At 44.5% G+C, this 144,179-nt stretch overlaps 1 protein-coding gene and 2 long non-coding RNA genes across 3 annotated transcripts; all 3 read right to left on the bottom strand.

The window, feature by feature from the left end:
* Positions 1–43,113: 43,113 nt before the first annotated feature.
* FOXO1 (forkhead box O1) lies at positions 43,114–140,103 on the bottom strand. Its single transcript, XM_040991478.1, has 3 exons — positions 138,991–140,103; positions 46,888–48,235; positions 43,114–46,400 (listed from the first exon to the last, which is right to left on the bottom strand). The coding sequence occupies exons 1-2, from the start codon at positions 139,681–139,683 to the stop codon at positions 46,898–46,900; spliced, it is 2,031 nt and encodes a 676-aa protein (XP_040847412.1). The 5' UTR covers positions 139,684–140,103; the 3' UTR covers positions 43,114–46,400; positions 46,888–46,897.
* On the bottom strand, positions 48,280–68,143 carry LOC121163733. Its single transcript, XR_005884949.1, has 3 exons — positions 65,603–68,143; positions 58,754–58,756; positions 48,280–48,290 (listed from the first exon to the last, which is right to left on the bottom strand). It is a non-coding gene; the product is annotated as an uncharacterized LOC121163733 (long non-coding RNA).
* On the bottom strand, positions 120,679–138,818 carry LOC121163734. Its single transcript, XR_005884950.1, has 3 exons — positions 138,694–138,818; positions 130,413–130,422; positions 120,679–120,692 (listed from the first exon to the last, which is right to left on the bottom strand). It is a non-coding gene; the product is annotated as an uncharacterized LOC121163734 (long non-coding RNA).
* Positions 140,104–144,179: the final 4,076 nt, after the last annotated feature.

The following is a 144,179-nucleotide window of genomic DNA, read 5'->3' as shown; positions in this document are numbered from 1 at the left end:
ACTGGCAATAAAGTCTAAAACTCCATCATCATGTTGCCCAGCAACCTAGGAAATACTGTTGTGATTACACAAAAACTATCTGGAGTAAATTCACACTGAAATAGCCGAAAAAGAATTATATTGTCTTGCATTCCACCATTAAGAAGAGCAGCAACACCTTGGGACAGTTCACATCCATGAAAACAAAACCAAACACACTGACATTGCCAAGAGGCAGCGTGCATACCAGGAAATGCCCTGGACTGAGATCACAAGTCCTGGATAGGTCTCATAACCTTTGGGGCACTTTGCTGTTTTCATCTGCAGAAAAGACCAAATTGAATTAATGAATTCTGACAGTTCATGATTCAAAAGGAACAGTAAAAACAGAGCGCTTAAGACTAGTCACCTTTGTGAACTACAGAACTGCTTAGCCTCATATAGGCGATGAAGAATGATGCACAAGTCCTCCGAGGTGAAAGCCATCCATCGGACCTGAGATGACATCCCCAGTGGGATTGGTTGAGATCCTATAGGCTACTGATGCCCTGTAACCACACATAACTCCCCTATCTTAGAAAAGCCAAAGCTCAGCATTGTAAAGGGTGCCCATCTTATTAAAAAGAACATCTCCTAGAAATTTCCTTAAGTCTAACAGCATGAGCAACCCTGAAGACAAGACGCCTTGGAAACATCAAGGCAGAATGTCTGTAGAAACCACAAATGAAGAGATCATAAGAATACTCAAAAGGAGAAGCTACAGTTGAAAATAGTGCTAGCAGATCTTTGAAGAGAATAGTGTGGCAATTACAAAGCAAAGCCACTGGGTTCAAAATCCAGCTCTAGGGGCCCGGCGCGGTGGTGCAAGTGGTTAAAGGTCCTCGCCTTGCACGCCCAGGATCCCATATGGGCGCCGGTTCTAATCCCGGCAGCCCCGCTTCCCTTCCAGCTCCCTGCCTGTGGCCTGGGAAAGCAGTTGAGGACGGCCTAAAGCTTTGGGAACCTGCACCCGCGTGGGAGACCCGGAAGAGGCTCCTGGCTTCGGATCGGCATAGCATCGGCCTTGCGCTCACTTGGGAAGTGAATCATCGGACGGAAGATCTTCCTCTCTGTCTCTCCTCTCTGTATATCTGCCTTTCCAATAAAAAAATAACAACAACAACAAAAAAAAAATCCAGCTCCATCTGACTGGTATGGGCTGTTAAACTCTCTGCATCTCAGCTTATCCATCCATATATAGGTAAAAGAGTAAAATACACACCCCATATGGTTACAGAGGAGTAAAGTAAGTTAGTTATGTGTTTCGAATAGTGCCTTGCATGAAGATTTCTAGAATAAACCAAACATTGTGAATGGAGTACTGAAGGTGAATGAGCCTGGAACCACAGCCCAGTACCACTACTGTTGCGTAGCTGGCTTTTGGGCCAGCTTTTCAACCTCTGGAAAACTGAGTTTCTTCCTCTATAAAGTAACAACAACCACAGCCTATTTCCCACTGTTGTTCTGACATTTCAATGAGATCGTGCTTGTGTCACACACAACACAGGGTCGGTGTAATGAGGCATTGCTGGGAGGACACATCAAGAAATTTCTCTGCAATGTCTTTAGCTTAACAGTGTTATTTTCTCCTGCTATATGAAATAACAGCAAATTATTAAGGGAATAAATTGTGTTATTTATTTATTTATAGCGATAGAAAAAGGGGTGGGAGGATTAACATTTTGGATACGAAAATACTTCAATGAGAACAGAGTGGTCTTCCCAACGAATGGGGCTAGCAAAACTGGTATCCACATGCAAAAGAGCAAAACCTACCTCAAAATGTGTCAAACAGTTCTAATCATCATTAAAGTCTTAGGAAAAAATTCAGACATAAATCCTTGTAGCCTTGGATGAGGCAATGGTTTTTGAACTGCAACAGAAAAGTAAAACAACCACAAAAAACAGATAAACTTCCATCACCAAAATTACCAGCTGATGCAGCTCAAAGTACACCACTGAGAAGGCACAAAACAATCCATGGCATGAGAAAAAAAAAACTTGCAAAACATACAATCTAAAGAAAAATTTGTCTCCACAATACTTAAACAACTTTCACAACTCAATACCAAAAAGGCAAATTGTTCAATTAATTGCTGCACAAGAATCTGAGTAGATGCTTCTCCAAAGAAGGTATACATGCAGCGGTCCTAATGCACACAAAGATTTTCTGCATCGCAAGCCATCAAGGAGAGAAAAATCAACACCACTTCATACTAAGACAGACATAAGGAAAAAGAAATATCAAGTGTGGGAAGGAGTGTAGAGAAAGGAATCCCCCCTTTCACTGTCACTGACAATGTAAAACAACCCTGTAAAACAGACTATTGGAAAGTAGTCAGACAATCTCTCAAAAAGTTAAACCTAGAGTTACCCTATGGTCTTACAGTTCAACCCCTGGGTTTATACCCAAGCAAAACAAATACATCTCCACACAAAGAAAGTTATACACAAAGGCTCATGAAAGAATTCTTCATAGTTACAACAAGGCAAAAATAACAAAAATATCCATCAAGTGATGAATTAATAAATGTGTGATATCATGAAAAGGAATAGCATTCAACAATTGAAAAAAAAAAAAGGAATGAGGTACAGGTACACGTTACAGCCTAAATGAATCTCAAAAACCTTGCAAGAAGCCAGTCACACACATGCACACACACACACGCCACATACAAATGCATACTGTATGATTCCATATTTATGAAAAGGCCTTGATGGACAAACCCATTAATGATATAAAGTAAACCAGTGGATTCCTAGATGCAGGGCTGTGGAGAGAGTATTTAGGGAGAAATGGGAGCAGTGGTTGTTGAGCACAATGTTTCCTTTAGGGTGGAAATGTTCTAAAACTGATCATGCCGGTAACTGTGCAAATATCCAGATACTCAGCACCAAGGGCTCATATACTTTAAATGACTGAATAGTACGGTATATGATTTCCTCAGAGATCTCAATAAAATGGCTTTTTTAAAAAGGGTTTATTTGTTCATTTGAGAGACAGAGTAATGAAGAGAGAAACAGAGTCCTTTCACCTGCTGGTTCACTCCCCAAATGGTTACAATGGCCAGCGCTGGCGCAGACTGAAGCCAGAAGCCCAGAATTCCATCTGTGTCTCTCACTTGGGTGGCAAGGGCCCAGGGTCTTTATCATTTACTGCCTTCCCACATGCTTTAGCAGGGTGCAGATTGGAAGTGGAGCATCCAAACTGATACTTTCCTATGAACTACCATTGTTGCAGTTGGTAGCTTAACCCACTGTGCAACACTAACCCCAACAAAACCATCGATTTTTTTTTTTCTTTCTTTAGTGGTGGGATCGGAAATTTCTCTAGCTTGGAGGCACAATCCTGTAGAGCTCCAGGTGGCCACCAGGCTCATCTTCCAACCAAAGCCTCGGGGACTGGCAGTGAGTAGGCTTGAGGCAGAACCTAGAAGAGGCTCCGGACCAATCATTGATTGTACGAAAGTCCCCTCCACCTCCTCCCTTCAGTTTCACAGCTGCACAGGTGAAAACACACAGACCATGCAGCCCTCTTTCAGCCCAGAGTGGAAGTGATGCGCATTGTGTTCAAGCTGTGCTACAGGACTCCCAACACTACCCATGAAAATCCACAGCTGGCCACATTTCAAACGAGCTGACCCAGGGGGCAGCCATAGCCTGCTATGTGCCAAGAGGTGCCAACCTACAGGTCCCTGGTGTGGTACTGAAGCGACCTCAGAGAGGAGTGTCAAGGCTTGAACTTGGGGTCCACACACTACCCCTGCAGATTCCTCCTAAGGACATACTGTTTATCCTTGGGAGTGGATAGGATTGTAGTGGAAAGAGCTCAAAAAGTAAAAAGTACATTAGAGCAAAAGAGAGATTGAGATCCAAGTGGGAACTTTTGAACCATCTTCTTTCCTTTTCACTTCTCCTTTCTATCTTCAGTCTTCTGGCCTTCCCTGGCCTCTTTCTCCTTTGACTCTCATCTCTCACCTTCCTCGCTCTGGTCTGTTCATCTCAGGCTTTTCAGGAAGCAGCATGTGAAGGTCTCGGAGCATGCACATCCCACTGCCTGGACACTGGCATCTCTCACGAAACAGGAGTTCAGCATACGTAGATGCTTTCTGTTGGTTCCAGTGCTGCTGGTCATTGACAGTCAATAACACAAGATGAGCCCATTTCCTGTGGGTCACTGGTTTATGAAGCAGGAACCCTTTGACCCTAGATCCTGTGGCCTAACCAACTACCTTCCTAGCATTTATTTCTCCTTTTTAAAAATTAGTTCTTTATTTAAAAGGCAGAAGGACTGAAAGAGATCTACTGTCTGCTGATTCACTCTCCAAAACAGACACAGCATCTGGACCAGGCTGAAGCCAAGAGCCAGGAACTTGATCCAGGTCTCCCACAGGGGAAGCAAGGGGCCCAAGCACTCAGGCCACCATCCACTGCCCTCCCCGGAACATTTGCAGGGAGCTGGATCAGAGTGTCCAGGGTTAGAAGTAGCACTCTGATATAGGATGGCTGCATTACAAGCAATGGTTTAACCTGCCACACCACCATGCCAGCCCCCAAGTTTTTGCTTTTACATATGCTCATTCTTACTCCCTCTCAAGGGTCTCCTGTGAAAACATGACAAGGAATTGCTTCTAGGTTAGAGTCTGTGGCATACCAATATACAGTCCATTCTTCCAATGTGATGTTGACATTTCTCCATGCAGAGATGATGCTTCCATGATCTTCTCTTCAACTCAGCAGGCCTTTGTCACTCTCCCAACAATGAAGTAAGGCAAGGTGGTCTCTAAGGCTAAGACACGCAAGGCAACAAAGCTTCCGCCTGGCTCTCTGGATCTTGGGCATGAGCCTCGACCTCCATGAGCTCCCAGGTGAGAAGGTGGCCCTCAAAGCTGTACTAGGGGAAAGCCAGTGTCAACGTAGTAACCGTTCCAGCCCCCACTGAATGCGGCTCCCAGGCCCAGGCACCACCACTGCATGAGCCTCCGACAAGCCCATCTCCAACCTTCCAGCCACCCCCACTCAATCCCAGTAGAACAGTAGCAAACTATCCTTGCCCAGACTCTACAGATCTCTAAGAAAAATTAACATGGTTATTTTTTGAGCCTCTAACTTTGAGGGTGACTATGATTCAGTTGTGTCCGTGCGACTGGAAGTTTCCTCACCCAATGACCAGGAGAAGGTAAGCCATTCTCCCAAGTGTAAACCCCCACCCAGCTTCTTCCCCCATCACCCCTAAGCAAATCTCTAACTTAAGCTGCCACTGTGTTCACAGGGCTTTCTGGCACCAAACGTGTTCCCAACATACTGAGTACTACTCCCTGGGGAAGAACTAGAACAAAGAGAGAGAGCTAAGCTAGCTCCTCAGAAATGCCTTCCAGAGGCAATCATGGAACTAAACATCTCCCTCCCAAAACATTTCCATTCCTACACACCTCCAGCCACAGGTGCCTTCCAGAAACTCACTTTCCCATCACTTTCAAAGCAAAACCATCCACTATGACTAAATTTTAGAAGCATGGTAGTGAATTAAAAATATATCTGCATACAGAGAAAGAGACAGGCAAAGAGACAGATGAGAGAGAGAGAAAATAGTGTATGATATCATTCCCACATGGGAGCACTATACCTTCCTGTCCAAGTAGAACCTGCTTTTAGAAAAAGAAATCCTTGAGAAATTCATTCACACCACTAGGTTAACAACTGAAGAGGCTTCAGACATCACTGTTCTCTGAAGGAGAAGCTCTTACTCTATAAGCAAGAGACATGGTCAAAGAATGTCTGTACTGGGTCGAACAGCATTCCCCAAAATTTCTCATCCCTCAGAACCTCAGAATGTGATCTTATAAGAAAAAGGGCCTTTGCAACTGTAACTCATATGAGATCCTATGGGGTTTGGTAACCCTAAACACAATGACTGGTGTCTTTATAAGAAGATCATGAGACATAGAGATGGAGGACAGTCAGTCACACAAGAGGCGGATGCTGAAGAGACATGGCTAAGGGATACTAAGGATTTCCAGCAGCCACCAGAAATTAGGAGACAGGCTAGGCACCTTTCCCTAGAGCCTTGAGACAACTTGGTTTCAGACAGCTGGTCTCTAAAACTGCGGGAAATGTACTGCTGCAGTTTTGGTTTTGGTTTTTGGTTTTAAAAAAGACTTAATTATTTATTTATTTACTCATTCATTCATTTATTAATTATTGGAAAGTCAGATTTACAGAGAGAAGGAGGGACAGAGAAAGATATTCCATCCATTGGTTCACTCTCCAAATGGCAGTAACAGCCAGAGCCAAGCCGATCCAAAGCCAGGAGCCTCTTCTGGGTCTCTCACATGGGTACAGAATCCCAAGGCCTTGGGCTGTCCTCAACTGCTTTCCCAGGCCACAAGCAGGGAGCTTGAAGGGAAGTGGAACAGCTGGCATACTAACCAGTGTCCATATGGGATCCTAGCATGTGCAAGGTGAGGACTTCAGCCACTAGGTTATCATGTTGGGCCCAGCTGCTTCTGTTTTAAGCCATCTGTGGTGTTCCCAGAAGAGATCTACACCTCACCCATTGCATATATCCCAATCACAAATGCCTGTTGGTCATGTGATGACCAACAAACACCTGTTTCTTTTGCATTAGGTTTGTGCAACTGCCTACAGGGTCATCAAAAAACAAAGTCAAGGGCAGAGCTATGAATGCAGCAGCTAAGCTTTTGTTTTCAATCCCTTTGAGACCATGGTATGATCTATGTAGGAATATTCTTTCCCAAACATATGCATGTACTCCCTGAAGTTCTCATACAGTTTTTCAAGTTTGACAGCCATCCTAAAGACTCCCAGAAAGGGTGAGAGCCTTTGATGGACTAGATCATCTAAATCTAAGTGTACAGAAGATGTGCACTTTCACTAATTGTCAGTGGTTTTGTCACTGCATTTGAGCCTTACACACAGAGGAACACACCAGGTCCTCAACAACAGATGAATCTTACATCAAAGACTACCACTGCCTTGCACTTCTTAGACTCTCTCAGCCTCAGTTGCCTCATTGGAAACCTGAAGGCCAACAATGCCTACTTCCCAGGGCTGCTGTGAGGATTAACGGAAGTGATGTCAGTTGACAACCTAAGAGTCCAGGACTTCCCTTCCTGGTGTTTTACCTCTTGGAAATCACTCAATTGACCAAGCAGTTGTTCAGTTGCTATCACCCCAAGGGATTCTGAGCTCTGGGGGCAGGTTTATTTCCAACAGTATTCCCAGGGACTCTGCAATTGTAGACAGACTATTTTGCCCAATATGCTTTGACAAACATGTTATATGCTCAATAGACAGTAGTTCTTATTACCATCGAGGCTCACACCAAAGGTTAGTCTGCAGGGTGGGTGTTTGGCCTAGCAGTTAAGCTGCCAGTTGGGAAGCCTGCATTCTGCATCAGGGTGTCTGTGTTTGTCTCTGCTCCTGACTCCAGCTTTCTGCTAATATACACCCTAGGAGGCAGCAGGTGCTGGCTCAAGCAACTGAGTTCCCACTGCCCACAGGAAAAGACGTTGCATGAGATGCCAAATTCAAACTTGACTTCAGCCTAGTTTAATTCCAACCTTTGTGGGCATTTGGACAGTGAACCAACAGGCAGGATCTCTGTCTGCCCATCCGTCTTTGTCTCCACTCCTTAAGTTTATTTTTTGAAAAGTCAACAAAAGGCTATCTGCTAAAACCTTTGAATTTGGAACTGCCTTGCAAAAAATGAGCATGGTCCAAGGGAAAAGACCATCGCTGTGTTCTCTGTTGCTTCTCCCCAGAGCAAAGAAGAAAAGGAGTGAGATTTCTGCTCTGTCACACCCACAGACGCCCAGGAAACCAGCTTCTTCCCCCACGTTCTCTCCCAGCTCTTGTCTGCACAGCAGCTCTTGAAACTACACCTAATCTGTGAGTCTGAATGAACAAGGCAGCAGCGGCCGAGTGGGAGGCAGCAGTCTCTTCGCCAGTGAGAGGCCCTAGCTTTTCCCAAGAGGGTGTTACTTTTGATTTCCTTCAAGTCCAATCGAGGTGGGTGAAGTGGTTGGCTGTAGGAAGGCTGGGCGAGGTGTGGGCTGGCTGAGTCAGTGCTGGCCAGTTTCCCCTTGGGAAATTCCCATGGGGAGGAGAGCAGGTGGCAGTTGTCAACTGGGAAATTAACCAGGCGTGACTTCAAGATCAGTGGGGAGATTATAATCTGCCCACGGAAAAGACTGGCTCTAATTAATGGATAGAACCCTGGGTGGAAGCAAGATCTTGTGTTAGGAAAGAAGCCCTTCACCTTGGCTTTCTCTATCACCAAGTGATATTCTAACCCTCCTCTAGCTCACTGGAATGTTGCTAGAAGAAATCAGATGAAATGATCAATATACGTTTATACATATTTTAAAACTGAAAAAGCACTTACAGTGTAGACTGACAAAATATTACATAAAATAATTGAGTGGGGCTTCATGTTGTGTTAACATTTAAAAGCAAGAACATTTAATAAAATACTACTGGAACATATTAATGTTTATTTATTACTATCATTATTTGCCTTGGCTTTTATCAAGGAGTAGATTCCCCATTTGAGGGGCTGGAGACCTGGGCAAGGAATTGGAGCTCTGGGTGATTCTTATTAGCCATGTGGCCTCAAGGAAGCAAATATCAAAGGAGCAAAACATACCAGAGCCCAACCCAACAAAAAAAAAGATTTTGTGGAGACATTTTAAGTTCATTCCCAAATCCTCTTGTTCAAAATAAACATGTATTTCCAATGATTAACCCAAGCCCCAAAGTCAGACCGGTAAGAAATTTGCATCAAAGGATTTAAGGGTAGAAGTTCAGGGTGATGTGAAACCTCGTGAGAGATTTCTGCAGATAAGGACTCATTCTTCATAGACCGAGACAAATTCCCAGGGAAAGCCTCTCCCACAACAAGGGAAAGGAGCAGAACTACTTCCCAGAATAGGGAAAAGAATGGCTTTGGGGCAAGAACAATGACCTTTACTGGAAGTCCACTATTACTATTCAGTAGATGCTTTCTAACCCTCAAACAAGTAACGGTTTCTGAAGGAGATTTGGAAGGACATGATGGACAGTTCAGATCACAAAGGCTACTGAAATGAGGCCTTAGTTTGGACCTAGGGGCTAATGATCTTGGTAGGCACTGGAGGATGGCACTGGAGGATGAATATAACAGATGCCACCCAGACAGGTTTGTTGGCAGGCTGAACAAGGTCTCTTCTTTACACTGGGACATTAGACTGCCAGACGATGTTCAGTATTGAGTTAGGCAACCCATTCTTATACCTTCTATCCAGTAAATGAAAATTTTGAAATTAGATGTGGAAGGAAAGAAAAGTAGGTTTTTAGGGCCTGGCGTAGTGGCCTAGTGGCTAAAGTTCTTGCCTTGAATGCTCTGCGATCCCATATGGGCGCCAGTACTAATCCCGGCAGCCCCACTTCACAACCAGCTTCCTGCTTGTGGCCTGGGAAGCAATCGAGGGTGGTCCAGAGCCTCGGGTTCTTGCGCCCACGTGGGAAACCTAGAGGAAGTTCCTGGCTCCTGGCTTCAGATTGGCACAACACCAAATATTGCAGTCACTTGGGGAGTGAAATATCAGACAGAAGATTTACCTCTCTGTCTCTCCTCCTCTCTGTATATCTGACTTTGTAATAAAAATTAATAAATCTTTTTTTAAAAAAAAAAAAGGAAGAAAAGTAGGTTTTTAAAGAGTTTTTATTACGAAAATTTTCACATACACACTGAAGTCAAGAACGCAGTAAAAATTAATTCCCTTGTCACCACAACCCAGGTTCAATGAATATTAACATTCTGCCATTTCTTTTTAAAAAGGTTTTGGTTGTTTGTCTGAAAGGCAGAGTGCCAGAGAGAGAGAAATAGAGACAAAGTAGAGAGAGATCTTTCTTTGACTCACTTCCCAAACACCTGCAATGGCCTACACTGGGCCAGGTCAAAGCCAGGAGCCACGCATTGATCCTGGGTCTCACATGGGTGGCAAAAGCCCAAGTACTTCAGCCATCATCTGCTGCTTCCAGGTTTGCAGAACAGGAAGCTCAGTGGGAAACACAAGCAGAATTCCATCCCAGGAACTTTGACAAGGGATGCAGGTGTTCTGAGCTGTGACCTAGCCCGCAGCTCCCGAAGATCTACTCCTTTCACCATTCCTGTTTCATTTTGTTCCTAGATTTTCTGAAATCAATTGTGTCATCTCATATCTCATTTTACTTCTCTGAAATATATCTATATTGATTCTAACACATAAAGACTCAAATTTTAACATGATCATAAATTCTTTATCATTCCTAAGCAAGTTAGTAATTTTTAAAATATTACTTCTTAATATATTTGGTTTTTCCAAGTTGTCTCAAAAACCTCTTCTTTTAAAATATTTTTTAAGTTGTCTTACTTTTAACATTGTTTACATAGTTGAGAGGGATGCATGCCTACGTGAGTCTCTGATTAGGATGGGGAGGGTCAAGGCATGGAGGAAGGTAGGTGTGACAAATGTTCCATTTTTTTTTTTTCCTGTGTCCCCAGGAGGGAAGAACAGAGCTCATTCCTTGCTGTCAAACTACATCAGCAATCAAGGATGGAGGACAGTCATTTGTTGATGCCTTAGAGACCCCAATGAGGGAGAAAGTGTTGCAAGAGCGGTACTTGAATGGTTTTAATAGTTCTGAAATGTTGATTTCATTGCTTACAGGATTGATAAAATCATTCCAAAGTCTGTTGGCTGACCAAGTTCACCTAGTGCATCCACTAGTCCAGGAACACGCTGCAAAGCTTGGCCAGGAGTGGTCCAACCTGTTCTGTTTTCCATTCTCTGACAAGGTACTCGATGTCTTCTACTGGCCTACATCGGCTGGCTATCACAGCTTCCATGTGCATCTGGACATGCTATCTACTGTACAGGCATTAGCAACTAAGCAGGCTCAGTCCCTATACATGCACTCCAATGTTGAATCATTTATCTGGTGATTTTCCCTGTGGCCAAGGTTTGAATCCAGTGATCTAGTTAGCGAGTCCCTAAAGAAACCTCACCTGAAGTGACCTCAGACTTGACTCTTCTGTGCGCTAGCCAGTGCAGGGTCAGGTTCAGTCTGTTAGCTGCACCAACCAATGCACATTTCAGTGAATGCAACTGCTTGGCCAGTCCCACCTCTCTCACACAAACTGACAGGTGCTGCAGCCTAACACAACCCAGCCCACCGCAGGCCCAGTCTTCAAACACACCACCAGGTGCCACAGACTAGTTAGGGCAACCCCTAATAACCCCCAACAGCCCACCCGCAGCCCCAGTTTTTGCTTGTGTCAACATGTGCTGCAGCCTGGGCAGGTCTGTCTCACATCCTATCTGGCTTTCAGCACACTCATGGGTGCTGCAGCTTAGCTCAGCCTGACCCGTCCCTAGACCCAGCCCACACATTTGCCAATAGGTGTTACTACTTTGACCAGCCTGGCCTGCCCCCAGCCCTGGCTGTCATGTTCGACAGTGGGACCTGGAGCCCAGCAGGTAAGTTCCCCTTCCAGGTCCACTCTCAGCCCTGGATCCTTTGCCTGCCCGGGGGTACTGCAGTCTAACCTGACATGACTTGCACCCAGTCCCAGCACTTGCCAGTAGTTGCTATGGCCCACACCCCTACAGAATCTAACACCAGATCCAGTTATGTTGCATCCTGGTGAGTACTATGGCCCAGCTTTATATGCCTACTCCTTGCTCCAACACTCATGGGCAGGTACTGAGGCTCAGCCCTGTGAGGTTATGCCCCCACATACCCAGCTTTTGCATGTGCCAGCAAGTGGCAGGCGATGTTATTCAGTCCAGCCCAGGTCTAAGTGCCTGGGCGAGTGCCTTGACCTGACCCAAACATAACTTCAGTTTCCCCCTTCTAAACCACTCTGTCTCAGCTACCTACAAATGCAATGGCCCAGTCTATAGAAGACCCCAGAAGTCATTCCTCCTCCCCTGTTGAACAAGCGTTCAGACATTCCTACTCCATTACATCCCCAGATCCCTCTCCCCAGGTTATCTGTAGCCCCCCGCCCAGGGGCAGTGTGGCCATGTTCCAGCCTGGCATTCCCCACTTTCTTCACCTATTTTTTTTTTTTTTAATAGAGCAGACAACTATCCTGAAACACTGGTAAAGTTAAAATAAATGTGACATTTACCAGGCCCAGAATGTCTACCAGCTTTTGGCTGCTTTCCTCCAGGCTACAGCTAGAGGAGAAATGTCTTCTTATAGTTGATTTGAACCTGATCCACACATTCCAAAATCTGGTTGTTTCAATCTATAACAATTTCTTTTCCGGAGAACAGTGTTTTTTTTTTTTTAAAGATTTATTTATTTATTTTTTTATTGGAAAGGCGGATATACAGAGAGGAGAGACAGAGAGGAAGATCTTCCGTCCGATGATTCACTCCCCAAATGAGCGCAACGGGCCGATACTATGCCGATCCGAAGCCAGGATCCTCTTCCGGGTCTCCCACACGGGTGCAGGGTCCCAAAGCTTTGGGCCGTCCTCGACTGCTTTCCCAGGCCACAGGCAGGGAGCTGGAAGGGAAGCGGGGCTGCCGGGATTAGAACCGGCGCCCATATGGGATCCCGGGCGTGCAAGGCGAGGACCTTTAACCACTTGCGCCACCGCGCCGGGCCCAGAACAGTGTTTTTTAAAAAATGTTGCTGGGTAGTCATCGATCATTCTTTGCACAACAAACTAAGGTGACAGACCCACCCCAAAATAGCAAACTTAGCTGAGTGGTTCATTCATTGATCAGAAGGATTTCAGTAGTATTAAGCCATTGCTCATGATGCTGGTATCCCATATTGGGGTGGCCAGTTCAAGTGTCCACGGTCCTAACTCTGATTCAACTCCCTGCTAATTCACCTGGGAAAGCAGCAGAGGTTGACCCCAGTAGGAGACCCTGATAGAGTTCCTGGCTCCTGCTTTGGCTGTTCCAATGTGGGCTGTTTCAGTCAACTGGAGAGGAAACCAACAAATTCTCTCTCTTTCTCCTCTCTCTTTGCTGTATTGCATATATACATATAGTAATATATATTGTTACATATATATTTGCCTTCCATATACATGTATTGTGTGCATGTATACATTGTAATACATATACATTGTAAATATATATTATATTATATATATATACTTTTTTTTTACAAAGAGAAAGTATTGTGCTCAGTGTGGTGGTCCAGTGGCTAAAGTCCTTGCCTTGCATGCACTAGGGTTCGTACCCCAGCTGCTCCTCTTCCCTTCCACCTCCCTGCTTGTGGCCTGGGAAGGCAGTCAAAGATGGACGAAAGCCTTGGGACCCTGTGCCTGTGTGGGAGATCCAGAAAAGGCTCCTGACTTCAGATCAGCTCATCCCTGGCCATTGCTGCCACTTGGGTAGTGAACCAGCAAACGGAAGACTGTCCTCTTTTTCTCCTTCCCTCTGTAAATCCAGCTTTCCAATTAATTAACTAATTAATTAGAAAGTATTAAAGTATTATGTTCCATTGGCAGTGGCACAGAGTAGATTTTCATTGTAGTGAACAATATGTGGACCAATGAGGGAAATAGAAAGTGATTGGAATAGGTGAGAAATAAGCTTAGTGACTTGCTTTATCAGGCCAGGCAATTGTTCTGATGTCAAAGAATAGTTCGTAAAAGTTAATATATGCTTACAGCACAGATAATAACGGCACATGATCAACTGAAGCAGACACTTACGAAAATGAAGACTAAGCTTGATATGTGTCATCATTTAGGCACAGTGTTGAAGTCATTTTCATGTATTTCAATTAACATGTGAAAACATTAAAAAGAAAAACAGAAACAGCAAGTGCACTTTTGCTGGGGTTCAGTTTCTTTAGGTTCCAAGTACATGGTAGAGTCCGAGGTTGACGATGATTGAAGGGCTCTTTCAATTAACCATCTACAATGAATCCTGACACACTCAGTTTCCAGGTCTGCAGAATGACCAGCTGATGCTTCTAGCAAGTTCCCCCGCCAGGAGTGACTCCTGGCTCAAGCTGACAAGCTGACAGACATCCCTTCACCAGAGGACTCTGCATCCAGTGACCAACTGATACGGAAGAAATTCAGATCCAGACCTCAAGCCTCTGATGAGAACATTTTAAGGGACCATCCTCTTTGGGGACAATCTGAGGCTCTACTGCTCTACTGGACCTCAGTCCAGCATCTCCTCTGCCCAGTCCTGGGTCCCTTGTCCCCCACAGGCAATGTTTCCCAATCAACTTCCTGTATGCAAATCTGAGTTTAAGAGTGTGTTTCCTGAGAACTCACCTGCAAGATCTCCTACAATTCCAGGATCTGCCTCTGCAGGACACCAGCTGAGGAGCATCTCCACGCATCCCAAGCCCCAGCATTTACTGCCCATGTGCAATCAGCTGGCAGGCAGAAAGTACATTGCCGCCTCATACAAGGGTTCCAAGGCCTATAAAGCTGAAGCAACCACACCCAGCAAGCAGGTAGCCTGCATTCTTTAAGTGACAGATAACTTTACAATCCTGTATCACTTCCACAGTTGTGAACCCTGAGAGAATTAGCAAAGCTATTAATAGACACGATAAATTCAACCATTTCTCCACAGAATAATTGACACAGTAGCCAGAATGATACTTCTCAAACTCAGGCTATGTCTTTCACGAACAAGCTCAAAACCTTCCATCATTCTCATCTCTTTCATGATGCAATCTCAAATTCCTATATTAAACTCCAAGACCCAGCAGGTTGTGGATTGCTTCTCCAACCTTATTTCTTGTCCTCCTCTCCCTTATTCATTCTGCTGCTGTCAACACTGGCCTCCTTGCTATTTCCAGAATATTCCAGACCACTCTCACCTAGAAACCATTGCTCTCATGGCTCCTTTAGTGGGGAGTGTTCTCCCAGAGAGCTACACAGTTCCCCCGTCACTTCATTCGGGTCTCTAATCCAATGCCATATTCCAAGATTGCCATAGAAAAGTCTTCAAACACAGAGTACCTGCTTCACAAGAACCAAGTATCTTATAAATCCCCATTTTTCACATCCTCCTTAATAATTGTCCTTGTCCCACTCTACCCACCCCCGAAAATGCAAATTTGAAACCCTACAATGCTATAATGATGCATTGTCCATGGGAAACTTCCAGGGTGCCAGGCAAATGTTGAGATAGCTTTTGAGACAGTCCAATGACTCTAATGACTAATAAAATATCTTCTTGAATTTCAAGTAGTCCCTAATTCATTGCTTTTAACAAAATGGAACCAGTCTCTAATAGAGCTATTCACTATAGACATCTAAAAATAATTTTTGATGAAAGATCCTCTAGTAATTTCTGGCATTTAACTCAAAAGAGATTCATACAATTGAGTGGCATTGCTCTACCAAAATCTTCCCACTCCTTTCCACACTTAGGTATGTGGATAAGGCTTCTTAGCACTTCCATCTATGGAATTCCAAATAGTAACAGAACGGATGCTGAGCTGTACATCATTTAAGCAATAAGTCACATTCAGGCATGGCATTTGAATGACTTACAATTCTCAAGTAGAGACGTCATCTGTTTTGAACAAAATTCATTTCTAATAAAAATGCTGCTCTTTGTAAGACAGTGTTAAGTTTTTAAAGTATAAAGTTAGATATTAGATAATTTGGAGGGGGGGAGAATAAAATGGAAATACAAGTTCAAACAGAAAAGGGAAGATTGAACATTTTGAGCAGTTCAAGTCACCACTTCGAACATCTAAATCCTTTATCACAGTGCCCAGCAGCTTCTCCACTTCTAGTCCTTCTTCCTGCTAGTGTGCAGCCTGGAAGGCCACAAGTGGCAGCTCCAAGCTATGGTCCATGTCAACCATGGAGGAAACCCAAGTGGCATTCCATGCTCCTGACTTGGACCTGGCCCAGGACTGGCTGTTGGCGGTATCTGGGCAGTGAAGCAGCATATGGGTGGTGTTCCTTTGCTTGCATTTTTCCTTTTCAAATAAATAAATACATACACACATATATAAAAATCATTTTTAAATCATCTATGCTTTCTTAGATATGTTTATATAATATAAATCATTTAAGCCTTTTCAATAACAAAAGTGGTAAGTATATGAGGTAATTTATGTTAAATAGCTCAACTGAGCCACTCTGCAATCTATACACATAGCAAAACATAATAATAAATACATCATGATAAATAAATAAAATTTTATTGTCAATTTAAAAGAAGAAACAGAATAACATATTTCTAACAATGAAAGATGAGTTTACTTACATGATTTTTAAATAGATGATAGAAATTAAATAAGCTATTTATATTTCATCAGATGAATTTTAAAAGGTGATATAATCATTAAAATTTCAATAAAAACAATGTCGTTTATCTAAGGATTTATTTTTTATCAAAAAAGCAGATTTACAGAAAGAAGGAGAGACAGAGAACCATTTGGCTCACTTCCCAAATGGCTGCAACTGCTGGAGCTGAGCCAATCTAAAGCGAGGAGTCAGAAGTCTCCTTGGGTCTCCCACATGGATGCAAGGTCCCAAGGCCTTAGGCCATCTTCTGCTGCTTTCCCAGGGCATAAGCAGGGGGCTGGATAGGTAATGGAGCAGCCAGGACATGAAACAGCACCCATTTGGGACACCAGCACTTGCAAGCAGAAGGTTAGCCAGTTGAGCCTTGGTATTGGCCCCAGTAATACCTTTTACATATTGCACAAGTTTATATCTTCATGATCACTTGCAATTAATTTAGTACTTCATTTAAAATGTTAAGAATTGCCATTGTTTACCCTGTGGTCAATTACATACTATAAAAAAATGTAACTTAAATGAAATGGATCAATTCCTTGAAAAATAGAAAGCATAATTCACATAGAAAAATTGAACAACTCCAATTATGAATAGGTCAATATTTATAAAACAAATTGAATAAATAATTATTGGCCTACCTAAAAATGAAGCACTAGGCCCAGATAGTTTTTCTGGTAAACCCACCAAAATCTTAAAGAAGAAATGGCATTAGTCATCCACAATTCCTTCCAGAAAATAGAAGCAGAGAGAACCCTTTCTACCTGCTTTATGACAACAGCATTGACTTAATAACAAAATTAAATAAAGAAGACTACTGACCAATGTCTTTCATGAATGCTGATGCAAAAATGCTCAACAAAATACCAGAAAATTGAATGTTAATGATTTATGAACAGGACCAAGTGGAACTCTTCCAGATACACATGTCAAGCGCAACATTCAAAAAATAGCCTGCATATCAACAAGCCAAAGAAGAAAAATTGAATGATGTCATTGACTTATGGGGTAACTCTCATTTAGGATGCTTAAAAAAAAAAAAACACTTTGGGAAACTTCGAAAGAACTTCCTCCATTGGATAAAAATGTCTACAAATTCCCACAACTGTGATATTTAATGATGAAAACCATTTCCCCCATATAACTCAGGAACAAGACAGGAAGATTTTAATACACTAGTAATCAATTGTACTATTCACCACTACCAATTAACTGTATAGAAGTCTAATTGCAGCAATAAGAAATGAAATGGAAATAAAATATATAGATTGTGACAGAGGACAAAAACCCTGTCACAGATGACATTTTATTCTATGCCAAAAAAACCCCAGAAAAATCATCAAAAATCTCTTACCAATAACAACATGGCTAAGTTTGTAGGCTAACTTAGAAAGGTCTATTACGTTCCTATACCAGCAGGTAACTATTGAAATCAAGTTTTAAAAACACGATCTATAATAACACCAGAAAGAAATAAAAATTTAGGTTAAAATCTAACAAAGTATGTCAATGATTTATATACAAAAAATTATAAAGTTCTGATAAAAGAAATTCCAAAAGACCAATATAAAGGGAAAGATATTCCATGCACATGAACTGAAAGAGTCAATATTGTTAAAATGTCACTTCTTCTGGCCTTGATCTACAGATTCAATGTAATCCCAATCAAAACCCAAAGTTATTTCTGCAGATATCAACAAAATGATTCCAAGGCTTATATTGAAAACCAAAGAGGTGGAATAACTGGCAAGAACAAATCTGGAAGAGTCACATCACGTGATTTCAACACTTACTATAAAGATACAGTAACAAATACACCATGGACTTGGCAAAGAAATGGATGCATAGATTAATGGAACACACCATAGTAGACCAGAACAGAAGTAGACCAACACAAATACAGTCAACTCATCTTTGACAAAACAGCAATTTAACCGATAAAGGTTCATCTTTTCAACAAATGAAGCTTGGAAAAAAAATGTACATTTGTATTTACAAACCATGAATAAGGCCTACACACAGGCCTTTCAAAACAATTGCCTCAAGCTAAATCATCAGTCTAAACCAGGGACAGACACCACAGCACATTGATCAAGCTACTGCTTGAGGGGCCCACATCCCATATCACATGGCATGGGTTTGTATATGATCACAGCACCCCAAATAGTCCCGATCTTTTCTGAACTGGGCCTGGTTAGTACTTGAAAGGGACAATGCATGGATACAAATGCCAGCTCCCCTTCCGGAACCAGCTTCCTGTCGGTGCACACCCTAGGAGGCAACATGAGCGCTCCCTCCCTCTCATCTGCAGCTCTGGGCTCCCAGTTTTGCACTGGCCCAGGTCTGCTTGATTGTGGGAATTAGGTGCATGAACCATCAATGGGAAATTTCTGTTTCTCTTTCTCTCTGTCTTCCTTCCTCATTTGCTTTACCTTTATAGTAAATAAACAACTAACATACAAAACTAAAAAAGTTCCAGAAGAAATGCAGGAAGTAAGCAGGTAATCTTGGATTTAGCAGTGAGCATATAGATGCAACACTGACAGCATGATCTGTGAAAGAAAAAATTCATAAATTGAATTTTATCAAAGCTAAAATTTATCTTCAGCGGAAGACACTAAGAGAATTGAAAGACAAAACAGAAATTGACAGGGCTCAGTGCAGTAGCCTAGTGGCTAAAGTCTTGGCCTTGCATGTGCCAGGATCCCACATGTGCGCTGGTTTCTACCCTGGCTGCTCCATTTCCCATCCAGCTCCCTGCTTGTGGCCTGGGAAAACAGTAGATGATGGCCCAAAGCCTTGGGACCCTGCACACGTGTGGAAGACCAGGAAGAAGCTCCTGGCTCCTGCCTTCAAATTGTTTCAGCTCAAAACAAACAAACCACTCAAAAAATGGGCACAGGAAGTGGGCAGACACTACACAAAGGAACTAACCCAAATGGCAAACAAACATATGAAAAAATGCTCCAGTTCCCTGGCAATAAGGGAAATCCAAATTAAGACATCAATGAGGTACCACCTAACACCAATAAGATTGACCCACATAAACAACAACAACAACACTTGCTGGCGAGGATGCAGGGAAAAGTGAACCCTACTCCACTGCTAGTGGGGCTGCAGGTTGGTGCAGCCTCTATGGAAATCAGTATGGAGAACACTCAAACAACTCAAAATCTGCATACCATATGATCCAGCAATAGCACTCCTAGGAATATATCTAAAACACCTGTTTCACAAGAAACCAACATGCACCCCTATGTTCATAGCAGCACAATCAGTAATTGCAAAAACATGGAAGCAACTGAAATGCCCATCAGCAGAAGACTGGATAAGAAAGCTATGTTCATCTATTCCATGGAATACTACTCAGCTATTAAAAAAACAAAATGCAGTTCTTTGTGGAAACCATAATGCTAAGGGAAATGAGCCAATCCCAAAATGTTAGATACCACATGTTTGCCTTAATTTAAGAATATATAACCAGTTTAAGGTGCATAGAACCCGGTTGTATATAAACTAAAATCGAAATGTTAATGAAGAAGTCACAGGATGCGGTTAAGAACTTGCATTTTTTTTAACATATTGGTTACTCAATACTATGTCCACTAATTCCATAACGTTATAATTTGTTGCTGATGTTATGTTGGGGGTTTTAATTGATTGGGATGATACTCTGCTGGCTTTACCTTCAGACCAGAGATGGTCTACCCAAGAAGCCGTTGAACTTATCTGAATAATAAGTTACTGGAATTTTGGAAAAGAACAAAATTGAAGACTTAATTCTGTTCATTTCAAAACTTGGTATATAAAACTAGTATCTAAGACGTTGCAGTATCCGTGCAATGGCAAGCACATAAGTGAAGCAAGGGGAATTGAGAGACAAGAGATCCTTATGTCAATGGTCAATAGATTTTCAACAAAAATTCTAGGCAATACCTTGGAGAAAATAACTGTCTTTTCCAAAAAATGGTGCTGCACACTCTGCGTTCAAAATGGGATCCCAGTGATGGAATATATGTAATTTCATAAAGTCTATATAATTCTGTAGAGACACAGGATTATATAAATTCCATACAATTTTATACATTAAATTTATAAATTAAATTGGGCACAATGAAACTGTTAAACACGTCCCCAAAATTGAAAGCTAAATAAAACAAACCTAAATTTGTATGCTTTAAGGACAGCTGTCCCTAAGTGATTTCAAAACTTAATGATTCTCAACTGAACTTGAACTGTGGTTATGCAGCAAGGTGGAGGAATCCACCGTGGATGGAGGGTTGTGGGAGGAGTGGGGGGAATCCCAGTACCTATAAAACTGTTTCACATAATACAATGTTACTAACAACAACAAAAAAAACTTAATGATGTTATTATACATGTTTAATGGGAAAAAAAAAACTTGGTCAAGTCCTGCTTTATTCCTGACAATGCACACTCTAGGTGGTAGCAGATGAAGAACTAAATACTAGGGTCCCTGACACCCATAAGCAAACCTTGGGTTGAGTCCAGGCTCTTGGCTGTAACCTGGTCCAGCCCTGGCTACTGTGGGCATTTGGAGGGTGAGCCAGCAAATATACTTATCCTTATCTCTACTCTCTGTCTCTCTCTCACTCTTTCTCTCTCTCTTCCTCTCCTCCTTTCAAAAAAAAAATGCAAAATATATAAATTAAAAAGAAAAAGTAAACCTCAAACTTTTTTCAGTAAGCATAGTATTTGCAGTAAAAAACTCTAATGGAAAATGAACTTTCTTGTACTGATAAACTCCTTGGCACCTGATTTGTGATATCCAGACACAGTTTCCCAGCGAAAGGGACCAGTGCTCTTTGATGATTGGCTCCAGAATCTCCGGCAGAAAATGTACCAGACAGGCCTGGAAATTCTTGTCATACCATGATGAAAAGCTACCTCGCACTACTGGAGTCACATCCAGAAAAGCCATGTTGCTGACTTGTCTGAATGCCTTCCAGCCAAAGATGCCACAGTTGAGTCTCAAAAAGAATGAGGCTCACTTTGAACTGAAACACTACCATTACATTCAAACCTTGGACTTTATGATAATACTAAATACAGAATAAGACATACTAGTTATCTTTGAAGAATGCTACAAAAATCAAGCTGTTATTTTGATAAGCGGCAAATAAAAGAATTCAGTGTTTATTTTGCTTTGCAGATTGAAAATTAAGCTTTAGGATAACCAAGTGGTCTAAAAACTTTATCTTTAGAGAGATGTCCTAGGTAATAAAGAAGGAAAGATGAAATTAGAAAAATCACTGGTTTGCAATTCTATGAAATAAGGGATTTAGGTAATAATCATAGCATCATCACAAAGAGAGAAATAGTTACACACCAAGATAGTCTACGGGAAGTAAACTCATTCACTTTCTACAATGTGAACATGTTAAAGAAGAAAACTTGCACCTGATCAAGTTGCTAAACAAAGTTCATAGTAAATACAAAGATCAAGAGATGAGTTAAATGACACTACAATGATGCCGTTGATAAAATCTAAAGTTCCAAAAACTCTAAAGGTGAAGATCCATTTCTTTTCAAACAAAAATGAAAGGAAGCAAGAGAAGAAGGGCAAACTACAGATTAGAAGAGATTTAAAAGACATATGGGCCCCCATAAAGTGCTAATGCAAACAAGCCATTCAACCTATACAAACATCCTATAACTGGATGGTGGAACTGTTTGCACAGCCCTATAAATTCACTAAAAGTGAAACCGTACATTTACAATAGGTGAAGTTTATAGTTTGTAAATTGTACCACCATAAAACTGAAAAAAAAAGTGTCAGATTATCAAAGAACTGTGAATACTAATGGATAATAAGGAATTATTGCTGTTTTTAAAGGCATGATTATCGTATCATGGCTGTTTAAAAAAGTAGTCCTTATCTTTTAAAGATAAGCACTGAAGTATTTACAAATCCAGATAATTCAAAGCATTTGCTTCAGAACTCTCTGGTGTGCAGTGAATGGGGGCTCCAAGAGTTAAGGCTGGGGAAGGAGCATGTAGGGTCATTTTCTAGTCTATGTTTGTACACTTTCAAAGTTTAGACATTTTCTATAGTAAAAATAGTGAAGCACAAAATAACTTGAAAGAAATAGGAAAAAAATGGCAAGGAAGAGAAAGTCTTTTAATGAATCACTTCACTCTCAATTATTCAGTTATCTTTTCACCTTTGATATTAGTACCAACAAATGCTGGGGAGAGATGATATAGAAAAAACAACATAGTAATGCTGGTCCCATCTTCACAGCCACATAAAGCATGGAATTGCGGCCTCCCGTGCCTGGGATGCTGTAATGAAACTGGAGACTAGCCACCAGTTCATGGTCTTGGCCCCACATACAAAAGCCAAATTGCTGAGCAACTACCAGAATAAGGCTCGGTCACAGCTCATCCAGGCCCAGCACTGCACTCTCCATCTCACACCCTGTAACATCATCAAACTGGTGGAGGGAGCTTCCCCAAGCCCTCTAAGGGAATTCTCCTTAAATCGCTGCCTTAGCATCAGAGCTGTACACATCCGTGATTCACCTTAAAGCAGGAAGAGTCTGAGTAGAAACAAGCTCTCCCTGCAAAATTTGCTAAACCAGCCCTGCCAAGTCTTAAAGGTCTCACCAGTTCTGTTGCTTACGGGTTGGTACAGTTTATTGCATTCCAATCCTTCTTTCCTTCTTGAATCCTGGATTATTTGTTCCAGAATCATCAGTTCCAGAAAAGTGTTTAGAAGCTGCCATTGAATCTGTGAACAGTGTTACCGTGTTCAATAACATTCACCTCCCAAGAGTTGCAAAAGGCCCAGACTGTTGGGTGACACCTGTTGGGTACACAATGTGTCTTTCATAGCTGAGCATGGGCGTCTGGTCGCTTATCCTGGACACAAGGCTAAGGAAAAAACCCAGGGTTCTCTCTGGAAGTACCTGAGTAAGGCCATAGAGCATGGCCTGATGAGCAAGCTGGAATTCATTCTTACCTTTAAAAAATATCTATTTATTGTATTTGAAAGTTGCTTTGCTCTCCAAATGGCCACAATAGCCAGGGCTGGGCCTAGCCAAAGCTATGAACCAGGAGTTTCTTTTAGGTCTCCCATGTAGTTGCAGGGGCCACCTGAATCATTCTCTATTGCTTTCCCACTCACATTAGCAGGGAGTTGAATCTGGAGTGGAACAGCCCAGACTCCCTATGGTCTGCCAGTATTATAGGCTGCAGCTTAACTCACAAAGCCTTCCATTCTTACCCTTTCTAATTCCAGGAATAAAAATCACCTTCCTCTGAGGACAGCTGCAAGACTGGAACAAAATAACACAGGTGCAGCTTTGACCATCCCACCTGGCACCTGAGATTCTAGAACCAAACCCCATCGCTCTGACTGTTCCTAACACCAGCATTTGAGACAGACTTGGAAGACTCAGGCCTTATACTCTGCTTCACTGGCAAGAAGCATTTAAAAACAAGGCACTTGGGCTGCTGGGTGACCTGGCAGGGCGCATGCCTGGCAGAGATAATTTTCCAGTGATGACTCTGCCATGGTAAAGAGGTTTAAAGGAACTTCAAAGAGGACTGGAGCCGCTGGGAGCCCACACTGTGGGCTGGTACCGCTGACCTCGGAGCAGGGCTGTCGTCACAGGCAGGCCAACTGGGGGGGCAGCCAGACCAACCTCACCCCTGGGTTATTGCCGCCTCTTGCCACCCACACCCTGGGTTGAGCTGCCTCCCTTCCACCTCCTCCCTTGAACTTGAAGGTGATCAGAGCTGCTACAAGGGTGGGGGGGGGGTTGGAAATGAAACTGGTAGCAGAAGGGACAGCAGCTGTGGCTGATTTGTGGGGACACTAAGCCAGGCTCTGCGCTGGGAGCTTGAGCCTGGAGCTGTTGGCCCTTGCAGCAAGCTAGGGAAACAAGGTATTCTACCCACATTTCCTCAAGAACATTAAGACTCTGATCCGTAAAGGCAGCTGCTCCAAGTTACATAATGAATAAACAGACAGGCCAAGCTTGACATAGGCTTCAGGTTGCAGCCCTTGGAGCCTGCACCTAGGTGCTCCACTGGGACTACACGCTGGAGAGGCCATGATTTCTCAGACGTCTGCTAGTCCCTGTGATCTCATTCACCCCCATTCCGTTTCAAAGAGGTAGGGAGCCCTCAGTTAAATCACCTACTCTCCACCAAGGACTTATCTCCACTGTATGCAAGGGGAAACATGAGGTTCCTAGAAAATCGAAAGGATTTCTATTTGGCTTCCTGGAAGCTGGACTCGATAATGATACAACTAGAGTCTATTTCTTCAGAAAATTAATGGCAGGTAGGGAGGGCTGCCCTCAGCTGACTGTCCAACACCAAAAAGGCAGAGAGCAGGGACTTCTTTGGCTGCCCTTGAAGTCTTCCCCTCTGAAGTCTAAGGCTCAAGAACCCAGGGGACTAAGCCTACGTCAAAAGCCTTGGCATCTTTGAAGGGCTTCACGGTGGCTAAACTTCTCTGCTGCCATCACTGTTCAAACACAGACAGAGCTATGCACTCCTCCCAGGAAGAACAGACTAAGAACCTCATGGCCTGGTTGGTTCCATCACAGCCAGGGAGCCATGTGACTGCCCACACTTTGTCTCTCTCCTTGGCCCTTTTTGCAGAAAGGTCACAGTCACTTGCTATGATGAGTCATAACTCCTTCAATCTCCCGACACAGCCCAGGAGCCGTGGAGAGGCACAACACACAGGCCCCATGGGGGCTGTCTAGCCATGACCTAAGAATCCAGCACATTCCTTCAGACCATCCCTGTCTGCCTGCCCGCCAGATTCTGGGAGAACGGGGAAGGGGGGGCTCCAGAGGCAGCAGGTACCCTGGGAGGGAGAGGGAAGGGCCCCAACGGCACATCATCTCATGGGTGCTGTGCTGCAGAAGCTCAAGGTGTCCCAATAGAAACTATCCTGACCATCAGAGAGCCCTACAGGACCAACAAGCTGCTCTTCAGAAAGTGCATAAGTCTGGCTAGGAGACTATTTGCTCACTAAGAACGTGTGTGGTCCCTTGGCACAACAGGCGACCTCCCGCAAGGCCTGGCACAGACAGCAGCCCAGGCCAGACAAAGAAACAAGGCTAGACCTGCTGCCCAGGCCACCCCAGTGTCCACAGGATAACTGCTCCTCTGGGACAAGGGTCTTCGTCTGCCTCTTGGTACACACTGGTCTCTGGCTCTTCCCCTGCTGAGACTGCAACCTCTAAGCATTGGGAGAAGTTGTGAGCAGAGGCCATGGGCTCTCCATCTGTACACTCCACTAACCACAGATCAAATATATTCAGAGGGGAAAATATTGCACCTGTACTGAACATATACAGATTTAGTCTCTAACCAACACAATATAACAACTCTTCACAGTAAGAATGGTCCTGTGGCTCAATTGGCTAATCCTCCCTTTGCAAGTACCAAGATCCCATGTGGGTTCCAATCATGTCCTAGCTGCCCCACTTACCTTCCAGCTCCCTGCTTGACAAGGATGGCTCAAAGCCTTGGGACTCTGCACTCACAGGAGAGATCTAGCAGAAGCCTCTGGCTCCTGCCTTTGGATTGGCTCAGTTCTGGCCATAGTTGCCATTTGGGGAGTGATCCATCAGATAGAAGATCTTTCTGTCTCTCCTTCTCTCTGTAAATCCACCTGTTCTTTTTATCCTTGTCTTTCTAACCTTTTGAGATCATGGTAAACATACAGGGAGTTGTCAGTGTAGTAGAGCATTTCTGTAAGCCCTTCAACCAGCCTCCCCAGCATTAACAATTCACATGATCAAAACAAGAGTCATGTGGTATGATACTGTTACCAATATCACTGCTTTATTTAGACCTCATCAGATTTTCCACTGATGTCCCTTTTCTTTTCTCCTGTTTCCACATACAATCCAAGAAGAGACAAAGAAGAAGATCTTCCGTCAGATGATTTACTCCCCAAGTGACTGCAACAGCTGGAGCTGCGCCGATCCAAACCAGGAGCCAGGAACCTCCTCTACGTCTCCCACATGGGTGCAGGGTTCCAAAAACATAGAATATGTAGATCAAATAAACATGGGTAGCGCCTGGCCCTGCAGCTCCAGATCCTTCCTCAGAGGCTTTTTCCTGCCTTACCTGTCATGACTGGAGAGACGGGCCACCTGCTCTTTGGGTGCTCAGAAAGGCAGGCCTTGTAGGTCCCTGGTCTGGTCTGCTGTCTCCCCAGCACCAGGCCAATCCCTGAGTAACAACGAGGCATGGCACAAAAGGAGTTGGAGCCACAGCAGACCTGGAAATACAGCAAAACTCGGCCCATTTCCTCTAAGGTGAATGAGTGCCTGGCTGTGTCCAGGACAGGCAGGTCCTGTCTCAGAGCCAGGCAGTCTGAGAAAGGCCTGCTTTCTGCGGGAAAGGAGAGGAGAAGCTCTTCCTCCCGCAGGATGGTTGAGGGCACAGTACTGGGCACAGCCTTTGGCCACAGGATGGACATCCCGGATGGATAGAGCTCTGCTCTGTTGGATCAGAGCTCCAGAGCTGGTTGCCCCAGCCTAGATAGAGACCACTTCCCCAAATCAGGTGAGGCAGGAGCAGTCGCCACCCCAGTTGGAGGCATGTTGGGCAAGGCCAGCCACTGCTCATGGGAAACAGGCAAGGGCTTCAGCGGGGTGGCGTCCTCCCCGGAGCTCTGCTCCCTCCCAGGGACTGTGTTCTGGACCACTTGATGCTGCTGTGCTGTGGCTGCCTGGATTCTTTTCTGTTATTTGTAAACTGTCCCTTAAAGTGGGCTGTACATCTATCTCTGCCCAAGAGATAGGGCTGGATAGGGCTCTCTCGAGCATATTCTGACCTTGTCCAGTGACTCAAGGTCATCCTTAGAGGCCTATAACTGGGCAGGGCTGGTGGCCAAAGATACCCTCGAGGTTGTCGAGGTGGACCTACGACCATACTCTGTCCTTCCTCTCTCCTCTCTTCCCCATCTCATTCTTTTTTTTTTTAAAGATTTATTTATTTTTATTACAAAGTCAGATATACAGAGAGCAGAAGAGACAGAGAGGAAGATCTTCCGTCCGATGCTTCACTCCCCAAGCAGCCACAACGCCTGGAGCTGAGCCAATCCGAAGCCAGGAGCCTGGAGCCTCCTCCAGGTCCCCCATGCAGGTGCAGGGTCCCAAGGCTTTAGGCTGTCCTTGACTGCTTTTCCCAGGCCACAAGCAGGGAGCTGGATGGGAAGCAGGGCCACCGGGATTAGAACCAGCGCCCATATGGGATCCCGGTGCATTCAAGACGAGGACTTTATCCGCTATGCTATTGTGTCGGGTCCCCACCTCACTCATTCTTTTTCATGAAACTTTTCAAGCATTAACAAAAGTGACTATTCCTTGAGTAGTCATCACTCCGGTGAAGGAGTTATCAACTGAAGGCTAAGCTTGCTTTATAGCTACTCACCCTCCACCCTCAGTTATTATTAAGAAAATCCTTCATACATTTCACCATATAGTATTAGATACTTAATATAATAGTAGATACATATCATTTCATTATATAGTAGCAGGTACTTTAATAGGAGATTATTGATAGGTATAAGAGATAAGAGTTCTTTCTCATTTCAAAATATTTTCATTGTCATAGAAATTACATACAGCCAGATCCTTAGAACTCGGCTCCAACTATAACATTTAATATAACTTAGGAGTCATTTTGACAAGTGCATATCAGGTTATAAATATTTTTGTCATCTCATTCCTTTGTGTCTCTTCTCAGTAGCAATCACTAATCTGAAGTCTATTCATACCGCTTATTATTCTAGAAAAGAATGTAAGTGGGATCCTATATCATGCTATATACTTTAGGCTCCTGATTTCTTGCACTCGGGGTATTATTAACTTGAAATTCACCCATGTTGCTTTGATCAGCCTTTTGAAACTCCATCCTGGTTCCCTGTGTATGTGACAGAGACCTAAATACCTGAGCCATCTTCTGCTGCCTTCCCAGGTGCATTAGCTGGAGTGCGTTGGAAGAGGAGTAGCCAGGGCCTGAACCTGCACTCTGATAGTTCTGAGGCCTGACCATAGCAGTTAGATCAGGGGACTTGCTTGTACCCAGGGTCAGTTTTCTTCAAGAATTCTTCAGTATCTGTGGATAGCCAGGATGGAGAGAATCGGGTGTTCAGTTGGCACTCTCTCTGTGTTACCAGCAATCAGTAATGATCAGTGTAACCACCACTGTTTCATTAGGATTAGAAACAGTCAGACTTTATCTGTGCCATTTCTTCTGCGCATCTTAGCTGCAAGCTTCAAGGGAGAGATTTCCCTGTAACAGCTGATTGGATCCCCTGTAGACTATATCTTAAAGAACTGTAAGAATGCCAGTGTTCTTAGAGTCTGCATTATACCACTTGCATAAGCTGCACTTGTCACTACTGATACTGGCAGCAGCAACATCAGGTTCTTACCTCAGCGCTCAGCACCTTCACTCCTCAGGTCATCTGAGGAGGGGAATTTTATTCATAGATCCTCTGGCCTCAGCTATGAGATCACAGATTAAAAAATTAGTCTATGTTGTTGAAACGCAGAGTTATAGACAGAAATAGAATTGAGAGAAAGGGAGAGATCTTTCATCTGCTGGTTCACTTCTCAAATAGTCCCAATAAGCAGAGTGGGGTGTCAGGTTGAAGCCAGGAGTCTGGAATTTTATCTGGGTGGCAGGAACACAAGCACTGGCATCATCTTTCACTGCTTTCCCAGGCCGTTAGCAGGGAGCTGAGTCAGAAGTGGGGCAGCCAGGACATTAATTGGCACTCATATGGGATACCAGGCATTGGATATGGTAGCATAACCACCTGTACCACAATGCTGGCCTAAGAGTATAGCTTTATCTGATGATCTCTGATATACTGCAAATGTTTTTTTCTGCCATGATGATAGATGGAAGATTTTCCTTGTCCTTAAATCTTCAGCTTTGAGAAGAATTCTACTGCTAAATGCCTTTCCCTGTATGAACTGATACGAACCCAGAACAGTCATGTAATGTGATGCTGACTATTCCCATTAAGGTTGAACGAGAAGGGCATAGCTGCAGTGTGAGTAATCCCAAATCTGGCTGCTTCCCGAGTCAGTCCAGAAGTTTAAACAGAGTAGTTATTCCTTGCAAAGACTCCATTTTCTTCTTGGTAAAATGGGGGAAAAATAGTATCATGGGGGCAGGATTTGGTGCCAAGGGGGTATTCGTCACTGTAGACCTACTGGGGATAGTGTGTACAGATGGTGGGGATCTGGAACAGCTTCCATAGAAATACAAGGTATTTAAAAAACTTCATGGATAAACACAATTAAAACATAAATTTACTTTAGCACCCGTTGTTGTTTGAAATCCAAGCCTAAAAGGGTCTCCAAAAAGGTCATGGAAATAGGTATTACAGAAAAACTACAGATGGGTTTCAGAATTTTATTTTATTTTATTGGCAGTATATCTTTCCATTGACGTTTTGCACAGATGTCCTGAAGTCCCCTCCTGGAAGAGAATGGCATCCCAGAGACTACCCACTTTCTGGTGAGAGCCCTCATTGTACCTTCTTCAAGGTTCACTGTCTTGTAAGAGGAAATGATCTAAGTGGCTCGATGTTGGAAGGAAAGTATTAAACAGAATACTTAAAATGAATGTGTACATGAGAAATGAAAGTGTTAAGATTTGAAGGGCCAGTAAGTTCCTTCAGGTTGCACGCAGCCTGTTCAGGGTCGGGTACCGTTCAGCTGGTGTGGGGTGCATTCTCTTCTTCGCTGGCGTGCGAAGGACTCTTGCTTGCCTGTTGGGCAGCTTGTGCTACCTTCTGCTTCCCTGCCACAAAAATGTCCTCCACAAGCCCAGTAGTTTCCATCCCTTTTGCACATTTAATTCAGCCATAAACAGTCTGTTTTTTCCTCAAAACGTCACTGAGCATTGCTGCTGGCTTTCTTGCCTATACAGATTATTAATTTTAAAGATTTTATTTTACGCATTTGAAAGGCAGATTGAGAGAGTTAGATCTTCCATCCACTCTTTTGCCACCCATGTCTGCTCAGGATTTTAAGCTCCAGAGTGGACACAGACCTGCGTCCTCAGGGCCACGCGTGCTTCCCAGGTGGCTGGCATGTGCAGGCCCCTTCCTTCGGACCGGGTAGAGGAATCCAGGCATGTCCCAACCCCATCCTCAGGCCTGGGCAGATGTCCTGGACAGTGTCATAGTTGCAATGACTGGGACAGATCAGGCTGAAGCTAAGAGCTAGAAATCCTGGGTGTGCCACGTGGGTGGCAGGGGCCCATGCCCTTGGGTCACCCTCTCCCTGCAGGTACATCAGCAGGCTGCTGGATCAGAAACAGAGCAGTTGGAAATCAAACTGGTATTCCTGCACGGGTTGCCGCTGCAGCACCACATGGGCCTCAAGACCCAGAGCAATCCCCATGGTTTTCCTGGGGGTCCTGTTTTATAGGGAGTGACTTAGCTCCCAGTTTTCCCTGGCAGCCCCACTGTGTGCTGTTGTCCAGCTGCAGTTGTTGATAGCCCACCCTGTCCCTGTCCTGAACATCCTGGGGCACCTGCCACTTGGGAACCTTGACTACCACCATTAATCCTCCACTTGCCGTCTTCAGGCCTCAGGCATGAGAAGGGTGGCAGTGAACTTCAGGGAAGAAAGATGGTCGCAGTCAGCTAGCTGAGCAATGTGCGGGCTCCACATGGGTGAAAGGATCGGAGTGTCTAGGGGCTCTCTTCTTTGACATAGTCAAGGACATGGGGAATGCCACCTCCAGCCCCTCCTTTTTAATACTTGTATGTTTATCCGAAAGGCAGATTAACAGAGACAGAAGGAAAGATAGAGATCTTCTGTCCATTGGTTCATTCCCCAGATGAACAGCCTATGCTCACTGAGGCAGAAATCAGGAGACAGGTACTCCACCTGACTCTCCCACCTGGGTGGCAGTGTTCCTAGTACTTGGGTTATCTTCCACTCTTCCCCATTCTCCTCCAGTCACATTAGCAGGAGCTGGATTGAAAGTGAGCAGCTGATACTTGAGCTGGTGCTCCCAGACAGGATGCTGGCTTTGCAAGTAGTGGCTTGAACTTCTGCCTCACAGTGCTGACCCCTGGACTCATTGCTTCTGATAACGGGGGAGCATTGCCAACAGTGATGCAAACCATTTCAAGCCATTTTAGCCAGAAAACAGCAGCAGCCAAGTCCCATCTACATGCACCTGAGCTGCAGCTCACCAGGATAAGGCCAGACATTCCAATTCATATATTTATATGCCCTAACTAACAATTTATAACTCCAGCTCCTTTAGCCTACAAGAAAACTTTTCTGAGTCTGTGATGGCCACAGCTACTATTCACTTCAGACAGGTGTTGGTGCTGTAGCAGTTTACAGCAGTAAAGACACAGAGTCCATGGGCCTGGCGCAGTGGCCTAGCGGCTAAAGTCCTCGCCTTGAATGCCCTGGGATCCCATATGGGCACAGGTTCTAATCCCGGCAGCTCCACTTCCCATCCAGCTCCCTGCTTGTGGCCTGGGAAAGCAGTCGACGATGGCCCAAGGTTTTGGGACCCTGCAGCCATGTGGGAGACCCGGAAGAAGTTCCTGGCTCCTGGCTTTGGATCGGCATAGCATCGGCCATTGCGTTCACTTGGGGGGGTGAATCATTTGATGGAAGATCTTCCTCTCTGTCTCTCCTCTCTGTATATCTGCCTTCCCAATAAATAAATAAATCTTTAAAAAAAAAAAAGAAAGAATACACTATCACATCTTTTCTGCTCAGCCATATTCTGGAGCGGGCATTGTGGGGTAGCTTGAGACAGTTCACATCCACAATACAAGGTTGCGGTTCCTATGCCCCATGTGCAATTCAGCTCCCTGCTAATGCACCTGAGAAGCAGTGGAGGGTGGCCCAAGCGCTTGAGTCATCAGAACCCAGAAAGGGAACTGGTTGGAATTTCTGGCTACTGGTGTCAACCTAACTATTGTAGGCTTTAGGGAATGAACCAGCTCATGAAAGGTTATTATTCTATCTTGCCCCCTCTGTTACTCTGCCTTTCAGATAAATAAATTTTAAAAGTGAATAAATAAAATGCTTGGGGCTGGAGTTGAGGCATAGTAGGTAAGGTCAGTGACTACAGTGCCAGCATCACACGTGGTCCACACTGCTCCACTTCTAGCCCAGCTCTCTACTGACGAAACTGGGAGGCCAACAGAGGATGGCCCAACTGCTTGGGCCTTGCAAACATGCAGGGGACCTGGAAGAAGATCCTGGTTCCTGGCTTGGGCTTGGCCCAACCCTGGCCATTGCAGCCAGTCAGGGAATGAACTGGAGGATAGAAGATAATCTCTCTCTCTCCCAACATCCTCTATTGCTGCAATTCTGCCTTTTAAATAATGTTTAAAAACAAATGAATAAATGAAATGCTTTACCTTAGTACAGAGCTAAAGAAAAGCAGAAGACAACAAACCTCATGAGGACGGACACATGTTTTACCCTGGTCACGGTTTGGTGTATCCCTGGCACCTGCTAAGGGCCAGCTACACTGTAAGTGCTCTGTGGGTCCATTTGACTGTGGATGAACAGCAGCAAGCTCTGGGCATTCCCACGGATCCGGGAAGCAGCTCACAACTGAGTGTTTCTCACTATTTACAAGTGTTACAATCTCTCTCTCTCTCTCTCTCTCTCTCTCTCTCTCTCTCTCTCTCTCTCCCTTCCCCCCGCCCCCACAATCAACCTAAGATTCTGAATCTCTCTATCTAGGGAAGGGAGCCTTGCAATTTGTGTTTTTGCAAATCCCCTCAAGTGCTGCCACTCCACTGCAGTCCCCTCACAGCCGCAGGTCCCTTCAGAGTCCCTAGGAAGCGCAGGCCCCACCCAAGAACACAGTCTATCCTGGTTTGCAGGCGAGGGTGCCTGCTATCCTCTGATTGAAGGTATTACAAATGTAGAGTGCTATTAAAATCACAAAAACCCTTTGAATCAAGGCCCATCCTAACAATCCATCCACTTTTTGTAATTACAGTTTTTCCTTCACTGAGGCTTCAGAACTGCCCTGGAAAAAAGCATCAGCTCATCAGGCAGAGAAACACTCAATTCCAGCACCTCCCTTACATGGATCCATGCCCAGCTTGCTGCTTCTAAACGTCTTGCGCTGGGACCTCATCCCTCTGCAATCTACAAGGTGCCAGGATCCTCCCCGCTGCCCAATTGAGCATGGAAGCCTGCAGCCTCTTCCCCGGACGGGACGCTGGAGGTGGTGCTCATTTCCCCAGCGGCATTCAACACTGCATCTTTGGGACCCAGAGTGGATTCAGAATTCTTTGTGCTGTCAAATACATTAAGAAATGCTTGTCCCCAAGGGGGCATGATTGTGCATAGCAGAAACTGAATTTTAGCCATTTGCTTCCTATCAGTTTCCCCAAGACTCAGGCAGAGCAGGGAGAAAACGGCTGGGTTTTTGAACCAACCTTTTGAGTGAAGGTAACAGACTCCAAAAGTCTTACACAAGAGAATGGCCAGGCCTGGAAACATTCCGAAGCCTTTTTATAGTCACCCAGAAATGACAAAGGAAATGATTTACTCCAGGAAGGTTTGCAGATTGCTGCCGCTAAGGGGTCCAAGAAAGTGTTTATCTTATGTCTTCCTCCTTTCCCTGCTCCTGCCAGTAACCAAGTGACAACAGTTATTGCTACTCATCCATTTTTTTCCTCATCATGTGATCTTCTTACAAAAGGCAAAGACAATTGTTCAGATTGTTGTTTCCATAAAAAGGCACATGATAGTTACATGAGACTCCTTACAGCTGTTAAATGCTTCCAGCCAGCCCTATCCAGGGTTTTGAAAATTATATCCATGCTTTTAATGGAATATCAATTCTTTGAGACACAGAAAAAAAAAAGAATTACAAGGGAACTGGCAACTTAAATGTTGATTTGCAATACAAGTAAGGCTCTAAGAACTTTCGAGGGGGCAGTTAAATGACCCCTAAAAGGCCTGCATCCTATCTGTCAGGATGCTTGGGTCCAAGTCCCAATTCTACTTTCAGTTCCAGAATCTTACTAATGCACACCCTACAAGGCAGATTCACATAGTTGGGTGCCTTGCACCCTCATGAGACCCTTATGGGAGTCCAAGCTCCTAGCTTTGCCCTGGCCCAGGACTGGCTGATGCTGGCACTGGGAAACTGAACCAAGCAGGTGAATAATCTCTCTGTGTCTCTGCATTTCTCTGTCTTTGCAATAAACAAACAAAAAAAATTTTTTTAAGGAATAAATGAAATTTCCTATTCAGGGTGTGTTTGATCATAACTTCACAATTATTTCAAAATCACACTGCCTGGTGTCCAAAGTATCTCCTTTCTGTTTGCCTTAATAATGAATTGCTTTTGTGCTGCTGTGAATATAGGACCGCAGATCCCTTTCTCATAGGCAGGCTTCATTTCCTTTGGATATATTCCCAGAAATGGGATAGCTTGGACCTACAGCAGCTCAATTTTCAGTTCTTTTAGCACTCTCCATACTGACTTCCAAAGTACTTGTGCTAACCTACACTCCCACCAACAGTGAAGGAGGGTTCATTTCTACCCACATCCACACCAGCAGGTATTGTTAGTAGAGTACTGAATTTAGGCCAGTCTCACTGGAGTTAGTTGGAACATCAATGTTGTCATCATCTGTATCACCCTAATAGCTAGGGAGTCTAAGCGTTTTTTTATGTCTACTAGCCATCTGAATTTGCTCTTTTGAAAAATGTCTGTTCATTTCCTTAGCCCATTTCTTCACAGGGTTGTGTTTTGTTGCCATTGAGCGTCTGAAGCTCTTTGCAAACCCTGGATACTAGTCCCCTGTTGGTTGTGCAGTGTGCATATTTTCTCCCATTCAGCTGGTTGCTTTCTCACTTTGTTAATTATCTCCTTTGCTGAGAAGCTTCTCAGCTTGATGTAGTCCCATTTGTTTATTTTGACTGCCTGTGCTTTTGATGACTTTCCTAAGAAGTCTTTCCCAATTCCTATATCTTGTAGAAGGCTTCCTATGTTTTTCTCTAATCACTTCATGGTTTCTGGTTGCAGATTTAGGTCCTTGATCCATTAGCAAAGACATAGAAACAACCCAGATGTCCATCAAAAGAGGAATGGATAAAGAAAATGTGGTACATCTACTCCATGAACTACTACTCAGCCAATCAAAAGAATAAAATTCTACCATTTGCAACCAAATGGTCCCAACTAGAGACCATTATGCTAACTGAAATAAGTCAATACCGAAAGGACAAATATTATATACTTTCTCTGATATGAGGCAACCTTCATGCAAAATACAATTCAACAGCCCTTTCAATATTGTTTTTGCTACATCTCAGGGGGAGTTGATATTTTTGTTTTATTCTCATTCACTCAAAAAAGTTTTTTTTTTAATTAATTTCCTCACTGACTCACAGGTCACACAGTAGCCTCATTTACTTCAAGAAGACTTTTGATTGTCTTTTTCATTTCTTCAGCAACACATTGGTCATTCAGTAGCATGTTATTTAATTTCATGCTGTTAACTTTCTATTTTTTCCTCATGTTGTTGATTTTGTCGGATTTTCATTGAAGAGAATGTATAGTAACTGTGCAATAGGGACTATCATATTCAGATGTGAAGATATAATGCAGTATGCATCTCTACTTCCAAATCAAAGATGGACTCCCAGTGAAACTGTTAAATATATCTTGACAATAAGATGTTATACCCTCTGCCATTGGCCCTCCCTACAAAGTCAGGATACATTTAAATAGCAGACTGATGGACTTATGACTGGTTATGAAGGACTATGCTATTGTAATAGTATTGGGGATATCTGGGATGGGTGGGAACTTGAGGAGGGTGGAAGGGAACTCCCAGAGGCTCTGGAACTGCATCATAAAATTTAAAATAAACAGGTTTAATATTAAAAAAAAATAATGAATTGCTCTGCAGGTATTTTAGAAAGTAGGAAAAAAATGTGTCTAGAGCAGAACCAGGCACCTTTAAGATATTCAAAACATATTTTTTAATAGTTAAAAATATTTTTTAAAAATCAGTTGAGGGCCCGGCGCGGTGGCGCAAGTGGTTAAGGTCCTCGCCTTGCACGCCCGGGATCCCATATGGGCGCCGGTTCTAATCCCGGCAGCCCCGCTTCCCGTCCAGCTCCCTGCCTGTGGCCCAGGAAAGCAGTCAAGGACAGCCCAAAGCTTTGGGACCCTGCACCCGCGTGGGAGACCCGGAAGAGGCTCCTGGCTTCGGATCGGCATAGTATCGGCCCGTTGCGGCTCACTTGGGGAGTGAACCATCGGATGGAAGATCTTCCTCTCTCTCCTCTCTGTATATCCGCCTTTCCAATAAAAAAATAATAATAAAAATAAATCTTTAAAAAAAAAAATCGGTTGAGGTCCCATATCTTACCCAACCCCATTTGGTTGGGAAGAATATAACGAAACAACACTGAAACAAAACCTCTGAGGGACAGTGTTTCTGTCATTCTGGAGTGAAGGGAGGAAAGCATAAACCAGCTCTCCAAGTGAGGGTGATCAGCAGCCTTTTTATTTGCAACTCAACATGTAACCGTTTGGATGCACACAACTGTCTCTGTGACATGCAACCCTTCAGAGGCCAAGCACATGAGCCGGCATGCCAGTGTTCTCGATGGCAGCTTTTGGAGCTCAGCCACATGCTGGCTCTATCCTGGCCCTCAGAAAAGCTGTACACATGGGGAGGACTTTGCTGTCAATGCTCTCTGTCCACTTAGCCCTTTCAGACATTTCACATTGGCCATTCGCTCCTCCCTTGCTTGCTTCTGTACATTTTTTGCAGAAAGGGAATAGCAGCTCCAGACTTGTCTGAATACTTGGGGCTTCTTGGTCAGCCTGCAATTCACTGGAATGTTGGCAGATGCAGATGGGTTTGCCAAAGAGGAATGTCTCTGGCTGTGTCCAACAGGTAAGTGCACTGACCAGTTGCTTCAGGCTCACTAGGAGCCTGGAAAGGACCCAAAGGTGCTTTCTTTAGGTTCTGAAATGCTCATTAGGATAGCTACAGGTCCCTCTTGGGAGATTTACTGAGAAGCATTGTTCTTTAGCCAGTCACACTTGCGTATTGGGCAAAGGAGTCCTGAACTCATCTTGCTCTCTCAGCTATAGGAGATTGGGGAGGGCTTGAGGGTAGGAGAAGGCTACCCTTCAAAGCCGGTCCTTGACTGAGTAAGGAATAGAGGTGAAGGGCATTCCAGATGAACAGCACATGCCCTGGCTGGATGCATGAAAGGGAACAGCTGAGTGTGACTGATGTGTCAGGGGTGGAGATGAAAATGCCAAAGCAGGCTGGTGACAATCACACAGGCTGGGTGACTTACCAAGAACAGAAATCCATCACAGCTCTGGAGACTGGCAAGCCCAAAGTGAAGGCATGGCAGATCTGTGTCTGGTGAAAATCAACTCCTTGGTTCACAGACGGTAACTTCTCACCATCTGTCCACAGGAACAGTTCTTGGTCTCTACCTGGGTACTCCTCCCATTTCCCAATCACCTCCCAAAGGCCTCATCTCCAAATCCATCACCTTGGGAGTTACAATCTCCACGTCTGAATTTGGGGTGCACAGCATATGGCATACATTATACATCTAACTAAGCTACTTAGACTGCAGCAAATGATCCCTCATCTGTCCACAACAGCTTCTTCCAGTCACTGTCCCTACTCTCCCCACCACACCCACCATTTGTCTCCCCACCGGAGGCTCCTAAGCATCCACAGTAAGGGATGAACCCTTCCCTTATTGAGAGGGTGAACATATTAATCTTCCAAATCTCAGCACTTGGAGAGTGTAAAGAGGAACAATTAGGATTGGACAATCAACTGCCTGTCTTAAGCAAATCAGAATTTTTGGTCATCCTTTCTTTTGATGAGGGGGCAGGGGAAGCTTTTTCTATGTGACAAGGGTTAACTCGGGTCACTTAATTCCCACAGTAACTTCAGTCAGCTGGTATCATTGTTCCCTCCTGACAGTGAGCCGCAAAAGTGGAACTGTCATCTTTGGCATTCCTTTTCCAGCTCCAGAACTTTCTTTCCATGCTCATTTTGGAAGACCATAGATATGTTGATGCTTACACAGTTCAGACAGGCTAGGTGTAGCCCTCCTGGCTGTAGCCAGCTACCAGGAATTGCTTCCTGGATTCTTCACCAAATTCAAGGCTCTGGTGAGATTCTATCTCTACTCCAGGCCTGTAGTTCTTTAAGCTGGCTCTAATCTGATTTGCATTTGGCATACAATCTTGAGATCTTATCCTCTCCTTGCCCCTCCCACTCTAGAGCCCTACACCTCACTGCTTTTGTCACCATTGCCTGAGCACCCCCTGCCCCTTCCCTCAACCTCCTATTCTCCTTTCCCTTTATTCCTATCCTACTCCATCTTTATTCCTCACCATCACTCTCCAAACCTTTCATTGTACATTTCATTCATGTAAGCAGTGTGCCAGAAAATGCTTAGCAGCTGCTTTGTGCAGAAATAATATATCCACCCACGTATATGTTCATTGCAACTTCACTAGTCTACAAGATGTGTCATAACCAACTTACAAATAAGAAAATACCCAGTACCCCACACTGTTAATTCAGGGTCCAGTGTTTGTAGAATGCTCTTGCTCATGTTTGCCAACCTCATCTGTCCCCAACACAGAGTGGCAATTCAGCCAGGAGTTGACATGTAGCCTTGCTTCTTAATCCACTATTTCCCCAACAGACTTGGCAGTCAACTGAACACACGTAAAACTTGGGTGAAATCACTTCTCCCCTTTGCTCAGACTCTGCAAACTGTAACTCTGCAGCTTGGGCATTGCATTGGCCAAGCTGTGGATACCCTTCTAAATGCCCCCACGACACGGGGAAAACAAGCCTGAATACCCTCAATAGCAGATAAGTAAATGCAGCACAGAGGTCAGGAAGTGTTGGGGGTTTTGAGTAGTTACTTAGCACTAAACTGTAACAGATTCAGCAGTTAAATTTATCTAGTTATTAAAAATAGAGGTTATTTCCCCATCAGCTCACAAATTACTCCAAGTTCAACCATCATGTCTGGGAAGTGGGAGACTACCAACCCCACTCCCTCCCTTACCAATGGACAGAGCAGAAAGGACCTGGAGAGCCCAGAATGAAGTCAAGTTAAGGCAAAGCGTCCCTACGTAACCACAGTACAGCTAAGTTAACATGGTCAACTTTTGGGGAAACCAGTATCACGACTAATTTGTGTGACACCTAACAGGCTCGCAATGAATTACTGACAGTATTTCTCAAGTAACAAAAAAAAGCAAAGCAGCCTCCTGACCCTGCTGGAGCCTGGGTCTGCTGAACCGTTTACACATGCGCACTTGCTTAAGAGATGGAAAGTAGGGTCCAGCGCAATAGCCTAGTGGATAAAGTCCTGTATGTGCTGTGATCCCATATGGGTGCCGGTTTTAAGCCCAGCAGGCTTGCTTCCCATCCAGCTCTCTGCTTGTGGCCTGGGAAAGCAATCAAGGACAGTCCAAGCCTTGGGACCCTACCCCTACATGAGACCTGGAAGAGGCTCCAGGCTCCTGGCTTCGGATCGGCTCAGTTTCAGCTGTTGCAGTCACTTGGGGGATGGATCAACAAAGATCTTCATCTCCATCTCCCCTCCTCTCTGACTTTCCAATAAAAATTAAAAAAAGAAAACCTTAAAAAAAAGATGGATAATAAAATGGGCAGGCAGAAAAAATGAGAAACAAACCCAGCAGTTCTCTCCCCCTTGCCTTGCAGGGAGATGCAAACCCACCAAAGAAACCCATCCCAAGAACTTCCACGTATGCTGACCTGAATTCATCTTTACCATTACTCTCCCTGCCACAAGAAGCCATCCGCAGACATTACCTCACACTCTAAGCCTCACGTACAACCCCCGGGCCAGCATAAGGGATCCTCGACTTACCTATCGGTGGTGAAATCGCTGCCCAAGCAACACAGCAGCTTAATGCTCTGTAAACAAGTCCCAGTGTCAACACCAGCACAGACCTGGAACTGAGCCTTGCTGGCTGCTACTGGAACCACGCGAAAGCGCAAACGGACCTCCCTTCTAGCCTGATCCAAAGGAGAAACACCTGGCTTAAAAGGGGCCCACTGCCACACAGGCAGTGTTAGTTAAGGCCCTCCATGGGATCTATATTGGAAAGCCTGGGTCTGAGTGCTGGCTTGACTTCTTATTCTAGTTTCCTGTCCATGTGTCCCCTGGGAAGGAACAGTTAAAGCCTCAAGTAGTTGAATGCCTGACATTAATAATGGAGACCCAGACTGACCTTGGCCTGGTCCAGCCTCTACTGTTAATGAGTATTTTGGCTTTTTGGCCACTGGAGCCATAAGGCAAAACATAAGGAACAAGCCATCCCAAAGGCTCTAAGAATATAACTGCATAGTGGCTTCTGGTATGAAGAGGACTCTCCTTTTCGGGAGATGTGAATGATGATAAGCATTAATGACAAGCAATTTCCTTTAGCTTTGGAGAATACTGAGTGAGTGAGGGACAAGGGCAGTGTCCTGAAATCCATCAAACTAAGGGACAGCCTTAATGCAAGCTGGGCTCCCATCCCCTCTCTGCCCTTCCTATAACATGCCAGTGGCACTTCAACCTTTGCCAGCACATGCAGAATCTCCTCCCCGGCTTGGCTTCAAAGTTGTCTTTTAACTTCGAAATGACCCAGGACACTGTAGCTCCCTCCATTTGAATCCCAAGGCCTACAGCCCTTATCTCAGCTGCTTACATCTGGCTTCCTGATACATGAGGGTACTTCAAAAAGTTTGTGGAAAATGAAATTCAAAATTTATTCTGGTGTAAAAATCTTGAAATTGCACATAAAGAGGCTTCAAAAATGCATGGAAAACATTAAGAACAAGCTGTGACTTTCTTTTAAAACTTTCTTGCACCAAAATTTACTCTCTTCATGAAGTTTTTGACTTATCCGACTATTCATTACTACCAATTACTACCTACCTCTCTTTCGTTTGCACAGAAACTCAAGTAATCTTGAAAATGCTCAAGTCCTCACTAGATGGATTTTTACACCAAAATAATGAAGCACAGGAAGGAAATCTACTTGGAGCTCACCCTCATTTGAGGCCACTGCCTCTGCAGACTCACGGCCCAGTAACAAACATGATCAGATGACAGCAGGTCCAGCATGGGACAACATCTACTTCCCAGACCTGTCAATATGCTCATCACTTGGGACAGTCCTCCAGCAACACAGGCCAACCACAGTAACCACCATAAGTTTAACTAGCACTATCAACGTTATAGGTCATCCTAAACATGGAGACACATGGCCCAAGTCCTTCAGTGTGGCCGGCTCACAAGTCAAGAAATAACCGCAGGCACACATCCTGATGCCACCATCATCTCAGGTCACAGCAAGGGCCTGCAGACGATCCCCCTAAGACATGAAGCACAAGCTCCTATTAGGAGTGCAGGGAATCCTTCCTGCTGTCAACTGATATGGAACTTGGAAGTGATCTTGACAAATGACACTGGAGACACGGTTTTGGTATGGCACCCAGGAGTATGAAAGGAGCCCACCAGGGGAGCGTATGTGGTCCCCTCCCTGTCACTCATGTGTCAGAGCCCTAGATTGAGCCCCGGGCTCTGAGCTTCAGCCTGGCCCAGCCTTGGCTGTCAGGGGTCATTGGGAGAACTGAACCAATGAATAGAAAAACTCCTTCCAACTTTCTCTCTGCCAGAAAGAAAGAACGAAAGAACGAAAGAAAGAAATAAAGAAAGAGAGAGAGAGAGAGAGAGAAAGAAAGAAAGAAAGAAAGAAAGAAAGAAAGAAAGAAAGAAAGAAAGAAAGAAAGAAAGAAAGAGGAAGGAAGGAAGGGAGGGAGGGAGAGAGTAAAGGGGGCAGGGAGAAGTCAGCTGGTTTGATTCTTGGCAGAACAATCCCGTGCTTTTCATCATCTGGACTAGCTCAGCAGCTATCAAACTTGACCTGGGCACAGACCACAAGGTCAAGGAGTTTATCTACTAGACAAACCAGGTTTCTGACCACTGCATCCTTAAATGAAATGGTGCCACTGAGGGAAGAGGGTGGGGAGGCAGGGGCAAAGAACCCTGCAAATTGGCATCCAATCAGATAAAACATTAGAATAATCGTATTTCTTGCTTCTCTTACTCATTCACCCACCTGCCTGGTAGTATCAGAAATTAAGAACTTCAATGAAATTTTTGAAATGCATTTTAACCATGTTGGTCTAACGCTAGCTCACAGGTATTTTCTGGGGTACAAACACAAACCTCCATTCTGCACCCACATACAGCACTGCTCTCCCGCCTTTGGCAAGGTGTGCAGCGATTACTGCAATGTCTGTGCCCTGGCAAAGCCACTGCCCCCTTCACCTCTTCCCGGTGCCACGCTGGGACCTTCTCGCCAGGACACTTGCTAACTTGCCCTCCAGGTGTTTTTACCTTTAGCACAGTCTGTTCTGACATGAGATTTAATAAGCTCAATAATAACTAGCCGGATGTCGCTTCAGACATTCCAAAGACTAATTAGCCCAGGATTGCTTGTTGCCAGACAGTGTACTTGTTCTGCATTTTGGGGTGGCTATGGTTGGGTCCCCCAGGGGCTTTTCCTTTTCTCCACCAAAGAAAATAGCAGATTTGAACCAACCATGACACTGCGGCTAATATGGTTTAACTCAAGTAATTTGGTAACTACAACGACAAAAATCCCTTAAAAAAAGAGCTTCTGTGCAACTAGAAAAGAAAGACACCAAAACACTGAAACATAATTTATGTACATTTATGGCTTTATACAATTGTAGCAAAGATTGTTCTTGTGTCTGTAAGTACATCAGCATCATCAGGCACTTCTCAGAGTATCGGGAACAGGAACATGGAATCTGCACTGTGACTGCACTCAGGCAGTGAAATGCGAGCGGGCACGACTTTATCCTCACGGGACTCCCGGGGCCAGGCTGCACCCCACCTGAGGGGGCCAACTGCCATGCCAGGCTGCTAACTTTGCATGAACCACCAAATTACTACTTGCAAATTAAAGCCACAAGAAAAAAAAAAAACTTCTCATTTCAAAATCAGGTATAAATTAAGATCTTTTAAAGAACTGAACATAAGAATTTCAAGCTTCTGGGGGGAAGTGGGGGCTAAAGAGAGGGAAGCATGTTGGTAACGTACATCCAGTTGAACAAGCTCAAATCGCATACTTTTGGAAAACTGCTTCCAATTTAAGTGTCATCATCCTCTTCTTGGGATGTTCCATTGACTGACGGCTCACTGGGATATGCTTGCCAATTAGTTTAGACTGTCAGTTTGTCAAAACAGAACTTTCCAAGTAATGTATCTACTACCTAAATATATTCCATACATCTATATTACGGAAACAATACATCTTTATATTTAAAATATCTGAATAGCTCTATAATACAATATACTTTTAATAACAGTACAAACCAGAGGAAATAAATCAAACAAGGCTGCATAGGTAATACCATTTGCACGTTCCACAAAGCAATCATGTACAATACCTAGTATACTAATTACTCCAGAAAGTCAGTATTCTTACAAAGAGCTAGCAGAGGCCACATAATGCTCGCTTTCACAACAGCCTTTCCCTGGACTTGACTGTACCCCAGGGAGCGACCAGGATTCCCATTAGGATCTCAACACCAAGAAAAATTGGGGCTTGGAGGGTGTTCACTCAGGAGGAAGAAGAGTCTTTCTAAAATGTCCCTGTATAAAGCAGTCTTATTTTGCCAGTGACTTTAGCTACTGCCTCTTCCATGGCAAGCGGGGGCTTGGGGGCTTGGAGGCTGGTAATGATGGTAATGTAATAGGACGAAGGAAAAGGGGAACAGTGGTGAGAACATGAGTACTTGGGCACCTGCAAGTTCTACTACACACACGCACGCATGCATGGCACTGCTTGGAGGAATTAAGGTTTCTAAAACCAGTCGATTTAAAGTGGTAGCTATTTAATAAGTTTTCTAAAGGCTAAAAGTTACAGAGGGAAGCTTACGAGAGCTGGCCTACTGCTGGGAATCTATCGGGAACACTTGTTCCCCTGTAAGACATGCAGGCCAGAGATACAATTAACACACAAGACAAAAATGTGTGGGGTGGGCTAAGTACATGGAAACTAGCGGCTTCCCAAGAAGGCAGGGACAACTGCTCTGCACCTGTTCCTTGTATTGTGATCACATCGGGTATTCCACATGACTTGAAACTATTGATGGACTGAATGGGGTACAAAACCAATTAACTTGGTCTGTCAGTTAACTGCAAAGTATTAAAACATAATGATCAGAATTGCCATTTAGGTTGCTAACGGCTGGAGAAAAGTCTCTAATTCTAACAGAAGCTAAGCTTTTTCAAACATATTCAAACATATAAGCTTGCAGATGGTTTGTTGATTTCTAAATGAAGCACCTCCATGTTCAAACAAGCTGAATTCCACTTAGTAGCCATCTGCATTTACTAAAACAAAGGCAGCCGACAAAAGCACTCAAGTTCCATTTTATGACTGCTCCCTCTTCAACTGAAATTTCTGTAGCATGATAAGTCCTCTGCTGGACAAGAGGCAAAGAGGGATGAAAAGTTAGTATGGACATGATTCCTCAAGATATGGCTGGAAGAAAAAAACCAACCTCCATCTACTCCAAAAGAGCTGAGAATTACAAAGAAGAAAGTGCACTGCAGCTCAACTCCACAGTATTCAGCTCATCATGCTCCCTAACCTGACAAGGGAGCGTTGTTTCAAATCCACATCTCCCTTTCTGATCTAGAAACATTATGAGGCCTCCCAGGAATGACAGTAGCAATGCAAGACACAGGCATCTATCCAAAGACTCAACACTACGTGGTGCACATGATTCACAGAGTAGTCATAGAAGCATGTGAAATTCCTTTAAAATACACAGATAAAAACGTATTAAGTTTTCATATATACGAAACGCCAAGTGTCCATAAACTATACATCACTTTCCTGCCCAGGTAGGATCAGAAATGTTGAGTATGCAAGTACTAATTACAATGATTTAAGGTCAGTCTGAAACGTCACCAAGTAGCATCCCAAAGTGTACAAACCAGTTAAAACACGTATAAAATTAGTACTAATCCAGTTAGAAATACAAAATGAAAACGATGAATGTTACCCCAAATACCTGTGATTCCACAAATTTACAAGCAGACAATGTAACAAAGTAGACTCTAGTTTTAAGAAAACATTACAATTCAGTATCTATTCCAAAAATGATCTCAAGTCCCAACGATAACATCAAAAGTCATTTTTCAAGAAATTAGAACCATTCAAATGTTTGTACAAATTTTCAAATAACAAAATAAACAAACAAAATAGAAAAAGACCTGTACAAAGCTGGCATTTAATCTCCCCTCCCCACCAAAAAAAAAAAAAATTGACAAGTCCATTATTCAGCAGATTGAAAAACAGGCTACTTGGTTCTCATGTGAATCCTGCGGCTTCATGACCAAGTCCAAAGGTCCAAAGCTGTTCCGTGGAGGTGCAGAAGAGATCTAGGCTCTTTGTGATTCGTCAGTTTGGCGGAACACAGGTAGTACAAACCAAAGCTTAACTTATCAGGACATGAGACCATCACAGTATTACAAAAAAGAGTATAAACTTTCCTTGGACCAAATGGATATTAAAAAAAAAAAACACATACACACACATACAAATACAATTCTGTATCTACTGCTTATATACAAAACTTGAAAGCACACTGGGATATGAAAGTCTTCTCTGCAATTATATGGTGTAGTGAGTTTGGCACTTCATTGTAATGAAATTTCCAATGGCACAGTCCTTATCTACAGCAGCACATAACCTGCAAACAGTGGGCAAACATCCTGTACAGGAAAAGTGTCTTCGCTGCCAAGTCTGACGAAAGGAAAAAAAGAAGGATTTTCTTTCCTTTTTTTTTTTTTTTTTTTTTTTTTTTTACCAAATCAAGAAAACTAAAAGGAAGGGTGAAGGACATCTTTGGACTGCTTCTCTCAGTTCCTGCTGTCAGATAATTTGAAGTACTTTTAAGTGTAGCCTAGGAAAAAACACACACACAGTGAAAATACAGCCGAATTAAAATCAATTCAACTTAATGTATTAGAGTGACAGACATCCTTAGAAAAGGGTGGGGCAAGGGCGGGGGGGGTGGATAAACTGGAGCTTTCTCAAACAGCTTTAAAAATCATTCAGTAGAATTTCACTTCAATAAAAACTCCCCGCATTTCATTTGTATCAAATGTATTCAATTTATTGAAGAGCTCCTTAAAAGATGCAGCTAACGAACTGTCAGAAGGGAATGTTGAAAGGGCTTTCAGGAAGCTTCCTTATGTTTAAACTCAAAAGAAAAATTGACGAGCTGCATGTGAGGGTGGAGAGCGATGACAAAAGGCACCTCCCTGAAAGGGGCAGTCAGTTGACATCAAACAGGAACTAACCAGGAAGACACGTGCCAAGTGACTGCGCCCCTCTCTTTTAAGTGCTGCTTTTCAAAAAAGGCCATTTTGAGCATGGGATGGACTTACCTGCTCACGCCTAGCCTGACACCCAGCTGTGTGTCGTCGTCTTGACACTGTGTGGGAAGCTTTGGTTGGGCAACACGTTGTCAAAGTTAAAATCCAACGTGTCTCCATCCATGAGGTCATTCCGAATGATGGACTCCATGTCACAGTCCAAGCGCTCGATGAACATGCCATCCAAGTCACTGGGGAGCTTCTCCTGGTGGAGAACGCCCATCCTGCCGTAGCCGTTGCAGCTGCTCACTGATGAGTAGCTGCCCAGGGCGTTCATCTGCATGGGGTGGGGCAGAGGCACTTGTAGAGGTGTCTTCACTTGGGTCAAGCGGTTCAGACCAGAGGTGTGAGGCATGGTGTTCACCGCGTGTGGCAGAGCACGCCCGTTAACTGCAGACGATTGCTGAGTGTGTCCAGGGTGGGAATGGGAGCTGGGATTCATCATTTTGTTATGAGATGCCTGGTTGCCATAGGCTGGCATGACCGAATTAGGGCCCATCATCACATTCTGGCCCAGGACCCGGCTGCTGGACTGGGCCACTCCAGGATCAACTGGTGACATAATGTCATTATGGGGAGGAGAATCAGAAGTAAGTAACTCCTTCAAGAGTCCTGGTGCACAGTTGTACTGATTCAAGCCTCCATAACTTGACTTGTTGTCCTGGAGGGTTTGCATAGGCATCTGGGGCAACGGGCTCATGCTGGATTGGCCATATGTGTATTTTTGGTAGTTTGGGCTGGGTGAATTCAGACTGGTGTTTTGAGGCGCAAACGAGTAGCATGGCGTCTGCTGCATCATGCTGCCAGGTGACGACTGAGTAGAAACAGTTAATGATGTTGGTGATGAGAGAAGATTAAGATTATCCAAAAGGTTTTCCATGTTTTCGGGGTTGCTTATTTCAGACAGGCTGGGCAGGGTAGATGCCATCTTGGCAGCGGATGGTGGGTACACCATAGAATGCACATCACCATCTCCGAGATCATCTTGCTCGGTCATAATTGGGGACAGCCTCCCACTAATGGTACTAGCATTTGAGCTAGTTCGAGGGCGAAATGTACTCCAGTTATCAAAGTCATCATTGCTGTGAGAGCCAGGGCTTGCAGGCCACTTGGAGAACTGAGATCCAGGGCTGTCCCCAGCACCTTCCTGCCCAGACTGGAGAGACGCTTTTTTCTTGGCAGCTCGGCCTCGGCTCTTGGCAAATTTACTGTTGTTGTCCATGGATGCAGCTCTCCTCCTGGGGGATTTTCCACTCTTGCCACCCTCTGGATTGAGCATCCACCAAGAACTTTTTCCAGTGCCTTCATTCTGCACACGAATGAACTTGCTGTGTAGGGATAGATTATGACGAATTGAATTCTGCAAAACAAAACAGGGTGTCAGAACCGTTAACACTTCGATGCTGGGAAAACTTCTCTTAACAACACATGTCTCACATTAGGCATGCGTAGTTTTCATTGTTTAAGGTATGGATTTCCACTTTAACAGTGACAACAGTTTGGAACTGTCTACAAAAGCTCTTAAACTGCCAAAGGAGGAACAGCATGTTATCTTGAAAATAATATCCATATCTTACTTTAATGAGAGGACAAACCAGGCTTTACTATAAGTGGCTCTTTTATGCAGCCATATTTTATGAGGAAATTACAGGGAGTGGTTTCAAAACCACTAATATTTTTGTTTAGCTACAACGCAAATATGTAGTACTCTGAATAAAGTGTTATCAATAGCCTTTTCCATTCTTCTGTCAATTCTCCTTAGACCGAACACATGCCATTTACTAATGTGAGAAGGTTTCTATTACTGGGCTCATGTGGTTATGACAAAGTAAAAGCAGCAGCACATTCCCAGATCAAAACTGAAAGCCGACACACCAGTGCGACCTCGACTCCTTCACACCCTCCAAGCCCACTAGGCACAGAAAACTCAACATAGAGAACAGCTACTGTTTAACCTCGTAACAAAGGTGACATCCCTGAAGCAAAAACACTTAAACCCAACAAGTGTCCCCCTCGCCCTCCTTCCACTCTCCACATCGCCAGAGGTCCAAGCAGGCAGCCTGAGCCCACTAACAACATGAAGCGGTTAAGAACGCAAACGTCCCAGCCTTTCGGCTGAGGACAGCACTTGGTGACTAATCCTGCCACAAGTCCCCTTCCAGTGAAGAAGTGCAGCACTTGGATCTGAGCACTCGCTACCTTCGTGACCTCAGGACGCTGCTTGACCCATGTGTGTCTTAAGCTTCCACCACTGTGTAACAAGTAAAAAAAACATACAGGGTTGCTGTCTGGGTTGAGACAGACCAACATGCTCAGCAGTGCCATCCAACAAGCAGCTGCCAGGGAAGAGTTCTCAGATCCCAAGTTTGTGGGTACAAAATATGCCATCCTGGGCCTGGCGGCGTGGCCTAGCAGCTAAAGTCCTCGTCTTGAACGCGCCGGAATCCCATATGGGCGCCAGTTCTAATCTCAGCAGCCCCACTTCCCATCCAGCTCCCTGCTTGTGGCCTGGGAAACAGTCGAGGACGGCCCAAAGCTTTGGGACCCTGCACCCGTGTGGGATACCCGGAAGAAGTTCCTGGATCCTGGCTTTGGATCGGCATAGCATCGGCCATTGCGCTCACTTGGGGAGTGAATCATCGGATGGAAGATCTTCCTCTCTGTCTCTCCTCTTCTCTGTATATCTGACTTTCCAATAAATAAATAAAACCTTGAAAAAAAAATACGCCATCCTAAATCCTGTTTCCCTGCTTCCATTCAGCGGGCAGGACACATGAGAGAATCTTTTAAATGGAATAAAAACAATTTTGTTTTACTGTAAAAATTTTTTTACAATTTATAATGCCCTCATAATATGCATTTCCAATAAACTTCCTAAAGCTCTTTCATATGCAAGTATTTCAATTTTTTAATATAAAATGAAATTTTAATTTCAATTTTAACAAACTTCTGAAGTGCTTTGTGCAAACTTACAATTGCAAATCTAAGGCGAATGGGGTGAGAGACAGTCTTAAGCCTCAGTGCAAACTTTTTCTGAGGGTGGATACAGACCAGAAGGCCCTCACCTTCCACTACCCGGGAGAGCCCATGCCACACCCTAAGCTCCTTGGAAGAAGGACCCTTGGATGAACAACTTTCCATTCCTGCACAGGTGTGGACATGGTCCCTATTGTTCACTCAGCAGCCTTCCTCCCCAGGGGCTGATTCAAATCCAGGAAGAGAATTCGGGTTACCCAGACCCCCAGGAGCAAGACTGTGTACACTGCCCCAGGGAGCCCTTGGCCTCCTCTGCCAACTGAATGCCAGGTTTAGCATACCTAGCACCTGCAACCCGGTGTTCACCATCACAGAAGGCTCTGGCTGGATCTGTGGTCAGCCAGGGACACAGCCACAGTGTCCACATCCTCAAGTCACCACCATGGGACACAAATGCCCAAGTGTCAACCACTTTGCCGCAGCAGCATCAGCACAGAAGGACAGGTCCCTGTTCCAGCACCCATGTGAGGTCAAGCCACTGCTCATTAAAAGGAGGTAGCAAACAGAAAACAGGAAAGGGGAGACCTTACTTTCTGGAAGGAAGTACTAAAGTCAAAGTGGGCCTGAGAGCTGGAGCTGAGAAGCCTAGCTTTCCCAGTGCCTTTTGACCCTCTTTTCTACATTCCATCCAAGGATTCCAACACAGCAGCTCTGTGACAGCCCTCCTGCCAAGGCACATTGAGAACCAGGGGCAAGCAGTCGCTTCCTGGCTGGATGCTGAGCAGGTGTGTGAGCAAACCGCAGTGACAACTTCCAAGATTGGCCATGTGGCCCGCCTCTGATCTCTACCCCATCTTGACAACTGCAAGGAGAACTTGGGGGGCTTCAATTCCATACAAGAATCCCCTGGAGAGGTCAGCACTCTATTTCTGTCATGCCCTATTCCATTCCAATTAAGAGTCTCAAAACCCTATGAGAATGTTCTCTCACACATTTATACATGCAAGCTCCCACACTCTTAGCTGCCGTGCCCACCCCGACCAGCAACTGAGTTTTCGGTTCCTCCCTAAAAAGAAATGGGCCTGTCCATGGTGTAGTACTGGAATGCTGCCAAAACTCCAACCCTGCTCCCTGCGACAACTTCTGCAGGCTGGAAGGCTGGGCATTTGCACAATATTCCATCATGACAGTTTTGTTCTTGGAACACAATAGACATACAGATAAGCTCTGAGGAAATCTCTGGAGGAGAGGAAGCTCGACTCCTTTCCCTGTCACATTTCGTTAATGATAAAGGGGTAGACAGATCTGCCCAGATAGTGGCTTCCTGGTTGTCTCCAAGGACTTGGGGCCTAGGGGGTGTAGCTCTGCAACTTGCAAAAGGACCCCATCAGACCACTGGCAAGTACAGGGACGCGAGGCTGGGGGAAAACTTTTAATAAGACTGCAGAAGACACAGTAATTAAATCTATAAAAAGTCTGAGAAGTGTCAACTAAGATAGGACATATGCTAATTTCACTATGTACTTTAAAACAAACAAAAAAGGCCCAGCAATGCCTCACTTATCAAAACATCATACTACATATTTTTCTAAGAGGACATTTCAGGTCACTCTGAGTAATAGAGTTGTCTCCTAACTATGCCAACAATTAAAAAAAATTTTTTTCCGAACAGGAAAAGGTTCACTGTGCAAGGCTCATTACATAAATTCCTGTTTTTCACATAGCCAGTAAGACATTGAAGAAGCTAGGATTTCTAAGGGGCGGAGTCTGGAGAGGTAAATCTTGTAAAAATATGTGTTGCTATTAACGATGTTGTGTCTGCACTTCTCTGCTGGCCACAGTGGGGGCTGGGTGGAAGGGCAGCTCACTCATGGGACCAGCAACAGTGCCATCCAAATGTATCCTCTTGAACCTGATGAACTGGCTCGGCGGCAGGACACAGGCAGGTGCAGTGTTAACCCCTTACCCAAATTCTGCATGAAGAAGCCAGATAAGCCTTCTCCCTCTCCACCAACTGTATTCTCTGCATGTACACATGGCTGACATGTACATGCCCAGCCTCCCCTCAGCAGTTCAACACTGCTTTCTTGGGAAGCCAGACTCAGGGAGATGGCCTCCAAGACACTGCGGAGGCTAGGGGTTGCCACCGTGCCCCTGCTTGTTCAACCTGCTCTGCTGCCTGTTTGTAACTCATGGATGTTCTATTCATCTATGTACACTACACACTGGGTTCTGAGCTTCTTACAGGATCAGGGGCTAAGTCTGTATTTAACCTGCTGGCTGACTGACATCCAAAAATCATTCCAGAGGTATGATGCCTTAAAGACAGACCTATTCTGTGCCAAAAGCAGCAAAGAATCTAAGGAGTAATTAGAGGGGCCTGGTGGATTAAGCTGCTGCCTGATGTCGGCAGCATGCACTGGAGCATCAGGTGAGTTCCAGCTGCTCTGCTTCCAACTCAACTCCCTGCTAATGGGCACAGGAAGGCAGCAGTACACATCCCAAATGCTTACGTCCTGCCTTCCCATAGGAAACCTGGATGGAGTTCTTGGTTTCAGCCTGGCGTAGCCCAGGCCATGGTAGCCTTCTGGGGAGGCGGTGGGGGCTGGGGGAGCAGTGTGGAGGAAGGAAGGGGTGAACTAGCGCATGTAAGATCACTGTCCTTCAAATAAAGAGATAAATATTTTTAAAATAATATTTAAAACAAGCAATTACATACAAAACCTGCCTTGCAGAAATGATCTACCTGGGAAGAGCAAATCCATTTAATAGGATAGCTAACAACATACCTGTGATGACTTAGAAATATCAAGCTTTTCCCTCCAAAACTGTTGCCCGTACCCCTCAACCCATTCGCCAAAGCAGGTCTTGATAACCCCATTCAAGGTGAGCCCAGGCAGCCTGTCCGTCTTCTGCTATTTGCAGCACAACTTCTAAGTTGTCATCCTATCTGCTGAATGGGCTTGTAGCTCCAACCTTTCCATGGCTGTTGCAAAGAATAATGGAGGTAATACATGTGAGATGGCTACCTCAATCAATACTAGCTGATGTTATTATTGTAACATATATTGCAATAGCATCTATGAATGTACCTCTATATTAAACATTCCCCTCATTTCTTTTTAGTCACATGCTACCCTGTTCTGACTTGAACCTTATACACACTAGTTATGGACAAAGTGACTAGTTGTGTCTTTTAGGTGGGTAGGCGATTCAACTTCCCCACGTGCTACTGAACCTCAGAATTACAGCACAGCAGATCTGTTAATGTGCTCACGGGCAGAGTCCCTAAACGCCGGAAGTAACCCTGAGGGGCTGCTGCTGCATCACACCACCACTGTGGCTCTCAGGTGCTGGAAACGCTGTCACGGCCACCAGCGTGGGGTCCTGCTGGGGGGCTCCATCAGCCTAACTGCCTTTATGGAAAGGAGAAGCTGCGAGCCAAGGCCAGTCCCCTCGAAGCCACTGGGAACAGCTTACATGGTCCCACTGCACATGCTCTGAGCCTCACTGTCTAACACAGAAACCAAACAGCTGCTAACACACATGACAGAAGTAAAGAAGCCTACCTTTATAATTCCACTTACTTTGAATTTTTGCCTCATTCTTTAAAAATTCATGTGTACAAATGTATTACTCAACACGCACAATTTATTTCAATTATAAATTAATAAATCATACAGCAAAATGGGTGAGAGAGAGAGAGAGAGAGAGAGAGAGAGAGACACTATAACCATAGACTTCTAGGAGCCTGAAGGCTGAAGGCCTCAAAGAATGTGGAGTGAGCAAAGAAGTAGCCCTAAACAGAAAACTCTATGCCACTTCTATCATCGCCATGTGCCTGGGTTTAAAAAAAAATTTTAAAGGCCCTGGTCCTGCCTGTCGGTTGTGCCTGTCTGCCGCTCTCTGCCCTTCACACTGACAGCTGAGCTCAGCCTTCTTCCTGCTCACTGGCATCCTGGGCCCTGCCCACTCTCCCTAGTTCTGCCTCTGGACCTGTGCTGCCCACGCAGATACCCCGAGTCTGTCCCTCAGCCAGTGAGAATGGCACCACCTTCAGCCACTTTTCTTCCTGCTTGGTACTTCTAAGATTACCTTGGATTTTACCTGTAACCAAAATTATGTCAGCAAACCTGGCATCTCGTGTGTCTTCTAGTTTGTTCTCAGAATAGCCACAGGAGGCAGGTATTACTGGCCCCACTTCTGGAGAAATTGAGGATCTGAAATTTACTTGTCCAGTGAGAGCCCAAAGCAAGATTTTGGTGACTCTGCCTACAACGCTGCTGCTGGCTGAAAAACCATCATCTCCTGGGCTTCACCATTCGAAAAATAAAGACAAAAAGACAAGCCAAAAGAATGTACTCAGCATTGAGACTACAAGTGCGTGCCTCAAGGGAGCAGATCTAGTTCTGTTTAACAGTTTACAAAACTCATTTTTTTGCCTTAACAGGTGATAAATGCATACGCCATGACTTGCTTATATTCCAGTGAGTTCCTCTTTGTGGCAGGAAACCCTAGCAGCCGAAGTGTGAATTTCGGATGTGAACATGGTCCCGGGAAAGCATGTGCAAGGAGGCTGTGACAACCCAAAAGGAACAGGGAAGGTCTCCAGAGACCACCCCCCCACCCCCAGCTGCCCATCTGAGGGTGGGGTCAACAGATGCCAAAGGCAACAAAAAGAGACTGGAACATGTGACTGAATGAACTTGTTGTTCTAGAAATTCTAGGAATTCTTTCAAAATGCTAGACAAACTAGATTTTTCCCAAAGCATTTTATCTAATTTCTGTGAACTTTTTCAATGCATGTGATTGTTGCACAGGCTCCTGCAAGGTCATTTACTCCCTGTTCCTACTTCCTCTCTTTCATGCCATCTCTTCCTGCGCTTCCACAAGTGAAAACAGGCTGAAGAGAGAAAGTAAGAAAATCTCCATTCAATACCGAGTTCCCACCAGAGCTGCTAGTAAAACAACAAATTTACCATTTGGCTTACAAGCAGAAGGAAAGCATGTGACCTCTAGTCAATGATTCCATTTTTTTTTTTAAGTGACAGCAACACAGAGCACAGAAGCCAATTTATATGGGTGTGTAACAGATCTGCTGTGAAATGCTCATCTGGACACAGCCTTAACCTCCCGTGAAGTGGGACATGCTGCCCAGGCCCTCTCCTTGCCTTAAACGCCCCCAAAGAGCATCTCTGCCCTTCCCCTGTTCGGAGGGAGGTCTCTGCACTTCCCCAGTGACCTGGGGCAATGGACAGGATCCCGCAGCTTTAGAAAATTGGAAGGCACTGCCAAGGTCATACCATCTAACACCCTTGTTTTATGTTAGGGAAAATGGAATTCAGAGACATTAAAATGCAGATGGCAAACTTATGGGTGTTCATTTACAAAAAGTGGAACCACATGAGGCTTTAGTCCTAGAAGAAATACAAAACAAGTATCTAGAACATGCAAGGTCACTCTTGCCAGCCAATCTAATCCTGAGTCACAGATTCTCAAGCCACCACAGATACACATTCAGCTCCAGTTTATCTGACTCAAATTATACCAAAGGAAGGCAAGCAGGACTAAGTTAAGGCAGCTTACACAGAACAACAACAAAGAGGACGAGATTGTGATCTCGTGTAAAACAGAACCAAAGACAAACACGAGAATCAGAAAAGGCGCCATGAGCAGCTCTGTATTTGGCCAGCTCCTCAGAGGGACTCGCTGCTGGACTGCTAGATCACTTCAGTCGCACCAAGTCTGTTTTTATAGGACTGTGAGAGACACATTATGCATGGATGTGCTTGGTGCAGCACCTCACACAAAACCAGAGCAATGAACACTACACTTTGCTATAGTAAGTAAAGCGATATATAAATAGGAATTTTTAAGTAATCACGAATGGCTACAACTTAAGTCATTCATTACTAACTTCCTGTTTAACAGCTTTCCTCAAGCTTGCCTCCATGTCCTCCCAACTGAGCTATAATCCATTAATTTATAAAGAGTTTATTTCAGATGAAGATATTTGACTGTTTAGCACAGTCTGAATCTTTTTGGGAGGTCCTGTGTGAGAGCACGTGTGTGTTCCTGAGGTTGTGCCAGAAGGAGACATGCCAGGTAGCTGATATGAGATTATACACACAGTAATGATATCTGGACTGGTGCACTAGCTCATCTCTTCTGGAGAATAGATGCTAAGAGGGTCCCCAAGATTGGGCTCCTCACTCCTGTCTCAGAACACACTATGGAACAAGAAGTCTGGTAAGAAGAGAACATGGTGTTAAGAGGCAAAGAAAGAAGGCAGAGGCATCACTAGCCGGGCACCACTGGAAGGGGAAGTTTTGCAACAGAGAAAACCAGAGGACACTCGCAGTTTGCCTGATCTTGTTTAGCCAAAAGCCTGAATGTAACACAGCAAAATTTAAGCCCCTAACTTTTCACATATAGGACTAAAGGGGGTGGGGGAGGAACTGACAGGGATAAAACAGAAAATGTCCTTCATGATTTTAAACTTACCATGTTTTCTGTTTCTCAGAAGCAGTAATTAAAAAGAAGCAGTGCCTCCCCATTACCATAAAATTTAACTACAACCCATAGGAAAGCACGGTATCAAAGGAAGCCAGTTCAATAAAAGGAAGGGCAAACCCCTTTATTTTTAGAATATGGAAACAGAAGGCTCCTCCTATAACTAGTCAATGCCCTGTGTTCTACCTACAATCAGAAATGAAGCCCCCTACAAGACAGACCTCAAAACATAGAGGTAGGACCTAAGCCCTTTAGATAGAAACAACCTACCTTCCTGTCCAGATCACAAGCCAGTCATCTTACCCACTTTACCTTTTACCCCCTTTCCTTCTATGGTTTGGTATTAGGTTGGCAATATGGAACTGCCTTAAAAAAATCTCCCGGGGCTAGCATGGAGACCCAGCAGGTAATCCTCCCTCCTGTGGCACCAGCACCCCACTTCCCACCCAGTTTGCTGCTGCGCCCTAGGAAAGTGGCGGACGATAGTCCACCCCATTTCCCACCCAGCTCACTACTGTGCCATACATAGGAAAGTAGTGGGCGATGGCCCGCAGCCTTGGGCTCCTGCACCTGCATGCATGACCTAGCTTCTGAAGGGTCACATTCCAGCCGCTGCAGCCATTTGGGGAGTCAACCAACAGATGGGAAGACCTTCTCTGTCTCTCCTCTCTCTGTAAAATCTTTCAAACAAAAATAAAATAAATCTTTTAAAAAATTTTTAAAGAAAAAAAACCTACCTCACACTTAATATGCTCAGACCTAACACTGACACACAAACCAGTAAGGCCAACACTCAAATGAGTATCATCAACTCTGGCTAATAAGGTCCCAGTGGAGGATACCCAAAGACCAAATTTCAGTTAACTAGAATTTTAAATATCTTGGATCTTTTTTTTAAAAAAGAGATCTCCAGGCTAGGAAGGATTTCAAAGTTGAGCTTGTTTCTCCTGAGATTAATTTAGTTTCAGTGCAGCACAGAGGCATCCCTAGTGGCCCTTTAACCCACTCAAGTCTCCTCCCCAGGGAGGCATACAGACCAGGTACTGCCAAAGTCCACAACTGCTGAAGTCCACAAAAGCAGCCACAATTCCCCAGCTTGCCCATCTGGGAACCCAGAGGGGCCTATCCTTTTTGAAACTTCAATTTAATTAACTGCCCAGAATACAAACTCTTTTTGCCACTCATGCCTAATGGCTGTCTCCAACACACAGGGCCCCACCATAGAATATTAAGGAGAAACTCATTTGTTGCTAAAGTGATTCTCCAGCTTCCTAATGAAAATCTTTGTTGATTTTATAGGCCATACCATTTTTCTAATCTGCAATGGTTCTATGAACACAGAGCATTACCATGCAATTAACTACCTTATCTATTTGGCTACCAGAACAAGGCAAACAAAATGCAACCAAAAGCAAAGAACACTTTAGAGTCTATTCTCCTCTCATGAAGAACGTAAATTGGGCATAAAATGAATATTGACACTCTGATCAATTTAAGAATATTATACAGCTTTGAAGGACTAAGGTCTGATAAAGTGATAAGCCTACTAATCCTGCTCATATTAAAGTATTCCCAAGGTGTGAGACCAAACTGTTTACAAAAGTCAATGAAAAACTACAGACACAAATTTCAACTCATTAAAATCTCTAGCACAATATTTCACTCATAGGATATAGTGTCTAGCACTACTTTTTATCCTTAACATGTTTACTGTGTGGCAATTTTGATGGATGGTTTACTCGCTTCTAAGAACTGTTAACTCTTAGTAAATACAATCGAAGCACAAAGTCTTAAATTTCCATAGTTTGACATTTTTGGTACCAAAAAAGATAATCCAAATTACAAATCAGGGCAGCAAGCTGCAGTGGAGTGTAACACTATGAACTGCACACTCCTCACAATGTAGGGTTTATATAGGACCAGCTTGTGGTCCAGCTTGTCTATTATTCTAACTGGGAAGGCTAATGCAGTGACAAGTCATATCCACAATGTGTCAGCTGACCCAACAGTCTGGACCCAGGGTAATGCCTACATAAAATTCTCCCACTGTAACAGAGAGTGCAAGCCAGGTCTTTTACCAAGCTTCCCACAGACATCAAGGATCCCGACAAGCAAGCACAGCACAAATGGCCTCAAAAACATCACGTAACGGCCTCACTCCTTCCTTCTAAGCAGTAAAGAGGAGAGGACCCCACCAGATTGTGGCTCCCCCTTAGGACTTTCAAAGCCCAAAACTATTCCATGTCTCTGGAAGAACCCCAACAGACATTTCAGTAATGCTGCTTTTGTTAAGTTACCTAAAAGCTTACAAATTCCAGGATCCCTCATGGCCCTCCACACTGTGTCCACCCTAAAACCATGCCTCTCCACAAACACAGACCCACCACACAACCTACACTTACTTAATCCAATAAGGCCAAGTTTCCACTCTAACGCTGGCACTAGTGATGTAAGTAGCACTTTCACCTCTGAAAACACCGCTGAACACAAGACAAGCCTGCAAAGCAAGCAGTGACAGCCCCAGCCCTGCCCTGCCTTTAACATCAGTGGCTACTGGCACTCCACCACTTGTGTATCTGCCAGTGATGCCCACAAGGACCTGGGACTTTTAGCTTTTGCTTAAGCTGCAAATCCTTGTGAGTACCACTAACCAGAACATGGCCAAGACAGGTCACAGGCAACTGACTGTGCATCCCCTAAGATCACGCCTGGCTGAAGGCGACACTACAAGAGCTGAGGGACACCCATGGCAAATTCTTTGGGTTCCAGGGAGAATGTCAGATAGGATGGAAAGGATCCCTTAACCACCTAAAGGATCCCACTCAGGAACTAATGACTCTCGTCACTGTGAAAAAAAAAACTTCCTTGTATTACATTTCTTAACTAATGCTTCAGTTTGAACCCAAGTCCTTTTTGGAAACATGAACAATATTGTAATCATGAAATAAGCATACAAGTTAGTCTTTCTAAATTTCCAAAGACAAAACCCTTGCAGCTGCCTTTGGAAGTTATGAATATCCTTTTTAGGAAGGTGTTGATCTTTTAAAATGTGCTGGCTACACACAATGCATTATTTGCTGTTTGGGGTTGAAAAATGAGAGAATTCTGTACAGTTAGCAACTCTATCTTAAAACATTTGAAGGGAATGTAGCAAAAGAATCACGAATGAATAACTGAAAGTACTGCTTAGAATGATTCAAACCAATGAGAACTGTGGTATGTGAGGAAGGCAGGGAGCACCAGGCTGGGACATGCTAATCCAGCCAGGGGAGTGGAGAGAGAGGCTGAGGATTGCACAGAAAGGCATCAGAGGGATCTGGGGACATACTAAAATGGGGGCAGCAGAGGGTATATATGACAGAAAGAATGGCTTCTGGGGTTTTCCACAGACCAGGCCACTGTACTTGCAGATAGGTGAGAGAGCTGAGATAGAGTGGGTTAGAGGGAGAAAACTGGAGGGCATCTGGGTCAAGCCAAGGCACCCACCCACGTGGGCGATATGGGTTGAGCGAAACAGCATCACCTGCCTCCCACTGGCATATACAAAACATGGAGCTGGGGCTATGCCTGGCTGGGATAGGCTGCAGTCCCCACCACTAGCGTCACAGCAGGAGGTAGCCACGTCAGGTTGGGCCACAGCACACACTAAAATAACAACCAAATCTAGAGGTGTACAGGAATTCTGGAGCATCGGCCACATTGCAGCACCAGCCAGTTTGCGCAGAGAGCTGGGGTGGTGACAGACTGAGCCAGGTTGGACCACAGAACTCAGGAACACATCTGATATTTGCAGAAGCTGCAGCTGTGAGGAGGTCAGGCAGGGCTAGGCTGTAGCACCTACCAATATATCAAAAGTCTGGTAGACCACAGTAAGCAGAGCTGCTGCACCTGCTGGCAAGCATGGACTATGGGGCTGGGAGCAGGCCTGGCAGGGGAACTTTGGAGACTTCCCTGATAGGCTGCAGCTCTAATTGGAGAGTGCAAGAACCAGGGCTGTGGGTAGGCCAGGCCAGGCAAAGCTGCAGCAGCCATCAACATTCTTGTGGGCTGGACAGATTGAGCTAGGCTTTAGAATCCACTGGCACTTACAAGAACCAAAACGGGTGTGGGATGGGCCAGGTTAGGCCACAGCACCCACCAGATCACATGAGAGCTGGGTCTGGAGATGGACCAGGCTGAGCTAGGTTGTAGCATCCACCAGTCAGAACTGGAATGGATGCAGATCAGTCTGGTTAGGCCGTAATACGCACCTATGAGTGCCAGGACTAGGGTGGCAATGTCAGTCTGGGCAGCAGTATCCACCAGCACACACAGGGTCTAGAGACTGGGAGTATGCTTGGTAGAGGAACTTGGGGAACTCCCCTCCTAGTCCATAGTTCTTGCTGGTGAGCACAAGAGCTGGAGCTGGGAGCAAGCTAGACCAGGCTGGATAGTATCACCTGTTGGTATATGTATGAGTTTAGTCTGGGGGCCGGCTGGGCAGGGTCAGTCCATAGCACACAGTGGCACAAGTGAGAGCCAGGACAGGGTGCAGACCAGGCAGGGTTGGACCACAATACCCAAGAGTTCACATGAGGGCTGGGAGTTGGACTAGGCTGCTGCACCCACTGGTGAGAGCTGGACTGGGCTGATTCAGGCTGCAGCACCTGCTGCCAAATGCCAGGTCTGGGGAAGGTCATCTCAGATTTGGCCATAGCACCTGCTAGCATGTGTAGGTCCCAGGGCTGGTAGCACGCCTAGCAGGAGAACCTCTAGGACTCCTTGGCTGGGCTGTTGTTTCCATGGGTGAGTGTGAGAGTTGGAACTGAGGGGAGGCCAGGCTCAACAAGGCAGCAACACCTGTTAGTATATGTGAAGAACGGGTCTAGGGGCTGCTCCGGCTGAGCTAAGCCGTAGTACTCACGGGTGTGCACAAGAGTAAGATGGAATGTGGGCTGGCCTGAGTTAAGCCAAAGCAGAGGCTGCATGCACAAAAACAAGGACTGGGTGAGAGCCTGGAGGTCACCCTGATCAGACTGGTGTATCCACTGAAATGTGCATTGGTTGATGCAGGTAACAGGCTAAACCTGACCCTGTACTGGCTAGCACACATAAGAGTCAAGTGTGAGGTCACCTCAGATGAGGTTCCTTGAGGGAAACTATATCACTGGACTCAAGCCCCAGCCACAGGGAAAATCACAAGATTTGTGGTCCAGTATTGGAATGCATGTATAAGGACTGGGCCTCCTCAGCTGCTGATATCTGTACAGTGCACAGCATGTCCAGATACACATGAAGGACATGACAGTCAGCTGATGTAGGCCAGCAAAGGACACGGAGTGCCTTGTCAGAGGATGGAATGCAGAACAGGTTGGACAGTTCTCCTGGCCAAGCTTTGCAGCATGTTTTTGGGTCTGTGGATGACCTGGTCAGCCAACAGACTTTGGAATGATTTTCTCAACCCTGGTGCAATAAAACCAATAACATCTCAGAACTATTAAAACCGTTCAAAAAACACCCTTGGATCACTTTTCCCCAATGGGGGTCTCTAAGGTATCACTCAATGACCATGCCCCATCCCTGGGGGCGAATACAGTCTGACAGCAAGGAGTTGCATTTCTGCAGACACAGAAGAAAAAAACACACACATTTGTCCCATTAACTTCATCTCCACCCTAATCAGAGGCCCACATGGACATTCCTCTCAACTGTATAAACAATATTAAAAAGTAAAAAACTAAAAAAAAACCAAATGGTCTATCATTCACTTTATCAAATAATTCATTAAGACAGATACCAGTCTGTATTTTGGATAACCATTTTCATCCTCAAAAAAGCCATATATTTAACTACAAGAATAGCAGGATCAGGAAAAAAAAAATGTACTTCCACTAAAAATGTGTTCTAGCTTGGATTCAGCTGCTCAAGATATATACCTGATGATTGCTCTAAGAGCCTTGTCAAGAACCAGGGATACAACAAAATGAACCCAATCAGTCCCACCCAATCTTTGTCAGAAGGATGTTTAGGGAATAGAGGCCCCATCAAGACAGAAGGACTTCCCAGGACCCTGACTCAGTCAACTGTATTGAGAAAACAAACCAAAGATTAGTTTTTCCCTTTTACCTTCCTTTTTTAAAAAAAGGGAGTAAAGGGCCCAGCGCCGTGGCCTAGCAGCTAAAGTCTCACCTTGAACGTGCCGGGATCCCATATGGATGCCGGTTCTAATCCTGGCAGCTCCACTTCCCTTCCAGCTCCCTGCTTGTGGCCTGGGAAAGCAGTCAAGGATGGCCCAAAGCTTTGGGACCCTGCACCTGTGCAGGAGACCCAGAAAAGGTTCCTAGTTCCCGGCTTTGGATTGGCGCAGTACCAGCCGTTGCTATCACTTGGGGAGTGAATCATTGGACGAAAGATCTTCCTCTCCGTCTCTCCTCCTCTCTGTATATCTGACTTGGTAATAAAAATAAATCTTTTAAAAAGGGGAGGGGGGAGAGAATGAGGGTGCATTCATTCAGAAAATGGCAAGGGGAAAGAGAGGGTAGACACTATCTGCTAGGTTACATAGCAAAACACTTGCAAAATGGGTTTGGGCTAGGCCAGACAGAACTCTCGGTCTCCCATAAGGGTGATCGATCCAAATTATCTGTTGTCTCCCAGGATTCCCAAAAACAGGAAGTTGGGTTGAAAGCAGAGACAAGACTTGGCATTCGAGCATTCAAATGTGGGATGCAGACATCCTGCAGTGTCTTAACTCCCATGCTGACCCTTAGCTCCATTTTAAACTTCAATTTTATTTCAAAAATACTGTGACTGGGAGGACGAAATGGGGGAAATTTCTACTCACTTACTCCCCAAACAGCGGAACAGCCAGAGCCAAGACTGAGTCAGGTAGAAGCCAGGTGCCTAGAAGTCCCTACCTTCCTCATGGCAGCAAGAGCCCAAGAACCTTGTCTGTGCCATCTTCTACTGCTTCCCCAGGTGTATTACTGGATCAGAAGCAGAGCAGCTGGAACTCAAACCAGTGCTCAAATATAGGAAACCAATGTTGCAAGTGGCAGCTTAACATGCCGTAACACTGGCTGGACTTTACCTCCGTTTTTAGCACAGAGAAATTCATCCAAAATTAGCCAAGATCCTAAGTAAAGCCTAGTTGAAGTGCATCTAACATGAACTGTTTCAACCCACTGGCAATTTCAGAAATTAATTCATTATCATTCACATTTAAATAGCCTAAAATTAGGATCCTCTTATTTAGTCAAACTCAATCAACACGTTTTCCATTCAGTAAACATTAGCTGAGCCCCTACTGCACGCTAGGCACTATGGAGACATGTATAGATGGCTGATAACACAAAAACTTGAGATGGAATATGTTCAAACTACGAAAGCCAAGACCTTGAACTGGAACTGGAACTGGGACATAAAGAAAAGGCAGGATTGGGGTTGCTGGACAAAAGGGAAACTGAATCCCATTGTTGATGTGAGGACAAAACATGGGCCATGGCTGGTGTGTACACCAGGCATGTGGCAGTTAAAGATGCTGTGCTAGAACCAGCAAGACTCTGCAGCCAATCTGGTCACCAATATGTATTCCTCCCCAAAACAGTCTCATTCAGACAAACGACTTGTAAAATTTGGGCCTTGATTCTCTCATCTCTAGGAAGGGAATACTAACAGCACTTATCCTATTGGGAAGAATTAAATGGCCAGTAATACTAGTTAAAAATTAGCATTTATAAGGGAAGGTTTTTAAAAAAAAATGCTAGCAAGGTATCTAGGGAAGAGAGGAAAACGGCTTGTTTATATTTGAGTTCAAACAGAGAGGGAAAGAGCATATAGGATGGAGGGCAGAACACAGTAAATCCTAAGTTAGGGGTATGTCCAGATGCACACAGAGGACATGACAGCCAGCTGGTGTAGGCCAGCAGAGGACACTAACTGTGTCAGAGGATAGAAAGCAGCACAGGTTGGACTGCTCTCCTGGCCAAGCTTTGCAGCACATTCCTGAGCCTGAGCATGCACTAAGGTGCATGTAAATTTCTCTCGATTAAGTAGAAGCATCTGCAGGAGTGTGGATACAGTTTGTCACCCAAAGGTTCACATGCTGGCAGTTGGCTCCCAGTGGGTAGTACTGAGAAGCAGAGATATCTTTCAGAGGTACAGCCTCGGGATCTCCATATGAAGGGATTAATGTGTTTGCCTCAAAGAAGGAGACCCAGGCTGGCCCTTTCCATGGTCCTTCAGCTGGTCCTTCTGCTGCTGTAGCCAATGTCACCTCACTATCCCACTCACATGTGAGTCCATCTGCCACACTGTGTCACGGGCAGGGGCCCTCAACAGAGGCCACAGTGCTGTCATTTAGAATTTTTTGCCACCAGAATTCTGAACCAAATAAATCTTTTTTTTTTCCATCTCGTACCTAGTCCTGGTGATTTTTGTTACAACAATACCTAACTGACTACAACAGCATCACAGAGCCCTTCTCCACCCCAGAAGGCAGACTTGGTTCCAGGATGCTGCAAGCAATGAGAAGCTGATGAGGAGAGAGGAGGAACTCTAGATTTAAGTGGCATCTTCAGGACTTCCTCACTCTGTCCATCTGCAAATGATGGGGTTTTACATTCAAATAGCTATTTGCCTTCTGTCTCATGACTTATACAATTCTGGGTTGTTTCAAAACTCATGGCATAATTTCTTGATTTTTTTCAGAGTCAGAAGGCAGGACACTGAGTAAGGGGCTGTTTGTTTTGAAAACCAACATAAAAGTCTCCCTTCACGAGTTCTACTGTGTTTTCACCCATCTTATCCCTCACTCACAATGTCACATCACAAGGCAAACCCAGCTCTTACATCTTGTAGGTTTATTTTGGTTTCTTGAGGTCATTGTCTAGGCTAGACCATAACATCTTTCAGGTTGTTTTGAACAGCTAAAAGGAAATTAAGGGAAATAATGCCCTACAATGTAACCATGGATTATTCAAAATAAACTTGGGTAAAGTGACAACAAATTACTCACAACTTTAGGTAATGACAGAAGAGTTCCAGAGCTAACACTAACCATGCTTCGAGTGTACGGTGTGAGGATACTCTGAGGTGGTGTGGGATCCCCCGTAATCTCCCACCATGCCCATTATCATGAAAGGCACCACACACATACTCTGGAGAGCAGGACATTCATATCCTGGAATCTCCATTTTTCAATGGTTGATGTCCTCAATTAGAATCCAGTTGTAAAAATACATGACTGTGTGGTATGTACCTCAACAGATCCCCTTCACCTTACCCCTGCCTCCAACCAGACGGCCCTGCCTCTAACTGCTTCCTCCCTTCCTGTTGCAAAATAGGTAGGTGCTACACAACTTTCAATCAAGTGTAAAAGTCACAAGATCACCATGGAACCAAGAAACACCAGCATAGTTGGAATAGTTTGTAAAACATAGCTTATAGAGTCTACATTTTGTCCAAACACTTTGTGGGAACACTTAAGGAACATCGACTGAGAAAAATATCACATCTTAGGTTATTAATTTTTCCCATCTATTTCATAGCATGTTCTGCAGCCGTTCCTCCTACTGGGATAATTTTATTTTCCCCACGTAACCACACAAAGCAAACAAAAAACTCTTTTGAGCTTCTGTCTTCTGGATTTTAAATTGTTGTATGTGAACTTTTGATCAACATTCAATGCCTGCAATAGTTTTGCCTGTATGAAAGGCAGGCAGGCTTTTAGTGGAAAGGAAAAGCAGGCACAGAACAAGGAAAGAAGAAAACAGCTCATGATCAGTTCTAAGAGGTTTGATTTACTGCCTCTGTTTGGGATTTCAGCCCAAGAGTGTTACCCAGAAGTTCTCCTGCTGAAAGAGTAGGCCTGATTCATGAGACAAAGACAGGCTCTGCCACTGGCACCTTAACCACCACCCATCCCCCATGCCCCAGCAGTTGTTAAGCTAATAAGAGCAACAACTGCAGGGCCAGGTTGTATATTAAATATTAATGAAAAAGCAGAGGGGGCTGATGCAGATGGCCTCACTCAGGGAATGTGCTTCGTCAAATGCTATGCAAAGATGCAGCACTGTGCTGAGCTGGCTCCAAATGTCTCAACTCCATCCTCAGGCTGCAGTACCTGGATCCTTCCCTAACACAGCTGATCTTGCAGGTCAAGAACATTCTGGTTCCAATTCACCTTGATACGAAATACCAACGCTGCTGGGGTAACACCAACAGGGATTCCCTCTAGCCAGTCTCCTGGCCCATTCCTTCCCCAGGCTGGTCTTCACTCCTGAAGTATCACCAACTGCTGCTCACAGAGTGGCAGCCTCTGGACTCCACGCGACAACCACGGGGGCCTCCCCTAGCAACACCAAAGATACTTTCAGGACAAGTAACCCACAACAGCCTGGCAAAGAACTCAGCAGCTGCTCTACAAAGTAGAGATTCCTTCAACAGCAAAACAAAATTCACTGCAGAAAAACATTGGGGATGTTCCAGTCTCTCAGAGTTAGGCAGAATTCCTAAAAGTACAGTGTTAGGGTCTTCACCATACTAATTTCATGTTACTGCAGAAACAAAACCCCATGGCAAAATCCCCCATTAACACATACTCTGGGGCAGGATAGTGTGCATATATGCAAATCCACCCACTCATCCCGGACTACACTGTGAAACCAACATTTAGGGGCACCCAGGGTGGAAAATGCTAATCTGATGGCAAGATGGGTGCTCAAGAGGAAGACCTAAACCTGGCTCTACTATTGCATACATAAATTTGGACACATTTTATAACCACTATGGCTCAAATGATTGTTTAAAAAAAAAAAAAGGAAAGCAATTCCTGACCTAATCACCTTACAGAGCTGTTGTTATCGGCCTAACTTCAAAAAGCATGAACTGCTAGGTACACTTGTGAGATGTTATAATTAGGCCCAGGGCAGAAGGGGTAAGTTCTAACTGAAAGCTCCAGAGCTGCCCAACCTTCCTGTCCAAGAACATCCCAGGAAGCCCAGGTGTTCTGCAGGATTTGCTGTGGGAAGTGAAGAATTGGGGCCTGTTACTCTTTGAAAGAGCAGATGCAGGCTACACAGCAAACCAGGTCTGATTATCCATGGCTGAGACTTCATCTCCCAAACATTATACAGCAACAGTCCACATGGCTGTCTTTAAAACATGCCAAAGGCTGCTGGGCATCTGGAGAGTGGAGCAGCAAATGGAAGCACACTCACACACACACATGTACCCCCATGGTGCCCTCCCAAGTTAATTAAAAAAAAAAAGTTTTCTTTCAATCATTTAAAAATTGCATAAAGTGACGTTACGAAAGGAGAGAAACTAACAAATCTCTTCTCCCCTAAATGCTTCTGTGAGAAGCAAGTTACAGATACAGGAAGGCAGAGGAGCAGAAAGAACACAAGAAGAGTGTCTGTGGTTGCTTTGCTGAGAAGGTGGCAGAAAAAGTGATAGAAGCCTGAGGCCTCCCAGGCAGCAAATCGCTCCGGCTTTGCCTGGGACACCACTCTTGACACTATCACTCGGTGGTTACCAAGACGTCAGCACAGGGACCTCTGGGGGTCATGCAGGTGAACCTCCCCACACAGCTGTCACCATTAGTAAACACAGCCAACTTACTGCACTACAACTGTTACACAAACCCAGCGTCCTGAAACCTGTACTGCACACTATTTGTAGCTAAAATAAACAATATTCTTTATTACCAATCATAGAATTTTGTGGGTCCTGCACAATTGCCCAGGGGCTAAATCCTCACCTTGCATGCTCCAGGATCCCAAATGGGTGCTGGTTCCTATTCCAGCTGCTCCACTTCCCTTCCAGCTCCCTGCCTGTGGCCTGGGAAAGCAGCAGAGAATGGCCCACAGCCTTGGGACCTGGCACCTGTGGGGAAGACCTGGAAGAAGCAACTGGCTCCTGATCAGCTCAACTCCAACTGTTACAGCTACTTGGGGAGTGAGCCAGCGGACAGAAAATCTGTCTCTCCTTCTCTCTGTAAATCTTTTGTTCCAATAATAAAAAAATGTTAAAAAAAACAAATTTTATGAGTTCCACTATTTTTTTTCTCAAGGCAATTCAGACAAGTACGGTGATGCTGCCTCTGGGTCATGGACGTAGTAGGGGTTCCAATTTCAGTTTACCTTTGTACATTTTCTTTTTGTTTCTGTTAAAGAATAACATGTGTGCCTTTTATAGTTATGATAAGGCTATACTTTATATAAATAGTGCACCAAACAAAACAGGTATTTTTCTCTTGTATATTCAAGAAATAGCTTCCCTATCAAATGGGATATTATCCAAGTGAAATCTAGATACACTTACACACAGAGGCACACACACAGACTGATGTGTGTATGTATTTGTGTATTCAAGTAAGTTGCTATTTGTAAAATATCTTCAAGAATTTTATTTTCCCAGAAAACAACAGATGCTTCCTTCAGCAGGAGAGGAATGGTTCTCTTACCCTCAATCAGTGTGGTTTTGCTGAGGAGCATGGACTTACGGTCAGACAAACCTGGAAGCGGAACTCAGCCCTGGCACTTAGCAAGTATGTGACCTTGGCTGATCCATTTTCTTTCCCAGGCTTCAATCTCTTCATGTACAAAACGGGGGCTAGCAGTGGCTATTTCAACAGCTTTACCTCGGGATTAAAAATAAGCCTAGACCGCACTTCTAAACATCAGGTGAGATTGCCACAAGATTTTAAGCAGTGTCTAGCCCACGAATCTAGGCCAGTCAATCCTCATATAATTTGTTTCATCCTTCAGAATAATAAAAACCAGCAGCAGAAGCAGTATGTGTGTTGATGACTTCTTTCATCAAAACACAGAGAGGAAACTGGTTCTTAACTTTTTTATGCAACTATGAATGGCAATGGCAACAAGATGCTTTCACTTGGAGGTAAGAAATCCAGGGCTCAATCCAGCAAATTAAGTTCACTAGTCCCTGGCCTTTCACAGCCAGAAGCAGGTGTGGCCCAAAAGGCTTCTGCAGCGCTTCTCAGCAATCACCAGCACATGGGCACACCCTGTGGTCAGAGAGAGCTGGACCGTCCAGAGGTATGGCCAGGCTGCCAACATTTTAAAATCCACCAAGGAAGGAGGCTGGAATAATTATAATAATAGTAAAAAGAAGAAGAAGAAGAATCAAAATGCATAGGCACTTTCTTGGGAAATACAGGGAAGATTCCAGGCTCTTCCAGGCACAACAGGTGTCTAGAGTGATGGCACACCACTGAACAGCCCAGCCTGGTTTGGGGATCCCTTCTCTTTCTCTGGATAAACCCTGTTGAGACATAGCTTAAAGGTAACATAAAAAGAAAAAAGGGGGGTTGGGGGAGGGGCCCACAAAGCTGCTTCGGCCTTCACACTTGTTACTGAAACATGTCTTCGCCTCCCATAGACGATCATGAAAACTTGCAGAGTGCTCTCCGCACACAACAGGACAAAACTGTGTTTAAATCGGGAAGCCAGCTGCTCCCTGATCAGTCACCCTTTTATCATCAACAGAACTTTAATTAGCCCCCATCTGCTTCCTGTTTCATGCCACCAATCTTAACTTTCACCTGTCTAGAGCAAAGTGCAGTAACTACATTCACAGTAAATAAAAACAACGTGCGTTTCCTATAACATGCAGTTAATTCTCAGCCTATAGCATACTATTCAAAATAATGTACAAATCACTATTTTCCCATAAATGACAATGTTCTTTACCAAAAACTCAACAGAAACTCTCTCTCCCACCCACCACTTCTTGCATTTTTTCCATTAAGAAAGAAGGTTTTCAAACTGTCTGGCTTCAATTTCCTGGTTTTATTGTTAAATATGGGGCCATGTCAGGTCATGTAACAACCACAGATAAATCTCAAAAACACAGTGTTTTTTTTTAAAAAAATTTATTTAAAGAAATCAAGTTATGGGGTCAGAGCCATGATATAGAAAGTTAACCCTCTATCTGCAGCAACAGCACCCCACATGGGTGCCAGTTCAATGCAGCTGCCTGCTAATGCACCCAGGAGAGCAGCAAAAAGATGGCCCAAGCCTTGACCTATAAGGGAGCCCTAGTCAAGAAAATCTTGGCTCCCAGCTTTGCACCGGCCCAGCTCCGGCCACTGGCAGCCATTTGGAAAATGAATCAGTGGATGGAAGATCTGTCTCTTCTTCTTTCTCTCTGCAAATCAGCCCTTGAAATAAAAATCAACAAATCTTAAAATAAAAGTATGAGATATTTACATTAAATGGTAACATTTAAAAGTTAAAAATCTGTTTTAAGGGTAATTCTACCCAGGCTTTCTGGGCCCATCCGACGTACTCTGCCAATAAGCAAGCTTCTGGCAGGAAAGGTGCTCTACCAACACCAACTGTGGGATGAGTGGTCAGCTCTGGACGGGCAGGAAGGCTATCAGTAACAGGATGGGTGGGACTTGTTAAAACTGAGAAATGGAATCAGGGTATTCATTACCTTAGCCTCCAGGCCTTTCTGAATGCTTGAAATATTTCATAAAGTTCTACAACGGTACTACAAAAGCACTGTGTAAAATGGAATTAGTTTTAAAAAGTTTTAGTGTCAAAACTTTCGAAACCCATGTGTAGTCTTTTCAAAATACACATTTTCCCAAGAACTCTTTGAAGATTCCACATACACAGGGATCTCAAAATTATTTCTTCCAAAATAAACTCTTCTTTCTGGGTTTTTAAATTCATTTATTTGTTTTTCATGTGAAAGACAGAGAGAGGGACTCAGCTTTTCTGTCCACTGGTTCCTTCCCAAAACCCATGCAACAGCAGCCGCGACTGGGCCACAGCAGCCCAGAGGCCTGAGCTCAACCTGTGCTTCCAGCATGGGCAGTAGGGATTCCGTCCCTGGAGCCCTCACTTGCTGCCTCCCCACACTTGCACTGGCAGGATCCTGGAATTGTAAGGGGAGCATGGACCCAGATGCAGGCAATTCAAGATGGGATGCATCATCTTATCCACTGAGTCACAGGTCCAATTACAAACCTGCTTTTAATTCAATTTTCCCATAACTTTTTGAAGTACACATGTAAAAGGAGGAAAATGGTGAGCCGGCTCCATATCCCTTTGCCAACACAGGTACCGATCTAACAGCTGGAGTAGCAGTGTTTTTGGCTTGAAAAGTTTCCCAAGTGATTCTAATGCTACCTCCAAACTCATTCTTGCATCTCCTGTAGGGGCTGGGCCCCTGATTACCCACCTCAAAACTGCCCCCCACACATCGAAGTCTGTACCCCAAATGTAAGCATTACTGGAAAAAGAACAGAGTTCAGAAGAGGATTTCTCTTCCTGCTGCTAACAAGCCCAATAACAGAGCACACATATCAAGTCATGTATTTCCATTTTCAGAGAAATGCTGGGTAGATAAGGAGTGGTAACTATCGCCAAGACCAATGGTTGGAAATTTGAGATAATTAGGATTCAATAGTCATGGAATAAAGGCCCAGTAATCTCACTACTGATGGCCACCCAGATCTAGAATGGCTGGGATCAGTTTCAGATCTAAGATTCTGTTCAGTTCTAACATTCTAAAAAAAGGAAGTAAAGCATGTTACTCGGGTTTTTTAAAAACTATTTTAAAAAAAATTTTAGATGGAGAGGAAGGGATTACAATAGGCAAATTTGATTGCTTTACACCCTTGGCCAAACTAATGGAGGTAAAAAGTATCTTTTTTTATTTCCATGTAATGACTGTTTATAGGTCTTGCCTATATTTTCTGCTAATCTAGGGTCTTTTTTTTTTTTTAAACTTGTTGAACCCTTTAGTTCATGGAACAGTAAGCCCTTGACTATAGAGTAAATTAAGATGTTATCTCAAATGTGAAGGACAAAAGGGAAAAGTGGTGAGGGTAATTATATTCTTACAATTGTATTGAACCTGTTAAAACTAAGAAAGTAAATTTGGAGAAAAAAAAAGGCAAGTTTGAAAAACACCATGTTCGTGATATTGTAGTCATTAACACCAAATAATAAGCGACAATTCATTAGATGTTTAAGAAAGGATGTGTAAAATGTAATTATACAATTATGGATAAAAGTGAATTCTGGAGTCAATTTTTACATCATTGTTTTTCAGAAAGAAAAACAGAAGTGGCATGTTATCAAATGAGGAATGTCAACCTCACCTTTCAATTTCCTGGAATTTTCCTCCCCCACTTTCCCCTATAATATATAGCATTTCCTTTGAACTCACACACAGCCAACTTCACAATGGAATTTTGAAGAAAAAAAAGACTGTTCCACAGTGCAACAGGGTCCCGGTGGGAGGGCCGCCCTAGTGCAGGGGAAAAGCCTTATCTCAGCCAGATTACACCAGTTTCAACTGCTCTGGCCTTACAGCATTTAAAAAAAAAAAAAAACTAGGGCATTCTTATCAAACACTGGCATCACCTGGAATTCCTTTTCATTTCTGATGACTCCAGGATAGGTAGAGAATTCAGATTTGCTCTGAGGAAACACAAAGGGGAATGTACTCTCACAGGCATCAGAGCTCCTATAGACAGCTGGGCTTGGGTCAGGTTAGCCCAACTCAGGTTCATCTAGAAGGAAAGGAGTGGGAAACCTCATCTGGCAAAGTGAACCCAGCCACGCAGCTTTCAAGGGTTAAACGCAAAACCTATGGAACAAGGTGTTCAGAGCAGGGCAAGATTCCATCCCAAGGAGTATGGCACATCAGTATTTAAGACACTGTGTCTTTTAGGATCCTTTCAATAAGGCTATGATTGTAACCAGTTCCATGCTGGAGACCTATCCACAGAGGGCTCTCTTCACCCCCTACCAGATCCTTCTGCGGTCCCTCCACTCACCTCTCCAGAGGCCATCTTCCACATCCCCATGCATCTGCCTCTTCACTTCCAGAGTGTTGCCGTGACATGCAGATCTGCCAGGAACATGGCAAAGCCCTGATGCTAAAACTCTGGATCACAACCCACACTGCAGTGAAATCAACTTAGAGGACTGATGGCAGCCCTTTTAAATTAACACAGCAAGCACACATCACGTAAATGGGTAAGCACAATACTGTTTTGTAGAACTCTTTGTAACATCCATGGGTACTGAGTCATACTGTAAAACAGATTTTTCACTATGCATCAGGCCGGGAAGAAAATGAGAAAGCCACAGAAACAGAAGGAAATGTACTACTTCCCACAGGACATGCTTACTCTCTCTAAGAAAGGCTTAATGGCAAAAGCCCAGTGAGACAGGAGCACAGCCCCGTCCTGGGAGTCACTGAACAGGCACTCCCCACCACACACAAACGTGCCTTCAGGGAGCACCCAAATCTGCAGAGTACCCAGAGCTTGTTAAGCAGCTTGTGTGGCCCATGTAAACCTCGCAGCCTCAGACGCACAATATCTCCGGGTGGGAAATGGCTGTCGAGGATCACGTTTGACATTATTTTAACCAACTAACTCCTGAGCAAATTAATCAATTTCTAATCACTACAACTCACATGGTATGTGCTGTATTTTGACAGTACCATTTGAAAAGCACGATTCAATAAACCTTTCATCTGGACTAGGTTATTCTTTCCTCTTTCCTTTCAGGGGCTGCAAGTTATTGACATGCAGAATCAGCACAAGGGAAGCATGGCTCACACAAGTGAGGAAGAATGAATTTAGATTATGTGTACAGCTGAGGAAAGGAGACACTGAACAATCCTCCACTGGAAACATTGCTAAAGTGTTTTTAAACTGAAGATTATACCACCACTTAAGATATTTTTTTCTCTGCTATTTTGCCCAGCATATTACAAAACTGCATCTAGGACTGAAATAGCAGATTGCCTCAAGAGCAAATGACAATATTTGTACCAGAAATGTTGGCAACCAGTGGCACAGATGGGTTTCTGCACAGCAATCTTCAAACGGGGGCTCCAAGAATAACTCCACCTACTGCACCCAAGCTAAATTGCTGAATCCGAAGTAAGAAGGGCTCATTATTCCATTTTCCCCCAGCCTTCTTCCTCAAGGCACGTGTACCTGCCTGACCTGTTCTGCCAGGGAGGGCTTGGGGCAAAGAACAGAAAGGGAGCAGAGGTGCCCATGGAGGAGGAGGCATGACAGATAAGGAAGGACTGACTGTCCAGAGGAAGGAACACAAAAATGGATTCAAAGTCCAAAGAAACTCAGTATTCTTCCAACAGTTTTTTTTTTAATTTATTTATTTGTATTGGAAAGCTAGATTTACAGAGAAACGGAGAGAGAGAAAGATCTTCCACCTGTGGGTTCACTCCTCAAAGGCCCCAATGGCGGGAGCTAAGCTGACCCAAAGCCAGGAGGTTTTTCTGGGTCTCCCACATGTGTGCAGAGTCCCAAGAATTTGGACCATCCTCCACTGCTCTCCCAGGCCATAAGCAGGAAGTTGGATCAGAATTGGAGCAGCCAGGATGCTGGCGCTTTCAAGCTGAGGATTAGCCAGTTGAGCCATGGCATCTGCCCCTATTTGCACACAGTTTTAATCTTCCCCCTCAAATACAAATTTTAAACAATACAACTATCCAGATTTCATCCTATCTCCAAAGCTGGGCACTCTTGGTTGAGAAATCAAATAAAAGGTAATTTTTCCTAAAGCCTCAAAAATGGAGAGAGAAGCTGCTGGGCATTATTATTATCTGTAATAATTACTAAGATGGGCCAAAGGAAGTCTTCTATACTTGAAGCATAGCTGGTTAGATGGCACTCCATCTCCCCCCAGGGCCTGCTTCCCTTCCTCTGGCTGCCTGCCTGCCTGCCAACTAAAATGCACTGTCACCTCTTTGCTCCTCTGCAGTTTCCACCAATCAGCCTGGAGAGGCCAACAGAACAGAAGTCCTCACTTAAGGATACGTTAAAATGGATGCTCATCCAGTTAAAGCTTTGCCTGGCATTCCCAACACCCTTTCTCCACTTCTGAAGCTGCGTGGGGACGAGCTAGTCACGGAAATGGGCCCCAGCCTTTCTGCTACCCTAGGCTGACATCCCTGAGTAAACTGGGGGGTCCCCCATGTGAAAGGAAGCAGCACAACAACATTTAGCATGAAAGGGAGGGGTGCTTTTCAAATCATACTCAAATTACATAACCCCGAGTCCTGCATCATGTTCCAAATATCTCCATACCTCCTGTGGTGCGGGAGGTGGCCCAGAATAACAAGGATGAAATCCAAGAAACAAAAGCTTAAGAATTCAGGCAGAGGGAATCCGGAATGCCTCTCTTCCAGCTTTCCTCTCCAAGCAATCAGAGCACTTCATGGCCATCTCAGTTTTAGCTCTCTGAATGAACCACATGACCAGCAAGGTCAGGCTTCTTTACAGAATGGACCTCTCTTATTACCAATCTTTGACTCCCCTGCATCTGAATAAAGCCAAAACTATGCCACAAATAAAATTCCCTACCAACTGTGGAGCTTCAAACCCAGTGTAGAGTGTCAGATCCTCTGTAACAACAGCTAACACAAAGTCCAGCAAAGCGCATCTTCACCCTTCTTTCCTGTAGTGAATGTAGAGGATTTTAAGTAAGTAGCAGACTTGCTCCAAGCCAGAGTCACCCTACAAGATCCCATATAAAAGAGACTGGGAAGCAGGTAAGACTATTTCCCCTTCATTCTTGTAATGGCTTCAACCCACACTGATCAGAAAGTCCCAGCCTAACCCGCACAATCCTCAAGCAGATCTTCTCCAAAGGAGCAGGGCACCCAAAACCAAGTCTTCCTTGGTAGAACTAAAGGCAGTCCCTAAAAACATCAACATAAACAGTCAGCCACACAAGTGATTTAACATGCAAGTGATGTGACTGAGGGCAGTCAAGGCAACCATGAAGTGACTGCAAAGATATGAACATCTCTCTGTTCTCACAAGCATTTCAACACAACTCAATCCAATTCTCACCAACTTCAAACAACAACAGACTGGCACGAGATCTGCAATTCTTCCGCAATCAAGGCCATCCTCACCAACAACAAGGAGCAATAACAACCAAAAAACCCTCACATAAGTACAGTCTATATTATTTTTAGAAACTTTCATTTCCAGTCCAATTTACTTATAATTCAAAACTTGCCAATAATAAAAACTGTATTTAAAAGTGTCACTGAAATCAGAACTTGACACGAAACAAAATCTAAAACTTTAGAGTAAAACTCTAGGATCAATGCTGTAAAACATTTGGTCTGTGTTATTCTCTCAGGATAGAGTTACCCAAAGGGAAAAAAAATAGAAGAATAGAGAGAGAGACAGAGAGAGAGAGAGAGAGAGAGAGAGAGAAAGAAAGAAAGAAAGAAAGAAAGAAAGAAAGAAAGAAAGAAAGAAAGAAAGAAAGAAAGAAAGAAAGAAAGAGAAAGAAAGAGAGAAAGAGAAAGAAAGAAAGAGAGAGAAGGGAGGGAAGGAAAGAAAGGAAAGGAAGGAAAGGGAGGAAAGGGAGGAAAGGAAAGAAGGAAGAAAGGAAAAAAAGGGAAACATGTTCTAGTTTGGTTAATTATAGCAGTAGCTTAAGTCAAATAATGAATGCTGATGTCTGCTAAATAAATCAGAATAGATTAACAGAATCCTTTGATTTTCTTGTTTCAGAACACATTTCAAAGGAACCACAGTTTACTCCTTCTGGAAGGTTAAGAAAAAAAGAGTTATGTTTTTTCGTTTCAATACAGGAACAGTTTTCAGGAGCCCCACTGTTGGGGATGAGGGAGGAGTAGGGAGGAGGGTGATAGGAGCCGGGGCAGGAAGAGCCTGACTGGACCATGACTACACAAGACCAGAAGCAGCAAATGTGCAAGAAATGCTGGGAAATACTTCCCAAGTGCTCAAGGCTTTTCTTCTTTTGCCATAATTTGCAACCAAGAAGTAATTCTGACCAAACAACCGCACATATGCACGGTGGCAACGGCTCTCCACTCTCACCATTTAGGAACTACTACTGTGACACCTGCCCAACTGCCCCATGCATACCAGGGAACTTCAAAAAGCTCACAGTACATCTGAATGGCTCCTGAATAATTTCTGCACCAAAATTTTTCCACAAACGTTTCAAAGCATCCTCATCTTTACAGCCCCCAGATCAAGTGTTAAAACCTAACAGCTGAAGAAGCCACCATTCTGTTCACGAACGACTATTTCCGGGGTAGGCATCATAACGTAGTGGGTTGAGCCATCACCTCAGACACAGCAGCCTGCATCAGAGCACTGGTATGAGTCCTGATTACTACACTTCCGATCCAACTCCCGCCTACTGCACCTGGGAGGCAGCCTTTTATGGCCCCCAAGCACTAGGTTCCTGCTGCTCCGATGGGAGATGTGGATAGAGTTCCAGGTTCCTGGCTTCCACCTGGTCCAGTCACAGATGACAAGCCCATCTGGGGAGTGAACCAGTAGACCGATCTCTTTCTCTGTTAGTCTACCCTTCAAAAAAATAAAACTGTTAAATCACTATGCAAGTATAGTGACAATGAAAACTCCACTCAAACAAAGTAAAAGGTCTATTTCTTTCTAAAACAAGGGATTAGATTAGACTATTATCATGTAATGACATTAAAAGCCAAATGATGCAAACAATATGAGAAGAATACATACCATGACTTAAGGGCCACAAACTCTCTCCTTGTTAAGACTCTTGAACTCCTTACAAAAAGACCCCAAGGAGTTATTGTGATAAAAATTAAAACAACTTTTTTTCCAAATGGCCATTAGCCAAACTCCCCCCTTCTACAATGCGTAAGAGAAGCATTCAACAGGCAAGGGTAGCAAAGCAGACATCAAAGCTGCCTTCAGTTTGCCTTTCGCGTGCCATAGCCAGAAACAAACTCATTGGTAGGAGCCTGCATTGAGCCAGAAGCCAGAAAGTTTCACTCTACTTGTTGTCACTAATTAGTCTGGTGACATGAAGCACAACAGTCTTAGTTTCAAGTCTAACAAACAAGGAGTCCCTTCTTAGCAAGCCAACCAAATCTGAGGACTAGACAGGACCAAAGCATACTGCAAGGGATTGAAACTACTCTACCAAACGGTAACCTAACAACAACTAAAATATGAAGCCTGAAACCAGAACTACTAAAATACCAAAGATGAACCCCACTAGCACCCACCCAAAACTTTCAACAGGTCAAGTTCAGTTGTACATCTCCACAGTACAGGTTTTCCCAGCATTCTCACAGCTGCCATCTTATTCTGTTGGCGTAGATGTGTCTGTGGAAGAGTGTTAGGAAGGTAGAGACACGCAGAAAAAAAGTGTTAATACCATGCCACACTGCACTGATGCCCTCTGTGCAGCCTTTATCCCTTAGTAAGAAAACAAAAATGATGGGGTGGTGGGGCCTGTGTAGATTAACCATCTCACATTGCACACAGTAGGAGAAACTTCAAAAATACTGAATTGCTCAGATCCTAACTTTCCACTTAGCATTCCACTTTCTAAACTGGCTGTCAAAAATCCTCTTCTACTTAATGTCTATTCCACCCTTCCTTTTAATCCCTTCTGATTTTTATGGTATTAGGTATTGAAAACAATACAACACTCATGTTCTAGAAACACTTTGGGGTGCGGCCTGGTAATAGATGAAGAACACAGTGGGACAAGAGGATTGGGACTCTACCGTGTAGAGGGACTAGTCACTCAAAGAGTTCTTCATGTCTCCTTCATCTCTGCTCCAAAAATAAACAGAGGAGCTAATAGGCCCTTCCTGCCCAAAAAGTACAATGTGATAGACAGAGTCCTGTAACAGCCTACAGGGGACATTCTGGGAGAGGGCAAGGTGGTAGCTTGCTGCTGCTAAACAGTAGGGATGCAGTGTTCCGTTAATGGGTCCCCACCCTCCAGACACAAACTACCAGGACTGGGCTTAGGTGGATGGTAGCTCCACTGAGAAAGCAAGCCCCACCCAAAGAAGAAACAGACCTCAGTAAGGAGCCTCAACTGACGGGCAGAAGGTTGCAAACCAAATGGAGGCCCAGACGCTAGAATATGGAGTAACTGTAGGCTCAGAGACCTCCAGGAGTGTAAAGGATGACTAAGAGGTTACTACAAGGTGGCTCGAGGCCCAGAACAGGAATCCTGGTGCTGACCTCACGTGGCTAGAGAAGGGCTGAGAAGGATGGCCAGCAGAGGGGAGACTGCAGAGAACACTTAAGACCCGAGGGCCAGCTACTTTATGAGTTTATTGTTGTTTTGGTTTTTTTTGACAATGCCCCTTTCCCTGCAGTGGGTATTATATTTAATTAGTAACTGAATGGAGAAAAAAGTTAAGAAATCAGTTCATCTTCTTCCTCAGGGGGAAGAAATGTGACTCTGACAGCCTCCAGCCTCAAGGCCAATCTAAATGCTCATGTTCTAAAAAGCATACAGTTCCCTGAGAAACCTTACATGCCAGCTGACCTCTAAGATGCCCCCTGATCTCCACCTCCAGAGTCCCAAGGTCATCTCCTCCCTTCCAGACACCAGCCAAGTTGGCCCCAGCATCCCTGGCCAACACAAGATGTAAAATAATGCTTCAAGCCACTGAGTTCCATCAAGAGATACCCCATCTCATCAAAGACTTCAATATAAATATTTAAGCACCTGAAATGAATATTTCCTTCCCTACAAAATGTTGTCTACCAATCCAGTATTCAGCCACTTTGTCCACCTTTGGGCCCCCCTGTCTGTATGGACAGCACCATGTACATAGCAATGTTCTTTCCCTAAATGCCTATTGTTGATGAGGAACAGGTACATGGTAAAAGACTCAAACGACTTGACCCTGGCAGGTGTTTGCTTACACATTACTTTGGTGAAGCCATCCCAGGACCCAGGATCCTTCCTTTCCTCTTTTCTGAAGCATTATCATCATGACATTCTTTATAGATGACACCTGCTCAATTATTTGCTGCTGCTTGAATTGCAAATTCCACACAAAGATGGGTCTCCAGTTCCCAAGACAGTGTCTGGCATGGAGAGATACTGTACACACACTGACTGGATGAACACATGAGTATGTATGACATCACTTCGCATTGTAAGAATCGACATGTGTTTTTACATAAAACACCACAACTGTCAACATTTCTTCTATTTAGGAACTCTGAAATAAATGTTTCTTTTCTATAGAAATGCTCTGCCTTGCCTTGGGTGCCATCTCAGGATGCAAACAGCAATCCTGAACGCTTGTTTCTTCAATGCCTTTTATGAAATACTTGAGTCAAAATCATTATCAGTTTTTCCAGGAGCGGCTGCATCTTCTTCTTAAACTTTCTTAAAGAAACTCGACATTCAATTAAGAGGCATGAACAAAACTGGTTTGTGCTATCCCATGTTTAATTTTATTCCTCAGATTCTTCTTATGAGCTGACAGGTGTGTACTATTCTCCAAGTGTAGACCATAACATAAAACTATGGCAAAAACGATCATAAACTACTGGTTCCCACAGCTCAGCAAGTGAGTTGGACCCTTCCAAGTGGAACGACTGAACTAATCCACTGGGCCTGCTGAATTCTCACCAAGGATGAATACTGGCATCCTTGCCCTCCAACACTAGTTACGGGTTTCTCTTCCAATCTGGGTAGACCAATCTCAGTTCATCGAATCTTCATTGCTCTCCTCACCTCCTCCTCCAACAGCTCTCAGGTCACTAAATTCCAGACACAGTAACTGGAAGAACCGAGTCCTTCTTTCCATCTAAACAAGCAAACAAACCCTTATCGAAAACAGGAGCCTAAAGTAAGCTGCTTTCTGGCCACTGTTTTGTGAACTAGGCCTGCCATATCTTTGAAGGCACTGCCATAAAATTTTTTAGAAATGTAACAGCCCAATCTGTATTCCACAGATCAGCACAGTGCTCTCTTTTTGAATGGTTATGAAACACCAAGAACAAAGACCAAACCAGAAGGGTGCCCTGACTGCTGCATTCCTCCAGAGCATTTTCTAAATATCTCCCATTCCCTTCAGCTGCCTCTTGGAGGAATACAACTAGAACTTTAGTGTCAGGTGACCCCTGCTTGAATGTAAGCTCCCAGAGGACTAACCCTTGGCCTTACGCTCTCTCTTTGCAAATACTCAGCACTGAAAAAGAATTATTTTCTCCCAGTTCCAAAAGTCTCAGACCTATTTTTCCAGTCCCTTATGTTACTTCACTGCCTTAGAGTGGTAACAGGTCACCACCAGTTATGAAATACCAAGGGAATGTGCAGAGACAGGGAGCAATTTTGGACCCAACATTACTAACTACAGTGTTTAAAAGATACACGCTCTATTGTGTTAGCAACAGCCAATCATGTCAGAGTCTCCATAAAATTATCCTTATAGAACTTAATGTAACTAAAATACCAACTAGCCCCCAGAACAACAGGAGACATTTTGAATGAAACTATTTAAAACCTAACATTTAACCCACATCACCCAGCAATTAGAAAATATTTCACTTGTAGGATCTCAAGTATCAGTTTACAGTCATTCCAAAATGATAGTGTTTCCTTAGTTAAAACTGCAGCATATATAAGTTTTTAGAAATAGTTCAAGGGTCCAGCACAGTAGCCTGGTGGAAACTCCTCACCTTGCACACCCAGCATCTCATATGGGTGCCGGTTCATGTTCTGGCTGCTCCACTTCCCATCCAGCTCCCTGTTTGTGGCCTGGGAAAGCAATCAAGGATGGCCCAAAGCTTTGGGACCCTATAACCACATGGGAGACCAGGAAAAGCTCCTGGCTTCTAATTGGCTCAGCTCTGGCTGTTGGGACCACTTAGGGAGTGAACCAGCAGATGGAAGATCTTTCTCTGGGTAAATCTCCTTCTTTCTGTATATCTGCCTTTCCAATAAAAATAAATAAATCTTTGGGGGAAAAAAAGAAAAAAAAATTCAAATTCAGGTCAGTGTTGTAGCACAGCACATTAAGCTCATACCTGCTATGAATGCACCCCATATGGACATGGGTTCTCATTGACCATATCCCGGTGACTTTCTAAAGGAAGAAAAAAAAGAGAGAGACCGACCAGAGAACGCACATGCTCCTTGTCCGATTGGGTCAAGACTAGCGCCAGGAACAGAGAGCCCAACCCAGGCCCCATCATGTGGATGACAGGAATCCAATTACTTAAGCTCTCAGCACGACCTGCTAGAGTCTGCAGCCAAGAACTGAACCCAGACGCTGTGATGCAGGGCACAAGCATCTACCCGGCTACACATCCACTCCCAGCTCTCAGACTGTAACAAGCGCCATGGTGATACTGATGACAACGTGGCTTGCTATGCTTATGCATATTTCACAGCTCTGACTGCTGGTTACAAGCTGATACAATCAATCTTCTAAAAGTGTCAACAGTTTCTTTTGCAGGGGATTTGGAGATGTTAAGTCCAGTGAATAAAAACATTCAGTCTCTAGCATCATGATTACTTAATGCTTGGGGTGAAAACGAATTCAGCCTAAGTGTTTGTCACACAACAAGCGGATGGTAAGGGCTGAGAGTTATTGAACATGAATTCAAATCTTCGTGACTGGCCAAACAGACCAAGCACTCACTCTGTGGGAGCTAATCTTTCCTTACATGAAAAGGAAATTAAACCAAATGAGCTACGTTGTTTTGCAGGAGTCCAGGGCCTTTTGTTCTTGTGGCCCACAGGAAAGCTGGGATCCAGGACCACAGAGCACAGTTGCTTTCATGTAGGCATGTAATTACTATCGGTACCACCCTGACATCATTTCTTCCTGCATTTCCACATACGCTGGAGAAACGTGGGCTTTCTGAAGACTCCCGCCACCTTAGTGAGCTGCGGCTCCAGACCTGAGGAGGAAAACTTTAAACACTGAACTTTAGGAAGAGGCGTGGTTCTGGAGACCGAGAACTTGGCCCAGATCCTCACCAGTTGCTAGCTTTATGACCTCAGGCAAATTACTTCAACTCTCTAAGCCTGTTTCCTCAACCATAAAATGGGGACAACAGCCACCTACTGAGGTTCCAGTGGGATTATGTGCTAGGCATGCCCAGCAGCTCAGTGCCTGACAATGACATTGTAATTGGCACCATCAGGCCACCCTTTTCTGACTGAGGCAACCAGTCCCAATTCCCAATGTACAGGGTACTGAATAGATCCCGTTCACCATAAACTTAAATTCCAAGTCAGCCATACTTTTGAAACATCACTCATAAGTTCATGAAAGGGTGATGATAAATCATATGACAATCATTCTCTCCTTTGTCCATGACACCATCTCATTGTTCATTTCCCCTTCTCCTCATTCTGTCAAAGACAGTACAGTAACCCAAACAGCAAGAGCCTCCGCACATCACAGAACAATGTCCTTCCCTAAGCCTGCATCTGTCCAGCAGGATACAGGCAGAAACAGACTGCCTTTCTGCCATCAGTTCAGCAATAACCACATTTTCTTTTTTTTTTTTTTTTTGAAGCCAAAAAATGCAGAAAGCCACTATTCACAGCAACATATGATTAGCATGTTAACATCCAAATCTTTCCTTACAGATATTTTCTCACTCAGGGACTACCTGCAAGACCACTCCATATGAGCATTGGTTCAAATCCCAACTTGCTTCACTACCTCCGATCCAGCTAATGTACCTGGGAAATGTGCCTAGGAAAGCAATGGAGAACGGCTCAAGTTCTTAGACTCGGGTAAGAAAAACATTCAGAACTTGATAGAAGAAGTGGGTCCTGCACTTCCTGCCTTGGAGCTGGTTCCCTGCTTCTCTGGGGCAGCAAATAGGGTGTTGGGGCCCTGGGACATCTCTGTCTTCAGAACCATCTACATAATTCAATTATACACACATTTCTGAGAGGCAGAGGCCCTGAATTGCACCCCTGTAGGTGATCACAACCTATAAATGACAGCCCACCATCTGGAGGCCCCTAATCACAGCTTAAATAAGGTCCCTAGTGTTGGAATGCAAATGGCAATACTTAAGCAAAATTCAGACTGGAACCCTATGTTTTCCACTGGCGGAGGGTCCTACTGTGCAGGGAGCCTTCCCTTGAGGCTGCCTGAGTCTTCTCTTCTGCCAATGCAGACCAGAAAGGAACAGCTAGCCCTGGGGCATCTGAGGGGCCCTGTTCACCAGTGTGAAAGCTCCCCTCTCACACTGCCCACACACCCTCTCTGCAGCTAAAAGAGCCTTTTCAAAGGGATTAGACTTGTGCTACAAAATCTTCATTAAGTAATTTAATAATGTGTGTGTCCGGTGCTTTAGTCCCCAAAACAGAAAGGAATGTGCCCGGGAGCCTGCAGGCAGAACCGCAGCCTTCCTGTTAACCTGCTGCAGTGGCCGGCCAGGCGGGCCGAGCAGGGGCCAAGTCCTCTGGGCACACTGCTTTCCCGGCTTCAAAGGGCTGCCAGCTCGTTTTCCATGTGCAACTTGGATTTCTCTCAGTTTCAAATCATAAACTGACGGTGTGTTACAGACTGACAGGCCATAAAAATCACACTCAACCCAGTCGAGACTACGATGGGCAAAGGGAACAAAAGCATCGGAGGGCCCAGGGCAGGGGCAGGGACTAGAAATCTACCTGCAGTGGGTGGGAGGACGCAGGGCTGGCTCTTCAAATGGCACATGGGCACAGCAGCGGTGACTGTGTCAAGCACTATGTGCAGTGTTTTCATTTTCTCTGTTGTTTTCAGAAAGGGAAGTCACACAAAGGATTCAGAGTTACTTCTAAGTTTCTCTCAAACTTCTGGACAAATTCATGACCGTTTCTACTGACACGTTACTTGCTATGGGGAACAAAAACAACTGAATGACATCCACCAGTCTTGTTTCATTACCATGGGAGGGGGAAAAAAACACAGAATATGAAAGCTTGAAAGAGTTAATACATTCTTGAATGGATTCCTTCAGGAGCATTTATGTAAGCATGGTTCTTCCCCAGTCAACACCCACCCAAATCAGTGGGGTGGTTTTTATGAGCAAGGCTCTTGTCTTGACCTTCACAATGCCACATCTCTTACCCACACCCTGAACTCAGTTCTAAGAGCGGCTCCAGGACCACTAGGCTGGCATTACCTGGGACCCAGTCATCAGTGTGGTACCTCTGGGCAGGCGCTCTGCACAGTGGGTTAATCCATGCTTGGGATGTGAGAATAAGTGCCACCATCACTGTTGATCAGGCGTCTTGGTGCCGCTACCACCCTGGGAGGCAACAGCACATGGCTCAACTATTTGAGTTTCTGGTTTCTGCCTACCACAGTCCTGACTACTGCCAGAATTTGAGGAGTGAGCCAGTGGATGGAAGATCTATTCCTTTCAGGGGGAGAAAAAGATTCAGAACTTCAGGCTTCAAGATCACCAAGTGATTCCTATATACACATATAAAGTCTGCTAAGCATCACTCTACCAGATGCTTTATTATTTAAAAATTATTTTCAAATCTATAATCACACCACTCGTCATCTGGTCTTGGAAGCTATGCAGAATCAGACCTGGTTAGCACTTACATGGCAGAACACCAGGAATGACCAGGTACAGTAGGTGTCAAATAAACGGAACAAAATCATTTCTATGAGTTTTAACAGCTAGCTAAGAAAGCCTTATGCCTGGCCCAGCACAGCAGCCTAGCAACTAAAGTCCACCCCTTGCATGTGCCAGGATCCCATATAGACACCGATTCTAATCCCAGCAGCCCCGCTTCCCATCCAGTTCCATGATTGTGGCCTGGGAAAGCAGTTGAGGACGGCCCAAAGCCTTGGGACCTTGCACCTGTGCAGGAGACCTGGAAGAGGTTCCAAGCTCCTAGCTTTCAAAGGATCAGCTTAGCTCCGTCTTAGCTCTGGCCACTTGGAGAGTGAATCAATGGACAGAAGATCTTCCTCTCTGTCTCTCCTGCTCTCTGTATATCTGACTTTCCAATAAAAATAAAGGTAATCATAAAAAAAAAAAAAGAAAGAAAGAAATCCTTATGCTGACTTCTAAGTTTCTTAATGGAAGCATCTCTGGTAGACTTGGAGAGAAAAAACAAACCTTTGCACACATGCAGCCTACAGAGAGACAAACTTTTACAGAGGGGTGCACTGTTAAATTTGTATGCCCTGTGCAATCACCAGTACCCAGCAGGAAGCTCTCAGATCCCAGCCAGCCACAAGTCCCTTCCCCACAGGTAATCACCACCCTGACTCCTAGCACATACAGTTACTTACTGAAAGCCACACAAGAGAATTCTGCACAGGGTACCTCTTTTTAAGCCTAGCTTCTTTCACTATGTAGCTCTAGAAAGATCCATGTGGATAAGGTAAAGGAAAAGCCTGGCTGGGAGAACAGAATGAGTAAAACTACTAGAAAGGAAGAGAATGCCTAAAAGCATGGGCTGAGCTGGTGGGAGAAACTGTAGGGAAGGAACCTGGAAAACATAGACCTGGCATTGCATGTTGGGCAAAATAATTTAGATTTTATTCTCACAGTAGTGTATGAAGGTGATTCAGAGCAACGAATTATTATAGTGATGCATTCAAGAATATGATGTGGCCACATGCTTAGGGTGAAGAAGGAACACAGAGGTCCAAGCCAATGCAAGGATCAGTATCATGATCCAATACAGAAAAGGGTACGGGGAGAGAGCAGCACAGTGGCTCAACAGGCCAATCCTCTACCTACAAATGCCAGCATCACATACGGATGCCAGTTCATGTCCTGGCTGCTCCATTTCCAGCCAGTTCCCTGCTTGTGGCCTGGGAAAGCAGCAGAGCATAGCCCACAGTCTTGAGACCCTGTATCCACATGGGAGACTTAGGATACTGGCTCCTGGCTTTGGATTGGTTCAGCTCCAGCCGTTGTGGCCCTTTAGGGAATGAACCAATGGATGAAAGATCTTTCTCTGTCCCTTTTTGTCTCTGTAAATCTGCCTTTCAAATAAAAATAAATAAATCTTAAAAAGGAAATGGCAACATGGTGAGGGCCAATGTAGGGATAGGGATTCTCTGAAGTCCATACTGAGGCTCCATTGTAGACAGAAATCTTGCCAAGGCTAGTACTGAAAGCCACTATTGGTGCTTTAAAAAAATCTGATGGACTAACCCAGAAGCAAACCATTTCAGACAGGAAGACAGATTTAAGGATAAATTTAAGCAGCCATCAGGCCTCACAGTCCACAGCTTAAGAGAGAAAATGCAGAAATGTGCACAGAAGTGAATGGGTCTCCAAAAGCTGTCTGTGTGTGTCATGCCCAGAGAACGAAGCCAGTCACAAGAGAGGGGAACACCAAGGCACCACAACAGGGGGCCAGTGCTATGACAGAGCAGGGAAAGGCACCTTCTGCCACGCCAGCATCCCATATGGCAGCCTGTTCCCTGCTCCACTTCCCATCCACCTCCCTGCTAACAGCCTGGGAGAGCAGAGGAAGATGGCTCAAGCAAATGCTTAGGCCTCAGCACCTGAGTGAGGAAGAAGTCTAGTCTCCAGGCTTTGGCTGGGCTCAGCCTAGACTGCAGCCATCTGAGGAGTGAGCCAGTGGGTGAAAGGCAGGCAGGAGGGCAGGCAGGTATGGGGTGTGTGTGTGTCTGTGTATCCCCCTCTTTACTCTGCCTTTCAAATAAATAAATTGTTTAAAAACACTACGGAGACCTAACTTTCAAAACATAAAGGGAAAAAAAAGTTCACAGCACAAAACAACCCCTGCCTTGCACACCCTGGACTTGAAGATGCTTTCCCTCAAGTCCAGCTGCTACAAATGCTCCATCAGATTCTTCCAGAAAATACCAGGGACCTCGGGAGCTTCATTAACTCTTTTCAGCATCTCCAAGGCATTACTTTGTAAATTACTACCTAGGTATGCTAAACTTAGCAAATTACTGTTTAGGTAGACTAAATAGTAGCCTAGTGCTCTGAAAGAGTTAATGGAGCTTCCAAACTGTCTAATTTATTCCTAAAAGGCTTTGGATGCTCAAGATTCTAACTCAATTTGCGTATCATCAGAATTTAGAGGCAATCCACCAAACTGGGCATACAAATTTCTTTCCAAATTGAATCTAAACAGATTTTTATTTAGATTTCCCAGTCATCAGAAATCTCCACGATTTGAAATCAATCTTTCCTCAAAGGGGACCAAAAAAAGAAAAGGAAAGAAAATCGGAGATAATGCTAGCATCACATTTGGAAATAGGAGTCTATAGTGTGTCCAGGAGATGCTAAAAATTACCCCACAGACACAGGTCCCAACCCGGCACCTCTGAGTTCCCCTCTTGGCATTCCTCTTCCCCTTTCGCCAGCTCACAGTAAAACTTCTCCCAGATTACATATAATGAATCTCTTCATTAAAGGCCAGTCTTTGGAGGATATTAAATGGGAATCCCTAAGATGAGGCTTGTTTTTTTTTTCTAGATAACAAGAGATTACACAAAAAATGGAAGTCATGTCCGATCATGCTGCCAACAACCAGATTTTATTAACTGCTGACTGAATTTTACTATCAATTGAAAATTGGCATGTCTTACACATGACATTAGGCAAGGCTTTTCAAGACAATCCACAGGGGAAAAAAACAGAAGTACTCCTAAAACACTAGCAAGAATTCTGATTTTTAAAAATATGGCTCAGACTCCAGCAGAGTGGTAAGCCATCGGTTTTGTCACCATCACTGCATATCAGAGCCCTGAGGTTCAGCTACTCCAGTTTCAATCTAACTCCATGCTGACGCACCAGGGAAAGCAGTGGAAGGTGGCTCAAGTGCTTGAACTCCTGCCACGCATGTGGGAGACCAGACAGAGTTCCTGGCTTCTGGCTTCAGCCTGGCCCGCATGGGCATATATCCACTTCAACTATGTAAACAATATTAAAAATAAAATTTAAAAAATTTAAAGTACATTTTATTAAAGATATCTTTATCTCTTTGAAAGAGTTATAGAGCCAGATTTTTCATTGGTTGGTTTACTCCCCAGATGGCCACTACAGCCAGGCCAAAGCCATGAGTTTTATTCAGGTCTCCTATGTGGGTGGCAGAGATGCAAGAACTTGAGCCAACCTATGCTGTTCTTTCCAGGTCATTAGCAGGAAGCTGAATCAGAAGCAAATCAGCTGTGTCATGAACCAGTGCCCATCGGATATTGGCATCATAGGAGGCAGCTCTATAGTGTACACCAGCCCCCTAAGTACTTTAAAAAGAAACAAAGAGAGATTGTTATTTTAACAATATGGCTCGCTTTTCAATTTTCAAAGTTTTCCTTAATACTGTTTTTTTTTTAATACATATAAATTTAACCTCCAAAAAGTTCTTGGGCCCAATGCAACGACTCAATGGCTAAATCCTCACTTTGCAAGTGCCAGGATCCCATGTGAGTGCTGGGATTTCATGTGGGTGTTGGTTCATGTACTGGCTGCTCCACTTCCCACTCAGCTGCCCGCTTGTGACCTGGGAAATCAGTAGAGGATGGTCCAAAGCCTTGAGACCCAGTACTCTCATGGGAGACCCAGAAGAAGCTCCTGATTCCTGGTTTCAGATTGGCTTAGCTCCAGCCTATGTGGTTGTTTGGGGAGTGAACCAGCAGATGAAGATTTTTTTCGCTGTCTTTGCTCTCTCTAAATCTGCTCTTTCCAACAAAAAATGAACCAATCTTAAAAAAATTAAAAAGCTCTCAAGTTCCCCCAAACTTGAACAAATTAATCTTTTGAATTGCTCAACCTATTAGACATTAAAGCTCTGATAACAAATAATCTGAATTCTTATTAAAATTCTCTATGATTCAGTGTCCAGTTCTGTGGACACATTATTTACAAAAGATGCTATTCCTGTCTTGTTATTTAAAATATATACAGAGAGAGCAGTAAGTAAGGACTTTGATTCAAACACAGCTTCATCATTAATATCTAGATTTGATATTCTAAAATGAAAATATCACCAAAAATCCTGAGTCAGGCTTTTAAAGTTTGTTTAAAAACATCAACAAACAGATCTATTTATATCTTCAAATATCAGAGATTTAAAAATAAGGCAGAGGAACCAGTGCTGTGGTACAGTGCACCAAGCTGTCACTTTAGACATGGGCTTCCTCCATAAGGGTGACAACTTGAAACATGGCTGTTCCACTGCTAACGTACCTGGAAAAGCAGCACAGGATGGTCCAAGTCCTTGAAGGGCCCTCAACCCCGGTGGGAGAGCTGGAAGAAGCTCCAGGCCCCTAGCAGCCCTGGCACAGCCCTGGCACAGCCCTGGCACAGCCCTGGCACAGCCCTGGCACAGCCCTGGCCGCTGCAGTCATGTGTGGAGGAAACCAGCAGGTGGAAGATGTCTCTCCCCTTCTGTCTCTGACTCTGCCTTTCAAATAAGTAAAAATAAAGTGGTAAAACAATTTCTCTAGAGACAGAGCTATGTTACTGGTAATAATGACACTATCCACAGTCCTTCAGAGCGGAGAGGCACTGGGTAACATCTCAAAGAGAAAAACCCACACGAACAGTAGTTACATCACTGAAGCAAAAAGCTAAGCATTCTGCTTTTAAGTTATTTTCAGTTCCATCATGGTGGAAACTAAAATTTCTAACCTTCTTCCTTACTAATTACAAGGTCACCACCAACCTGCACCCTCACTCACACTTCCTCTCCTCACCTTTTTTTTTTTTTTTCATTTTTTTGTACTTACTTTAATCACAAATCTATCAATGTTCCACATAATGGTACCACATCGTTTTTATACTAAAAAAGCAGAGTTTTCCTTCACACAGAGATATTTACCTATGTTTTCTTAAAATATTTGCTTATGTATTCCAATATATATTTAACTCTTCAATCCCCTCAACTTCTAAAAGCGACTCTGAGCACATGGGCTGGGACAGTGAACCACAAGATGGTGTCTGGAATTTAAATCAGGCACCTGCAAAACAACTAAGCCCAGTGCACACAGAGAGATTTTCCAAAGGAAGAGGTATATGAGACAAAAGCTTTCAAAGCAAATCTGGAAAGCTTCCCTTCTGTTCGTTCTCTCCAGTCTCACTTTTGAGGACAAGGGGAAAAAAATGTTAAGATCAAAGCATAAAATTCATTAATACTGATCCCTTGGAGATTAAACGTACAGGGTGACAAAGAATTGCATAATCAATGCACTTGTTTAAGAAAAAGAGAGCAGAAGTTCACATGAGCAATATAAAAGATTATTTCAAACAAGTGCGGAAGAGTGATTCTCTAGTTACTAACAAAGCTTTCTTTTATGCTGCTTGTTTTTCTACACAAGATCACTGACATTTAAAAAATTCATTTCCATTTTCCCAAAAAAAAATTTTGTTATTTGAAAGAGAGGGAGAAAGGAAAAGATTTCTCATCTGCTAGTTCATCCACTAGATGCCATCAGTATCTAGGGTTGGGTCAGACCGATGTCAGCAGAAGTCAACCTTGGCCCCTCACATGGCAGGGACAGGACCCAAGCACTTCCGCCAGCAGTGTTGTTCTATTCTAGGGTGATCATTAGCAATCGAGCCTCACACCAAGCATCCCCAGGGGCCAGTGCTGGGACACAGGGAGTCCAAGCCGCTCCCTGGGACACAGATTATCTACACCTCTGCTTCCACTCGTCTTCCTGGGAAAGGAGCAGAGGACAGCCCAAGTGCTTGGGTATACCACCAACCACACTGGAAACCCGGATGCAACTCACAGCTCCTGGCTTCAGCCCGGAGCTGAAGCATGTGGGGATGATCCCACAGATGAAAGATGGTGTTTGCTCTCCTGTTCTCACTCTCTGTCATACTGTCTTTCGAATAAAAATAAATCTTGTTAAAGTAGCCAGGTTTGGGTCCTGCTCCTAACAGCACCTTCCCACTAAGGTATATCCTGAAAGGCAGCAGGTGGTGGTCCGAGACCTTTGACCTTGGCCACCCATGAGAGGACCTACAAGGAGAGTCCCGAGTGTCTGGCTTTAGCTTGGCCCACCCTGCTGCTGCAAATCTGGGGGCATGACTCAGTGGGTATTAAGAGCTTGCTCTCCATCACATACTTAATTTACCTTCTCTCTTCACAAATACATAAATGTTACAAAAATAAAAAGGTACCACATAAAGAATGTTATTGCACATGACCACATCTAACTTGTTAGCAATTTAAATTTTCCAATTGGTTCTACAAGGTTTTTTCAAAGACAATTAACTTGGCATTCATATCTAACTGGTTAGTATTTGATTCTGTTAATTATGAAAACAAGTGCCACTGAACAAACATGTCTATAACAGCACAACTTCCTTCCGTGAAAACCAGAACTCCACTGTAACACTGTTCCAGCACACTGCCAAGGTCAACCAGGAAGGTGTGTTAAGGAGTAATCATGAGCAAAGGTTAATGTGGCACACTGGTGATGTGAAAGGCAGGTGAGTGTTACCACAGTAGGTACTGGTGCCACCACACAAAACTATCCTCAAACAGGTGCCAAATGGGGACAAAGACAGGGAAGACTACAGGATAGCTTTTTAAATCTGTGACTTATGTTGCAACCCACAGAGTCAGCCTGCCTACACTATTATAACTGCCCCTAAAAATAAATAAGTAAATCAATATGATTTGTCACCCAAGAAGTCCTAATATTAACCTATACCAGCTAAATGTTCCTTGTTCCTGCAAGTCCAGCTTTCAAAAACTCCTGAGTAGCGTATATGTATGTGCGTGTATGTACACGTTAATTATGTGTGCATGTGAACCTGTGTAACTCCCAATTATCTCACAATTACCTTGATGTCAGCTATTCTGTAAATTCTTCCTGTCTTTGAAATATGCAGCCTGGTCTATATGTGGTTCTCGTAGCATCTTTATCTTCCCACGTGCTATTTACACTCACAATCCAGTTAAATGTCTGCTGCAAGTGCATTCTGCATCAGTCAAGGACACAGAGTCACCAGTATTGATGAGAAGGGTGACAGGCCATGTAACCTACTGCACAGATAATTGAAAGGTGATGCTACTTCATCACCACCAGCCTTTTTCACTAGATGCTCTTTTTTGAAAATTCCATAAAGATAACAAAATTCTAAACAGACATGTCTGTCTGTATTTGCTCACAAATTTGTAAATATTATCATCACCCCTAAAGTCTTATGTGTAAGAACAAAGCACATGTTACTAGACTAGGGAGTTATTTTTCCCCCCAGGCAGAAACCAAAGGTATATTTGTTTAATATTATAGAAAGCAAAGCAAGCAGAACATTTGCTAAAAATCCAACAGGTTCGTGTATCATCTGAACTTTTCTTTGCTCCTTAAACTGCCTCAAGAATGCAAATTTTGCTATGAATAAACACAGTAAGCCTTTTCTTTTCTCATTACTTGAAGTGAATATTTCCTTTTGTAAAAATACGCATACATGTATTCTTATGTAAAACGCAGAGACAGATCTCTCATCCACTAGCTCACTTCCCAAATGCCCACAATAGAGAGGACTGGGCTACACCACAGCCAGGATCCAGGGACTCAATCCCAGCTACCCAGAGGTGCAGGCCTCCCAGGCCGTGCATCAGCAGGAAGCTGGAATCAGAAGCTGAGCCAGGACTCAAGACATATGCACTCTGATACACAACGTGACCAAATGCTCACTCCAATTTCTTGATTTACTAGAAATTAAACATATAAAATGTATTTCATCCTTTACTCAAAGGGGAAAAAAACCCAGCTTTTTCAAAAACTTGAAATTCATTCTCTATGTTAAAGGACAGACAATTTCATGAAAATCATGCTGTTATGTAAGTTCCTTTTAGGTAGATAAAGCCAATAATTCAAATATTCTGAAACAACTACTGATATTGAACCAGCTGTTGCATCCAGTCTTCATTTTAGTCAGAAAACCACACACTGTAAACAAGTCAACACTAAGGTAAAGTTACAAGTGGAAGTTTATGATGTTAAAACACTAAATAGCAGAGTATAACTCAAAATCCACTGCCTCACGATAGCATCTTATTCCCTGATTGAGGAGTGACCGGATGTTCTCTCTTATTATAACGCTAAGGGGTTCAAGACTTTGTAGCTGGTACTTGAATGGAGTTATTGTCAGCAATATAGACAGGAAAATCCCCTCTTCCACAGCTCCCCATTCCACAGGGACACAACTGCCTCTTTTCCAGCCTTATGGTCAATAACCCAACTCCAACCATGCTGAATTTCTCAATGTTGTCCCTTTGTTCAGATGGTCCATACCACCTCAACTTTCAGTCTGGCCCAAATACAGCCTTAGTCCATTGAAATGTCACCCTTTGCTACTCATTTTAAGTATGGGCTGTATTTTTTTTTTTGTTGCTTCCTCCAAGGTGACATCTACAGCCATTAAGTCCACAGGGTACTCCCTCGTTCACTGTATGACAGTAACTACATACAGCAGCTACGTAAGGCTTACCCAATTCAGCCCCTTAAGGCAGTGCAAAAAAGAAAGGGCAATCCCTGGCAGTCAACGGAAATGCAGGGCTGACCCAAGCAACCAGTAGGTAAAAAACATGAGGCAGATGATGCCAGAGATACTAACCTTAAGGAATACAAGGGCACTTCAAAAACTTCATGGAAAATGGAGTTGAGAGGGCTAATGTTAAAACCCCTTGTACCTCTTTGTATCAGCATACAAGAGTTTAAAGCTAGTTGATGTACACAGACTAAACAGGATCAAAAACATCAACAAATCTAGGATAACAGAAACGATAGTATGATGTAATAATGCTTGTTAATTTACTGAAAAGCATGTTCTACTTAGCCAAAATACTGTAAGGCAAGATAAAGCCAATGTAAAAAAAGCTAGGGATAAAATGACATCTGTCACTGAAGTGAACAGGGTGATGTCAGATATATCCACTTGACAATACTGCTAACAGATTTTATCACTGCACACCTATCCTGTCACCTGGAACTCTCAGCCAAAAATAGACTATCTCCAGGACTAGCAACATTTCAGAACTAGCACACCACCCTTTGTCAGCTTATGAAAAGGGGTTTTTCAGTGACAGCACATCATCATGTTCTCTGTCACGAGTAGAGGAGGTTGGGGTGGCGGAGGCAAGAAACCAAAGAGGACTAACGAAGGCTGTGGGAGCAGCCAACTACGTTAACACCCTACCTGCCACTGTCAGCCCAGCTCGTCCTCCCCAAGACATACTGCATGCAGCCTGAGGGTCCTGCCTGGCCCATTTCCACACTGCTGCTCCGACCTTCTTCCTAAAAGTGATCAGACCCCTCACCCTGGTTAAAATCCCACAGTGACTCTTTTTTCCTCCAGGGAAAAAAACACTAACCTCCTGCTACTGAGATCTGCCCTCCCTGCAGCCCTGTGTCTCCTTCAGACTTTGTGCCTTAGCCCCCTAATATACTCTGCTACCTCACACTTCCCCAATGGCTTTCCATAAACTCCTACATCTGGCAACTTCTCCCTGCACCTCAACTAAGACCCAAACTCTCCAAACACTTCCCACTCAGTTCTCCTATACCTTGTTTAGGCATTTGAAACAGAAGTGTCACGTGCTATGGCAACCGTTGACACATCTGTTTTCCAGAGAAAACTAAAAAGCTACAAATACACATCCTTTGGCTGCACCCTGACAGCCTCACAGCCCGTTGAGGTTAGCATGCGGCTCAACAGTCTCCATCAACCCTACAACCAGTACCCAACATTCTGAGTCCCCCCAGAAGCAGGGTATCCATCCTGGTCACCAACCATGAACACCTCGAATTTCCCATTTGAGGCATCTCCTCTCATATGTCCAAAGTGTGCTCTACTACAAGTCAGGCACTAGGCTAGGCACTATGAATAAAGGAAGAAGAAATAAAGTTCACGGAGAGCTTAGAGTCAAGTGCATTAGCAAGCCTCCACAACCCCAGATGCAGCATCCATTCGTCATTATGCATACCACGCAGCAGAGCACATACACCACCAGTTAAGTACAGTAAGTCTCCATGAATGCTATGTGTTTTTAATCTTATCTAGTACTTAACCCTATTTGGACACTCAAGTCATTTCTGTTGACTTTGGGCTGTTTACAAGCTTTGCACCCTTCCAATACATGACAGCAGGTGAAATTAGAGGCACCAATCAGGAAAACGGCATTGACAGAAGGGAATTCAATCTCCATTCCAATGCTAGAAGAATCTGAGGAGACATGTCACTTCACAGAAGAGGTACCAGGCAGAGTTATACCAGTTACATCAACCCCCTGCCCCAACTCCTCAGCAGAAGGTATGGAGCCAAGCCAGATTTAGAGCCCATGTCTCTCCCCCTTCCCGTGTTCCTTTCCTGGTTGACAGCAGGATGTCTCCCACCATGACTTAACCTTAGCCCAAATTCATCTGAAAAACTGAGCCAGTGTTGGACCAGAGGAAATGACTCAAGTCAAAGGCAGTAAGATGGCACCACAGAATCTCATAATCAAATGCTCCCTCAGCAGCTAACATCCTTAGCCAATCTATGGTCCAACTAGTTGTCCCAATTTCCCACTCACTCTCTTAGCTGTATTTTCCATGGCCTCTTGGTGAATAAAGTGTACTTCCCAGTCTCCTGATACTGAGGTTATTTAGCCAATGGAACACTCTCCGAATTCACGCCAGCTGAGCCTCTAAAAATACTACAGTCCTTCAAAAATTACATGGAAAGATGTAACAGTTTGATACAAAAACAGTTCTGAAATCCATGCAGAGATAGCTGCTTCATAATACTCAGTCCCATATGCTTAAAAAATAAATAAATTTGTAATGTTTCCATATCTTGAAGTACTCCGGTACTTGTGCCATAAGGCTTGCCCTTCTGCCCATCTGACACCATTGTGAAAAGAACCTTCCCCAGACAGGAACTTACCTTGAAGTCAGGTCCTCTGGGGGCTGCCCCAGGCAACCTGAGACATGTGAGCAAAAAATCAACAGCTATGTGCCACTGAGGTTTGGTGGGTGGTTGTTATGCAGCGAAAGCTGACTAATACAAGGGCTTATGCTTCAAGTACAAAAACACTTGCTTCTGCTCTGTAGGGGAGCAGCTCTCTGTTAAAAGCAGCAATCACCCTATTCTTTTTTATTTCCATTTTATTAATTTCTCTAGGCCATCTTTTATTCAAAGAACATCTCTCCAAATTAAGGTGTCATCTCCAAGTATCTTACTGACTCTCAGGTATTATGTAAAAGGGTGGGAGAAAGTTACTCTTTCAGCACCACTTCACAAAATGCCTCCTTCTCCCTTCAAGGCAGTAAGATGTGTCACGATCACAGTTAATTTATTAAAGATAATTTTCAGCTCATATGATGGATCCTAACAGATAGGTGGGAAGAGAGTACATGCATCTTTCGATGCAGGAACTAAAGATTTTTTAAAAAGCTGTTCTAAAGTCTTCAGCTGGAATAAATGTTAAAATACACTGGGATTTAATATTTTTAAAGGGCCTCTATCAAGATCAGGGTAATATTAAATAGTGACATTTGAAAAAAATGTTCTTCAATTCTGCCATTTTCTTTTTGTTGTTAAAAATAACTACTGCTATCATTTGTGACTTTTGATGTTCAATAGACTTGAAATAAAATATATCAGGATGGCAAAACACATCACGCAATAAAGCCAAGGGTGGGGGGGAGCCACGGAGGGGAATGGTAGAACATGGAACTGGAGGGGCCAGCATTGTGGTGAAGCTGCTTGCAGTGTCAAGTGCATCGCATATCCAAGTGCTGGTTTCCAATTCCAGAGATCCTACTTCCAACCCAGCTCCATGAGAATGCCGCTGGGAAAGTAGTAGGAGATGACCCAAGTCCTCGGGTTGTTACATACCTGGGAAACAGAATATAGTTCTGGGGTCCTGAGTTCCTTCAGCGAGGTCCAGCCAGGCCAACGAGGCCATTTAGGGAATGAACCAGCAGATGAAGATCTCTTTCTTTGTCACTCTGTCTTTCAAATAATGTTTTTCTTATTTTTTAAAGATGTGTTTATTTGAAAGACTAATTAGAGAGAGTATTTCTTCTAGAAAAAAAAAAGGATTAATCCATTTTTATTGGAAAGGCAGATTTATAGAGGGAAGGAGAGACCATAAGAGAAAGATCTTCCATTTGCTGGGCCATTCTGCAGTGGCTGGAGCTGAGCTGAGCTGATTCGAAGCTAGAAGCCAGCAGCCTCCTCCAGGTTTCCCACTTTGGATGCAGGGTTCCAATGACCTGGGCCATTTTCTGCTGCTTTCCCAGGCCTCAAGCAGAGTCAATTGGAAGTGGAGCAGCTGGAACACGAAACGGCATCCATATGGGACGTTAGCACTTGCAGGTAGAGGATTGCCTACTGAGCCACAGCAACTGGCCCAAAAGTAAAATCAATCTTAAAAAAAAAAAAAAAACTAAGATAGGAACCTGTTGTTAACTTTTTTTTTTTTTTTTGCTTGCATTTACAAGGGTAACTTGCTTCTTTAATTTTTCTTAGAAAAATTCTGTGGAAAGAATGTTTACACATTCAGGTAAACACACACGCACATGAGGCATCTTAAAAGTTTCATGTGTGTTATTAAAAAAGTATGCAATTTATTTTTTAAAAACTGTTTGCACCAAAAATAAAATTATCCTTTAATTCCATTTTCCATAAACTTTTTTGAAGCTCAGTAGCCTTGAAATAAAATTACACACGCATAGTATTCGACACTTGGAGTGCATATACAATCTCTCAAAATCATAGGTTTTTAACCATGGATAAAAATTCAGGAGAATTGTTGATCATGGGCAGCAAAAACATACATCTTCACTTTTAGGAACTTTTTTTCTATATATTGGCGGCACCACTGATTTGGATATCAACAGAGAGCTCATATCTTCATGTTATAGTTGTCAGAAATTCAAGCTTATTGTGTGTTCACCACTCACAATTACTGTGACTTGTTACTGATAAGAAGTACTGATATAGAAGCATATCTATTACCATATGACAATTTGACAAACTTGATAACTGCCTTCTCTGTGGCTGGTTTTCTCTGCCATCCGTGCACCTTACGTGATGTTTCAGGGCAGTAAGGACATGCTGCCACTCCCTAACTCATCCCTCAGCTCCAACTGCTGGTCCTTACTAAGGACAGCTGGAGTGCCTTTCCTGGTGGAAGGGAGAAGAGGTAACAGCCTATTTATATGCATGTATTTATATAGCTATATATATGGAGGCCTATAACAGTGAAATTAAAAAATGGTAATTATGATGAGGCATCTGTCTATTTGGCACCATCTAAAACCGGCAAGCAATAATTGTACAACAAGGGGGTGTTTAATGTGTGAGGTTTAGGACACTGAGCCAAAAAACCTAAAGCATCGTAGTTGTAAAACATTGTAATAAGCAGGTAATCCCAGGCCCAGCGTCCGTGTTTCTGCCCTAACCTGTTCCTTATGATCATGATTCTAAAACATCCCAGTGTCAGCAGGTTCACTGTGAGTCAGACCTGAAATAATAAATGGCTTATTTTCCATCCTGACGGAGGAAATACATCATGGCTCATTGTGGCTCACTTCACGGAGGCTGTTTTTACAGGAAAATGTAAAAATAACCAAGTCATTCCGCTTTACCATTTTTATTTTAATTTTCTTATTAACAAAGCGCCCTATTACAATTCACTTTTAAAAGAAAAGGCATGTTTTCAATATAGACTATAAACACAATAGTTCACAAACATCTAGAGGGGAAAAATAATATAAACACATAGAAAATTAAGTTTGTGAGCACCAAACATTCTGGTTTGCCAAGATAACCAATTAAATGCATTCACTTAATCAAGATAAAGTGTTGCTTATTTAAATGATCAATCACATGGTAAAGTCGTTAAGACAGCCAAAACCTTTTAGCACCATCCGTTAAGGGCGCCAGGTTATATAAAACTACATGTATTTATACACCATCTCAGAACCCAAACTCTTAGTGGTGGTAACCTCTCAACTGACTGCTAAACGGCACATCTCTGTCAACAGTTCAATGTTTAAAACAGTAGAATCTAGCCTGCATCCACACTGTAAAACCATCATGTAACTAAAACGAGTGAGCAATACAGTCTCAGAACAGTGACTGCTATGCTGTCCTGGTCCTTGAACACATTCCTCATGACCCCATGAGATCTGGAAGTCACTGAGGACACCACTCTAGGATGCCATCTTGCATATTACCCAAGACTACACTACCAGGCTCTAAAGAGACTTTGATACATCACTGTAGGAGGAGAGAGTTGAACACATCATCACCATAGCCAATACTAGGGACCATGTGGCATTTCAGAATATTACCAATAAATTTAGGAATCTCAGTGTGCAATACACGTGAAATTGACAGAAGAAACCATAGTTTCTGCACACTTATGGCATCTAGGGAGGCAGCTGTGATTTCCAGCAATCTCCCTAAAACACCACGAAGGGGAGCAAACTGCCACAGGACAGCACATGCTGCGAGCTGTCCACTCACACCCCACAGGATCCTACTGCTACAAGACAGCATGCACTGCGAGCTGTCTGCTCATGCCCTACAGAACTCTACTGGAGTCCCGGGAGGATCTTGTAGCACAATTTTGAAAAACTTGCCAGATGACATCCTAAAGTGGTGTTCTAAATGACCTCCAGTTCCCATGAGACTCCTGAACCTGAACAGCACAACAGGGAAGAACACTTGTCAGGGGAACTCTAAGAAGTAGGGAGTATTTTTCTCCAGCACGAATGAGTGAGAAAGGCAGAAACTCGGCACCACCTCATCAGCCCTATTATCGTCCTCCCCCCAACACAGCTTCTGGAGTTATCAATTATACATAATAATAATTTTTTTAAAACCTCTAAAACTTAGGGAGGAACTAGGTTTTGCCTTACCAAGGTCAGGATCAGTGGGCTTTTGGCAAGAAAGGGCTCCAATTATGCATCTTCCATTAATCAATTGTCACATCATGGACCTTTCAGTTCCCTGACAAATTCTGAGTTCCCTGACAAATTCTGGGCTCCCCGGCATCTCCCACAAAATCAAGTAGGAAGCAGCACAGGAGGCACACAGCATTTCAGCGTTCTACACATTAAGAAAACGTACCATTTATGTGGGAGGGGAGGAGAATGTCACAGAACATGATAAACTTATCGGAATATCACAGGTTTTCAACCTTAAGACAGAATACAAAAGAGACTCTTAATATGTATGCATTTTACACATAAATACACATATACATGCAAGAGTACTTAAGGAGATTTCCTTCAAGGATAAAGCTGGTCCTACCATTTCTGTGGACAAAAATTTTATGTAAGGCACATTCTTACTTGTTTGGAGACAGCTCCATTATTGGTTTATCAGCTGATCTAGGATTTTCATAGCAACCTTTTTCAGTGTTGTTTAAGATTTGATTGCTTGAAGACATGGAAACAATCCAGATGTGCGTCCAAAGAAGAGTGGTTAAAGAAACTGTGGTACATCTATTCCATGGAATATTATTCAGCTATTAAGAAGAATGAAATTGGGCCTGGCGCAGTGGCCGAGCGGCTAAAGAATGAAATTATACCACTTACAACCAGGTGGCCCCAACTAGAGACCATTATGCTCAGTGAAATTAGTCAATTACAAAAGAACAAATACCATATGTTCTCCCTTATATAAGGAAAACAACATAGAAAGTGTTAACTTCAGTAATCTGATACATACTGTTTTTTGGTTGTTGGTTTGCTCTTTTGGCTGTATCCCATGTGTTTCAATGTTTTCAATTTCAGTTTTGTTTATTCCAAATAATTCCTTTTCTTCTCTTGTCGAATTCATCACTGGCTCATGGATTACATGGTGGCATCATTTTTCCCAAGAGACTTTTGTGTTTCCTTTTTGTCACTCATATGTTGGTAACTCAGTGGAGTGTTTTTTCATGGTGCTGTAATTTGTTGTTGATGTTGTTGTTATGGCTGTCCTAACTCATACCAGCTGTTGATCTGGTTTCATGGCTTCTCAATGATGGAAATATATAGTGATGGAGTACTGTGATCTATCATGGGAGATGTGGGAGAATAATGGAACATGCATCCCTGCTTTCAGAGGAAAGATAGATTTCCAATGAAACTGTTGGACATGTGTAGACAATGGGATGCTGGACTGCCTGACATTGTCTGTACCAACAATGTTGGGATACACTTAAATAAGAGAATAATAGAATTATGATTCCTTATGAAGGACTACACTATTGTAAAATGGGGAAAATCTTCCAGGGGTGGGAGTTTGGGAGGAATCCTAACCTATATGAAATTGTACCACATAACTCAGAATTCAAAATAAAAATATATAAAAAATATATATATATTTGTTTGCTTGTTTGAAAGGCAAAGGTACAGATATAAAGGAAGGGGCAAAGATCTTCCACCCATTGTTCCTGATAGCCCCCAAATGGCCAAAAGATAGAAGCCAGGAAGCCCTTCTGGGCCTTGGACCATCCTCTGCTGCCCTGCCACCTTCCCAGGTGCATCAGCAAGGAGCTCAGTGGGAAGCTGAGCAGCCAGGACTCAAACTGGTACTCACACAGGATGCCAGTTCTACAGGTTAGGCCCAAGCCACTATCCACAACGCTGGGCTGCATGGCAACTTCTTAAAAGAGGAAAGGGCCCACCCACACACTCTGCCTTCCCTGTTCCCACATTTTTTCCAGCAGCTAGAGGCAAAGCAGGAAACTTCTGTTGGTTGCAATGTTAAGAAAGTTGTGAGATGATGGATGGTCCTAAGAACTGGAACTCTAGAATCTGTGTACACAAAAGCACATCACATACATCTAACACCCTGTCTGTCCAGGAGGATGATGACCAAGTCACACAGACACATCATCAACAGAGGCATCCTTTTTCTTGGGCTGTCAGTATGCTTGAGGGCAGAGTTTGTGTGAGAAGCAGCAACAGAGGGAACCGGTCTTGGGTCCCATCACCTCTTTCTCAGACACACACGGATGTGACATAGCTAGCTGAATGTGGTTTACAAGAGGCCGCCTCCTCTCACGGCCTACTTCTCCAACCCATCCCCAATCTGAATCAGTTTTTATGCTCAATTTGCTTTTTTAAAAAAAAAGTTACCACACACACACAGAGACTGAGTCTGAGACTTGAGTCACATCAAAGTCTGGAACTTCAAAGTTGTAGTTCCCACAGCAGCAGCCACCGCAGCAGCCCTGCTCCTGTCTACACCAGCAGCAGGGCTGTGTATCTGAGAGCCTCTACTCACTGGGGCAGCGAGGCCAAGGCACGGACACGGAGGACTGGCATTTCCTGACTCTCACTTCGTAGAGCTTCGTGGATGATCATGGGGCGTGAGCACCTGCATTTAAAACAGGTCCTCAAAGAGAAAGCACATTCAAGTCACTTGAATAGAAACGAACATGGGTTACTCCGGGGCATCTGGCAGCCTTGTCTTTTCAGCTGTACGGTCAGTTTTCCACCTGGACCCCGTGACCAGGCCTGCTAGGGCAGCTTTCATACAGTTTAAAGTTGGATCTTCATGGCTGCTGCCGCGATGTGGCTTGTTTGTCTAACAGTCTGTGAAGAACTTTCACACAGAGAAGAGAAAGTAAATCAGGGCCCTCTTTGGGGAACACTTGGGGAAAGGGGAGGAACAGCACCCAAACCGGCATCTGAACCTCTGGCTTTTCTGTATCAAGAAACATAGTGGTTTCCAAAGGTATTTTCCAGTAGTTCTGGTTCCTGATTTCAGTGGTCACTCTGTTTCAGGAATAAGAACAAAATTCAACAGAGACAAATGTTCTGAAAGTCCCAAGGAACTAACTTGGCACTAGCGGTTCTGCTCAGTCCACTGGGCCATGCCAGGATGCTTCTAAAAGCTAAACTGTTCGCAGGCTGTTTGATCTCTACTGTCCCAGTTTCCTCCAGTGACCGGGATTTTTAAGGCTACATACATTTAATCACCATGTTGTGGTGCTCAGTTGGAAATGCAAACACACGGGGGGGGGGGGGGGCGCGGTGGCTGAAACAGGGAGAAAGGCCCTCTCACCCCTTTTAAAATCCTGATCCTTTAGCATGATGACATCACACTGACTCAACTGCAAATGCTACCCAGCAGAACTCAAGGTTTCTGGAGTTGTGGTCAGTGCTCATCTCATTTAGTCACCAAGGGAAAGTAAGGAACAGTGGAGACAAAGCACAGCTTTGTCATTGACAACAGGTGCTGCACAGGCAATGGGAGACCCATGCTCCAGGCCCCGCACTGAAGCAAGCAGGAGCACACACTCAGAGGAACACCCCCTTCCCTGGACAGGGCTGGGAAAGAAGAAGACAACAGCACAGCAGTCCTCATCCAGAATCACCTGGACTCAGCCAACTGTGTATGAAATGATGCCAGTTATTTAACACATTTCATTATACAGCTTCTGGAAGGTCATTCCTTCCTACCTCAAAAACCCTGTTCAAGCATTGAGAAAGCCAACTAAGGCACTGTGTGAAGAAGTGTTTCCAAAGTTCCAGAGGACATCATGGTGTCTTGTGTTCCTAATTGCCACCCTCAGTCACTCCTGTAAGGTAGAAAAGCACGGTAAAGGAGCACATCAGACAGTAAGCCATTTCTGAGTCCAAAGGCGTGAACACAACAAACAGAATGTGCTTGTCCCTACAGACTCATTCTCTGTGAGAAGGGAGAGAGATGAGGAGAACATGCAACGATAGATGGCATCAAGTGCTATGAAATACAAAGCAGAGCAAGGTGGATAGCACATACGAGGGGAGCAGGTAGCTAGTAATGATCAAGAATCATCAGGGAAGACGGCACTGAGAAGGGATCACCTGCGTAAGGGAAGTGGGATGACAGAAGAGAGCGACTGGGCCCACATTTTGGGAAGAGTGTTCCAGAGGCAAAGGATGAGGCCAAAGCCCTGAGGGAGGAGGATGCTTGACCTGAAGGGAGGTCAATGTGGCCAGAAGGATACAAGAGAGAGAAGTGAGGTCCAAGAAACCACTGGGGAACTGCACCAAGCATGACAGTCTTGAAGGCCACTGGAGCAGTCTCAGCTGCTTTGCTGAGTGAGCCAGGCAGTTGCTGACCCTACAGAAGACAGGGTAAAGGGAAGCAAGGACTCAAGCTGGTAAACCAATCAGGAGACACAGCGACTAAGGTGAGACAATGGTGACTGGCCCAGAGTGCAGGGACACAGGAGACAAGTAGTGGAAGGCATCTGGATAACAAGAGGGTAGCTCACAATTGGGCCCCTGCAAGCAAACGCAGAAACAGAAGAAAGCTCCAGGCCTGTGACCAGCTGGGCTCTGGCCATTGCAGCCAATTAGAAGTAAACCAGCAGCTGGAAGGCCAGTATCTGTGTGTTCATTCATATTCTCTCTCTCTCTCTTTAACTCTTTCAAGTAAAATAAATTTTTCAAGGAAAAGAAAATTTGAAATTGTTTATGTAAGGGGTCTTCAAAAAGCCCATGCACAGTGCACACTATGAAGCAGCTATGCATGGATTTCACATTTGGGACACCAAAATGAGCTGCACTCCATTTTTCTGTGACTTTTTCAAAGACCTTTGTATTTTGAAAGTAAGGGTTAACAAAATTTGCTAATAAATTCAATGTGAAGTAGGGAAAGGAAAATGTCTTCTTCGTGGATCAAAAGTGCTACAGTTATCTAAGATATTTGCTCAAATGGAAGACACACATCTTTAACTGAGACAAGAATACTTTCTGCACCACTGCTCACGCACAAGAATTAAAAACACAGTGCTCTATAAAAAAGACGATAGAAAAATCCACAACAAAGAACTGAACAAGGTAACTCTAGGAAGTTCCATGGACAGAATTAATGCGAAGGATGAGACAACACAGCTATAATGAAGAGAATGGGAACAGGGACTTCAGATGAAGAGGTGCGACGAAGGGCAAAACCCACACGGGAACGTGTGGAACCTCAGGAACCACACAGGTAGCAGCAGGAAAAAAGGAAGTACAAAAGGGCCGCCCAGCAATTTTACCCACTGCAGAGGGTTTAGTCTGAGAAGCTCATCCAGAAAGCAAAGAAAGAGATGCAAAAACAGAAGGCAGGTAAAGCTGTGTTTTCAGACCTAGGACAGAGTTAGTAGGTGAGTCTGGGTATAAGAGAGTATGATAGGAAGAAATAGGGGACAAGAGAAGCTGGTGCTGTGCAGACCTTTAAGCTACCTCCTGTGATGACAGCATCCCAAGAGAGCTGGTTCCAGTCTTGGGTGCTCTACCTCCAATCCAGATCCCTGCAGAAGATAGTCCAAGTGCTTGGGCCCCTGTTACCCATGAGGGAGACCGAGATGCAGTTGTTGGCTCATGTCTTTGCCTGGCTCAGCCCTGAACATTTGTGGCCACTTGAGTGACCCAGCAAATGCAAGATATCTATGATGGATGGATGGATGTCTCTCTCTTTCTCTCTCTCTCTCTCCCTTCCTCCCTCCCTCCCTCCCTCACTGTAAATCTGCCTTTCAAATAAATAAACAAAAGTTTTTTAAAAATATTTTTAAAAGGAGATAAAGAGAATAAACTGGCACTATAAGGCAGCCTAGATTGGGAGCCAAGGGAAAGGAAGAGACCGCGACAGCGGCAAAGACCCTGGTAACAACTTCATCTACTGTCAGTGTCTTCCAGGTCAGGACAGATGTTCACAGGAAACACCCCACGCAGCCCAAGCGTCCTCAGTGCTCTTTTTTCAAGTAAACCCCTACTCATTACTCAAACCTGTAAACACACAACAAGGGGACTTCTAACAGTCCATGGAAAATCCACAGCATCTTTCAATTATATTTTTCCATGGACTTCCCAGACATACATAAAATAGCTAAGCCTTGGGTTCTTCTTTGAAGAAACTCTCTACCTTAGATGGAGAGTGAGACTTCAAAACACTCTTAACCTGTGGCACAAAAGTAGGTATCCCATTAACCAGCAGACAGCTTAACCTCGTATTTTATATCCATGACATTTCAGCAACAGAAAGCAGTATAGAGCTGTAGCACTTCCATCCTTCAAGCCCTAGAGCACCTTGAGAGACTGCTGTCTGTTTGGAGCCACTCAGAAAAGATTTCTGATTTGCATTACCATCATCCCTCAGCATTGTACATTAGCTGTCCGTGGCATTATACAAGACCTGTATTTCTCCTGAATAATGAGCTCGAAATCCCCGCTTATGTAATGTTAGCCTATTTCCCAGGAGAAAGTCTCAAACTTCACAAGTGAAAAAGAGTTAGACATGCAGAAGCAGTGTTTCTCTCAGCACCACCACCTTCAAGTGAGCTGGCTCAACAGCAGCAAGACATGCTGAGACATCAGTACCCACTCTGCAGGCGCTGACTCACTCAAGCAGTGAGCTCCGACAAAACGCAAACCTCTCTCCTATGTCACCAAGGCTCTGCAGCTCCATGCGATTCCATGATTGCCTGGGCCTATTTCATCAACTATAAAAAGGGGCTACTGAATCGTTCTGCTGATAACAGAAGTAATCCTCATAATACAAAGGATACATAACTTTATGCCTGCATAACATGATTTCTCAAAATTAAATTTTTGTAATATCTGATAAATTTCTATTTGAAAATTGTTGTGCACTCTATTCCTCTGCTGTCCATATTCTCCCGAATGACTGGAGCCACTGGAAGAAGTGCTCTACTCTTCAGACAAGAGGCTTCCCAAGAATCTTAGCAGGTGTCATTCAGAAGGCCACGCTAATTGTTTTATGGCTTTATGTCTGCTGTGGTACCCCATTCACATAAAGTCAGAGCTGAAACAACATGTTTACGAAAGGTAAAGTCAAAAGAAAACCACTTAATGTTCACTTATTTACTTTTTCGCTAAGCCCTCCAATGTGAAAGAAACAACATAAATACAGCTAAAAGAGGAAAAATGAAAACAGAAAACTGGCTTCTCAAAAATAACTTGTCATTATATTAAGATGTAGCTCTCCATCCATAATCATAAAACATTTACCCACTGGTAAGCCACTCTGAACAAAGGCCGTTTAAAAGTGCAACACTGGGGATCCTGTGGACATTGGTCATTACTGTAGCCGACTGTTATGAAAATAAACTTTTTACTTCTGTGTATCACATGATAACCCAGAAATCAGACCAGCACACTTGCCAACAACAAGAAGTAAAATGAGATAAGCAATAAAGCCAACAATGGAATTAAATTACACTGACAAGTTAGAATGCTAAATTTAAAATAAACATAAAATTGGAAATTCAAGAGTTTGAGAAGAACAAAAAATGAGAAACAGAGGGAAACATGTTTGGAGGTGTATAAGGACTGCTTCCCTCACTGTAAAGCTTCAGGTGAACCACCGGGAGAGAAATCCTGAGAAGGGCCTTCCGGGCTTAGGCTGCATTAAAACTACACTTCAAGATCACAGAAAACTAAAGTCCCACTGCACTATGAGCTGGTCACACCATATCTAACAGAACTGAGCTCTTCACTGGGACCTCTAAGAAAAGGACCCTGACAAAATGGTCCAGCTCGAGAGGCTCCAGTCCAAGTGGACCCCAGGCTCTGAAGATAAACAGGTGACCCTCTACTGGAGCTGAAAAAAGTGTCCCCCTAGTCTCAAATCTAAGACATTACCTACCTGGAAACTGTCACTCTGTGAACCTGCTAGATTTTGAGCCACGGGAGCTTCATAGCAGGCTGTCAGATCTTGCAGTAACACTTTCCTATACAACACCTAAAACCTGGGCCAAAGAGCAACACCTATCAGGTACTGTCAGCTCCACTCTGTCACTTTATCCATCCTACTATGATTCCCATCATGAGAAGGGAATTAACAAATAGCAGGAAGATAATTCTAGCACCCAACTCCCCTTCTCACCATAAAGCAAATGGTGGCTGACCAGGCAACTTCATTTAGTAAGTTTTAAGTCTATCAACTCTGTTCAAACTTTTTTTAGGAATTCTGGAACTATGGACTACCGACTCAAGCTAGCATCTTTCTGATATGCATAAAGTAGAAAATCATTTATATATGTGCGTGTACAGAGACACACACACACAAAGATTATTGCACTAGGGAGAAAATTTATATCAGAGTATTGAGTTCTAACTTCTTTCTTAGCCAATTATACAACAGGTTTCAAATGCTATTTGAAAATAACAGGGAAAAAATAAGAAGGCGCAGCCCAGTAGCCTAGCAGCTCAATCCTTGTCTTGCATACACTGGGATCCCATATGGGCACCAGTTAGTGTCCTGGCTACTCTATTATTCATGGAGCTTCCTACTTGTGGCCTGGGAAAGCAGTCAAGGACAGACCAAAGCCTTGGTACCCTGCACCCGTGTGGGAGACCTGGAAGCACCTCCTGGCTTTCAATTAGCTCATCTATGAACATTGCGGCCACTGGGGGAGTGAACCAGCTGACAGAAGATCTTTCCGTCTCTCCTCCTCTCTGTAAATCTGTCTCTCCAATAAAAATAAATAAGTCTTTAAAAAAAAAAGAAAATAACAAAAGATTTCAGTTTCTCAAAGTTTTGAGTGGATCATTTTAAGTTAGTAGAAATTATAAAGTACTTTACACTGTGATAGATTAAGTGGCTTACAGCTTTAATACAATGGAATTACCTCAATGATTTGAAATAATCATAAATTAACATAACACATTAATCTAAGCAGGGAAAAATTTTAAAATCATTATCATGATTACCATAAATGGGACATGATTAATAAATTATTTATTATGACCAAAAACTAATTGGACAAATACACTAATGATGCCATCCAAAAAATCTTCAGATAATTTGACAGATACTATCATCTATCATCCAAAAAACCTCAAGACAACTCTTCATCCACCAAAAACAAATACAACTATCCTCAACGGGTTTGGAAGACACATCAGTATAAATACATGCTCATGCTGTATACTGCTTGTAGTTTCCAGTGTTACTGGATTGCTTTTCTAGTAAATCCAACAAATTCTATGCATCGCTCACAAAATATCCCTAGTTTCCCAATGTTAACACTCGGGACCAGCAGTAGCAGAAAATTTGTATGTGACCCAGCAGAAAAGTGTGACATAAAACAGGTTCTGTGTCAGGTGCAATGGCTCAGTGGCTAATATTGTTATCAACAAATTTCCTGAATGTGACAGCTGCATTATGAACCTACAAGGGAATAATCCTAGTCTTTAGAAATCAACACAGAAACGTGAGGGAATACAACACCATAGCTGCTCTCCTCAATGGGCTTGGAAGACACATTAATATAAATACATACTCATACATAAAGGATGGCAGCAAATGTGACAAAATGTTTAAAACCAGCCAATCTGGGTTAAATACATACAGAAGGAAGTTTTTATTATTGTTGGTTGGTTGTTTTAATTGGAAATGAAGGTTTTCAGAAAGGAGGAGAGACACAGATCTTCCATCCACTGCTTCACTTTCCAAATGGCCACAACAGTCAGGCTAAGCTGATCCAAAGCTAGGAGCCAGGAATCTCTTCTGGGACTTACACACGGGTGCAAGGTCCCAAGGTTTTGGGCTGTCCTCCATTGCTTTTCCAGGTCACAAAAGCAGGGAGCTGGATGGAAAATGGAGCAGCCAGGACATGAACATGTGTTGAAACTTATCAAACTGCATATCATAAATAAGTGCAGATTCTATATGTATATAGTTATCGATCAAGCTTTTTCTTCACACAGATATCTGGAAAGGTTTCAATTTTCCTGGACACTCAGATAAAATCTCAACAAACCTTGTCACTGCGTGGCCCCCTCAACTCTTTTCTGTACTGTGCCTACCTCCCTCCTGTAATACTCAAGAGCTTGCTATGTTCTCTCTATTTGACCTCTGTTGTTTTGTACCACTTCCTGGAAAGGGGATGTGGAACCTGTATTCATGCTATTCATGTAACTCAAGCCTCAGTTTGCCAAGTCACATGTCCAACAGAAGCCTTGTCCCCTCATCTGTGGAATGGATATATGGCCAGATGGAAGTTGGCACGGTGGTGGTTAAGACCAAGTTAATGGAGGCGGGACCCAGGGAGGTATTCTGTAAACTGAAATAACAAAGTGCTGTTACATGTCATTACCTCCTGCCTTGCTCCAAGATGTCCCCATGTGCCTCCTCTGAAAATGAGACTCACTTCCCATCAGGAAGACGTCACAAAGGACTGTGAGGCTCTAAGGTCCTCCGGCCCATCAGGCTCATTCAGTGTGATGTGGATACCTCATGAACAGGACACACTTAATGCGACTTCCCGAAGAACAGATCCTACGTGTTTCATCTTCATGTGCCAGCCCCAAAGTCTTGCTCATAAGATCAATACCTAAACTCAATAACATAGAATCACAATGATTAGATCAAGTAATGTTCATTTAAGCAAGAGGAATGAAACCCTGAGAAATATGATTATACAAAAACCCAGGTGTAATTTGAACATACATAAGCCAAAAGGAAGCCTTTATAACCATCTGAGACTGTTTTCTTTTTAATTGTACAATTTTTATTTTTGATAATTTTCACATATTTCATTAGCGTGTGAAAGGTCAAGGGCTAGAGGAAAGTGGGTGAAGTTTGTTTTTCATTTTATTCTTACTACAGAGCAAAAATTTGTCAGCAATGGAAAAACCAGGAAAAGCATGTCCTTAGTGACTGGTCTGGCATACAAGACAAAGAGCCTAAAACTATTCAAATACTGTGAAGACGACAGGCTTTGGCAACACTACATTGCCATTTGCTCTGTTTAAATATTTTCATTTCTTCAGCGGTACTTGTGGTGCACCCCAAGATTTCCTCTGGGCCTCCTGCATGACTGGGAAGGAGAGCCCAAGGCCAGTTGCCCCCACTGAGGCTTACTAAGAAGTGGGAGAATTTTTCACCTAACAGAAGTTACGTTGTGGGGTAGATAAGCAGAATGAAGCCATTATGGGGAGGGGGACAGATGTAAAATCACTGCTGACAATGTCTTTGCTGCCCCTGAGTTCTCACTCACACAGGGCCAACAGAGGTCAAGCAGGCAGTGGGACAGCAGTGCTGTTAAGCAAAAGTGATCCTCACTGGAAGTTCTGCTCTGTCACTTTCCAGCTTAACCAAAGTAAGCCTAGGAGCTGAATGTTCTTGAAATGTGAATGTGACTTTCACAACTTACACCAAAATTAACTCAAAGGGATCAAAGACTTGAATAGGAGAGTTGATTTCAACTCTTAGAAGAAAACTAGCATAAATCTTTGTGACTCTGGATTAGGCAATGATTTCTTTAGACATGACACCAAAAGTACAAGCAACAAAATTCAAAAAAAAGAGAACTTGCCTTAAAGGATGCAACCACCATTTGCACACCCATGTTCGTGGCAGTATTATTCACAGGAGCCACCCAAGTGTCTACCCACGGGTGAAAAAATAAATGTGGTTATGCACAAAGGGACATAACACATGCCATAACACAGATATACCTGCACATGATGATGCTCAGGCAAACAAGCCAGTCATGGCAGCACCAACTGTTTGCACTCAGCCCTCACAGTATCTGGAGCAGTCGATGGCACTGCGAGCACAAGGCTGGTGCACGGGGGCAGAATGGCAGAGAGGGAACAAGGAGTCAGTCTTCAACGGGAATGGAGGCTCCGAACCACAAGACGGAAACAACCCAGCAGATGGATGGTGGCTGTAGCTGTGGCTGCACAACACTGTGGAAGTACTGAATGTCACTCCACTTGACACTTAAAAACAGCTCAGATGGCAAACTCTGTATTTTACTATAATTTTTTTAAAAGGGAAAAAATTATCACTAGAAAGTAAAAAGACAACCTACAGACTGGGAGGAAGTATTTACAATTCACTTGTTTGATAAGGGGAATTTATACCTAGAATACATAAAGAATTCCTAAAATCTGGTAGTAAAAAGAGGAAGGGGGGACAGGGAAGAATCCTTATACCCACTATACTGTATCATGGGAATAGTAATATTACCAAGAAAGAGCCACACCATATTCAAGAATGAAAAAACAATCTAAGAAGAGGCCAAGGATCTGAGTAGGCATTTCCCTCAAAGACGACCTGAAAATATTCAACAAGCACATGGAAAGATGTGCAGTAGCATTAGTTAGTAGAAAAATGAGAAATAAAATCACAGATACCATTTCACACTCCAGTATGGCTAAAATAAAATACAGAAAATAACAAAGCCTTCAGATGAAAATAACAAATGTTTATGTCACTTATAGGAAATGTTCTGAATAGGCGAATCCACAGACAGTCGGTGAATAGCTGCCTAGAGCTGCAGCAAACGGGGACTGGGGGAATGGGGCATAACAGATAATAGGGGTGAGTTTCTTTGTTAGTGATGAAAAAATTCTAAATTGATTATGGTAATGAATGTACAACTCTGTGAATATACTAAAACCACTACATTTTGCTCTGTAAGTGGGTGAATCATATGATACAGAAGACTATCTCAGTAGCTTTGAAAACATCAATGTGGTTGTCTTTACTCCATACCTAAAGACATCTAATCACAGTAACTTCTGAATGGCAAAGGAAAGAACTGGCAGGTCTCCTTACGATAAATGACAGGAACTTGACTTTCCTTAGCACAAGTACACAGCAGGAGAAATAAATGCTATACATATTTTGCCAGAGTCATAAAAAATAGTCACAAAGCTCTGTATCAAATAAGGCATGCATCATCAAGGTTGGAAACTTAATTAGGAGAAGTTTCACGCCTACTCTCTTAATTAGATATTTTACAATTGAGGTCTTGACAATAGCTCATGAACATCAAACTGTTAGCCCACATTACAGGTAATGTGACAGGATACTATACTCAACGTTCCATAGTTGTGTGGCTTTACAGCAGAACCTAAAAGTTCTCCTTTTCTAATAAGCCACCTATAACAAAATCTTTAGGGAGTTTTCCCAATTCCACCACAGAGCTCAACTTTGTGATGGAGCAATTTGCAATAGACAACCTACCATTTAACCGACTCCTGGCTGCAAGACCACACACAAGCATCCATACTGCCCTGCCATGTAGATAGTAACAAACCTCACTCAGGCATTGACAAATGAACAGCCTGCATTCAATAACTGAACACAAATCTAAGAAGTTGCAAGAAAAAAAACAAAAATACAATGTGTTAAGTCACTCCAAGTGTGTCATTAACAAAGTACCTCTGGTATCAATTCCTCAAATAACAACAAAAAACTGCCATATTTAGTATCACTCATTAAAAATCTAAGCCTCTAAATCTAACACACATCATTTATGATTCATAGCCAATTAAATATATAAAGCATCTAACTTGTGGAGCATCTGAAATTGTTCTATCCACCTTGGATGAGTATCAGAAATGCTTCCAGCACAGGCTTTCAATCTTCAAGATCCAAATCCCCTTCTTGCTCTGCTTTCAATCCCAACTGCCTGTTAACGCATATCCTAGGTAACTGCTCAAGTAGTTGGGTCCCTGCCTTCTACAAAGGAGACCTGAATTGAACTTTGGGCTATCAGCTTCACCATGGCCGGATACTGAATGTTATAGGCTCTACGGTAGTGACCAACGGATGGAAGACGGGTCTTTGTGACTCTCCCTCTCTACCTTCCAAACAAAAATAAATTATAAATACAAAAGGAGAACAATGACTCCCATCCATTCTGATTTTTCAGCTTCAAGGAGTGACTACAAGACATTAAAATTTTTCTGTAAGCTGCTAAATATCTGCAGCTTTATAGGATTATTACATTTTAACATTTTCAGAAGGAGGTTCAGCATTGTGGCACTGTGAAAAGGCTCCTGCTGCTCCATTTCCAATCTACCTGGGAAAAGCAGCAGAGGATGACCCTAGCTTAAGCCCCTGTACCCAAGTAGGAGACCTCGGAGAAGTTCCCTGTTTTGAACCAGCCTAACTCTGGCCATCACAGCCATTTAGGGAATAAACCATCAGATGGAAGCTCTTCTCTCCTGCCTCTCTCCGTCTGTCTTTCAGATAAATACATCCTTAAAATATTTAGGTGGGAAACCAGATGTTTCTAATAAAGGTTGTATTAACACAGAGGCCAAGTGTTAGGAATTACCCACTGGTTAGTACTAAAATCCTTGGGATGAAGAGATAAATACTTCACTGGGAGAGTTCAAAAAGAAAAAAAAGTCCTGGTCAGTTGCATTTTTACTCAGCTTCATAATGTGCTTGTCAAACATGACTGAAATTTTTGTGGTCAGATTTATAATCGTTGAACAACTACCCTAAGACTTTAATGAAAATATTCTCGCAACAATTACAGCAGAGTATTTTTACAGACAAAAATGTAAAGGATGATCATGTCTAGGCAATCTCTTAAACTCAATTTCTTAACTTGCATTCACTGCCGTGTACAGCTGGGCAGGCTGGTCCCTTCTGCAGGAAGAGCTTGGGTCCACCGGCTACACCCCTTGGTGAGGGTGACAAATGACATCACCCACCCTCTGCCCCTACTCCCGCACCACCCTTCCCACTCCAAGAGCCTGACAATGGTTGTGACCATCAGGATGAGCTGCGCTCAAAATTCTACACACCCTCCACACCCTGCAGAGCCCCCTCAGGATCCAAAGAAGCACAGACTTGCAACAACAAAAAAAATCAGTTTTTTTCTCCACCACAAGAGGCTACACAGCCTTGGGCCTGCTTGCCTACCTTTCCAGAACTGCATTTCCCGGCCTGTAAAATGGTGATGATAACGCTCACCTTCAAAGGCTGCTGGGAGAATGAAATCATACCTCCAGCAAGCTTCAACGGTGCCTGGCCCAGTCTTCATGCTGAATACAAGACATTAATTATCAACAGTATTTCCTGAATATGGACTACCCGCCACACATTAGTCCTTTTTTTTTAACTTTATTTTATTTTTATCAGAAAGTCAGATATACAGAGAGAAGGAGAGACAGAGAGGAAGATCTTCCATCTGCTGATTCACTCTCCAAGTGACTGCAGTGGCCAGAGCTATACCAACCTGAAGCCAGGAGCTTCTTTCAGGTCTCCCACATAGGTGCAGTGTCCCAAGGCCTTGGGTCGTTCTTGACTGCTTTCCCGGGCCACAAGCAGGAAGCTTGTGGATGGAAGGCAGGGCTGCTGGGATTTAAACTGGCACCCATATGGGATCCCAGCGCATGCAAGGTGAGGACTTTAGCCGCTAGGCTACCACACCAGGCTCCAGTCATTAGTCTTTAAGTATCCTACACTCATGCTAGCATACAGTTTTTACAACAACTTTTTATTACTGTTAATCCAAAGTGTAAGTAAGGAATAAAGATTAACAACTTTCCTCACAAGCACAGCAAGCCTAGATTTAAAATAAGGCTGATTCCCCACAACACAGACATGGGTGAGCAGTGTCATCCCATTTCCCATTATCTACTTCACCGTCGGCCACAGGCTTCCTGTCAAACCTTAACCAATTCAAAAAAATCTCAGTCTACTATTTTGTACCTTCTAGACAGACTCTGTTCTATGCTCATGACAATAGCTACCATTTATGAAAGATTTCCTATATGCCAACACTATTCTCAAACACATCTCATATTTTATTCAATCCACACAATCAACCTGTGACTTACTACTTACATTTTCAGCATACATACATACATACACACACAGAGCACAGTGGTGTCTATGGCTCAAGTGACAAAGCTGTTAAGTTTTGACAGTAGGGCTCTACCCAGGCAATGTGACTAGCAAAACCCAAGCTCTTAAGCAATCCGGTATGCTGACTTTCCACAGGAACTGGGAACTTTCTGGGAAAGAGTCAAACTGATGACTCAGAGAGCCTATACTCTAAAACTGCATTAAAAAGCTTGTATTTATCTGTAAAACTGCGGATAACTACAAAGATGAGACTCCAAGTTCAGACATCCCATACTTCGGTCATTTTCTTATTTCCTTTCCAAGCTGCAGTACACATTTTTACCACCATCGGACTACTACTTGGCTAACAATAACTTGCCTGGTCACTTGGCACTTTTCATCTTTTAAGAGAATTTTTCAAATCTGGTTTTCTGCTGGCATGGTCCAGTGGCAGACAACTTGAATACTATGAAGTATTCTTTCCCTTTCCAGATTCTGTAACTGTCACATAAGGGTTTAGTTTAGGACAATGACAACAGTGAATCAGATCATTCAATTTAAGGACCTACTAAATTAAAAGGTGTACCAGAAAAACACGTCAAGCCAGTTGAAAAGCTCTGGCGCCATCACTGCCACAGTTAACAAAGGAATATTAAGAACAAAATGGTAAGACGTGAGCAAACACTATGAACAGTGGGAAGGGGGAAACAATGGCAAGAAGGCAAAATTACTTTCCACTGTGGCACAGTCTAAGATGCACTAGAAACTTCTAGAACTCAGCCCTGATTACAAAGAAGTTTGAACACAAACAGTTTCTAAAACAGACGTTTCTGCTTTCTCTCAGCCAGGCCTTGGAGGTTAAGCGGGGGAGAAGCGGCTCAGTCCTTCATTAACCACAGAGCAGTAGCTGAGACAACAAAAAGGGAGAGCGGGGACGCGCAGAAGCTCCAAGATCGCCAGGAGGACAGCCATGCCATCTCTGCACTGAGCCACGAGCCTCGGGCTGACAGCACAGGCGCTCCCAGCTCTGGCGGGTGATCCTGGCTCGCTCTTCCGCAACCACAGGGCCCACCATCAGCTGCCCAGTCTCAGGCACAGTAAACAAAGGTAGCAACTAGAGGGAGGAATTCTCTCGCTTGTTTGTTCCATCTGTTTGAAGTCACTTGGGTAATCAACAACCACAAAATATTTGGTGCAGAAAAAAATGTAATTTGCCTGGAGCAGACCTTCCCAACCTCCACCACTTGCAGCAGTGACTTCTCTCTGCAGGGGGAGGTCGGTGCCGGGCACAGCAGCAGCCTTGATCTCCAACCACCAAGTTAGGACAACCAAAAATGCTTTCTGAACTGCCAAATGTCCCTGGAGGGATATGCGGGGCAGTTAGAGATCACTGGGCCACACCAGTAAGGATGAAGGCAGTGACATACCTAGAATTGTTTCTCTGCTCCCTTTTATCCGGACAACCTCTGCAAACAAAGTGATTGCAGGGGCCAGGTGCAGATAACACGCTGCTTGGGACACCTGGAGCCCCCCTACTGAAATGCCCAAGCTCAAGCTCTGGCCCCACTGGCTCTACCATGTGCATCTTGGATGGAGGCAGGGGATGGCAGATCCCAGCTCGGGCCCGGGCCAGCCCTCACTGTGGGCATTTAGGGAGCGAAGCCGGGAGAGCAAGGCGACAGCGTTATCTCTGTTTCTCAAACACATAATTTTTTAAACCAAAATGACAAAAGGATGAGGAAGCAGTGGCAACCACAATCTCTTAATTCCCTCCTCCCCGATGTAGCCCCCAAAACATAACTGACCTTTTTCAGATCAGGAGAGCCATGTGTAGATGTTACCTTGCCAGTTTAGTTCAAGTGGTTCACACAGACAGGCGCCAACACTCCAAGCTCTAAACATGAGAGGAGTTCTGGCCCAAAGAGCCCTCTGACTAAACACAAATTCCACTACTTTAATAAAACAAGTATTACTAACCCTCTAGATAACCCTCGCTAAGCAGCTCAAATCTTGTCTACTCAGAAACATTTGTCCAAGTAAATGCACCATACCACCTCTTACGAGGAATGCAAAGGGAGGACAACCATTATTTGGAAATGAGGACCTAAGCCAAGCAAGCTCTGATGCCACACCACACCACTCTCGTCACTTTCTGAGGTAAAACCCAAAGACCTTCTCCACAAGGGAACTTCTCAGAGTCACACAGGCCATGGGATGAAGCGGGCAGCTCTGGCATCCACAGCCCTCAGTCTCAGGTCCTTCAACTCCAGCAGGATGTACTGGAAAAGGTCCCTCGGCCTCGTGTGGGCTGTCTTCTGTCTAGGCCACAGAGACAGTACCACACACTGAAGAGATGTGATCAGTGAGAATGCTACATGTGGAAAGAATTTCATGTTGTCCTCCTTACGTGGCTTCCAGCCTTCCTAGAACTTAAGCAAACCCCAAGAATGCTCTTTTCTGTCCAAATGAGCCACTGTTTGTCATTTCTATTTCTATCCTATGGCATCAACAAGGTCAAGTCCATCCCCTGTAATAAAAAAACAAAAGAAGTACTTTTCAACTGCGTCTTCAAAGCAGCAGGTAGAGAGGGTTAACAACAAATGGTGGTGCCCACTAGCCTGCACGGCCTCTCCAGTCGAGAGTACACCAGGTGGCTTCTCTCTCCCACTGCTGAGCTATGACAGGGTCACTTGGTCAGCTCCTCCTAACCACACATTAATCATCACCACAAACGGACCCAACATTTTCTCCTGGAGGACAAGAAAATCCACCAAACCAAAGACGCACTATGTAAAAGTAGTCTTCACCCGGTGCAGTCTAGTTAACTGGTTAACCAAACCAGTAAGATGGCTATCTTTAAATCTTCAGTCTTTGCATTCATTTCTTAGACTCGGTGAATTAACTGACATTAATTCTATATTTTATTATTTCTAATTTAGTTTTTTTCCCCCATGATTCTAAAGATGATCACTGTCTTTGATGTGGCACAGTGAGGTGGTTAAATCAGATTTAGAAAAAAATCCCCCTAACGTTTTAGTTTCATCACTCACTGTTTGAAATTGGACAAACTACTTGACTTTGAGCATCAGGATCCTCATCTATAAATGTGGATGGTAACGCTATCTACCTTACAGGTTGCATTAGGTTAAACGATACCTAGAAGTACATGGCATGGAATATGTGCAATAAATATTAGACATTTCTTTATAGCTACTAAAACATCATTGCTTTGACAAAAAAAACCCAAGATCTTGAGGATTTTTTTTTTTGCATATGCCTAAGAATTACTGGGATACGTAGCAAGTGCACGCAAACCCAATCTAGACATCTGATACAATACCACCCTCAAAATGCACTCAGGGTATACAGTACATCCTCAGCCAGAGTGTCCACTTCACCTTTGACAGGCAATCTGTTTCTGCAAGGGCTTCTTACACCTGCCGCCACAAAGACTCCGAACATCTTACCTTTTGGGAATCCCAACATTATCTGCTCAGTCCTTAGATGTCTTAAGGCATCTAAGACTTAAGTTGGGGTAGGCATGGTGGCATAACAGGGTAATCCTCTCTGCCTGCTTAGCCAGCATCCCTTCCAGACACCAGACGGAATACCAATTGCTCCACTTATAACCCATTTGGGGAGTGAGACAGTGAATGAAAACTTCTTTCTCCTCTCTGTAAATCTGCCTTTCAAATAAAAATAAATCTTATTAAAAAAGAAAAAAAAGGCCCAGCGGCTTGGTCTAGTGGCTAAAGTCCTCGCGTTGAATGCGCCGGGATCCCCTATGGGCACCGATTCTAATCCTGGCAACTCCACTTTCCTTCCAGCTCCCTGCTTGTGGCCTGGGAAAGCAGTCAAGGACGGCCCAAGGCTTTGGGACCCTGCACCCGTGTGGGATACCCGGAAGAAGTTCCTGGATCCTGGCTTCAGATCGGCATAGCATCGGCCGTTGCCCTCACTTGGGGAGTGAATCATCGGACGGAAGATCTTTCTCTCTCTCCTCCTCTCTGTATATCTGACTTTCCAAATAAAATCTTAAAAAAAAAGAAAAGACTCAAGTCTACTCACCCATATCACTCACCTTAAAGTTCAGCACTTGGCTGATTCCAACATTCTCTCAAAGAGGACACTGAAAACCACAAACTGCACTTTCATTTCAAAAAACTTAATGCTGCTATTAAATGTTTGTTCAAGAAAAGGGCAAATACGAAGAACAAGTAATTTACCCACACTTAGTACAACTCCCCACTCCCATTTAGGTGTGTTTCCTCCTAGATGCAGCTCTACAATGATACTGCAGACAATTAGAAGCAGTTTACACACTACTTTAAATTCTGCTTTTTCACACTGCCATGTATTCCCTTCCTCCCATCAAAGTTATTCCAAGACATAGAAATTACACAGCTTTCCTATAGTGCCCTCATCAAACCTGCTACAGAATTACAAAGAGAATTAGGAAATACAGGTCTAATTAGGCGTTTCGGTTATTTCTTTGGTCCTGATCTGTTTTTAATCCTAAAATCTTTCATATAATCATGAAACCCACAAATAAAACATTAAAGCCCCAGATTCCCAGGCTCCCTGGACTTTATGCTCAGGTATTCTGGCTAACGCTGAATTGCATAATGCAGCAGAATTACCCCGCTCCTTGCTCTGAGCACCTCAACTGGTCCTGCAAGTACTCCCAAACAGTATCATTAACCCCATTTCATAGAGGAAGAAGCTTGGTACAGCAGTGATGTGACCTGTCTAAATATGAGTTATCTGGTTAGCAATCTAGAAACAGAATCCACCACTCCCCTAATACTTACTGCACACTTACAGATATGGACTGCGCCTCTGAAGACATGATAAGCCGCAGATGCTAGAGGGAACTCTGACAGTTCTGAAAAGGACTCCAACCACCAATTCTGGAATAGCCCGGGGTGGATCAAATGGCATTCTCCCAGGATGTGCTAGAAAACTGGTACCTTTCGGACAGAGATCTCCAAGCTTGCTGTGTAGACACACTGGCACCGTCTAAAATTATAGGTGTCAAAGACATTGACAAGGAACAAAAATGAAACACCCCCAACAACCTGTGACTAAGATAGCACAGACTCTTCCTTACACACCCCACCCCACAGGCAGCCAAGAAGGCAAAGCATGCTTTCCTGCGGCCTGGCAAGGAGAGTAGGGATTTCGCTGCCTTAAGCTGAAGAAAAAGATACAGGAGTCTGGAAGAAGATGGGATAAAAGAACAAAAGGAAGACTGGTTAGAAGCCAAAAGACAAGAGCCCAACTGAGGTGCAGAAAATGTCCACAGTTGTTTACTGAAGCAGAGAATCCTCAAAAAAAGGAGATCCCATCACACAGGGCCTGGTTGGCTGGGACAACATAGAAGATACATATCAGCAGAATGATCCACCCAAAACAGTGGGGCCACATTCTCTCTCAATAGCACTAAGTATGAAAGGAAGGAAGAAAGGAAAGAAGGAAAAAAGAAGGAAGGAAGGGAGGGAGGGAAGAAGGAAGGAGGGAGGGAGGAAGGAGGGAGGGAGGAAGGAGGGAGGGAGGAAGGAGGGAAATCTTGCTCCTTTTACTAATGTACGAGACTTCAATTCAACCAAGATTCCAAGTTTTTCTAGACCAGAATGAAAGTGGCCTATACCATCCAAGCCAAAATTCATTAATTTTAGCATTCAGCACAGGTGCAGTGGGAATGCAGCAGAATTTGCTAAACCAGTTCATGGCTAGAGACAAGGTCAAGACTTGAAGCACAAAAGCAGTTTTAGTTCAATGAGAACAGCTGATAACAACGTCTGCCTAGCACACTAAAATGGCCATGAGTAGCTGAATAGCTCTGGTTTGTGCTGTTGTTGTTTGAATTTGGATGGCAGGGCATTAGATCTCAAGTGGAGAAACCAGGACTCACTGGCATTCCAACACAGGAAGCAGGCATCCCAAGCACAACGCCTCTATCTCGATCACTTATCCTGCATGCCAGTATTGCTGATGGTCTCCAGTTCTCTCTTCCCCCGACACCAAGCAGGGCACATTACTCTGATGCAGATTCAGCAGAAATTTACACCTCCACATCCAGACTTTCACTTGCCACAAAACTGGTTTCCCTCCCACTCCTTCACCATTTCAGGGGTCCTATTGACCAGAACAAACTAAAATTAGTAAAAATAGGGTCAGACAAAGATTTATTTATCTTTATTGGATAGTCAGATATATGGAGGAGGAGACAAAGACTGCTATCCCAGGCCACAAGCAGGGAGCTGGATGGGAAGCAGGGTTGCCAGAACACGAACTGGAGTCCACATGGGATCCTGGTGCATGCAAGGCGAGGACTTTACCGCGTTGGGCCCAAACACATTCTTACATTTTTAGCTTAAAATCTCAGACACCATAGCTTCAATATAGCTCATTCTCATAAGTCACTCCACTTGCAGATGTCCTCTTTACGAACCTTGCTTAATGTGGCTTGTAGCTTATTCATGCCAAGAGTCATGCATATTACCACCATCCTCCAAACACAGGTTAGGCTATTCAAGCCTGGGGGCAGCTGTCCGGGACAGTGGTTAAGAGGACATTTGGCATGCCTGCTTCCTGCATCAGAACATCCAAGTGCTGGCTCCACCCCCAATTCCAGCTTCCTGCTAATGTGCACCCTGGCAAGAGCAGGCAGCAGCCCAAGCAGTTGGGTCCGTCACCCACAGGGGAGACCCAGATGGAGTTTCCAGCTGCTAGCTTCTTCCCAGCCCAGCCAGCCACTGGATGGAACATCTTTGCATCAGCCCCCAAGCTGCCTTTCATATAATTTATTTTAATTTACCTTTTTAAAGATTTGATTTTTTGAAAGTCAGAGTGAGTGATCAGGAGAGAGATTTTTCCACCTCCTGGTTCATTCCCCAGACGGCTGCAACAGCCAGGGCTGAGTCTGCGCAAGTGCCTGCAGGGGCCCAAACAGCTAGGCTATCTTCCACTGTTTTTCCTAGGCCATTAGCAGAGAGCTGGATCAGAAGTGGAGCTGCTGGCTTATAAATTGGCAACCCTAGGAAATCGAGCACTGCAGGTAGTGGTTTCACCACAATGCCTACCCCTAAATTTAAAAAAAAAAAAAATGCACAGGGCTCTTCTTTCCTATTTACCTACCTCGTACATAGTGTAAACTTTCTCAGGACACCCTGCCAGACACAGAACTCCCCGGAAGGGCATCACTGACCCCCCACTGTGCACTTCTCATTGGTCATTCTCCATCTGGAACAGAAGACTCAGTTTGGGGTCCTGTATCTTGACATTCACTTCCTCCCTGTACGTAAAACTGAAGTGAATCAGGCTAAGGCAAGGTAGCTCCTAAATGCAGGATCACAAGCAAGCCAAGAACGGGAGACGCTGGATTCTTAAGAGAAACCACAAGCTCAATACAGAAATAAACTTTCTAGCAGTGTAGCAGACAGCAAACTCTCAAAACCTCCAAATGACCAAGCAAGGGCTCCTGCCTCAGGAGATGGTTTTAAAAATCAAACACTGATCTCTGTGACTCTGCAAAGCTGCTGTTACACAGTTCAGCACATCGAGAACTCCTACACAGACAATGTCAGGCAGCACATTGTCTACTGGCAAATACTGCTACATCCATCAAGTCCATGACGATTTGGTGACTATTTCCAAAAGGCAGTGGCTATAGTGAATGTAAAAAACACACAAGCAACACTAATGATCTTTATTTTTGTAAGGACTTATTTTTCATTACAAAGTCAGATATACAGAGAAGAGGAGAGACAGAGAGAAAGATCTTCCATCCGATGATTCACTCCCCAAGTGAGGGCAACGGCCGATGCTATGCCGATCTGAAGCCAGGATCCAGGAACCTCCTCCAGGTCTCCCACGTGGGTGCAGGGTCCCAAAGCATTGGACCGTCCTCAATTGCTTTCCCAGGCCACAAGCGGGGAACTGGAAGGGAAGTGGAGCTGCCGGGATTAGAACCGGGGCCCATAGGGGATCCTGGCGTGTTCAAGGCAAGGACTTTAGCCGCTAGACCAAGCCGCCAGGCCCAACAGTGATGATCTTTAAAATTTTCATGTAATTTACATTAACTGACTAGGGGAATATATTCAAATCAAGTATTTCAAATGAGATGCTGAAAATGAAAAGGAAAACAAAGAGTTGGAAAAAAAAAACTGACAGAGCAAGAGGTGACCAAAAAGGGGTATTCTCAATTCAGATTTGTTCTTTCAAAGTCCCAGAAGGCTACACAGGGCATTCTTCATTGAACGGCTATCTGCAAACAGTGCAAATGACTCCTTGCAAACCAGAACTTGAACCTGTCTGCCCAGGTTAGCAGCAGTAGCTGGGCATGAAAGACACAAAACCCGTGCCTTTTTGAGGGGGGCTGGCGGCTCACACTTGGTGTTTACAGCACCTAAAACAAAATCTGACTCTTGAGACTTTTAAAAGGAAATAACTGTTAAACTCTGATTTCAACATTTCTCTCCACTGAATCAAATTTTGTGTACTTGAATTCCATGATAATTCAAAGTGAGTAATTATTGCCGGTGGTTCTGATTACATTCAGGAAACAGAAACACAAAGTTTTCCTTGGGAGCATTCCTCTCCTGTTGAAAGCAATACAAGCAGGTCCCTTTGTTAAGCTCTTCTCAGCTGTCACAAATGCACTTAGGGCAAGCAAAAGGCATCACAAAGACATAACAGCAACTGTAATTCTTTCCACCACCTGTGCTTAAAAGTAAACCAAAGACCTGAAAATGCCAAAATGATAAAAAAAAAAAAAATTTTCAGATCAAAGAAAATAAAAACTAAATGTGATTATGGCATTTTCTAGTGTTCTCCACTAATTACTTGCATTCTGACTTCCATGAAACTATGCCAATTCAACCACACCCAGCAAAAATAGCCATTAATAACCTATTATGCATTCCAATTTTACTTTCTTCCTGTCTTCCTCCACCTCTGGTTGAAAGAGCCAAAACGTGCATTTCCCTTCACTATCACAGGAAACAAAACAAGGGAATTCCATCTAAATTGAAGGATGTTAAATTCCCAAGCACAGCCAAGCAGGATGACAAAGGGCATGCCCCATATTTGGCCAAACTGAAATACTATTACTGTATTTATAGCCAGAATTAAGTAAACTAGAAATCCCAAAGGTTGAGTCTGATGAAGGATAGAAGGGGCATTAAATTAAGTTTTCCAAGCCTCTTCGAGAGTTTGCTGTCCTGGGAATATTCAAGTTCATTTGCACAATAAATGTGGTCTCACAAGTCATTATGCTCTAGTTAGCGGGCCCTGGAAGTGAGGCTCCCTGGCCCAAGTTTGCAGGAAGGCGCAGAAAGGTACTCCTTCCGGGCCAGGGTCTAAGCCACACAACTCCCCTCGGGGCCAGGTTTTCAGCAAAAGGCACAAACACACGGCTGGGAAGCTGGCTTAATAAAAGCCAATGTTGATTTTTTTTTTTTAGGAGAATCCCTGAAATAGTTTCAGCAAGCCACAAAGAAACAAGTTTAATAAGACACATGATGGGGGGGGGTGGGGGGGAAGAGATGTCTCCATTTCAAATCCCATGGGTGTATTCAGTTAAGGACCAGGAGGAATTGAGTCATGCAAAGAATCTCTCTGATGTGTTACCTCAGAATATGAAATTTTTCAAGTTTTCATTTTATTGCTCTTACTTCCTTACTTGTCCCCCCCCCCAGTATTCTCTAAAATGAGTTGGGGGGGTGGCGGTAAAAAAATAAATAAATAAAAAATAAAACTACAAAATAGTAAGATGAGTTATTTGAAAAACAAATGTGGATAAAGAGTGTAAATGAGGATTAATTGGAAGCCCCAAGTTGTCAATTGGAGTAGAATGGGCCTCCACCGCCGACTTCCGTGGTTCAAAGGGCTTTCCTCACGCTTTTTCCTGCCTCTTCTACACAAACACGGGCGGAAGCCGTGGCTAAGCTAAGAATCATAACCAGACCCAGCTGGCCCTTCCTTACAATGCCTCCCTGCTTTATCAAGAAAGTAAGTAGGCTCCTTTTTGAATTGTTCAGCATCTGACATACCCAAGACCATTTACTGTTCAACACGGTCGCACAGCACAATGACCATTATTTTCAGTTCTTCTTTTGAGAAATACAACTCGTAAGGCAAGTAATCAAACAGTAATAAATTCAAAAACTTACTTAAAATATGCACCTTTAATCGCTGTAGGAGAAAAAAATCAATCAGCATAGATATGGGTACATCTCTATCAATGCAATATTCTCATTTGCCACACTAACAATGGCAATGGCACAAGGTTTAATAATTGAACTACTTCTTACACGGCTTGAAACTGAAGTGGGCTGAACAGCTTAATATTAGCAAAGAACATTCCAGGTTAACAGGGTCACAAAACAGCACAGTCTCCAAAAGGGTGGCTAGAGACCAGGGGAAAGACCCCCCGGCAGCACAGGCGCAGGGTCAGGCCACACACTCAACAACAGACACGGGAATTCTTACAACTTGCACCAATCAGGCTTTCGCATTTTGATTTTAATCATCAGCATTCTTTTGGAGTTTTATAGTTATGTTCTCAGCATTTCAAGTATTGCATCAAATTCAGAGTATCAAACATGCTAGAAGTGGCAATTTAAGAAACTTCAAAAGCACCTGAACGAAATGTCTCAGAATTCCTGGGATCAACCCCCACGGGAGGGCTGCCACACAGCAGTGTGTGCACAGCTGGGGGAGCGCCACTGCTGAACCCCACAGGCTGGGAAGCTCATCAAACCTGTCTAATTATAGGAATGCTGAACCCTGAAAAATGTCCTCAACATTAACTTTTTAATAACAGCAAATATCATAGGAGAGGGGAAAAAGCAATGAAGACCATTCTGATAAGCTCCTGTAAAACAGAAAGCTATCAAATGCTAAGTGTTTAAAATCACTGTTCAATTATGATTTAAAAGCCTAAAAGCATAACAAAAATTAATCCATGAGCAAGTGCAATGGCTTAATGTCTAAATCCTTGCCTTGCCTGTGCCAGAATCCTATACGGGCAATGGTTCATATGTCCCAGCTGCTCCACTTCCCATCCAGCTCCCTGCCTGTGGCCTGGGAAAGCAGTCGAGGACAGCCCAAAGCCTTGGGACCCTACAGCCTTTTGGAAGAGCTGGAAGAAGCCCCTGGCTCCTGGCTTTGGATCAGCTCACCTCCAGCCACTGTGCCCTCTTGGGAAGTGAACCAGAGAATTGAAGATCTTTCTGCCTCTCCTTTTCTACGTTAAATCTGCCTTCCCAATAAAAATTTAAAATCTTTAAAAAAAAATCAATCTAGGCCTTACATAATCCATTCTATTTCACAGATTTCCCAAATTCAAGAAACTGCTCAGCACAGGTAACAGAAGAGAATGCGACTAAAGAATCTTTCCGGTTCAAGATGTGCAAATGTCACAATGGGCCAGGAAAAAAAGGGAAAATGGCATTCTCAAGCAGTAGGAGACTGATAACAGTTGACAGAAAACTCTGCTAGGATGGTTCACAGAAAGTGTTCCCATGCACCGCAGAGATTTCATGAGGTTCCCTACGTTCACCCATCCAGAGAAGAAATCTTAGTTTCAAGTTTGAGAGCTGCAACTAGCTAGATACCGAGTAGACAAACAAAACTTGGTATTTACAGCTGTCCCAGTCCCCAGCCCCCTCACCACTCCCCCCCCCCCCCCCCGCCCAGAGCCAGCCCTACAGACAAGGAGCTTCCTGATGATGCCCACGGATGAAGTCATGGTGACGCTTGCCTTCAAGGAGCTGGGTTTATCCTGTATTCAACTCACAGTAGGTAGCCGACCCTGACCCTGCACCCACACCTAGTGTGACAAATCCATGATTCTGCACACATTAACCCTCGAGGCGGCAGTTAAACTACATCATCTAATCTTGGCGGACAAACTGGAGATGGGAAGCACGTATCTGAATATTATTTATCCAATCCTACGCTTAAGGTTGTATGAGAACAACTGGGGCTGGGAGAGGGCGATGGGGGGAGTTTTCGGTGGCACAACAAAATTCACACTGTGACTGTCACTACCAAGACCCTGCCAAAATAAGGATCTTTAGCTAAACCATATGCAAACCATTTCCTTTGACCTTGCTTCCAAGCAACCAAACTATCTGAAGCATTTGACATTCACTTGCAGACTATTCCCAAATATTTATGTGGTTATTTGGTTTTCAAGCTTTGAAGGACACACAGTATTATAAGCCTGAAAACAAGGTGATTCCTTTACGATTTCCCTCTGCAATGTGGATCTGAGATCTCCGTGCATTTTTTAGATACACAGTAGGAGTGCCTCTGCATTCTTACCCTTGTCATCTATGCAAAGCTGGAGGGCCAATCCTTCCAGAAGTTTCCATGTATGGGGACCTGGCACTGAGAAACCAGAGAGGGCTTCCCTCCACCACCTGCATTGTGAGGTGTCTGCTGCCTGGTGGAGCAAAAGCACTCATTTTCAAAATTAAAAAAGGAAAATTGATACAGGAAAGGAGATGCAAAAACACGGAAGAAGCAGAGCTTAGTGCCTCTGGGCCCCGGTTAACTCCTCAGCAGCCATGGAGGGCTTCTGTGTCTTCCCACAAAACCCAAGCCACTTTCCCTTCCCTTCCTTCCGCAGGTTCTCCTCTTGCCTAGGATCCAAGCATGACCTGGAACCCTAATCACACTCCTGCTGCTTTGGTACACTTACAAAACGCAATGACAAGTTCCCCACCCTTTCCCAATGCCAAGTTTACTGAAGAAACTCTGAAACTCAAAACTGAGCAAATCCAGAATGAAGGCTCTCTGCATTAGGATCCGGACTGCAGCATTAACTTCAAGATGTGGAACCAAGGGGCCAGCTTTCTGGCACAGCAAGCTAAGCTGCTAGTTGCCTGCAATGTCGGTATCCCATGTGGGTACCTGTTCAAGTCCTACCTGCTCCACTTCTTTTTTAAGATTTATTTTATTCTTATTGGAAAGCCACTGCTCTACTTCTGATCCACCTCCCTGCTAACCCACCTGGGACCAGCGGAAGATGCAGCAAGTACCTGGGTACCTGCCATCCACACGGGATTGCTAGAGTCCTGGGCTCCTGCCTTTGGCCTGGCCCAGCCCCAGCCAATGCAGCCATTTGGGGAGTGAACCAGCAGATGGAAACTTTCTCACTCTTTCCCTCCCTCCCTTGGTATCTTTTTTTTTTTAATGGGGGAAAAAAAAAACATGACCCATTTTCCGGATTTGTGAAGAGGAACTAAGAAAAATCTGGCCAAGAAACATCTTTAATCAAACAAGAGAGACCAAGGGAAAAATAGGTTGCCCCTCTTTTCCTAACCACTTTCTCATCGTGGCACAGCTTTAATCAGATGAGGCTGGGCACCATCTCTACGGCTATTAGCGTCATGAGGTATATCATTAGGACCAGCTCTGTAACTCTGGCCACACATAGAACAAAACTGTAATTAAAACAAATCTCAACTTGGATGAAAAAAAAAATACAGCATGACAGAAACTTTCCATTTCAGTCTCAAAGATTGGTACCGAGAGGTTGGAACCAATCACACTCAAAGTGAGCTGTCTGGGGGTGTGTAAGAGAAATTAGCCTTGCTGGAGACAACAGCACTTCCCACGTGACCACCGAGCCCCTTAACACAGCAGGGCGCCCCTCTCTGAGAAGGCAGAGAAGTCACAAAGGAGCAATACAGTCCCCAAAGTGAACTCTACCTCTCCTACTTGCTGGACCAAACACCGACACATTCCCCTGAAAATGAAAACCCAGATAAGCAGCTGCAGCTGTATTACCCACCCGTCCACTCACAGAGCGAAAAGACTGACGACAGATGGAAACTGAACTCTACCGGATCTACTAACAATCAGACAGGCCCAATGTCATCACATTGTTTCCTAGTTGATTTTTAAGCAGTTTAGCCTAGCGTCATTAACAATCACATAACTGTGAAATCCTGATCCATCTAGCAAGCTGCTTTCTCCACCTGGGACATAATGTATGCTTTAAAACCTCACTGTATGCTAGTGGGTCTCTCAATCTATTGTTACTCCGTCTCCCACCCTCCAGCAGGTAGTCTTTCAAAAAATGCCTGCTTCTCTACACACACACGCACATGTAAAACATCTTCCTTCACTTCAATACTCATTTTTAAATGCTTCATCAGTTTTATTCAAATCTATATTTGTGCTTCTGCTATACCACAATAAAAATGTTCATCATATATACTTTTACTTGCAACTCATCACTAGCTAGTCCAACTTACACCAACTAGTTTGAATACCTTAGGTTTTTTAAGTTAGGTCTGTCTAAATTTAATCTCCTCTGGATCCACCAAACCGTTTCTTATGATTATACTCACTCCTGCACTTGGGTTACCAGATACTAATAAATTATAATGAGAAATCTATCAAGCATATCTAATATTAATCAGGGCAATACCAGAGCTGACATTTAAATTTGCAAACATCTTTTTAAGCCAACATACGTTTTCTTCACAATTGTTTATGAACATTTTAAGGCTGTTAACTTCAACGCAGAATTTGTTAAAAAAAAAAATTTTTTTTTCAAAGGCCAGCACCAAGGTTCAGCTGGCTAATCCTCCACCCTGCAAATGCCAGGATCCCGTATGGGCATTAGATGGTTGCTCCACTTCCCATCCAGCACCCTGCTTGTGGCCTGGGAAAGCAGTAGAGGACAGCCCAAAGCCTTGGGACCCTGCACCTACATGGGAGACCCAGAAGAAGCTCCTGGCTCCTGGCTTTGGATCGGCTCAGCTCCAACCACTGTGGCCATTTGAGCAGTGAACCAGCACTCCTGTAAAATCTACCTTTCCAATAAAAATAAATAAATAAACTTTTACAAAAATGAAAACATTAATCCAAGAATTACATTTAATAGTAATCTTTCTTTGAATCATTCTACCACCAGCACACTGGCCACACAAGTTACATTTACAAAACAAATTAAACTGAAACAAAAGTTGTAACACGGACAGGCAGTCTCTTGGGATAACTGTACCCCAGGTTCGAGGGCCTGGTTGGAGGCCAGGACTCATTTTCGATCCAGCTTCCTGTAAATGCACACCCTGAGAGGCAGCAGTTAACAGCTCAAGTGTGTGTGACGTCCCACTCACATGCAATCCCAGAGGAAGGGCCCTAACTCAGCCCCAGCTACTGGGGACATACTATATATTCCACCATCACCACCACCGCCCATCCACAGAGCCTCTTAAGTTAAAATAAATCTATTTGAAAGGCAAACACACACACACACAAATCAAGCAAAGAGCTAAATATTTTGTAAATGCTAACCATTAACATAAGTCAATTACATAATCACTTTCATGTATTATGAAACTGTATACCAGTTTTGAAATCTAATTGGTGTATAACTACATTTCTAAAATGCATTTGAAAAAATGTAACCCTATTTTCATAATTTTTACATTATAAAAACAGAGTTCAGCCTATAACACGGTATTATTTTCCTAACACATGTAAAATCCAAGTTTAACCCTCCTTTCCCACTAGTTACCTTTCAAACTCTCTGTATTTCTTCTATCAGAGAAACTAATGCTCCCCCGATTTTCATACCATTATGAATGCCAGAATATCATCTCAAAGTTAAATTTTAAAATAAGATAAATATACATAGGAAAATCGATGGGCATTTAATTTAGAAAGATTTACGATAGAACAAGTAGAACTGACAACAATAGCAATGAAGTGGTAAATAAGTGGTTGTTCAAGGTATAATTGTTTCAACTTTGTTGAAGATTTGGAAAAATTCAACATAGCAGAATCTTGATGGAACAGAGTCCCACTTTCGAGGCCCAGTTCAATGGCCAATGCAACGTTCTGCCCTTGTCTAAGGCACTTCACTACTTCCTATCTTGTTATCGTAGTTACTACACGTCATATCTAACCTTCCTACTGGATCTTCTTTTGAGTCACCTGCCATTCAAAAACACCTTGCAGCACATCTTCTACAGAGCAATCATCCACAAAGGCGGGGCACACTCTGAACATCCACTGGAAATAATCGGTTCTTCACTTGTACCACTTAAACCATTCTGCATAATGCATTTTATGATAATCATTACACAGCCAAAGCTGAAATACACAAGATGTAATGTTTCAGGAAATTTTATTTCCCTAACCATATATTTACCATATAACTGAGAAACAAAAACATAAAGACATTAAAGTTACATTATAATACTCAGCTGCCTGAATTAAAAGATTGCTCAGCATTAACTCAAAGAAGGCAGAAATTCCTCTGGGCCAGAGCCAAGACTGCAAGTTGGTGAACTGACTTGATCCTTGCAGACTAAGCAAGATCTGCAGAATTTCCAGTAGGGCACACATAGCGATCCAAGCTCTGGGGATCGGCTGGCCAAGCCTGAAATGCAAGCTAGCCTAGGGGAATGGTCAGTGGCTGGGAACAGAAAAGTCTCAAGAGAGCCCCGGGGACACAAAATAACCAGAAAGGAGGATGAACATCTAAGCCTAAAACTAGGGAAAGGGCTAACTAGACCAGGGACCCACTGGGGACCTCAACCTGGAAATCACACCCCAGAGTCAGGGAAACACATTGTTTGGTGTCGGACATGCTGAATTGGAGGTCCAAGTGAAATACGTAGGGCCCTTAGGTAACTGGGACATAGTAGGCAAAGGAGGAGAGTAAGATACCTAGAACAGGAAAAAACAGGGGATGCCTTAATTGAGAAGCCAGAGAGTAAAGAGGCTGGGTGGTGCAGGGAAAGAGCACAGCTGTACCGGGTCACACAGCCCAGCTAAGACAGGGCTGCTCAAAGCAAAATCCAGAAAAGGGAACACTTCCCACATCCTACTCCGCCCCCAGGCTTCCAGGGATTCCCGACCACCAAGAGTACAGCTTCAGTCACCAACAGAAGCCAGAATCAGCAGTACAAAAGCTAAACACCACTCAGGGCTCTCACATGAAATGAAGGACTCAACGCTGACTTTATGCCCCTATTTAAGTAATGCTAAGGTTAAAAAAAATCACTAAATGACATGTTGAAAATCAGCTAAAGGTTTAGCTTTCCAATTGTGATTACTCTTAACAACAAAACCAGTTTGCTTTACTATTTTGATTTTTTTAAGACTTTATCTTTCGGGCTCAACATGGTAGCCTAGCAGCTAAAGCCCTTACCTTGCACATGCCAAGATCCCATGTGGGTGCCAGTTCTGCTCCAGGCAGCCCTGCTTCCCATCCAGCTCCCTGCCTGTGGCCTAACAAAGCAGTCGAGGATGGCCCAAAAACTTGGGACCCTGCACCCATGTGGGAGACCTGGAAGAGGCTCCAGGCTCCTGGCTTCGCATTGGCTCAGCTCCAGCCATTGCAGTCACTTGGGAAGTGAATCATGGATGAAGGATCTGACTTTCCGATGAAAATAAAATAAATCTTTAAACACACACACGACTATCTTACAAAGAAAATCAGAAGGTGTCCAAATACCTTCCAAGCAGCAAGCATAATTCAATTCGATATTCAGTATTTTCAGTGCTTAACACAAGCTGATGAAACACAGGAGGGCCAAGTAGAGTAACCTGAAACACTCGCGTAATAAAGCACTGAGCTGCATCAAACTATCAATTTACAAAAATACATGTTCATTGTTCCCTGTGTTCCTTAGAAGACAACAGTCAACACAAAATGTGACACTGATTTGTCAGCTAGCAATCAACTAAAAGGAAGAATTCTTATACAACTAAATATATATTTGTTAAAGATTTATTTATTTTTATTGGTAAGTCAAATGTACAGAGAGGAGAGACAGAGAGGAGGATCTTCCATCCATTGATTCACTCCCCAAGCAGCCGCAAAGGCTGGAGCTGAGCCAATCCGAAGCCAGGAGACTCTTCCAGGCCTCCCACACGGGTACAGGGTCCCAAGGCTTTGGGCGGTCCTCGACTGCTTTCCCAGGCCACAGGCAGGGAACTGGATGGGAAGCGGGGCTGCCGAGATTAGAACCGGCGCCCATATGGGATCCCAGCATGTTCAAGGCTAGGACTAAACTAAACATATTTGTATACAGCAAACCCACTGAACTGTATACAAGCCATTCCCACACTTCACCATCCAAATAACCACTTCAGCTTTGCCTGGCCCTCTCTTTCAGAACACCAACTTCAAAACCCTGAATGCAGCGAGGGTGATCTGCATCAAGGGTGCTGCCAAGGGGTTCTGGGCAACACTCAATCACTGGTTGCTATAAAGGTCAAGGTGTTGGGAACCAGGGACAAACCTGCTCTGCCTCCAGCACAATGGAAAACTCTCCTCTTGCCAATCATTACGGATTTTAAACTGCCTTTTGTAGAGGATTCCAGGGAGCTCCAAAGCTACAACACACACCAAAACAATACCAGCACCGCCACCCCCAAAAAACTGGGTAAATTCCCATGATGCCAGGGTACAAGGTAGTTTCCAAAGCAGAATATTCCAGAAAAATGTAAATAGCTGAGTCCCCCCTACCCTAGTCCCCTAAGGTACTCCAGGTAAATGCATACAACTGCTCCAAGTCTGTCCCAAAACTGCAGTTTGAAAGCATGGAGGAAGACAAGCAAAATACTTCCAGACCCCTCCAGACCCCAGCTTCCCCCTGCGGATCCTGCCCCTGGCCTGAGCTCACCCAGCTGCTGAGAGCAGTCCCTGTGCAGACCATGAAATGTAGTGACACGGGTATGTGCTGACTGCCTACTGCCAACGTGAGAATCTCAAACAACTTCAGCTGCTCTAAAGTTTACGTAATAGTTAAAAACACCTTCTCTTCGTTACTCCAATGTTTGCCACTTACAAAAGCTGAGTACCATTCAAAAACAGGAGCCACTCTCCCCTCCATTCTCCCAAAGTGACAACAACGCACAGGAAGACAGTAAACACAGGGTTCTGAATGTCATCGAAGGTGCTGGGGTCCAGCATGTATTTTGGGACGATGGATCAAAATGTTTCGGTTGCTAATATATTCAGAACAGACTCAGATTAACTCTAAGCCTCTGAAAGAAAGATACCACTTAGCTCCAGAACCCCTCATCCATTTTTAACGCTTTATTCATTTTCCTCGCCCAACTACAGATATCCAAACTCCATAAAAAAAGTTTCCTTTCAGGTAATTTCAGCCAGACGAGAGCCTCCTGGGGTCCTCTGCCCAGGGTCAAGGGCGGCTGTGGCACACGACCATGTTCCCCAAGGGATCCCCATGACTCACCTGCAGCAGAAACCCCAATTACACAAGATGGGAATTTAAAAACATGCTGTCAGTTCACAGACCAGACCAAAATAAATTTCAAAGTATATCTAAGCTAGTTCACAATAAAAATAATCAAAAGATATCCTGAATAAGTGTTCAGCATTATAATCTAAAGCATTTTGTAATCCAGATTATATTTCAAACAATATCAAAACCAAAAAAGTCAACTCAAAACTACAACAAACTATTTTTTTTTCCCCCAGAGCTTACAATACTACTTCCCAAGTGTTAGAAAGGTTTCTATGTCAGAGAACAAGTCATGGAAATGAAGTTTCACTATTTGTAAACACTGCACACGGTTTAGAAGATCCCGGGTTTTCCATAAATCGTCAGTTCCACTCCGTGGGAGACCCTATGACAAGGCTAGCCCATATTAAAACAGGTGCTAAGAGACCTAAGCCGCCAACCCCACCAGCAGGACATGTCTATGCCTCAACTATGAAAAAGGCTTCTGGACCCTCTAACAGGTTTCCAACTCCGGTCCTACGCAAATGACTTTCAAATTCTCAAGCAGGCCCAGGAAGTAAAGCACAAGCAACTATATCTAATTAAACATTCCCTCTGATTCCCAGTAGTCAATCACAGGAAATATTTTGTTCCAAAACAGGCTCTCCCAAAACAGTTAAGTTTTGGCTAATCTGCATTTTGGAACTGGATTTTTTTTTAAGTCATAGTACAATTTCTCCCTTTTATAACTCCTCGGAGCAGAGCCTTTCAGATCTGAGAGTGAAACTGGGTTTTCACAAGTAATTCATCTTGCAGAAAAGTCTAACCAGAAAACTAGTTATGAGTTAGATCAGTTCTGGGTGTTTCTTTTTTTTTTTTTTCTTTAAAATACCCTTTTACTCAAACTGAAAATGCACTTGCTGGAATCGGACTTGCACCAACGGACGCCCATTGCCCCTGAAACCTCTTACTCCTCAGAGCCACACAAGTCCACCCGGCCCCAGACCAGGCTCAGGGGTCCCAGGGAGAGCAGCCCTTGGAGGGCAGCTAGTCCTACTTAGCACCTCATCCGCCTAAGTTTAAAATGCAAAGTTACGCCTGCATTAAAATAACTAATTAAACGGTAAGAGAGGATCTTACAACCTAGACACACGCACACACACACACACACACACAAAGCCTAAGCCTTAAAAGTTTCAATATTCCTAGCTTCAGAATACCGTGACAATTCCTTCTGAGAGGCAAACTAAAAATATTCCCAAACGCCGTCTTTATCTTTAAAGAAAGCTACTCCAGCAAGTTGAAGTATGTTGTATCCATTTTCAAGGACATGAAGAATGGTGTGAGTACACACTGTACTCTGAATGCCAAGGGGAAAAAAAAAATTCAATGGCAAATGCTTTTTAATAGCTTAAGTAGGACTGACAGAGGAGCAAGCCTGTCAAGTATTTAAATCCCAATGTTAAGCGAAATTGGGTTGGACGTGATTTTACCGAGAATATAGGGTACGCAGAGCCTACAGTGGGAAGTTACTTCACCTTTTCCAAACACTTTGGCAAAATGACACCGTGATGCCTAGTAATGAGGTTGGAAGAGACACCTCTACTCTGAAAACACACTAGGGAAAAGTAAAATAAGTCCTGGTTCCTTCTCCAACAGAAGTGGGTACCAGGTGAGTAACCTGAGCTTCCTGACACAGACGCAGCACAGAAATGACAAGGCATGTAAAGCATTGGTTGTAAAGACCGCGCGGGTTCAGACCAAAAGCGCACCCAGACAACACGCAGGCCAACGAGGAGGGATGACTCAAGTAGAGAGCCTTTTTACATCCCTTCTCCCATCTGCGACCGTGAGAAAGTGTCATCTTGGGGTAGCGGGAAGAAGGGACCCGAACTGCGAGTGGACCTCCCATGGGCCTTCGGCCTTCAAGTGCGGGATAGGGATGTGCCAGCCCCCACTCAGTGTCTTTTCCTTCCTAGCTTTGCAGGAGTGAAGGGGAAGGGGGACAAGCAAGGCGCCTGGTCAACACTTCCCGTCCACCGGGCATGAAGTCCTGCTGCGCCCAGGGCGCGCACCTCCGCAGTCACAGGGGGGCACCCGGCCCCCTCGCCAGCCCCCACCGGTGCCCCAGCGTTCCATAACGCCTGAGGTGGCAAGGCCAAGAAAATGCGCACACATTCCCAGCTCCGGGACAGCCTCCGTGTTTCCAATGAACAGCCGTCCTAAGATGGCCAAGACCATGTTTGGGGAGAAGCTTCCCTGCGCGGACCAGGGCCGGCCTCGCCGCAGCTGGCCCTTTAAAGGCCCTCCGCTTCCTGTGCCCGCAGCCCCTCCCGGCCGCCGCCGGCTCCCGCCTCCGCCGAGGGTCACACTTGAACTTAGCTCGCCCCGCGCCGGGCGCCGGCGCTCCGCAGGCGGTGGCCGCCCCTCCGCACGTGTCCAGAGACGCTCCCTCGAGCTCGGCGGCGCCCGTTCCCCCCCGTCCCCCGCGACCCGAGGCTACTCCGGGATAAAAACCAAAACAAAGCCAAGCGCGCACTGGCCTCCTGAAGCGGCGCACCCAGCACCGCACCGTCCCGGGCCGATTACGCCCGAGGCTGGCCCCTCCACCTGCAGCCTGGCCCCGTGCCGCGCAGGTCTCGGGGCTCCCCCACCTCGCGTCCTCCTCCAGCCCGGCGAGGCGGAAACGGCCCCCGGCGCTGCTAGGGTGGAGAGGAGCGCCCTCCCCCACGGAGGTCCGAGGGGCAAAAGGGCAGCGGCTCCGCGTGAAACTCTCTCTCTTTCTCTCTCTCTCTCTCTGGCTAACTTTCCTGCCCGCTTTGACGCCCAGTTCCTGACACACTTTCTTCCCTCCTTGGCTCCCGGGCAAGCCCCTTTCCCTGTCCCACCGCCAACTCTTTCCCCAGTGCGCGCACCTCCTCTCTGCCCGGGTAAACCCCCCGCACCTGCCACTTCCCCACCCACTCTCGGCCGCCCGCCCGCGCGCGCGCGCGAGCCCCCCGGGACCCGGACGGCGACCCAGCCCGTAGCCCCCCGCCTCTCTCCGCTCCCCCACCCGCAGGGGCTCACCTTCCAGCCCGCCGAGCTGTTGCTGTCGCCCTTATCCTTGAAGTAGGGTACGCTCTTGACCATCCACTCGTAGATCTGCGACAGCGTGAGCCGCTTCTCGGCCGAGCTCTCGATGGCCTTGGTGATGAGGTCGGCGTAGGACAGGTTGCCCCACGCGTTGCGGCGGGACGAGCTGCTCTTGCGCGGCTGCCCCGCGAGCGGCCCGGCAGCGGCGGGGGGCACGGGCGGGTGCTGCGACAGAGGCCCGGGCGCCGGGGGCTGCTGCTGCTGCTGCGGCGGGGGCGGCGGCGGCGGCGCGGGGTGCAGGCAGCCCGCCTCCGCGCCCTGGAAGTCCGCGCACAGCCCCCCGGTGGCCGCCGCCGCCGCCGCCGCCGCCGCCGCTGCCACGGCCGCCGCCGCCGCCGCTGCCGCCGCCGCCGCCACGGAGCCGGGCGCCTGCGGGAAGTCCTCGCTCTCTTCCAGCAGGCTCAGGTTGCTCATGAAGTCGGCGCTGACAGCGGCCGCCGAGGCTGGGGGCAGGCCCGCCGCGGCGTCGGGGTTGGTGACGGCCGCGCCGCCCGACGGCGCCGGACTGGAGGTGGCCGAGTTGGACTGGCTAAACTCCGGCCTGGGCAGCGGCCAGGTGCAAGAGCGCGGCCGGGGCAGCGGCTCGAAGTCCGGGTCCACATCCACCACCTGAGGCGCTTCGGCCATGGTGACCCCCGCCCCTCCCCCAGCCGCCGGAGCCCCGAGAATGGAGGCGGAGGGGAGGGGGGAGCGCAGCGCGGGTCGGAGAGGGCGCACGGGGCCCGGCTCGGGATCCTCGACGGGGGTGAAGGGTGGAAGCGGCGGGGAGGGAGAGAGGGCCGAGTCGGTGCCGCGAGCAAACGGAAACCGGCAGGAAGAAGCGGCGGAGTGGAAGCGCGAGCCCAGAACTTAACTTCGTGGGTCCATCCAAATCCAAGGTTGCTCCGGGTTCGCTGCCGCACCGGACGTGGGGACGGGCCGGCCGAGAGCCGCCGGGCTGGGCAGCCGGCGAGGGGCCCGCGCGGCTTGCTGACAGAGCCGAGGGGCGGACGGGACGGACGCCGCGGGGCGCGAGCGCGGCTGCCTGTTGAATGTGGCGGCGGCGGCGGCGGCTGCAGCGACTACGCGGCTGCCCGACTTACGGGATCTGCCACCGCCCCCCGCCCGCGGCGGCGCGCGCGCCGGCCCGCCCCTGACGGACAGCCCGCGCGGCCAATGGGCACGCGGCGCCGCCGCCCGGGCAGCCAGTGGGCGCGGGCCTGGGCGGAGGCTGCTTTTCCACGAGGAGGCGGCCGTGGGTTGGCGGGGGGCAGTGGGGTGTTTTTCTGTGGGGTGAACGCACACACACACACAGGGTCTCTGTGTGTCTCCCTCGCGCGCGCGCGCGCGCGGTCTCTCTGTCATTCTTTTCTGGTCATTCTCGAGTGTTTCTGTCAGTCTCTCGCCCTCTCCCTGTTTTGATTGCTGGGAGGCCAACCAGCGTGGAGGCGGCGGCGACACTTTGTTTACTATGGAGGGAGCGCAGCCGAGTACTCGCCAAGCCCGAGTGGAGCGAGTGCTTCCCGTCGCCCCGACCTCGGCTCGGACCCCGGGCAAGGGCAAGGGCTCGGACCCCGGGCAAGGGCAAGGGCCCGGGCCCCGGGGCGGGCGGCGGAGGCGGCCGCGCGGAATTCCACTCCGCCGCCCCCACTCGGCTCCACCCACGAGGTCTCCGCGGCGCGCTGCGGGGGAAGTCGGCGGGGTTTGTTTTTGTGCAGGGTTCTCGCTGCGCTCGGGCCGCACACGTTCCCAGCCCGGGCGCCGTGGGCCCTGCGGTCCGGGCCCCGCCAGCACGGGACGCCCACGCGCTGGAACCCACCTGTGCGCGCAGCCCCCCGGGGGCTGGAGCTGCTGCGCTCTGGACCCAAAAGGGGCAGGAAGGAGAGGAAGGCTGGGCGCGCACAGCGCCACCGACCCTCGTGCTCTGTGGGACCCCCGTGGCCGTGGGCGCCACACGGGCCAGGGGCGGCAAAGCGAAGCTGCCGGGAGAACAGGTTCACCGGCGTGTGTGTAGTTAAGTTTACTAGTTAGCTTACTTGCTTTTTTTTATTGTGATGAAGTGATGAAGCATTGTGTGAAAATCGGAGAGGAGATAAGCCCCCTACCTCCAGGGTTTGGGGCTGTCCGCTGCGTCCATCCCTCCATCCCACCCCCACCTTCTCCTCTCCTCATCTGGGCTCCAGCTCTGGGACGCCCCTGTCCAGGATCAGTGGGGCCAACGGAGGGAATACAATGGCTCTTGTGTCTGAATGGAGCAATAGAAAGAGTTTTCTAGTTCTGTTTTGTTTTGCTTTTTTTTTCCCTCCCCTTTGGAAGAATATGGAAGGCATTTCCTTTTAGAGGGGATGGGAACACTTAGAACAGAAGATGGACATGACAGTTTCTAATATCTTGTCCAAAAGATTACTCCCAGATATTTAAAAAGAATCCCATTTATTACAAATAGTTCCTCAATTAAAAAAAAAAAACATGAAAAGTAGGCCTCTTTAAAAAGTTTTTAAAAACATATGGAGAAAGACATTTATTTCTTCCTTTACAATCTCACCATCATTTCCCCTGACCCAGGTCTCTATTTCTTCGTAATCCATTCACGCCTCAACTTCTACTGATACTGGGGGCAGTTAGGGTGGGGACAGTGAGCTGATCGAACTGGAGTGAAGGGCAGGTTCCCATCCGCTGTTGGGTCGTGGTCGGCTGACGTTTCCTGAACTGTGAACAGCTCGGGGCTCCTCTGCCAGCCGCTAGGGGACCTCAGTAACCCAGAAGATGAGCTCGAAAGAGGGTGGCTGTGAGCAACTGTGGCAGCCCAGCCTTTCCAATTCCTCTGTGCAGAAACAGCCCAGAGTCAGCCAGCCACACCCTTCTCAGAGGCGTGGCCCTGGTGGAGCGGGTCGTTCTTGGCAGACAGCCACCTGCAAATGTGGCCTTCATTTGCCATCGGATTTGTCAGGGCCTGAGTTGGAGAGGAGTGTTTGGTGAAATTCTTGCAGTCCCTGAAGCTGCTGTGCCCGGTGGTTTCTTTATAGATCACCAGTTGCTTTTGCTAGATTTTTTTTTAACTTGAGGCAGGCATTTGGCCCAGCTGTTGGCATGACTCTTGACCCCTGAGCCTCACAGCAGTGTGCCTGTGTCTGTGCACCCTGGCCTTCCTGCTGCTGTATGCCCGGGGAGGGAGCAGGGGATGTCATTGGAGTTCCCAGCTCCCCCTTCTACCATTCCTGGGCTGGAGCATGAACCAGTACGTGGAAAATAGATTGTCCGAATCTCTTCCCCAAATCAAGGTAAATTCATTAAAAATTTAAAATAAAAATGTGACTTGGAGTGCACACACAGAACCTAGAGTACCAACGTCCCAGACCCACAAGTAAACTTTGAAGGACGGGCCTTGTGGCACAGTGGGCTAAGCTGCTGCAGTGCTTCCATCCCATATGAGTGCAGGCTTGAGTCCTGGCTGTTCCACTTCTAATCCAGCTCCCTGCTAATGTGCCTAGGAAACCAGTGGAACATGGACCAAGTGACCAAGATGGGAAACCTGAATGAAGTTCAAGGATTGGCTTGCCCACCCTAACAATTGGGGCCATTTGGAGAAAGAACCAACTGATAGAAGATCTGTCTCTCCCCCTCTGTAACTCTGCCATTCAACTAAATATAAAACATATTTTTAAATTTTTTTATTATTTTATGTTATGGTTCCACAGATTTGGGGATTTCCCTTCCCCGCTCCCCACTATATATATTTTTTTAAACTGCATAGGAAAAGGTCTCTATAGCTGACTACCAATACATTTCAATGCCAACTTATCGAGCTGTAGGATGTAAGTAAACAGTTGACTTTTTTCCTGTCTTCAGCAAATTGCAAAGAATGGCTGGATAGCTGTCATATTATATCCATATAAATATATAGGAAGAATTTCCAGGAATGGGAATTCCTGGATCCACAGGTATATCCCTGTGAAACCTGCTGCCGGGTTGTACCCTGAAGGTGTTGTATCAAGCAGGACTTTTTAAGGATCCCCCAAAAAGGTTAAAGTTGAAAGTAGCATCAGTGTGTGGCACATTTAAACCCCTACCTGTGACCTGGGCATCCTATTTAGGAGAATAGATTCAAGTCCGAGCCACTCTGCTTTTACTCCAGCTCCCTGCTGATGTACTTGGGGCCCAAATGTGTGGTCCCTGCAACCCACAAGGAGACCTGGATGGAGTTCCTGGCTCCTGGCTTCAGTCTGACCTATTGCGGCCATTTGGAAAATGAACCAGTGGATGGACAATCTCTCTGTGTTTCCCTCTATTGCATTGCCTCTCAAATAAATATACTTCTTTTTTTAAAAAAGTTGAAAGTGTAACCTCCTTTGACTAATAAAAAAAAATGGAGAAAGTGATTTGGCCAAGGTAACACAGAGTGGTAGGTGGTGTCAAGGCCAGAGTTTCAATTTTGGGCTTTGCTATCAATATAATCTTGTTGATACTCAGAAAATGGAAAATATCTCGTAAGCCCAATATATCTAGAGTCGCTGTAGTTTGGTGTTATATTTCTTTCCAGTCAACACATAGGTCTTGATCATTTTAGTTGGATGAACTAAGCTGAATGAAGGTTTGATTTAAAAGATGAAGCAGACACACACACAGTGAGTAAGGTTATGAAAGAATAAGATAACAAAAGAAGTCGAGTTGTATTTTCACTCAAAAATGTAAATGTTGGGGCCAACCTTGATACCACAAGATTAAGGCACTTTTTAGGATATCACTTGGGAGTGCTCAAGATGAATGGAGTCCCATCTCCACTTCCAGTCCAGCTTCCACTCAATATGGATCCTGGGGAGTGGCAGATTAAGGACTCCATACTGTGTTCCTTCCTTCCCACAGGGGAGACCCCAAGGAGTTCCTGCCATCTGCTCAGCTCAGCACCAGCTGTTCTGGACTTTTGGGCAGTGATGCTTTGGGGTAAACTATCTCTCTTCTCTCTTTCTCTCTCCATAGCTCTGTCTTTCAAATACATAAAAATGAATATACATTTTGGGGGAAAAAGGGAAAGAAAAGATGAATGTTTTTCCTCTCTCAGGAGGCTAAGTATTTAGGTCAGCACTGGTTCTGCTAAAGAAAAAAAAAAATCATTTCTTTGCTCCTGTGGGAATTTCTGTGGTTGC

Source organism: Ochotona curzoniae, unplaced genomic scaffold (genome assembly GCF_017591425.1).
Source record: "Ochotona curzoniae isolate NIBS_2020 unplaced genomic scaffold, NIBS_Ocur_1.0 contig_64, whole genome shotgun sequence".
Lineage (NCBI taxonomy): Eukaryota > Metazoa > Chordata > Mammalia > Lagomorpha > Ochotonidae > Ochotona > Ochotona curzoniae.
This window is presented reverse-complemented; position numbering and strand designations above follow the sequence as displayed.

Bases quoted from the DNA above. Each gene is read 5' to 3' on its own strand.
- FOXO1 (XM_040991478.1), bottom strand. From the start codon at position 139,683: ATGGCCGAAGCGCCTCAGGTGGTGGATGTGGACCCGGACTTCGAGCCG. The intron at 48,236-138,990 runs GTGAGCCCCTGC...TTTGTTTTGCAG, and splicing joins ACAGCTCGGCGGGCTGGAAG to AATTCAATTCGTCATAATCT.